The sequence below is a fragment of the Convolutriloba macropyga genome, chromosome 11 (genome assembly GCF_964194025.1).
Source record: "Convolutriloba macropyga chromosome 11, txConMacr16.3, whole genome shotgun sequence".
In the NCBI taxonomy this organism is placed as follows: Eukaryota; Metazoa; Xenacoelomorpha; order Acoela; family Convolutidae; genus Convolutriloba; species Convolutriloba macropyga.
In genome coordinates, this window is record NC_134478.1 from 33,332,309 (window position 1) to 33,476,487 (window position 144,179).

A 144,179-nucleotide genomic window follows, 5' to 3' on the forward strand; every position below is an offset into this window, starting at 1 on the left:
TGGCGAAATCATTTACGACAGACAACACATCGACTATCAAAAAAGGAGTGCTGAATGATATTAGAATCTTGAAGGGGATAAAGTTTGAAAGAGCGAATACAATACTGGACATAATAGAGGAATCAGATTCTGTGTCCTTGGACTCATCAAAGAGATTGCTTATTAATGGTACAAATACAGAAGTTCTTGCTGCTACATTTCTTTACAATTTACAGCAAACCACTTGCAAACTATCTTTCGAACAATTCAGCGTATTAACTCATCTCGATATTGGGTCGCATTTGACTTGTAACACATACGCCAAAAAGTTTCTAAATTTATCATCTGAAGAGAGACTGCAGTTTTTGGAATATGAGTCGGACAAAGAATTTGCTTCAAAATCCCAGCGAAAGAAAACAAAAGCTTCTGACAGAGACCAGAGAAACTTTGAAGAGGCAGAAAAAGAAATCAAACCAACCAGCCCCTGGGAGAATTACTTCCTATCAAGTTAAACAGTTAGACAAATTGTACACTAAAGGCAGTGCTGCATTTGGTAGCATTGCTAACTTGAAGGAGGCTAGCGGTTTCACCAGAGGCAAAATTGTTCGCTATCTTCAGTCAAAAGCCCCGTACACAAAATACAGTCAATTCAGGAAAAGTTTTCCCCGACTGAAAGCTGTTGCATATAGAATAAATGAAATCTGGTCTGTCGATGTTGCGTATATGGATAAAGTTGCCCAACACAACAACGGTGTAAAATATTTGTTAGTGGCTGTGGATGTTTTATCACGTTACTTACGAGTTCAACCAATGAAAGCTTTATATGCAAAAGATGCCGTTGAAGCGTTCAAAAAAATGATCAAGAAGAAACAACCAGAAAAAGTATGGACAGACAAGGGATCAGAGTTCAAAGCAGATTTCAAAAAATTTTGTGAAAAGAAAGGAATTCATTTATATACAACAGAAAGCGAAACCAAGTCGATATTTGCAGAGAAGAACATTCGATCGCTTGGAAACATCATTTACAAATATTTGGAAGAAAAGTGGACTTGGACATATATTGAAGATTTACCCCAGTTTGTAAATACTATAAACAGTCGTGTTAACCGGGTAACCCATTTAGCACCTAATAAAGTTTTCAAAAAACATGAACCAATTTTAATATCATTAGCAATCAACACAACAAAGTACAAACCAAAATACGAAAAAGGAGACCTTGTTAGAATTGCAAAGCACGACGAAAAATTCAGAAAAGGTTATAAACAAAATTATACAGACGAGGTTTTTACAATATTCAAAATTGCTACCGTGTGTCCACCAACGTACAATCTTATAGATGCAAACAACGTTATAATTGAAGGTAAATTTTATGAACCGGAATTAGTCCAAGTAAACGTGTTAGTTACTGCCGACGAATAAAATGAATCCCGCCAAAGAATTCACAATCGATCTAATATCCAACGCATCAATGGAAGTTTTTGGGGAAAAAACAATGGCAAAATTCCGTAACCAGTTATCTCAACCACTTATTTTGGATGGAGAATGGCAAGTAGCTTTATCTTCAATATCCTTCCCATCAAACATCAACAAAGTTAATTCGAACGGGTTAGTCGTTTATAAAAACTCGGGAGTGGAACTCGACGCCTCAAATAATCGCAGTGGACACCTCAGAAAAATTTGCAAAGGCATTTACAGTAGCTTGGATCAACTAATGGATGAACTCAGGCGAATTGCTCAGTTTAAACAATTTGATTTTACATTTGACAAAATTACTCATAAACTGGTTTTACAATTCGAAGCGAATGAGGGTTTTTCATTTCAAAACGAAGAAGTTCCAAGTATTCTCGGCTTCAAGGGTATAAAAGACAACTCGCATGATGGATAAATTCATATTGGATATAAATCACACAAAACTCTCAATAGACACCAAAGTGATTTTCCAGTTGATATAACCTGTGGCTCACAATTATTATTTGTCTACGTAGACGTTATAGAATATCGAATTATTGGAGACGTGAGAGCTCCTGTAATTAAAATCATTGAGACCGAAAGGCGTTTAAGAAACGGCAGCATAAACACTGTTACCCCCATTCATCACAAGACATTTACAATTCTGGATTACAAGCCCATACTTTCTAGTAAGGGCTTTTTAATATTCAGAACATTAAAGTGGAGTTGAGGAACGAAGCCGGAAAACTTATTTCATTTAATGGTACAGGAAAAGTGATAGTAGGCCTAAAGTTTCAAAAAATCAAGTGAAATGGAAGCTTACTACAGCAACCAAGCATCACAGTCAATGCCACATTTCTCCGGTCATTATCGTCAAAGAGGAAGTGGCTTTGGAGCCCTCGCAGCAGGTATTGGAAGAGTTGCTTTACCATTGGCAAGAAAAATTATATGGCCCGCTGCCAAAAGAATTGGCCGAGAGCTTTTAGTGCAGGGTGCACCTGAGTTGGTTGAAGTAGCAACGAAACGAAAGTCGGCAAAGCAGGCGTTGGAAAGCACGGTTGCAAAAACAGCCCGAAAACAATTTGGTGGTTCTCTCCATTCACGCATAACACGAGGCCGGCAAGTTATTAAACGTCGAACACAAGAATATGCAAAACCTCGAACCTACAAAAAACGTTCCACTAAAAAAATCATTTCTCGAAAACCACAGCCAAGAAGAAGTCGACTGGATTTTTTCTCTCGAGTCAAAAATGCGAACTAATATTGTAATACCTTCCGAAGCCACTCACAGTTCCTTGGATTTATTTGAAAAACCACCTTTGCTAGTCACCTTTGATCAATCATTTGAGCAAAAAACTGGACCACTTTATTCTCCCTCTGGATCATCGCTCGAATTCGAAGTTGTAGGCGATCGCAACAATTTCATAGATTTGCAGAAAATTTATTTGGAAGTAAAATGTCGAATACAAAATGCTGATGGAACTGATTTGCGATATACCGCCGGCGATGCAACCGCAACCGATGCTGCATATTTTGTCAACAATGTTCTTCATTCACTGTTTGCCGACTGTACGGTTTCTGCAAATGGAATAAAAATTTCCTCAGCTAATGGACACTATGCTCAAAAAAGTTTTATTGAAACAGAATTTTCACATGGAACCGATGCAAAGGAAACTTGGTTAAAGTGTCAAGGTTACGAGTATGAGCCGAACCCCGCTGGTATAGCTGCAGCTTCAGGGGATGCAAGGCAGGTAGCTGTGAGAGAATCGGAACAAATTACTTTATATGGAAAGCTCGCTGTTGATTTCTTTTCCTGTGAAAGACATTTAGTAAGTGGTGTTACCTTAAGACTTTCTTTCCGCAGGTCGCAAGATGATTTTGTTACCATTAGTGAGACAGCGGCAAAAAATTACAAAGTTAAAATCGATGAAGCAAACTTATTTGTTAGAAAGATGACAGTGTCAGACAATGTTGTTGGAGCCATTGAAAAAACACTCCTAAAAACACCGGCAATGTATCGCTACAATGAAGTAATAACAAAAACATTCCTCGCAACAGCAGGTCAACGCAGTTGGAAACTTGAAGATATTTTCACAAAAGAACCAATAAGGCGGCTGATTGTTGCATTGTGCAGGAGCAATGCATTCATTGGAACTAACAATATCAATCCCTACCACTATCAAAAGTTTGATTTGAGTGAAATTACGGTCTATCGAAACGGGTTCGCAACAGCTGGCACCCCAATGTTAACAAATGATAACAAGCGCCTGTATTACAATTCAATGAGTGCATTAGCTTATGTTGAAAACGGTCATGGAATACCACTAAGTGATTTTGCGCATCACTTTATAATGGTCTTTGACTATTAGCACGCAAGAGGCGACGCACGATTTTATTCATCCCGAACTAACAAACTCTTCATTATCGGTTGAACTGAAATTTGATACTGGTTTGCCAAACAACATTGAAATTTTTTTCCTGGGAGAAAAATCGTCTACTGTGTACATTGACTCTGCAAGAAACGTATCAAAAAATGTTCTACCTATGAATGCTTACTAATGGATGAAGACCAAATTTATTTTCATGTTCAAAAGTGCAAACATCTCAAATTTAAATTTCGAGGTGTTTATGCGGCTGACAATTATCCCTTAAATTTACCAGTTAACAGTTTTATAATTGTGAATGCATCGCGAGCCGATTCTATTGGTTCACATTGGGTGATGCTTGCGAAACGCTACGCATACCCCGTACTATACTTTGCAGATCCGTTAGCACTACCTCTGACTGCCTATAAAGACATTTTCTCCCACTTACAGCAATGTACTGATTTACATATGATGATGGATATTATGGAGCACAGAAGAGATATTCAGTCTCCCCTGCAATCAGCAGACTCGCAACTGTGTGGTTTATTTTGCATCTATATTGCTCATTATTTCTATAGCAGTAAGTTTCCATTTGTACCTGATGTAAATGAATTGCAATTGTTGGCATTTTAAAAACATATGGAGTGAAATTGAATTAATTGTTCTATCACAGTACTATTTTAGACAGTAGAATTTTTACAGAGCTGAAAGTTTTTCAAATAGTCTGAAGTCTCACGTACAAAACTTCCCTGCCCACTTAAAATTATATCCATAATCTGATAGAGAGAAGAAGAATGTTCACCGAGCAATAGTTGACAAAAACGTTTTACAGTCACATCGGGGATAGTAGAAGCACGTTTGTTAGAAGTGGTAGTAGTAATGGTTGAGAGTCTTTTCACAAGGTTAGGCAGAGGAAGTTGTTTTTTAGTTTTCTTGGTTGAAACATGATTACATTTTGACAAGTACTCGACAGCAACATGTAAGCGAGAGACAATAGCACCATGAGCAACAAAATTTTTCTCCGTAGGCTAAATAAGGATTTTAAAATCACAAGGCAAGGTATCGTCGCAGGAGCATACGAAGAAAAAACAATTTTATCTTTGGGACCTGTATCTTCAAAAATGAGATGCCAATGATTGGAACCAAACAAACAACCATCGATAACAGTCGAAGATGAATGATAACCGTACGCATAATTTTCTATTGCAGAATCCTGAGGTTTTGGTTCTGTGTCGCAAATAGTGTATCTGAATCGTTTTTGAAGTATTCAGGACTGTTTTTGTACATAGCTTCAACCATAGTAAGAGACTAAACTGAGTTAGTAAACAGTGAATTACCTCTATGAATTATTGGGTTTGAGTTGATAACATGATGTAAACAAAATTTCAAGGTCGTTCGAATACGAAAATTCTTTACATTGTTGTTATTTTTATTGCTTGTAAACAAATTCTGTCTAGACATTAAGTAAACAAACCGAGACATTAAGTAAACAAACCGAATAAATTTTGTCTAGACTTTAAGAAAACAAATCAGGGTTGTTGATGTTCTGTACATGAATAAAGGCTGTCGCAATTTCCCGAAGTTTTGCAAATTTTGCTGTGATTGGTTGACGACTCGAATTAAAATCTATTTTTAGTAACATAAAAAAATATTTCAACTTTATTGCTCGCATGTATTCATGAATACACTTTGATTTTCTGCAGAACTTGAGAGACATTTGTTTATTCATATTCTAAGACTCAGTTGTCAATACTTTTCGATAAAAATAAAACATCTATTTGTTCATTCCATAGTTAAACGTACCCAATTATTACAAAATGCCTGCAAAAGATCGAAACCTACCCGTCAACTGTGGAAATTGTGGAAAATCTGTTGTAAAGGCTCATATTGCTCGCCACAGAAAGACATGTATGATGGGGACGCTTTACTGTAAGAAAAGGAATTGTAATTTTGCGACAAAAAATGCTGCAGAATTGTCATACCATATTGCAAAGGCTCACGGAGCAAAAGTTCGTAATACACTGAACAAGTGTGTTGTCTATCAGAAACAGTTCCCAAGTTTCTACTCACTTCAACTGCATCGCAAAACGGCACATCAAGCCAGCACAAAAATTGGGTCCTCAAGCACAAACCGTGTTCGTCAGATTATGGAGAAAGTTGATAACGATAGCGAGTCATTGAACGAAGAACTGGCAGACTGTCAACATTTACTTGACGATATGCATGCTGAGCATGGTAGACAAGAAGTTTTCAACTTCAGTTTATCAGATTTGGACAACAAAAAGATCAATGAAAAAATCGATGAAGTTTTCACAAAATTGAAATGTGCTGCAAAAGTTAACCTAGCTTTGGGGTTTATTTTGCGAAATGTAGAGACAAACGATTACCGATATTATTATCCGCATGAAAATAACTTACTCCTGGATCAAGCTTTTCTTCTAAGCAATAGAAACGACTTATTAAACCTTCAGAACAAAATCGAGAAACTTGACTTGATTGAAACATGTACAAAAGAACGTCAAAACTCAAAATGGCGGTTCACAGTAATCACAAATGTTACCGTTTTTGCAGCGCTTCTTACAAATATACCTAGGGGTTGCACTGATACTCCACTACCAGAACCATTGTTAAGGAACCCTGAGGTTAATTGTCTCGTTTCAAACGGACACGATGAACCGTATAACGATAATTTGTGTTTATTCCGTGCAATTGCAATTCATTTATTCGGATCAATAGATGTTGAACCAAATGCAACTAAAATATTTCACAATTTTGTTACTGCAAGTGGTTGCGACCCCGAACATTTTGCAGGTGTTTCCTTTGATCAAATTCCTATAATTGAAGTACTGATAAAACAAAATATTTTCGTCTATGATTTTGACATTGAAGATGGTGAAATTATTGGTGAACTTGTTCGACGAAGCGTTGAAAGATATGATAAAAACATCAAATTGCTTCGGTATAACAACCATATTTGTTATGTTAATGATATCAACAAATTCTTCAAGAAGTTTCGTTGTCCCAGCTGTGATGTCTTTTTCAACCATTCCGGAAACTTCAATCGTCACTTGAAAACTTGTGAAGAACGAGTGAAAAAATTCTATCCGCGAGGTGTTTATTCTTTGCGAGAAACATTGTTTGAGAAGCTGGACAACTTCTCAATAGCTTATCCAGAAGATGATACTCTCTTCAAAAATTTAGCCGTCTTCGACTTCGAAGCAATATGTGTTCATTCAGTGGATATCAATAACACAGCGACAACATCATGGATTGGTACTCATGTACCTGTATCGGTATCAATCTCTTCAAATTTGTTGGACCAACCAGTTTTCATATGCGAAAACGATCCTAATCGTCTCATCATATCCTTTGTAGCTCAACTGGAAATACTAGCAGCAAAAAACAAGGTGGATGTGAGATCCAAGTTCTTGGAGGTGGAATCAGAGATCAAAACCAGGTTGAATGATGTTTCCTGCAGACTGCAAATTATTTCCGAAACTCAATCAATTATCAGTAGTGAAACAGAAGATAGAAATGCTTCTAAAAATTTCTTACGATACCAACAAAAGCAGCTCCTTGATCTCCAGTGTCATTTCAATAATTATGTTGACACTCTACCAGTTTTTGGATTCAACAGTGGAAAGTATGATCTGAATTTAATCAAAAGCTATCTCATTCCTCATCTCCTCAACGACAAAGCTGTTACACCTACGGTAATCAAGAAGGCAAATCAATTTATTTCTTTCAAATTTGGGGATATTCAATTTCTCGATATAGTAAATTTTCTCGGTTGAGCAACAACCCTGGACTCCTTTCTGAAAGCATATCAATCCGAAGAGACAAAAGGATATTTCCCATATGAATGGTTTGATTCGCCATCGAAACTTGACTGTAGCCATCTTCCACATTACGATTCCTTCTTCAGCAAACTGAAAAACCTAAATCCACTGGAAAAAGATTTCGCTCAGTTCGAAAAGTTGATTAAATCTGGAAAAGAAGAGTCGGTAGTTCTCCGGGAAATGGGACTGAAAGAAAAGCCTAGAACTGGAATAGAAAACTATGCTCTCCTAGAAGAGTTGTGGAAGGTGGAGAAAATGAAAACTTTTCGAGATTTCCTTCGTTGGTATAACAACAAAGATGTTGTACCAACTTTGCAAGCAATGAAGAAAATGATGAAATTTTATCACGATCAGAAAATTGATATGTTAAAGCTTGGGTGTACACTACCCAATTTGGCAAATATCTGTCTTCATAATTCAACTGATAGAAAGTTTTACCCTTTCATCGAAGCTGACAAAGACTTGCATGAGAAAATACGAAGTGAAATGACTGGTGGTCCATCAATAGTGTTTACGAGGAAAGCTGTTGTAGACAAAACATTCATCCGGAGGTCAAATAATGTCTGTAAAGTAATACTTGGAATAGATGCTAGCCAATTGTACCCCTTCTCCATGTGCCAAGCGATGCCAACTGGACTCTACACTAGATGGGAGTTTGATAGCGATCTTCAAAAGTTCAAAGCTCGTCAAAACAAAATCAGGAAGTTTGAGAACATGGTAATGTCTTTCTATCAAGCAAAGAGACCCGAATGTACTATTGAGAGCTTCTATACAACTGGAAAACAGAAAAAAATTGATTCTTTTACTGTGGATGGCTTTTGTAGTCACTGCCAAACAATTTTTGAAGCCCTTGGATGCTACTACCATTTCTGTCCCTGTAGAGAAACTCAACCAAGTCTTGATAAGGACGAATTTAAGAATGGTATCCGGAAGCGTGAGTCTGATAAGTTACGAAAGCTTTACCTAGAAAAGAAAGGATACAAAGTTATAGAGATGAGAGAATGTGAATGGTGGGATCATGTTCAGAAGAACTCCATGTTGAAGAACCACGTTAGAAAAAATTTCCCCTACAAAATACCTTTGAGCAGTGAGACGCTGTTGATGCGGATACAGGAAGATAAATTATTCGGATATGTACAGTGTGATTTAGAAGTTCCTGAAGAGCTTCGTGAACGATTTGCAAACTTTCCTCCAATTTTCAAAAACTGTGATGTTGGAAGAGAGAATATAGGTAAATTCATGCTGGATTATGCTGAAAGAAACTCCTTATTGTTAAAACCACAACGAATGTTGATTTCGAGTTACAAATTAAAGAATGGAATAGTCATAACACCATTATTAAAGTTCTATTTGAAGCTGGGTCTCCGCTGTACCAAAATCCACAAATTCCTTGAGTATATCCCGCAAATGTTTCAACGGTTTTGTACAACCTGTTGTTGATGCAAGACGAGAAGGTGATGAAAATCCAGACTCTAGCGTTGTTGCTGAAACTATGAAATTACTTGGGAACAGCTCGTATGGTTATCAGATTATGGATCGAAGTCGACACACAGAAACTCTTTATCTTAACAATGAAAAGACGCATAAAGCTATTAATAATCGTCTTTTTAGAAGATTGAACAACGTTTCGACAGATATATATGAGGTTGAGCTTGCAAAAAGCACTGTTGAGCATCGTGAACCAATAATTGTTGGATTTTTTATCTTACAGTATGCAAAACTGAGAATGCTGGAGCTCTACTACAATTTCTTTGACAAGTTCTGTGATGTTCAGAAATTTGAGGAGCTTGACCTCTGTATCTGGCACTGGCCAATGAAAATCTCTATGAATGCATTAAACCAGAAATGAGGAGTATTTGGAATGAGATGAGAAGTAATGACTGCACAGATTTTTTTCATGCTAATAGTACAAGTAATTTTTTCCCAAGAACTTGTTGCGATAAGCATATAAAACATGACAAGCGTGAGCCTGGATTATTCAAAGAGGAAATCCGATGTACTGAAATGCTATGTTTATGTAGCAAAACGTACTGTTGCTATAATTCAGTAACGAACAAAACTAAGTTCAGCAGCAAAGGACTTAACAAGAGTGTTCTGGAAGAAAACAGTGATGGACCTTTACAGAAATACAGACGAGTCCTGGACGATGCAGTGAATATAGCCTCGACTAACAGAGGATTCAGAACTATAAATCACCAAATTCTAACCTATGAGCAAACAAAAAAAGGACTCTCGTTTTTCTATCCAAAACGAATTGTGGATGCAGATGGAATTCATACGACACCTTTGATAATCTAAATTTTCTGATTCTTTTCTGATTCATTCATTTTATACATTTAAATCAATTGTCCGCTTGTGAACATGTGATGTGATTATAATAAAGTTTTTTCAAATTGATGAGTCCACTGTTTAAAGTAATCATTCTTGATGGGAAACCCGAACCGGGTTTTTAAAGTTCAAGCTGAGCATGTAAAAGTTTTCTGACTTATTTCGCAAGGTGTTGACCAGATCTGAGACAACCCTGGATGAAAAAATCAAGCACTCTTCTGAAATAAAGAAACACCTGGAAATTCCTAAAGTCCCTTTTGTTCTAGCACTTCTGACTGAATAACTTTCATCGTAGCTATCAATAAGAACTTTTTGTGTGTATCAATGTAGACATCCATATAAGGAGACCAATAAAATGTTATTAGTTCAACAGAGGTCTATTTTGATCCATTTTTCTTCCAGTTAACCCAGAGTTGAGTTGATTGTTTTGTTTCGTTTTTATCAGTTCTTTGAGATAATCCTTTTTACTTGTACAGTCTCTGAAAATAGCTATAGTTTGCTGTGACATCATTCATAATAAATATGTGATTTAGGAACTATTAATTACAATCATGAGTTTGATCGATAGTCATTTTATAGAAACCTCTTTATTTAGAATAAGCTTATTCTCAACACAGGTGCTAATCAGAATATTTGAAAGTGTATTAGCACTGTAGAATTTTCGGCCTTACACTTAGTCTTATTGACCACTGTTTGCTACCAAGTAACTTAAAACATTAGCATAAAAAGATGACTCATCTTGAAAGAAAAACATAAACCGACAAATGTCGGAAGAATTGCTCATGAACGACATGCGAGGCACTTTAATTGATGTTCTTTAGTCTAGACCAAATTTTTCTTTATGGGTGCAAAAAACTTTGACCCCACCGAGACTCGAACCACTGACCACTCGCTCCATGACCAAACTCACTTCCAACTTGGCTACGAGTCACTTAATTTTGCCATGCTCCAACCGCTTTTATATTAGCAACTTTGGAGCACTAGCGATCACTCAAAAATGAAGAACGAAAGCGTGAAAAATTCACTTTAGCAGTCAAAGAATGTTCTAGAAGAAAAGCGCAAATGTCAAGTGAAAGACTTGCATAAAAAAGACACACAAGTTTACAATAATAGCTATGAACTGCGTTCAAGAGCAATTAAAAATATAACACAGCTTCATTTTCCAATTTGCTATCTGTTAATCTTTTTTTTGTTATTTTGTGATGAAAAATTTAATGAGAAATCTTATACATAAGACCTATTACCAATCTTAATGCGATGTTGTCTTATTTGCAATCTTAATGCGTGTAAAATCTAAAACCTATCTTTATAAATTACTGTCAAAAATCAGATCTTAATTCAGGTAAAATCTATTACCTATCTTTATACGTTGTTCCCATAACTCTAATGTTAATACATGTAAAACCTATTACCCATTTTTATACAATACTATCAAAAATCAAATCTTAATACATGTAAAATCTATTACCTATCTTTATACATTACTGTGATAATTGAACGGTGACCAAAATGATTTGAAATCGCTATAGCTTATCTTAAAACATGTGGGTCACCACCCCCCCCCCGGGCAGCTCCGCTCATCTATATACTACTAACACTGAACTCCGAACCATGTCAAGGAGTATAAAACTGATGTTAGACCGGCAGTGTAAACATCTAAAAATTAGATTACTTTAGAATTATAACAGATAATATATGTCAATTGCATTTTTGTGGCATCCCAACGTCTACCCAACAACAGTAAGTCTAGTTCATATTTTCAAATTTAAAGTCACGCCATGTTGAATAAGTAACCTTCCACAAACAAGGGATTAAGTTAAAAACTGAGCAGAAGACTCAAAGCAGCTTGGGGAGTTTTCCGTCTTGTTTGATTTTAATTTCACTGGGTAGTACATTCCAATCTAGTATTGCCAATCTTAAAAAGGAATGGTGCATTTTGCTGGAAACAAATTTCAGGTTCCAGAACAATTTCTTTGTCCTGCTAGACTCATGAAGATTCTAAGTGACTAATGGACATCCAGTTGGTGGTGTCAAAGCGGGTCGTAACTGTTTTTTCCGAAAAATGTTATCTTTTCTTCACAAAAATTGCTTAATGGGGAGTAGGTTCCGATTGCGTTTAATATCTTGAACAGATTCAAATTTTTGTCTAAAATATGTTGGTCTTAACGCCCAGTTTAACTGTTTGTCCAAGAAAACTATTAAATTCTGTTCAATTGCGTTAATTACAACTGCTTAGTAGTGGAAATGACTTAATACCAGTGCATTTAAGGCGAGTCTCAATAGTTTTTGTAGGACACAGATTTTCTAAGAACGTAAATTGTTTTTTATCCCTTAGGCCATTTTACGTTGGATATGTTTAACCTCCCCTTGAAATGTTGAATTGCTGTCTATATGAAATCCTAAAAATTTTACTTCAGGTTTCTCGTCTATTGGAATTGAATTTATAATGACCTCTTCGTTAAAGATTATCCTGCTGCACTTGCCAAATATCAATATCATGAATTCAGTTTTTGAGGTGTTTACTGCCAGTTGCTGTTCATTAAAATATTGATTTAGATTGTTGGCGTTTTGTTCCAACTTGGCCTTGCTGTCGTCAATGGATGTACCAAAAGTTTAAATAACAGTATCGTCAGCATATTGTCTAAGCTTAGTTTCTTTGTCAACTCGTGTTGCCATATCATTAATATACAGATTAAATAAAAGCGGGCCAAGTACTGTTCCTTGTGGTACACCTCTACGAAGCGTTATTTCATCTGATAAGCAGTCTTTTAGGATAACAGATTGGCGACAGTTTGTACGGAAACTTCTTTTTAGATTTTTTGAGCTTTCATCAAAGCCTAAGTTGTCCAACCTGATATTCAAAATTTTGTAACTGATTGAATCAAAAGCCTTTGAAAGATCAAGGAAAGCGGCTGTGACATATTGCTTATGTCAGTTTTGCTTTTGGCGAGTCCTGTGAAAAATAATAGGGAATCGATTGTTGAGTACTTTCTCCAAAAACCATATTGATTTTTAGGATCTATTCTGTTTCGCCCCCCGCCGTGTTTTTTACGCCCCCCCAGTAACAAATTATATGTTGTTATATAGCACTTTACTATATAAGAATTTAGCACGTGCGCTTGGGGGGCGTAAAAAATATAAGCCTACGAAGCTGGGGGGCAAAACAGAATAGATCCGATTTTTACTTAGTAAGTTGTTGTCGTGAAGGTACTGACAAATTTGATTCCTCGAGATGGTTTCAATAATCTTAGAAAGGAACGGGGTGATGGAGATTGAGCGATAGTTATCATGTTCTTCAGGGTCATCTTTCTTGTACAGTGGAATAACATGTGCTTGTTTAAGTTCATTGGGAAAGCAAGATATTCTGATGCAATAGTTCACCATAAAATTTAGATGAGGAACAATTACAGAACTTGAGTCTTTAATAGCCCATGCTGGAATGTGTATGGTCCCATTGCTTTATTTCTTCCCAGTGCTTTAATTGCATCATTACAGTCTTTTTCCGTTGCAAAGTGAAAGTTAGTTTTTGTTGTTTAGAATTGCACGCGTTTGATATCTGTAGTGGAAATTGGGGGCCATGAAACTTTCCAAGTGTAGAGAAACGATAGTTTAGTGGGTTAGCAATTTTTTTGTCTGCGTTACGTAATCACCAAAAACATTTCTCTACTAAAAACTTTGGTTTTTTTATTTTGAGAAATGTTTTTGGTGATTGCGTAACGCAGACAAAAAAAATTGCTAACCTACTAAACTATCGTTTCTCTACACTTGGAAAGTTTCATGGCCCCCAATTTCCACTACAGATATCAAACGCGTGCAATTCTAAACCATTTAATTCTAAACCAATTCTAAGCCAATAAACCATGCGTGCAATTCTAAGCCAATTCTAAACAATTTACGTGTTGTTTATGTCCGTTACATTTAATCGCCAGACTTTTGTTTCCTATAAATACCTGTTGATTGGTCACTCTCTCCACTCTCCTCTTGCAGACTTTCCAGCTGAGAGGCAGTGCCCCCTCCTCCTCTCCCACTGCTGCGGCCACTCATCGCCACACCACCACTTCAAGTAATTACACCTTACTTATTCCTTATGATTGTAATCAGACGCCTGTTTGATCGATCACTCCTGCTGTTATTCTTCTGTCACTACTCGGAATGCGCCATGAGTTTTGATAGTAACATGGAGCGTACACAACAAATAATACAAATCGGGATATCGCACTCGATTTTAATGTATTTTTGGGTCAAACAATCGACTATTAGGGTATAAATTCAGCTATGTTTAAACAGAGGATGATCAAAAACGTGCACCTATAGTACTAAAAATATGTGTGTGGCTTATTTTTCACGCCGTACACTGCACTAGTAAATTATACGCACAAAATTTGAAAATGCACGTGCGTTAATTTATTGTTCACTGGCCGATAAATGAGCTCTTAATCATAGCTGCATGATGCACGAATATTGTAGAGAAAGTAAAGAAATAAAATTACCGGAGATTCATCTCAGGACAAGAGTTCTTCATCCTAATTCAAACATAGCAACCAATTAATGAAGAACTTGAGGCTCCTTGGTCCTTTCTACACACATAAATGAAAGACTCGCACAAACCTCCATGTACTTAATGTAGAAAATATTTTAAATTTAAAATTAACACTTTTCGGAGCTACTATTGTTCCCCCTTGTTTTCTACACCCCACTTACAACCTATATGCTGTTATATAGCACCTTATTGTTCCGGAGCCACTTTAGTGCGTGGAGGGGGGGGGGAGGAACTATAAACTCAAATGTTTTTTTTTTGTTCAGTCAATTTTGGCCGATCGATATAATCATCGCAGAGAGTTGTGAGTGGTATCATTAGAAAGCCCGTCCTAAGTAGAATACGGAAATAACAAGAATTTGATTTTAGTATTTTACAGGGACTAATCGATGTTTAAAGGTTTGAGAATAGTAGACGATAATCCGTTGTTTTTATTGGAATTTTCCGTATTTTTGACCAAATTTTCGTCAATTTTGTTAAAATAGGTTAAAACTGTTAACGGTAGTGTTATCAATTTTATTCTTTAACGAAAGAGGAGGGTTGCTGAATTGTTCGATCCTAGGTTTTTTGGCTAGAATTTAAGCTAAATTTCTTGAAAATTAACATTTTACGTCAAAAACTACCAAATACGCTTTTTTAGCCCACTTTCTTGAAATTTTCTGGAAGTAGACACCTAAAAACACCGAGCACATACTTCGCAACCTCAAAAAGAGAGCTAGTTGTACTCACACTGACCTAAGGAGTCTCGTGGAACTAAAAATTCCAGTTTTTCACAAATTCAGACTCGATAATTATTTAAAATGTATTGTATTTTTGATTTATTGAAAAATTTTGTTTAATAATTGAACTATTCCGCAACCACTTGAACAATTGACTGTTTTCCTGGCCGTCCAGCAATATCAGCGCTGATCTTGATCTAATCATGGATATTAACGGTAAAAAATCTAAAATTAGAAAATGTCGGCGAAATTTTTGAACTTTATCTTATTTCTCTATTTTATCTTATTTCTCAACTAATTTACCTTATTTCTCTCAACTTCTGGCGTAGACTCAGTAAAAACAACCGTAAACCCACTTCCCACGAGTGACGAATTGTTGTCTGAGATGTTATATATTTGACTAATGGTTTCTTGGTTTTGATACTAAGAGTTTCTCGCAATATTTAGTGGACTTTTTTATTTTCGGTCTTGAGTGGACTTGTTTGTACGTCATGTACCTGATAAAGATAGGTCTCAATTGCTTCGCCAGGACATATAACTCAACCTATTTAAAGATCTCAGTTAAGAGCAATGACATTCAAAATAACCTTTAAAGTATTTTTTTCAACAGTCTCCTTTTTGCATTCACTTTTGTCACCATGTAACTCAATCACACAAATAAGATATCTCAACCACTCTTGTTTATTCAAATATTATTTTCTCGGTTGTTAGGTAGTCCATCTTTTTTGTTGAAATCTTAAAACTCGAAAAAATTTGTTTTCAAAATCATTTGGATTTTTGAGTTTCGCCATTTTTCTAAATCGTTTTTCGGTAGATTTGTAGATTAGTCTATGTAAAGACAGGTCACAACCCGTGTACAGTAAGCTATTATTTATTCTCTATAACGGTTTTAGATTCAAATATTTGTTTCTCGGCATTGTTACTACTGTCAGTACGAGATTTCATATTTCAATGATTGAGATTTTGATATTTGTACATTTTAAAGGATTATTTCTGCGCAAATAAACGCTCTTAATGATCTTTGCGGTAAGTTCATGTTTTAACGGCATCACTGCCATTTTCGCGGCTCAAAGCGTAATTGAATATTTTCAACTTGCCGGTATTTGTACTTTTTGTAGTCGCATGACGTTCAATGGATAATGACAGGTCTCAATTGCTTCCCATGGAGATATAATTGAACATTTTAGTGATTTCAGTTAATATTTGATGATATTAATCACCTTGAAAATAATTCTTTTCAAAACTAGAAACGTATTTTTGAACTTCGCACCTTTTTGTTCTTTTTTGTCGGCCTGTTACACAGTCGCATTGAGGACAGTTCCCATAGCTTTTCTTACAACGTATAGATTAATTTCTTTTGTTTGGGTTTTATCTGACGCGAATTTGATTTTATAATTTTTTTAAACATAGACATCGAGTTTTGGTCGTATTGTTTATTTGATTTTTATTCCTGCCTTTTTCAGTAGTCCTATTAACAAGTTTCACCCTCTAAAATTATTATATTCCATTATTAGTGGTTTGTTGAACGATATGTATGTTTGAAAGTTTTCTAGCCCTTCCTCATTTGGTTGCCAATTAAGTAAAGAATATGAAAGAGCGGGGCCGAAACATTATGTGCGCATGCACATTCCGGAGCCTCCTTGTTAGGTGATATATAACAGCACGTGCGCCTGGGGGGTAAAAGTTGTAGAAAAGGAATAGATCCCAATTTTCGATAATTTTTGTTTGGCTTCGTCTTGTCAAGTTTTTTATCATATACGAGCAATATCACCTACGCCGTATAGTGGACTTTTTTGTACGACATGTACCTGATAAAAATAGGTCGCAATTGCTTCACCAGGACGTATAACTCAACCTATTTTAAGATCTCAGTTAATAGCCTTTTGTTCTAATGAAATTCAAAAAATTTGAAAAAGATTCTTTTTTGCATTAACTTTTGTCACCATGTAACTCAATCTCCTTAAGATGTCTCAACTACTCTGGTTGATTCAAACATTATTTTCTCGGTTGTTATATGTTTTGTTTGATGGCTTCTACCATTTAGTTTCATTTAAAAACTTCCAGGTTTCTTACTCTTCAACTTTTGGGCTTCTCTTTGTTGTCATTTCTACGTAGTCCTTTTATAAGGGAGACCACTTGACCTTCAGATAAGAAGCAAGTGATGATTTAGAGTTCTTGCAGATAACATCTTGTAATTATAGTGCCTTGAGCACTGTGGTGTCGTGAAAATGTTTAATCCATCTTTTTTGTTGAAAGCTTAAATCATATGACTTGAAAAGGTTTGTTTTCAAAAACATTTGCATTTTTGAGTTTCGCTATTTTTCTAAATAGTTTTTCGGTCGATTTGTAGATTAGTCTATGTAAAGACAGGTCACAACCCGTTTACAGTAAGCTATTATTTATTCTCTATGACGGTTTGAGTTTCAAATACTTGTCTCTCGGCTTTGTTACTAATGTTAAGACGAGATTTAATGTTTCAATGATTGAGATTTTTATAAATTTGTACATTTTAAAGGTTTTTTTTCAAGTTATAACATTATGTTAGGTCCTATTGTCTTTGCAATATTGCGCAAGTAAACGTTTTTAAAGATGTTTGCGGTAAGTTCATGTTTTAACGATATCAATGCTATTTTCGCGGCGCAAAGCGTATTTGTTTTTTATTTTGCCGGTATTTGTACTTCTTTTTGTTGTCGTATGACGTTTAATGGATAATGACAGGTCTCAATTGCTTGCTATGGAGATATAATTGAGCATTTTAGTGATTTCAGTTAATATCCGGTTCATACAAACTACCTGCCGTCGCAGTCATCGTCTTTTGAGTTTTTTCGCTAAAATCACTAATCTTGTTAAAATAATTCGATAGCCTACCAAGAAGCCACCATAGAAGGAAAGCAACCAGTTAACTTCGCAATAACTGCTTTCAACGACAGGCAGAGGTCCGATTCTATTGTAGGCTGCTTCACTCGTCTCAGTGATGAAAAGAAGCGAGTACGGAAAAGCGTTCGAGAGAAATTAAAATGAAACCAATTTCTTGAAAATGTGAATGGGAGAGCAAATTAAATCAAGCAAACCTCAAAATGTTAAGGTCGTTGAGGCATATCGAAAAGCTAGAACTGTAATGCAATAAGTTTGTGTATAAACAACACACACAACAACAAATTTTGCTTCAACCACATTTAGTTGCCAATTAAGTCAAGAATGTGGATGAGCGGGATTGAAACATTATCTGCGTACGCATATTACCGAGCCTCCTTGTTAGGTGCTATATAATAGCTTGTGAGCCTGGGGGCGTAAAAGTTTTGTTTGGCTTCGTCTTGTCAAGCTTTTTAGCATATACAAGCATTATCACGTACGCTGTATAGAAAAAAAAATGCACGCACACACACACACGCAAGCGCGCGCACACACACACACGCACGCACACACACACCCGCATACACACACACACACGCACGGACATACACACACACGCGCACACACACACAAACACGCACGCGCGCGCACACGCAAACGCGCGCGCACACATACACACGCAGGCGCGCACACACACACACACACGCGGACACACAAACCCGCACGCACACACACACACACACACGCGCAGACATACACACAAACATACGCAAACACACACACACACAAACACGCACGCGCACAGACTTACACGCACACACACGCGCGCGCACAGATACACACACACACACACACACACACACACACACACACACACTCGCGCGCTCACACACGCACAAGCACACACAAAAACACACGTATACGCACACACACAGACACGCACGCGCACACACTTACACGCACACACACACACGCTCACACACACACGCGCGCGCGCACACATACATACACACACACACACACACAGAAACACGCAGAAAAATATAGAAAATAAGAAAAGTTCGTGAACTTTCTGAAAAGTAAACTTTAGATCCGCTATTACTCCATTGTCGGAGAACTGTTTGTTCTCCACATTTTCCTGAGTATCAGTGACTGTGCGTGGACTTTTGTGCCACTCAATTGCCATCTTGGTAAACAGTTTTTGAGATTTTTCTGCTTTTAGTTTCCGTTTTCGTACAAACCGCAGGCAGATATCTCTACCTGTATGCGGTTTGCACCAAGACTGATACTCAGGAAAAATCCACGAACTGTTCTAAAAAATCTTATTAATAAATGAGGTTACAACCTTACCATTTAATGATACAAAATCCCAGAACATTAAAATATTAACAATTTTCATAATTAAAAATTCGTCAATTCGAACGCAAAATCACAAAGTTTTTCAATATTGCATTACGGTTTTATACGCAGCACAATTTTCAATGTCAACGACCAAACCGGAAATGTGCTAAAAAGTGACTTTATTAATATAGTAAAAATTTAATACATGATCATATAAAGATCATACTTTATTAACCGGCAAAATGTAATAAACATTACCGACTAAACGTCGGAAGAATTGCTTTCGAACGACTAGTGGGAGCTCTCATCAATTGCAGCCTGGTTCAGTGGGGGGGGGGGGGTAAAAGCGACTAAGAAGTTCAATAGTGGGCTTCAAATAACCACATTAGAGGTTAACATATACCAATTAAGATTTAAAGTCAAAATGGCACAAGTTTCGGTGAACTTGTCATTTGACTTTTAGTATTAAATTGCGCCAATTGAGTTCAACTGCTTGAAATTGTGATTGAGGGATAATTTTAGATCACCCGAAACACAAAAAGTCAAGGGCGTAAAAGCCACTCGAAAAGTCAAAACGGTCAAGCATAAAAAAGACACCTACGTTTACAATAATTGCTTCTCTACGAGAGCAATTAACAATACATTGAGAAAAAAAACATTACCATGAAAATACTCATTTTTATTTAAAACTTACAATCAAATTAAAATTTGATAACACAAGTGTTTTTAATAATAACTATTATTCTTTAATCTAAAACACTTGCTAAATTCATTTTAAGTTTCCAATGACTTCACGATAATCCAATTTAAAAACGACAAAATTGGATGCAAGAAAAACTGAATGTCAGGAAAACTTCCTCTGTTCCAATTTCATAAGGTGCCCTTCCCGAAGATATATATTCTCAAATGACACCCAACCGTAATCACGAAAGGCACTAATTGAGGCACTTCAAGATCGATAATACCTTACTCAGAGGTGATGTTGAAGTAAGCCTGCTTGTTGAGTGGTCGTGATCACTGTCACGCGTAAGAGGCCACGAAAAAAAATAATTAATTTGTCGTGAATTTTTGCTTTTGACTCGGTTATAGGGTTCGTGGATTTCCGCTTTGATTGGTTTTCAAGCAGGATAGGTTGCGGAAGGAAAGTTTTGATGCACTTTGTTAATGCTATTTGTGGTCAAATTCAAATTGACAAACTATTGGTTCAAAGCTTGAGAACAAAGTTCAAGTAGCGGGTATCTAAAATTAAGGATTTATCCCCTTTCCAATTTTGATTTAGTTTTTTAAAACCGATTCCGTTCATTTTAGATTGCTTTGCTGAGCAACTGCTGTTTCAAAGCACTTTGATGAGAATGAGAGAATACTGAAATTAGCCTCGATAATTCACAAAGATTTAACTCCAAATGCTGAAAAAGCTGTAAACTAAATTTTCTGTTCGATAAAGAAACAAACAGCAGAAGTCCTGATCTAGACCTTCAGTTCAAAACAATTTCATTTACTAATCACAAAAGTAGACATAGAATAGACAGGAATGTGCAGGGAAAACAATTGGAAAAAATGCATTGAAGAAAATCCAAAAGACAGTTTAAATTTGAGTCAGATTGCCGCATGTGAATTAATAATCCACATGCGAGCACGCGAATTTTTTTCAAACTCAAATTTAAAATAAGAGTAGAAACATTTCACTCCGCAAAGCATTCGCTCTTTAGCTCTGCCTCATGCTTCGGCGTGACTAAAATCACAACTCATAGCTCTTAAATCATCAAAATGTACAAGCAGATCTTAAAAAAGCATAGCCCGAACAATACCGGAAACGAATCGAAGAGTTCTTTTTACAAAAAAATCCTTTCAAAAAACTATAAAATACTGAAACCGAACACAAAAAATAAAAATGTCAACAACAATGCCAATTATTGAAATATTTAGCCAGCAAAAAACTAAACCAAAAAAGAGAACTTAAAATATTTCACGTATTCACTAAAATGTAGAAATTTGTTTGAAAGCGCCAAAAAAAACTTCAGTTAAAACAATGAGGCAGTTCAGAAAAGTTTTCAATACGTCCATACATCTTTCCAGCGGTATGGACAAAAAACAACTCTTTTCGCTCCTGTCCGATTTCGCTCAACACTCAAACCACTCCAAACCGTTTCACTCGTTTCCTTTCCTGCTCCTAAATTAATTCGTATGACAATGATTAGGACGACATATCTCCAACACTCCTCTTCGAGTTGTACAAAGACCCCAATACAATTTAAATTTTTGAAACAAAGAGGGACCTGGAAACAAAAAGAAACCGGCTGAGAAAATGATGGCGAGTATTAAAAAAGCAAGGATTACTGCAATTTAAAATTAAATTAAGTTAAGATTGTAAAAAATTCCTCTGAAACTGCCTCAAGTGGACAAAAGTTTTTATTTTCCGCTGAGGGAAACAATACTTGCTCCTACCTTTCTGGTAATCTCAGAAAAATACAAGAACATCGCTGGCAGATTGTCAGAAAATAGCCGCAATAGATTCGTATATCAGCAGTCTAAGAAAAAACAGTAAAAAAGACAGCCAAAAAAATTCGTCTTTTCATTGAAGGCTGATCTGTTATATTTTGATAAAAGATCTGTATAAGTTATTGCTGCTTCTATTAGTTGCTCTCAAATAACCTTCATTTAGAGTGGCACACACCCATTTGACCTTATCTCTTTGAATTAAAGTAAATAAAAGTCAATTTCAAAGCGAGGAAGTCATTTTTGAGAATGAGGTAAGTCAAAAATGCCAAAATTTAATCACGCGAATGAAGAAAAAAATCTCTCCACTGAGAGCGAAAAATGACGTCACGCATGCAATTTAGTTGAAATTGCCTGAACGAATGAACAAAAAGTGGCTGTGACGTCATATGGTCGTAACAAAAATCTTGACGAAATAAAAAAACATAGCAGGACAAGTCCTGACGTACAATTGAAAGAATTTTCATTGACTAAATAGAAAACTAGACCTATAACGGACTATGAATGGATTGGAAAAAATATTTAAAACATCCGATCCAAAAAATCGAAAAAAACAGTAAAAATCAAAGTGAAATTGCCGCATGTGAACAAAAAAGACACTAGCGAGAAATGAAAATTTTATTCAAACAAAAAAATAGGCCTAGAATGAGCTGTAAATGGATTGAAAATACCATTTAGAAAAAAATCCGATCCAAAAAATTGAAAAAACAGTAAAAATCAGAGTGAAATTGCCGCATGTGAACAAAAACCTTAGCCCCAAAATCACTCCAAATTTTTTCACGCGTTTCATTTCCCGCTTCAAAAATCACTCCAATAAAATTGATTAAAAAAAGGACTTCTCCAATACTCCTCTTTGAGTCGTAAAAAGACAGCGCCCCAATACAATTCAAATTCTTTGAATTGTAAAAAAAAACCAAGAGAAGGCCAATAATAGCCCCAGCTATCGCTGTGCGGCTATTAAACAGAACATAAATTTTTTCCTGCTTTTGATTTCTGTTCGGTAGATTGTCCTAAACACATGTTTTCGCATCCGAAATTGACTCTTCCACACTGATCACTGAAACCTGTGAAAAACTGATCTCTATAATTCCTCTTTGAGTCCATAGAAAACCAATACTCACTATCAGTCCGTACAAAGACACCACGATTAAAAAAATGGCTTGCTTCAAATGCCGTTCTAGCGCAAAGTACACATACCCATTTCATTGGTCACAATTATTAACTGCTTCGTGCGAACGAACTGGATTTCCCATGTTTTCTTTGCGAAAAGCAGAACTAATCCGTTTGCGTCAAATTTAAACTTGGAGAACAATACAGTAGTGTAAAACTAAATTTTCCAAATTTACATAATACAACATATTTACAGGTCATTAACTGGAAAGAACTTCAAGACATATTTAAAAATAACATCCAAACTTTGCTATTTACAACAGCACTGTACTTGGCATAAATGCGAGGTACAGGCAGAACTTTGAACGATACTATGAATTGACTATATGGCGCGGTATTCGACTGACAACTGAGAAACTACAAGATAGTGCACGCTCTACTTTTGTTCGCAGTTGCCTTACTATTGGAAGGAAATCCTATACTACCACTAACAACATTTGTACCTCGTGATGTATTGTGACGAAGAAGAGGAGTCGAAATTTTGTCTGGAACATTTTTGAAAGCAGCTGGAAGATTACTTTTAGCAGAAGTATCACGTACTGACAATGAGGGTCTTAACGCCTCGCTATCTCGCGAAGTCTGAGTATGTTCTAACATGGTATCCTGCCGAGTTCTATGTCTACTTGTCAAGGTAGAAATGCGGCCAAGGGTTCCAAATGACAAAGGACGTCTCGTATCTGCTATGTCAATTGTCATAGTTCCTGAACTGTTGCCTAAAATTAATTAATTCATCAGTTTGGCGCAATAACATACAACATATATCAGCACAGGCAACTTGTACACTTCAGCTAAACCCAGTAGACAAATCACGAGATCAAAAAATTCCTATTTTCCTATTTTCTATACTGCCCATTTATATAGTCATCTGCAACCATGAAAAAGATAAATCAATGAGAAATCATCAAAGATAACCTACAAACTTCATAAGAATTGCCCTTAAATGTCTGCCGAGAAATTGGTTTTCGAAGTCGCCTTAAGGAGCTTATCTTCACTGGTTGACGAGGAATGGGCCTAAGTACGGGGTGGACATCCAAACATAAAACTGCCCTTCGTTCTGTAAATTTACGCCTACAAAGCAATGTTTACCCGAACAAAAAATCCGTTCTTTGAGATAACAACAGGCAATGAAATCTTTAAAATAGTAGATTTAGATGAGTCGTGACTATATAAACATGAAAATGTCGGACGCTCAAGCCCGATTTCGCCGTTCCTAACAGCTGCTTCCAAAAAATGTTCAGAGAAGAGCACATCCTGCTAAATTAAAAACTGCTGAGTTTTGCCTCTATTAAAGGAAGTGGGTAACAATAATAACGGAGAATATAGATTCACCTCCTTAATTCCATGCACATCAAAAAATTTTGAAATTCGAGATTACTAGGCTAGATTGATCGTTTCAAGTTGCTCAGTATAAACATAAACCGAATAACAACGGATGAAATGCTCTGGAACAACATACTAGGGGAAATTAATATAGAGGTGGTTTAGCTTAGAAATTTTGGATCTTTTCCGTTAGTGCCCCTAGTTTAGTGGGTGCATATTATTTGCAACCTCCAGACGCACGTGCCATATTTTTACAATGATTTACTATTTAACGTGCTCTGTAACTGGGGTACATAACGTACTGAGAGCGGACAAACGGAACAGACTCCAAATTTTTTACGGGTGCAAAACACTTCCCCACGGGGGTTCGAACCCGGACCTCCAGGTTCGCAGCCTAACATCTTAACCATTCAGTCGTTGATTTCGCTGAATATTACTTTAAGCAACGAACCTTATTTCCGAACGAGAGCAACTCAGATCACTCAAAAATGAAGAACTGAATTGTGAAAAAGTCAATCAAATTTTGTTGTTCATAAAGTTACCCACAAAACGCTTAACTTGATTCCACTCAATCGGTTACAACCAATGCCTATCTGAGGCATGCTAACAGTTAAAATGCAAAAAAAAATCTGAAAAACTTCTGAAATCAATTCTTTTATAAACTGCACTATATAACTTTGAAATGTTACCTCTGAGTAACAGTACCTATTAAGCAGCCCCTAAAAAATTAGTGAACAAACAAAAAAACAAAAAAATAGCATAAAGCGTAAATTCATAAGAATTAGGGAAAATATTTAAAAAAAACAGACGAAAATGAAACACAATTAGATCAAAACTACTCTATTCTTTAAAACAAACGTACTTAACTTAAAATCAATATCAATTAACTCAACCACATAAAGAACCCAATTATTATTTTAAAAAATGAAGATTGTAAATCATGCTAAGGCGTTCATGATGGCACAATAGATCAAAATATCATCTAAAGGAACAATATTTGCCGAAGCAAAATTCTTCCAAAAAAACTTACTAGCCAAAAAAATTAAAAAAAACACCTTTGGCTGAAAAATTTAAAACTTTAAAACACAAAAGCCGCTTGGAAAAGCCAAACCTAAAAAACAAATCACTCGCTCAGTAAAAAATTTTCACTCACTTTTCTAGCTCTCTTAGAAACTGCATCAACAAACATAAACCGACGAATGTCGGAAGAATTGCTCTTGAACGACAGGCGAGGCAATTTAAATCATGGTCTTTTAGTCTAGATCAATTTTATTTATTGGTGCAAAAACCTTTGACCCCACCGGGATTCCAACCACTGACCTCTCGCTCCTTGGTCAACCGCACTAACCACTGCGCTACGAGTCACTTAATATGCCTATGCTGCAACCGAATTTATATTAGCAAGTTCGAAGCACTAGAGATCACTCAAAAATGATGACCTTAATTTGTTTTGGTGCGGCATTTCGTGCAGCTTCCTTGAATAGAAGTCACCGATTGAAAAAATACATCACCACCACTCCTCGAAGTTAATCACCACCACTAAAAATTAACTCGGAATACTACTTGATCTTAAAGAAGCGTACGTGAGAAAAACTGTTCTCGCTTAGCAAAAACTTTTTTGTACCTAAGTTTTTTGCTCTCCCAAAATGAGCGTTATGAACCAATAAAAAACACTCTTTGCGCTCCATTCTCCAGTTGTCTTCAACAGTTAAACCACTCGAAAATTGTTCAAGCGCTTCATTTGCTTCTTCAAACTTCACACGAAAAATTGATTAAAAATGAAAGATTGATTAAAAATGAAAGAACATACCCGGCAGATTGCCGGAAAATAGCCGCCGTTGATTCCAATAAGCATGATTGGGATTGAAGGAATAGAAGATATTGAAAAAAAAAGATTTTTGTACAAAAACATTTTTTAAGTCCGATTTATTTTGATGGCATTTCGTAGTTGAACATAACGTACTTCTGTTCCTAAGAGAGAGGCTACAGGGGCTACTATCAAAAGCAATAAGCATTAGAGAGGGTAACTAAGACTTATAGGAACGACGTTCAAATAGCGGGCATCTAAAATTGGGCTTTATGGGTTTATCCCGTTTCTACTTCTGACTTCAATTTTTTATACTGACTCTGTTCATTTTGAATTGCTTTGCTGAGCAACTGATGTTCAAAATCACTTTTAGCAGAATGAGAGAGAAGAGAAACTAGCCTAGAGAAGTCAAAAAGATATCACGCAAAATGTTGAAAAAGCGGCAAAATGAGGTAAAGCATAACATTTTTTTATTCGACGAAGTAAAAAAATAGGAGCGCTATAATAGCCTGCTGAGAAGATGAGGGCGGCTATTAATAAAGAATTCGAAGCATTGGGCCATCTGAAACAAAACCGCACTAACCAAAAACCTAAGGCAAGATAAGGCGGTTAAATTCTGAGAAATTAAATTGTTTTACATAAAAAAAAACAAAAACTAGAAAATTAAATCGTAAACATACCCAGCAGATTGCCAAAAAATAGCCGCTGTTGATTTCCATAACTCTATTGGGATTGAAAGAAAAGAAAATATCAACAAAAAATGAATTTTGTATAAAAACATTTTTAAGTGCGATTTATTTTGATGTCATTTCGTAATTGAACATACTCCGGTCTCTCAGTGAGAGAGGCTACAGGGTCTAGTATCAATACCAATAAGCATTATAGATAGTAAATAAAACTTATATGAGAAAGTTCAAGTACCGGGCATGTAAAAACGGGCTTTATGGGTTTATCCGGTTTCTATTTCTGACTTCAATTTTTTATACTCACTCTGTTCATTTTGAATTGCTTTGCTGAGCAACTGATGTTCAAAATCACTTTTAGCAGAATGACAGAAGAGTGAAACCAGCTTAGAGAAGTCAAAAAGATTTCACGCAAAATGACGAAAAACAGGCAAAATAGGTAAAGCGAAAAAAAGTTCGACGAAGTAAAAAAAAATTAGGAGCGCTATAATAGCCGGGTGGGAAGATGAGGGCGGCTATTAATTAGATCATTCCCTTTTTTTTCAATTTTACGCCACAACCTTTCCAAGAGATTAATAGATACTATACTAGTCTCTTGTTTGCAAAATCTGTCAAAAAATAACTCAAATTAGCAAAAACCTCCGGACAAACAAAGGATACATTAAAATTCAAGACAAAGCCGTTAATTACCCAAACCAAACAAAAAAATTCAACGAAATAAAAACATAAGTCATTTCACTTATAATTATTAGTCAAGAATAATAAAAAACGGATCACAATAAGTTTTCACAGATGTATTAATTTAAAACACCCGGCTAATTGCCCAAAAATAGCCGCCATCGATGACCGTAACCGATTGGGATTGAAAGAACAGAAAAAAAAAAGAAAAATCTAACCGATTTAAGATAACTTTGTTAAAGTACGAACTGTTTTAATTTCATTTTGTTGCTAAAAAAACTCATGTTACTTAAAGAGAGTATACATGGACTGGTATCAATACCAATAAGCATTAGAGATGTTAACTAAGATTTTAACAAGCTTCAGGTAGCGGGCATATAAAATTGTGCTTTATAGGTTATCCCTTTTCTATCTATGGTTTCGTGTTTTGATAGTAATTCTGTACATCTTAGATTGATTTGCCGAGCAACTGCTGTTAAACATCAGAGTTCAAGTGGCGGGCATCTGATGTTGGGCTTAAATGGTTTAAACCGTTTATAAACTTAAATTCTTTTTTCGATACCGATTCCGTTCATTTTACATTGCTTTGCTGAGAAACCGCTGGAAAAAAAACTTTCAGCAGACTGAACGAAGAACAAAACTAGCCTAAATTTCAAAAAAAAATCACAAAATGCTCAGCAAGCTGTGAACTAAGGCAAAGCAAAAGATTATTCGACGAAAAAATAGGGTCTTTATAATAAGCCAACTGAGAATACGAGGTCGGCTATTTACAAACATAACCAACTACCGTCGGGCGAATTGCTCTCAAACGACCGGTGAGCAGTTGTCTTCGTCAGCAGCTAGCCATGGTTTAGCTAGGCTAGCTTTAGCTTGACTCAACTCGGCAACTTTTGTTTTCCAGCCTTGTTAGTATATAAATCAAATAAAAAACTGATGTTTTAAAAATGTTCAAAACTATTTTTTGTCTCTGGAGTTATCTCAAGTAACCCATCTGCAAGACACGAAAAACTTTGTTGGCCAGTAATGATCGTTAAAATCAGAAAAGGACAAAAAAATTTAAAACAAGAAAATTTTAACAAAATCTTGCTAAAATTCAAAATATTAAAATCTTCAGAAGCATTTCATTGTCTCAAGAGTCTATCCAGCATCCCTATTTCAAGCTTTGAATAGTTTCACTGGTTCATAAAGATCCATAAACTTGGCACATGATAATATTCTAAAAATTTGCAAAAAAAAAATAAATTTTAGGCTGGAGAACCCTATAAACTTGAAAAAATGCAAGTTTTATCAAAAACAAATTGCTGAACTTTGTCACGTTATAAAATTGAAAGCTATTCTATGGCAAATAAAATTGTTTAATTATTTATTATCAAACCCTTAAGGACTTTTTCTGTCCCCTGCGTCTGGAAAGACGTGAATAATGAAACAGCTGGCAGATTGCCAGAAAATAGCCGCAATAGCTTCATAGATCTGCAATCTCGAAAAAACAGTAAAAAAACAGACCAAAAAATTCGCCTTTTCGTTGAAGGCTGATATGTTATATTTTGATTAAAAATCTGAATAATTTTTTGCTGCCTCTATTAGCTGCTCTCAAATAACCTTCATTTAGAGTGACACACACCCATTTGACCTTATCTCTTTGAATTAAAGTAAATAAAAGTCAATTTCAAAGTGAGGAAGTCATTTTTGAGAATGAGGTAAGTCAAAAATGCCAAAATTTAATCACGCGAATGAAGAAAAAAATCGCTCCACTGAGAGCGAAAAATGACGTCACGCATGCAATTTAGTTGAAATTGCCTGAACGAATGAACAAAAAGTGGCTGTGACGTCATATGGTCGTAACAAAAATCTTGACGAAATGAAAAAACATAGCAGGACAAGTCCTGACGTACAATTGAAAGAATTTTCATTGACTAAATAGAAAACTAGACCTATAACGGACTATGAATGGATTGAAAATATTTAAAAAATCCGATCCAAAAAATCGAAAAAAACAGTAAAAATCCAAGTCAAATTGCCGCATGTGAACAAAAAAGACACTAGCGAGAAATGAAAATTTAATTCAAACAAAAAAATAGGCCTCGAATGAGCTGTAAATGGATTGAAAATACCATTTAGAAAAAAATCCGATCCAAAAATACTAACGCGGCATGACAGCAATAAAAAAGCTCAGATGAAAAGTCGGTTGTACGAAAAATCGCATTAACATAGCTAGCAGATTGCCAGATTATAGCCGCAAAAGCTTTGTAGATCTGCAGTCTCAAAAAAATAGTAAAAAAGCAGAGCAAAAAAATTTTATTGAAGGCTGATCTGTTATGTTTTGATTAAAAATCTGTATAAGTTATTGCTGCCTCTATTAGCTGATCTCAAATAACCTTCATTTAGAGTGACACACACCCATTTGACCTTATCTCTTTGAATTAAAGTAAATAAAAGTCAATTTCAAAGTGAGGAAGTCATTTTTGAGAGTGAGGTAAGTCAAGTGTGACCAAAAATTTAATCACGTCAATGAACAAAAAAAAACTCGCTCCACTAAGAGCGAAAAATGACGTCCCGCACGCACTTCAGTTGAAATTGCATGAACGAATGAACAAAAAGCAGATTTAAAGTAGTTGTGACGTCATATGGTCGTAACAAAAATCGCGACGAAATAAAAAAAAACAAAGAGCCAATAATAGCCCCAGCGATCGCTGTGCGGCTATTAAAAAAACTGAAAAATTTTGGAGGCTTTGTGAAAAATATGCAAAAATTCGTGAGATTGAATTGTTGAAAGCAATCCACTACCACTAGAAACTATGCAATGACCTATCATAAAACCATAGAGGAGATTCCTTGCCACCTAGGGCTGAAAAACTCAAAATGACAAAATTTTCAAAAATCTTGGAAAAAATTGTGAACATTAGTATAAAATTGGGTGTTTTTAGCGATCGGTTTATCGTCAGTCGCCACGGAGGGGGGGGGGGGTCAAACCGGGGGGCTTGTGGAGAGGGAGAGGGGTGGGTTTACAATGGGGTGGGGTGGAGGCAACAGCGGGGTAGGGGGTGGGGGTCAACAGTAGGGGTGTCTTCAATTTCTAAGAACCGCCCTTCACACCATAAGTATAAGTCTCTAAAACAGTTTGAGCTGAAAAGCTCTAAGAGCACTTAATGCCCGCTGGGCGCTACCCGGTTATCCCGTTTTTGAGGACGAAAAGTCAAAAGCTTTAGACGGAAAACCGGTGGAGCCAAAAATCGCATTAAAAAAGACCAACAGTTCTAATTTAATTGCTATAAATTTCGCTTGAGAGCAATTAATTGAAGCAAAAAATTCAGCCATGTGGACAAAACATTGGCTCTCAAAAACAGTGCCATTCAAAAACAATTTTAAAGTCATCCATTCAACGCAGCGCACAAACAAATTTCTCTAGCTCAGAAAAAATTAGTTTATTAGGGATCTTTATTCACTTTTGCTTCTTACTTAAAAGGCCGCTTGGAAAAAGTACAAAAGGTAAATATACTCAGGAAAACCAACACTCTTCGAGCCGTAAAACGACACTTCTCCAATAATTCTATTCGAGCCGCAAAAAAGACAGCGCATCAATATAATCCAAACAAGCCTGAAGCTTATTAAGAGGATAGACTCACTGGACGGATACAAGAAGGGCGAGAGGCCGCAGAACAAAAGAGGGATTCAAACTTCCCAGAATTCACCTTTAAATTATGAAATTAAATTACTTCAGCAGTTTTGTTGAAACGCATACAAAAAATTGTCGAGGTCTAAGGGTTGAACACACATGTAATACGCTAGGGCTTTACCAGTTCATCTCATTTTTAAAGATCAAAAGAAAAAAACTGCAGCTGAAAGAGCGAGCAAGAGACAAACCTCCAAAAAGAACTCAAATAATTGCTACAAACTTTGTCTGAGGCCAATTAAAAAGACTAACAGCACAAAAAATTGCAAAAAAATTTTTTTTGATAGCAAATAATTGTATAAAATATTTCATTATCGGACTTTTATTCACCTAAACTTGCAGTGCTACTTCCATCTGAGGTAGATTGAGCTGTAAGTTCCAGATGTTGCTTTCCAGCTCTATTGCGAGAGGTGGTAGCAGTGTGCTGTAAATTGGAGTTGGTAGCTGTGATTGATAAAGGACGTTCCAGAGTTGATTCCATCGTTTCCGACAGAAATGGCAGTTTCTCTTTTATACCGGTAGGCGACAGTGCCTTAGTTTGTTCTGGCCTCAGCGTTAGTCCAGATTTTGAAGGCGTTCCTCGCGATCCCGGCCGTTGTCCTGGCGAACGACGGTAACTATCTCTCAGTGATTTATTTACCAACGGCGCGACAGATATCCTGTAATAAGAAATCTTAATTTGCTTTTACATACTTCCTTTTTTTTACACAAGATCGAGCCAGGTTTTCAGAGACGACCTTGTCTAATTCCATTTTCTTTCGACAATATAAATAGCGAAAAATAGCCGCGACAGATGCTTTTTGGCTATGACCACCAGTCCTTTAATAGACCACTAGACTTTTTGGGTTAGATTCGGACTGTCATTTTTCTGAGACACATAAGCTCTATGAGAAAGCTCTAATAGGGCTTTTTAAAATTAATATTCGAACTCAAAAACTCAAGACTCTAATAACCAAGAATTAGAGCATAGATGTTTGGCACTACTTAGATGCACACTATTGAGTTCAGAAGTCATTTTATTGAGTGTGGTAAGTTACGCAATTGACCTAAAAAAACAAAAACGCGAGACGCAGGGTAAGACGAAACAAAAATCTGCTGTACGAAGTAAAAAACATAGCAGGACAAGTCCTGACATACTATTCAAAGAATTTTCATTGACTTAACAGAAAACTAGACCTAGAACGGACTATGAATGGATTGAGAAAATTCAGAAAAAAATACTATCCAAAAAATCGAAAAAAAAACAGTAAAAATCAAAGTGAAATTGCCGCATGTGAACAAAAAACCACTAGCGAGAAATGGAAATTTGGTTCAAACAAAAAAACTAGGGCTAGAATGAACTATGAATGGATTGGAAAAACCATTTAGAAAAAAAACCCGATCCAAAAAAGTTGAAAAATAGTAAAAATCAAAGTGAAATTGCCACATGTGAACAAAAAACCACTAGCGAGAAAGCGAATTTTTGTTCAAATACCCTTTTCTCACTCTACTTTAAACTTAGAGCAAAAATATTTCACGCCGTAAAACCACTCGCTTTTTCGCTCCACTTCCTGTTTCGGCGTGACCAAAATCACTACACCAATTTGACTTCAAAAATCATGAGAATGTGTGAACAGATCTTAAAAAAAAGACAGCGCCCCAATACAATTCAAATTCTTTGAATTGTAAAAACACAGCAGGACAAGTCCTGAGGTACCATTCAAAGAATTTTCATTGACTAAACAAAACGACCTAGAATGACCTATGACTTGATTGGAAAAACAATTCAGAAAAAATGCAAAGAATCGAAAAAACAGTAAAAATCAAAGTGAAAATTTCGCATGTGCACAAAAAACCATTAGCGAGAAAGCGAATTTTTGTTCATACACCGTTTTTTCTCTACTTAAAACTTAGATTGGCCAAAATAATCGCTTCAGTTTGGCTTCAAAAATCATGCAAATGTGTGAAAATGGAGTAGGAATGGATTAGAAAAACCGTTTAGAAAATCAAATCCACAAAAAAATCGAAAACAGTAAAAATCAGAGTAAAATTGCCGCATGTGAAAAACCACTACCGAGAAAGCGAAATTTTGTTCAAACACCATTTTCTCGCTCTACTTTAAAATTAGAGCAAAAAAATTTCACGCCGCAAAACCACTCGCTTTTTCCCTCCACTTCGTGTTCCGGAGTGACCCAAATCTCTAATCCAATTTGACTTCAAAAATCATGAAAATGTGCGAACAGATCTTGAAAAAAGAACATCACAGGAAGAATTCCGCAAACGACTCGAAGTGCAAATCAATTCCAACGCCATCTAACTACTCATCAGACAAAACGATTCTCCACTTATTTATGATTATCTTTAAACAAAACCATAAAACAAAAAAAGTAAAAGCAAGAAAATCAAATCTGTTTAAATATGATTTAAAAAATCTGATCAAATTTTGTCATAAATTGAGATCCCGAAATAACTATCTTTGCCAAAACTTCTTCATCAAAACAATTAGTACTTACTAAAACCACTTATGTCAATTTTTTAAAAAATACTTGAAGCCAAAATATGAAAAAAAGCTCTTACAAACAACTTGCAATAAAAAACTGGAAAAAGTTAATTTTTTTATTACAAAAGCATATAAATCCAAGGAAAATTGATTTGAGCCAAAAGGCTATCCAGATGCTCGCAAAACGACAGGCAAGTCATAATAAGCTAAGAAACTTGTCTAAAAAACAGAAAACGAAAAACTTCTAAAAATTAAGAATAATAGTTCCAATTTTCCCCATTTTTTGTCTGATTTCTCAACAAAAAATGATTCATATCCAATTCAATACCCATTTGAGCCAGTAAAACAAAACAATCGTCAAAAAAACGCAAAAATTAGCCCGAAAATCAGCAAAATACGGGAAAAACCTCCGAATTAGCATTAAATTCATATGAATTTCCAGAAAAACCTTCAAACCACTACGAAAACCAGCCTAAAATTAAAACAAAATCATAGCCACACCTCTTACCCAAAAACTGAAAAAAAATGTCGCACGTGAACAAAAAAAATTTGCTCGCTGACAGAATTTTTTTTTTCACACCTCAATTTCTCGCTCTCCAGAAAGCAGCGATATAAACAAAAAACCACTCTCCTTTCGCTCCACTCTTCATTTTGTTCAGCAACAAAATTACTCCAAATTTTTTCACGTGTTTCATTTCCCACTTCAAAATTCACTCCAATAAAATTGATTTTAAAAAGGACTTCTCCAAGGACTCATCTTCGAGTCGTAATAAAAAGACAGCGCCCCAATACAATTCAAATTCTTTGAATTGTAAAAAATTAGGAGAGCGGTAATGGCCGCCTGGAATGGCTGACACGGCTATTAAACAGCGAATTGTAGTGCTGCCTCAATCCCCATGTCATGTCTCACTTATACAGGACGGGCAAAATTGAAAATTCTATTTTTATAAGAAGGGGAACTAATTCCTTAAGTAAACAAATGAAAACTCACTCTAATTCTTCTTCTTCAACTTCATCGTCAATAGGTTGCTTTGCACCCTGTCGGGTACGCAACTTGGAGTTTCTGCGAGGTCTTCTTGTTGGACCATTTGAGCCCTGGGGTGCTACCTGTGTTTTGTGGCTGCTGCTTGTAGCCTCGTTCCGGGGATTTTCAGGTTTGTTAGGGTTCCCACGCACAGAAATCTTTACGGTGGCATTTCCAGTAAATTTACGTGGCTGTTTGGTTATCGTATCACTGCTTTCCGGAGAGCTGTCTTCTAAAAACAACACACAGATATAACACTAACACAATAACTCATATTAAATTTTTGTGAGATAAAAATAACCAGCTTACGACGGAGGAACTGCTCCCAAGCAATAAAAATTTGTGGAGTACGCGAAATTCAATCCTTTTAAAACCCTTTCATCATTGTTTCATATAAATCTTCAGCAAAATAGTTTCACTACATTGAAAAATGTAGCAAAATAGTTTCACTACAAGAAAGATTTTTAACAAAATTCGGAATGGTTCACAGACCACTCAGTCCTACCTGCTGAAAACATCAGTAGAAAACGACTGACAAAAAGATTGTTGTTGTATAATTGTGTTGTATGGTTTTTAATTAACCAAATAACCAAGCTTAATTCTTCTTATCAGAATGTTTTACTTGGGCTAATTTTGACTGTAGTAATAATGCTTTAAATGAGTGACATAAATCTCCATCCAAACTGTTTTCCTGTTTTTCTATATCATCATAGTCATTGAATGCAGAGTGGTCTGGCTACTAGAATTTTAACCTTAGCAATCAACGGGGGTTCGCTGCCTAACTTGTCAGATATTTGAGCAAGGTTTCAAAACTGGTTTTTTGGAGATAGAGTGAATTTGATTTAACAATATCAAGCCACCTGTTTGCCAATGGAAACAAATTGTGTCTCCTCCTTTTTCCTCTTTCAATTCTTCGCCTTTTTCTTCTTGTTTTATCCCCTTTCTTTCCGTGCTGTTCTCTCTTCTCCGTTTTTATCTGCACTGCTTTCCCTTCCTTTTCAGTCCAATCAAATTGCTCAATGGAAATCCATTACACTGGCCAACTGGTTGAAACTGCCACGTCCTTCTTGTAAGCAAGTGCAGTCTCTTTTATTATAAAATTTACAATATTACTGCTTCATATCAAATTACTGCAATAATCATGCCTTGAAGAGAATCATGCAATGAAAAATAGAGAAAGAATGATATGAACCGTTCTATGATGAACTTTTTTTTCTTTTAAAAACCACGAAACTTTTTCTTGTCTTGCTGCAAAGCCAACCACAAATTTACAGCTTGACCTTTTTTTTTATTTAATAAAATATTTGAAGAACATGCAAAAGATAAATGAGATTATCTATGAAGTTTTTATATATATATATATATATATATTTAAATGAATCAGAAATTTAAGCCATTCCAATACGTGAGTACACGTTTGGAAACTCTGGATAGCGTTCGTTATGACGAGTTTGTAGAATTCTTGACTCTGCGTCTGAAACTGGTAGCTGAAATTGTCGCTCGGGAATAACGACACTTTTTTTGTGAATGCGGTGATCTGGATGTGACATTAAATAGTTGTAATCTTCTTCAGAGACTGCAGCAACTGGTCTGGTCTTGATTGCTTGTCCTTCCAGCATTATGCGGAACGGAAATTTGTTATGGATGGGGAGCTTCTTGTGGGCCAGGTATGTCCAAAGGATATGGAGGGCTTGTGATGTTAAGAAAGAAAGTAGTCCAACTGTGAGAGAAAGCTTGATCGTGGTGAAGCCTGACATATGTTCCGTCAGCTTTGCTCTTAATTGTTTCATCTCAAACATAATCGGTTCCTTCAACGCTCTGATCCTCACTGGGTCGTTCTTCTGTTCTTCGGGAAGTCGAATTAGCTGTTTTCGTACCTCCTGAAATAAGGTGATGCGGGCTGTCGCTATATCGGGTAAATGAGGAAACTCATCGAGTTCCGGGAAGTCTTCAAACAAGTCGTGTAAGGGGCTCGGTAGCTCCACGTTGACTCGTGCAGCTGGTAATTTTGAACACGTTTCCAGGTCTGACTTCAGGTGTATATTTGGTCCCTGGATTTCGTGTCCGCATTGTATAGTAATAATGCAAACATTGCAGCCTTCGTGTATTTTAATAGGCATCGGTAGGCTTGAATTCATTCTTCTTTCCTGTAGCTTATATTTGGAGTGTGCTCACGTTACCAGCCACCGACCAAAACCTAGATTCCTGGCTTTCTCTTTAAGTGGCAGTTTAACTGGTTTGAGATTGCAGTTTTCCATTGAACGGTACTGGTCTTGAAGTAAGAGTGCCGCCAGACATGTTGAGCTAGTCTTTTCCATTGCGAAAGTCTGTTCACAAATAGTGTAAACTTTTGAGCCCACGCATTTTTCCAGATCGTTTTTTGATACCGCCGCGGTCTCGCTTTGATCGTCTGTTGTCGCAATGTATTGCTCCTCGAGATCCCATAGATTTGCTGTACCATCTTGCAAGGGCATTGGGATTGGTATCGCTTCGTAAACTGTGAGTATGGTTGACTTAGATGCAAACGGTACAGAGAACGTAAAAATAACACCGGCTTCATCTGATTCTACCTTCAGTAGCAGTTTGCTCTCATAGTAGGTGAGTATCTCATTCAGAGGTATAGCAAAGGTTAGTCTGCTTCCATTTTCAATTTCATTTGTCATGACTGCAATGAGGATTTCGTGCAATATTTCCTTTGAAATAATGGACAGCGGCAGGAAACCATTGACCATAGCCGATAAGTTCTGTAGCAAATTAGCCCGCAAGTTTGCTAATGCTAATCTATCAGATCTTATAATTGTCTGCAACGTATTGAGGATCGACGATATGCTAGCTAGGTGTTGGTTCATTTGCTGTCTGGAGAAGAAAAATTGATCGCAGTTTCTTAATGCGTGCACATTTTTCTCAATTGCCAACATCTGCCCATGGAAATTTGCGTTTTGAGCAGTTGTAATATCTTGTTGTTGTTTTTTCATATCGTTGATTTCTTCTCCAAGTACAAAGAATTTGTTATCTATTGTTCCGGCTGCTTCTTTCCATCTCGCATTCATTTCGTTGACGTAGTGAACTGTTGAGAGGATTGCATTTCTATTTTGACTCCCGAGATCATTGCAACCACCAAGGATTCCAAGGACACAAGAATCTCCCGATGCGAGTCCTAGACCAAGGCCCATTATACCCGCACCAACACCTAAAGCCATTCCCATTGCTCGTTTTTCTCGTTTTGAGCTCTGCTTGGGCGACAGAAGATTTCTGATTTCGCTGATCAAGTTTCTGATGTCGCTTCTGGCTCTATTATGTTCAGTCTGCGTGATGTTGTAAATCCATTCGGCTGATGTTGTTGTGACATTTGTTTCGGTGTACTTCAGTTGACAAAGTTCGGTAGGAGCGTACCAATTTTTTGATAGGGATTGGGCTAATACATTGAGGTATTTGGAAAGCGTTTCGTTAAAGGGTGGAAAAGGAAGGACAAATTTGATGTTAACAAATTTTTCTGCTACAAGGACTTTTTGTTGAAAATTAAATAAGATTCCTGATTGCAGAATGTGGTTGTCTGCTGAGTTGGGAGCTGGAGAAATTTTGTCGGCGATTCCAAACAAACATAGCTAAATTTTTTTTGTATTTTACTGTCGTCGTTTTTTTGTTTTGTTCAATATTCAATAATGTTGCTTAATGTATGAATACTTGATGGAATGTGGTGCTCAAAGGAAAACTTGAGAACAAGAAATAACGCTGATGTACTCTTAACAACAAACGTCTCTGTCAAAAGATCGGTGAATTGAAAGGTTGCGTGGATAATTTTTGCATCTGTAGCGGGATAAAATATAGATTTAAGCTTTGCAAGTTTGCCATTAATTCGTATCAACATTGTTGTATTGAATGAGTGAGTATATTTTAGTTTAGAAAATTCAATTGCAACTTTTAATTTTTCTGAGTTTTACAACCAGCTAATATGCCAAATAGGTGTGAGAAAAATGGATTTGTTTGTATCCTATCTCAATGGAAGAGAGATTGTGATCATTTGTTTTGGCGACCGGATTTATTTGTTCATTTTGATTACTTTTCTTTTGTTAGGTTGCTACGTTGTAAACTGCTTAAGGCTTCACAGTGGCGTCGTTTCATTGAGTAACAATCTGATACGCAGATGTTTGGCATAGGGGGTTTCCGCAACCGGTTGTCTCTATTTTGACGGTAATGTGTTACTGGCTAGTTTAGAGAATCAATAATAACAAATTGGTAGAGAAACAATACCTGGGCGCCTCAATAAAAGAGGATTTATTTGTTTTGAGGATTATTTTGGGGGTTAAAAACAATGTGTGGAGCCAAGGCATTGGTGAAGTCTAATTTTATGGATGGTACATGGAGTTCAAACTATTGTTCAAGTTATAACTCGTACCAGGTGTTGACTCTATTGGGGCTTTTCACAAAGCAATAAAATTGGCATGGCGTCAAAACAAACATTCATATTCTTCTAAAGCAATTAATTCCGGTTGTTTTTTTTCAATAAGATTTGAGTTTTGTCGACATCATTCTGAGTTCATCTCTGGGTCTTTAAACGGTAAGTATGAGGTTGGCGTCGGATTGGTAGGTCTTATGATTTTGTTGAGATTGCTTTCCTTGTTTTAGTCAGGTGCTCAGGGCTTCTAGAGGCTCCGGTTGTGAAGAACAAAGAGTACTTAGAGTCAAAAATTTTCAATCGAAGGAGGGACCAGACTGTTCCTCTGTAACTGCTTGCTTCATTTATTTAAGGTGGCGTCAAGTTAAACAAAACAACCCAATAGAAGGAGGTTCTATGGGTAATACGGGCGCCAAACAGTCGACTATAATTGACGAAGTGCGCTTATACTGCGTCAAAGTGTCTTGCAAAAATGACCTGATAAGTTGATGTTCTAGATTCGAGAATCAAAGTTTTGAAAATTTCAATTTGGATACTTTTTTCAGAAAGCAATGTGCAAAAACGTGTCTGTGAAGGATATGGAAAATGTTGTTGCCAACTGTTGCTCGTGGGGGACAACGTTTTATAGGGAAGGGGAGCCACTGTCGTTTTCTCCATTTTGGGAGGCTGTTTGTGGAGAGCTTGACACAGGTTCAAGCTCATCTACAATTTTACTGAGCACCCTGATTCCAGCAGGCTGCTGCCTAGCCATCGGCATATTTTTCGGAATCTGGTGTTACAAAAGGAAGCGGGCTCTATGTCGACGTGACAGAGCATAAATGTTTAGTAGGTTGATCAGAAATCGACATTAGATCGAATTGTTTCTGAATTGGACTAGTTGATTAGCAGTTGCTAAATAGTTAACTTACTGATTTGAGAATTGTTATTGACTTTATTTATCTTTTGTGAAAGATTATGTTGTTTATATTTATTGCTTTCATTTTGTTGCGACTTGTTTAAGTTTAATCGAAGTTGTTAGATGTCTTGACTTTAACCTGATTGAATTCAAGTTGCTCCCTGTGTATTTAAAGATGAAAATGTCTAGATATAGTTGGTTTTGTGAGCAATTGATCTACAAAGTTCTTCGTAAGGTTATAGGTGTGCAATTTGTGAAGTTTGGGTTTAGTTGGTTTGTTTGGTTTTGAGGGGGGTACAAAAGCCTAATACTTTTTTTTTTATTTTTTGTAAATGTGTTTTCATGACAGTCTTGTCTGGTAATCTCTGGCTGAGAAGGTTGTAGTTAGCTTAATTTTAATGGCTTTTAGTGTGCGTTAACTGCAGTGTTCAATGCACGATTTTGTGCGTGGTGGTTTTATAACATGTAACGTTTGATCATTTTTCCATTGATTTAACTGTACATATTTTCAGTTCGAAATGTCTCTGCTAAGTGATATGGTTGTGGCTGGGTTCTTTGAAGAGGAAAGGCTCTGTCAATTTGCTGAACCGATTGCTGAAATTAGGAGACAAGTACCTGGACTGCCAGCTTTCACCCCATCGAGTGATGGAACTTTAGTCTATCTGGAGCCCGGATTTTATAGCGATATCTGCCTCTCTAGTGGCATCTCGGAGATGTATTCGCGGTTCAAAGTTGTGGGCGATATCGAGAAAGATACAGAGTTGCCAGGGAGCGAATTTTTTGAACGAGTAGAGGTTCGGGAGGGAAGAGAGTACTGCTTTATGATGAGAGGAGCATACTCCATGGATGATGCATTGACGGCGACAAATGGTAACTGGTTTTTTTTGCCACAATTTCAAAAGAATGGCCAGTTTACCATTTCTGTTTTGCCTGCCATGGATGGCTTCCGTTGTTGGTTCTTCTGGAGGACCGAACAAAGTGGACTTCAGTCGACCAGAACAGTGAGAAGTTTGAAGGACTTCAAAAGGGCGATCGATCGTGGTACCTTTCACGGAAATTTATTGTTCCATGTTCAGAGGTCCGGACAAGCTGTTTGTGTCCCGAGTGATCGTGCGTTCTGCCATTTTACTGTACTGGCAGAGGGAGCAGCTGGAAGTTTGACTCTTTCTCTTGGTATGAGCGGTTTTAACTATTTGTGCACTTTTTTTGTTGCAAAAAAAATCTTTCTTCACTTGTCCTGGGTTATTTTTTCTGTTTTGTAAATGAGGCTGTTGTTAAAAGTGTGCTTAATCTGTTCTCTATTTAGAACTGAGATTCCTGGGAAATCGGCAAATGGGTTCGAAGTCCGTTAAGCTTAGTTTGCAGAACAGAAAAAACGGTTGTCGTCATGGAGATTCGACTAGATATAAAGTATGCAATGACATAAAGATTTTCGTTAAAGAACTTAAAGATAGTGGTACTGGCGTAATATTGTCAAGTTCTGGCTCAATATCAAAGAGAAAGTCCGAATTAACAAAGAGAGCCAAGCAGGAGGCTAAAAACAAGAAAATTGAGGCCATGAAGAGAGCAAAAAGTGGAGGAAGTAGGAAATTATCAAAGAAATAGTGCTTGGCTGTTGTTCTCATTTAAGCGGTTGCATGTGTAAGCTGTTCTGTTCGCTAGAGCTAGTGCTCTACTGCTTAGTTGTTACTTTGTTTCATGATTCATGTGCTGTAAATGACTTGCAAAGTTCTAAATATCTTGAATGTGACTAATTGTCTTGATTTGTATCGAGGGTGGTAATTTTAGTGCCTTATATCTTTGTAAATATTAAAGTTTTTCAAAATTCCATCTTAGATAATAGTTATGACCAGCTGCACGACAAATTTCGCGTCGCTGGGGGTTTTAGATTTTTCGGGGGGTACAAAAATCTGTAAAAATGACGGTATTTTTCTTCATTTGGGTCTGACAGTTTTGATCGAGTTTTCGGTTATTTTTACTGCTTAAATGGTCTTTCCAGTGCTCTAAAGGGTCAGTTTAAAGCATTAAAAGGTAGTAAAAGTCTTTTCTGATATTTGTGGTGGTTCAAAAGAACAGTAGATTGCAAAACTTTGTTGTTTTTTGTGGCCTAAAGGGGTTATTTTTTTCATTTTTCTGTTGATTTTGACCGTTTATATCTCTTAAGCAGCTCTATCTTTATGTTGTGGGGATTGTTAGCGGCATGGAATAATGGAAATTCATTGTAGCTTCGAGTGCACGCTGCTTTTTCTATTTTTGCGGTACGTAAGATAGGGAATTACTATCCAAACAAATAAGGAAGGATTTCCGTTTTCCTTGAAAATTTAGGTACAAAAATTGAGTTTTCTCGACTTCAAAAACGAAATTCAAAATTTTGGCCCGAGAGAATTTAGAGGAGGTTTTTACCTATCGAATCACGTTGATTTGGTTCCTAAATGTTGAAAAACAAAAATTCACGTACAGTAGCAAAATTAAAAATTGAAACACATATTTGCAACTTTTCGAACTTTTCCCTATATTTTTTTTTGTTATAGGACTGAACGACAACGTTAATGTTTCTTTCAAAGATGCATGTAGGTTCAAAGTGACTGAATAAAATTATCAGAACTTCGAAAAATGTTGGCAGACTCATAACAGTTGCGTTATCAAGGTTGTCAAATTTTACAGACCTTATCGGCAATTTCTCCGCTCTGAGAAAGAGAATGCAAAAAATGGCCCCAGAGATTCAAGACGAGGATTTTCTCAATCGAATGAAAGCCTTTTTGTTTCCACAAAGCGAATAACAAAAATTCACGTACAGTACAGAAAAAACTAACTTTGTTCTTTTTTGTTTTGAGTTGTTGGTTTTCTGCGTAGGTTTTTTCTTGCAGGATTCTTTTTTTTCGTTTTCCGGCTCTTGCGTTGTCCGCTGCGTGTGTCTGTGCTCCAGCTTCTACTTTTGCAGTGCCCTGTACCATATGATGTCAAATGTTTGTTTATTTTCAGATAGAAATGACACATACTACAAACGACGAGAAAGACAATCAAGAGTTTTATTCAAGAATTAAAGATTCAAAAACAAACTGTTTCAATTCAAAATTCAAGAACTTTTTCAACGAATAGAGAATGAAGATTTAATGCAAGATTTGAAAATAAAGCGTTTAAAGATAGTAGAAGACGTAAATTTTTCTTTATGCAATAGACCTTTTCCTAAAGAAGCGTTTGTTGTGCGTGGTAAAGCTGCCAACAGAATTTGTAATTTAAATGGTGACGTCAGCAGAATGTGGAATGGAGGAGATGTCAATATCGAAAATTTTATGAAGAAATACTCGAAAGCTGAAAATGCCAGAAACGAGGGAAATGGATTAGACGGTTTTGAGTCAACAAAAACAGTTTCTTTTCAAATAGAACGGAAAAATTTACAATTGGAGCTCAGTCCAGAGTTAACTTTAATAGCAACTGATTTGCTTGTAGCTAAAGGTTCCTGGTTTACGAATGGCCATATTGAATTTGGCGGGGCCGACTCTGTAGCAAAATTAGTTAGTGGATGTAAACTTTGGATAAGGTCGCAATCTGTCAATACCAGCAGATTTCTTTTAAAGATAAGGACTTTCAATCAATTGTTAAATTTCCTCATAGTCAAACCTGGAGAAAACGTAACAACAAAGTACAAAGGTCTTTTTTACCATGTCGGAAAAAGTGGGGATTTAATCACTCAGCCTTCCCTCTTTGCCCATTGCGTGGTAACTAAGGAAGAAAAAACCAAAGATGACAGAAGTATATGGGCGCTCGTTCATGGTTGGGAAGAAATCAACAGAAATGACATGAAATTGGGGAGAACTGTCATAAACAATTTTTGTTTCGGTGTTACCTCTTCAGTCATTGAAACTTTAATTAAAAAGCATAAATCTGTAGATGTTGTTCGTCGTTTAAGTAAAGCGCGAGACTGGAGAACGGCTGTAATGAGGATGTAAAAAACAGAAGATTATAATTCCTCTTTGCGCTCTTTTCTTGGATTTACCGAACACTCCTCTCATCTGAGAGCTTTTTCTATTGCTGACAATAACCTTCTTGAAAGTTTCGAAGCGAAGGAAATCCGGAAGAAAAGTGTTCAAAAATTCAAAAATTTAATGCAGTTCAAAGAAAGTTCCAGAATAGAAGACAAAGTTATGAAGCAACAATTAAATGTCCTGAACGAATTTCAAAGCTTAACCGAAGATGAAGAAATGACGTTTCCTTTATGCGCTATCGCCGATGTCTTCGAAGATTGCGAAAAAGTTAGAAACTCTTTTCTCCTAAAAGTAATTTCCAGCGACTCAAGTGGCGACGAAGAATCAGACGACGACGAACAACCAGCAATGACCAACGATAGCGAATGGAAAGATGAAATTAACATAAGCAGCGACGAAGACATTAATCAAATCAAGAGTGAAGCTAAGTCTTCGCATTCCGGATGGCGACAAAAAAGTCATTGAGTCCCTTCAAAAAGGTGAGTCTTCCGTTATCTTTCTTGGCTTCGGGTGTGGGTGGAGGGGGGGGGGGGGGGGGGGGGGGGTGGGGTGGAACGGGGTGTGGGGGACGGGGGTAGTTTTTTGTGCCAGTTTTTTTTGCGCGCGCGTCTTTTTTTGGGGGGGGGATTGCTGGATTGTTGGTTGTTAATCATTCAGCCTTCCCTCTTTGCCCATTGCGTGGTAACTAAGGAAGAAAAAACCAAAGATGACAAAGTATATGGGCGCTCGTTCATGGTTGGGAAGAAATCAACAGAAATGACATGAAATTGGGGAGAACTGTCATAAACAATTTTTGTTTCGGTGTTACCTCTTCAGTCATTGAAACTTTAATTAAAAAGCATAAATCTGTAGATGTTGTTCGTCGTTTAAGTAAAGCGCGAGACTGGAGAACGGCTGTAATGAGGATGTTAAAAACAGAAGATTATAATTCCTCTTTGCGCTCTTTTCTTGGATTTACCGAACACTCCTCTCATCTGGGAGCTTTTTCTATTGCTGACTATAACCTTCTTGAAAGTTTCGAAGCGAAGGAAATCCGGAAGAAAAGTGTTCAAAAATTCAAAAATTTAATGCAGTTCAAAGAAAGTTCCAGAATAGAAGACAAAGTTATGAAGCAACAATTAAATGTCCTGAACGAATTTCAAAGCTTAACCGAAGATGAAGAAATGACGTTTCCTTTATGCGCTATCGCCGATGTCTTTGAAGATTGCGAAAAAGTTAGAAACTCTTTTCTCCTAAAAGTAATTTCCAGCGACTCAAGTGGCGACGAAGAATCAGACGACGACGAACAACCAGCAATGACCAACGATAGCGAATGGAAAGATGAAATTAACATAAGCAGCGACGAAGACATTAATCAAATCAAGAGTGAAGCTAAGTCTTCGCATTCCGGATGGCGACAAAAAAGTCATTGAGTCCCTTCAAAAAGGTGAGTCTTCCGTTATCTTTCTTGGCTTCGGGTGTGGGTGGAGGGGGGGGGGGGGGGGTGGGGGTGGAACGGGGTGTGGGGGACGGGGGTAGTTTTTTGTGCCAGTTTTTTTTTGCGCGCGCGTCTTTTTTTGGGGGGGGGATTGCTGGATTGTTGGTTGTTAATCATTCAGCCTTCCCTCTTTGCCCATTGCGTGGTAACTAAGGAAGAAAAAACCAAAGATGACAAAGTATACGGGCGCTCGTTCATGGTTGGGAAGAAATCAACAGAAATGACATGAAATTGGGGAGAACTGTCATAAACAATTTTTGTTTCGGTGTTACCTCTTCAGTCATTGAAACTTTAATTAAAAAGCATAAATCTGTAGATGTTGTTCGTCGTTTAAGTAAAGCGCGAGACTGGAGAACGGCTGTAATGAGGATGTTAAAAACAGAAGATTATAATTCCTCTTTGCGCTCTTTTCTTGGATTTACCGAACACTCCTCTCATCTGGGAGCTTTTTCTATTGCTGACTATAACCTTCTTGAAAGTTTCGAAGCGAAGGAAATCCGGAAGAAAAGTGTTCAAAAATTCAAAAATTTAATGCAGTTCAAAGAAAGTTCCAGAATAGAAGACAAAGTTATGAAGCAACAATTAAATGTCCTGAACGAATTTCAAAGCTTAACCGAAGATGAAGAAATGACGTTTCCTTTATGCGCTATCGCCGATGTCTTTGAAGATTGCGAAAAAGTTAGAAACTCTTTTCTCCTAAAAGTAATTTCCAGCGACTCAAGTGGCGACGAAGAATCAGACGACGACGAACAACCAGCAATGACCAACGATAGCGAATGGAAAGATGAAATTAACATAAGCAGCGACGAAGACATTAATCAAATCAAGAGTGAAGCTAAGTCTTCGCATTCCGGATGGCGACAAAAAAGTCATTGAGTCCCTTCAAAAAGGTGAGTCTTCCGTTATCTTTCTTGGCTTCGGGTGTGGGTGGAGGGGGGGGGGAACGGGGTGTGGGGGACGGGGGTAGTTTTTTGTGCCAGTTTTTTTTTGCGCGCGCGTCTTTTTTTTTGGGGGGGGGGGATTGCTGGATTGTTGGTTGTTTGGGCATGCCCTAGTTTTCTAAGAATTTTGCAGTTAGCTTTTGCTAGTCAAATGACGCTAGTTTTTTTGCGTTTTTTGAGTTTAGAGGCTCCTGGTCGAAAGAGTAACCGGAGCAAATTAATGTGGAGTCTGTTTTGAAGGTGTGATCAGTACCTGCATTAACCGACTCGTTTACTGTCACGGTCGTTTCCTGTTCTTTTCGGTTTTTCTACACTGAGTGGTATGGAAACCTACTTTTTAGAGCATTTTGAAAATAAGTGTTGGTGCGATCTTTATCCAATACATGTCCCTACACTAAGTGGTAATTGGGATGCGTTTTTTTTTGTTTATTGATCTCCGGTGAATAAAAACTTTAATATGAATAAAAAAAAAATATGAATAAAAAAAGCCTTTCTTCGGCCTTTGGAATTAAATGTTGTCTGAATGCCTGATATTTGTTTTTCTCTTTGATTTTGATTGCTCTTTGATGCACCACAAGGTGCCTGAGCCTGTGAGTTTTGTGATTCCCATCTGGGTGCCTTTTCGAGTCGAGGTAATGTTTTGGAATCAAGAAACTTTTTTGATGGTGGGAACGGGTCACGATGTGTTAGGGTTGGGGGACTGTCAATAGATGAGTGGTCAGATTCGTAAAGTGGGTTTGGATACAGTACTAAGTTTTCATCAGAATGACTGCTGTCAGTAGTAGTAGAAGAATGCATCAAGTCTGGTACTGGGACTTTAATGCTGCGTGATTGATGAAAAAATTCTAAGCAATTTAATTCGTTTTCTTGGATATTTGTATCATCGTTTTCGTGAGATATTGTTGCATCGTCAAAGTCTATCAAGTCGTTCGAGCTAGATTCGTCATATGTTGCAATGTTCTCGAGAGCCTGCCTCGTTGTACTGCACTGCGGCTGCTCGTTCAGTTCATTTTGCCACTCCTCTTGAGGATTGCTTCTGCTGGTGTCAGATAAAATTCGTGCAGTGACATGCTGTCAAATGAAGATGATTGAGTTACTGAGGTTCCTGTGGCATGTGCTGGCACCTTGAGGCAAAAGAACGCTCCGCATTCAGCATCCTCAATCGGTTCGTTTTCTGGTTGTATTGAGTTGATTGTCCGTTCATCGTAAATTATTATCGCAAGATCAGTATCGTAAAAGGTTGTTTCAATCATTGTCTCCACATCTTTCCACATGAGGCTACGCCTTTCGTCTGCAATTCTTTTTATTGCTATTTCATGTAGTCCAAGTTGCTGCACTTGAAACTGGAGATCTTCCAAGCATGACCTGATATTTTGTGGGAGGTATGGGTCAGTTGATTTCTTTGAGTAAATCAAACTGATAATCCACCGGTTTTCAGTTTCATCGAAGTACAGAGCCGTTTTTCCCACACCAGAGTTTTGTCGACTAGGTTGCCATTTTAGTATTGGATGTTTTTGGAAAATGTATTTTGCAGTTTCACTATTAGGTTCCATATCCAAAGAAATCCAATATGCAATGTGTGTAACTGAATCTTTGATGCATCCAGTTTGCCTGTCGAACGCCGATTTTCTAAGGGACCTGAGATGTGCTGCACATTGCTCACGGACTGCTATCATCCGGTCTCCTGTTCGAAGGTTGTATTTTGGCTGTGTCGTTTCAGGCTCGGCTGATTTTTGTCTGAAATTATAGTTTTCGGTGTCAATGCTTTCGGATGTTAACATTTGATTATTTGTTGAATTTTGTCCTTCTACAGTAAATTCTTCGCTCGTACTCGAGTTCTCAATCAATTTTGACAACCAAGTATCACCAATTTCTCCTTCGGGGCGGTTTTTTTTCACACTGTTGTCCTCGAATTGTACTTGTCGGTGCTCGCTTTCTGTATTGAGCTCCAGAGAAGTTTCAATGTAATTGTCAAGCAATTGTGGTTCCTTTTCGTGCTCTTCAGTATTCGGATCGGCTTCGAATTTTGATTCATCAATCTCCTCTAAATCATTTACAGCATATTGAGGTTTGATGGGTCGCAATCTAATCCTATGTACAAGACTGGTATAGTTCGTAGCAACTTTCCTAACAATGTAATTACTGTGTGTTAGGACCTTTTCAACTCTGTAAAGTGGCAACCATTTGCTTCTCTGCTTTTCGAAAGATGTGTTCGGGTTTGTAAACTTTGGATCTAGTAGAAGACAATACGAGTGCAGCTCTAAAGGTGAGGCTGCGCATTTTCGGTCGTAGTATTTTCTGTTTTGATGATATGAAGTAACCATATTTTGACGTGCTGCCACAAATAACTCGGACATTCGACTATGCAGTTTTGAAATGTAGTCATAATGGTTGTTTGGAAGCGTTTGACGAGAAGTGTTGAAACGGAGGTCCACAGATGTATGAGGCTCTCTGCCATGAAAGAGTAAAGATGGTGGGCAACCGATTGCTTTATGATATGTGGTGTTATGAGCAAAGACTGCAACATCAACGTAATTGTACCAATCAGAAGAGAGTTGGTTTTCATTGAATTTCAATGCTCTTTTGAACGAGGCGTGGCTCCTTTCTAAGAGGCCAATTGTTTGGGCGTGTTTCAATGTAGCATGTTTGAGTCTAACGCCTAGTGTTTTTGATAAATTCTTTATCAAATTTGCCGTAAAAACAGTCCCAAGGTCAGTTAGGATTGTTTTTGGAAGGTAGGAGTGTCGAAAAAATATGCTAGTCAGACCCTTGGCAACAGATTCAGCATCTGCGCTTCGAAGTGGTAGTCCAAAAAGGTAAGGTGTGAAAACGTCTATTCCAGTTAGCACGAATTTGAACTGATTGCCTGGCATTTTTCCTAACAGGTCTATCTCAAGTAAGTCTTCTGGAAAATTTTGTTGAGAAGCTATTGGGAAAGGCAATGGTCTGAGTGATGCAGGTTTAACTGCTTTGGCTTGTAGACAAGTCAAGCAGTTTCGAACGTAAGTTACGATGCTTTCACTGAAGCTAGGGAAGTAATATTTGAGTCGGACATCATTTAGCATCTTTCCGATACCTGGATGACTTTTCTGTTTATCGTTATGGAGGCGAAACAATAGTTCGTCTTTAAGGTGAGCTGGTACGCAGAACTGTAATGTAATGACTTTACCTATATCATTGAAAAATTTTCTGAATAATACGCCCTTTTCGATCAATAGCCGTAAAAGCTGTTTAGCGTATTTTCTTTGGCACGGTGTGAGTCTTTCTCTGTCGATTCTTTGTTCACCTTTTATCCATTTAATGGCAAGCTGAATATCTTCATCTTTTAGCTGTTCTTCGATTTGGTTGATTTGTTCTAGGTGCGTTGTGAGGTCAAAATTGTCTAATGGGTTGCTCTCGTTGAGGGCTCCAATTTGTGGATGTATTTGTTCCCTTGAAATTGCTATTGGAGTTACTTCATTTTCAGTTTCTATTTGTATCAGCGGTGAATTGTCTGAAGGATACAGCGATGTGATGCTTGGTAATTCAACTTGCTCTATGTCTACAGAACAAAGAGAATTATCAGGAAGCTGCGGATTCATGCCAAGTTCTACGCTTTTGAGCGGTATAGCCTCTTTTATTTTGAGATTGAGTTTCTCGGTTGGATTTATGTGGATTCGAGATAAATAGTCAGCTGCAAGGTTTGCATGGCCTGGTATATGTCCTAGTACAAATGAGAAGGACAGGACGTGGTCAACGGCGTTCCAGAGGTGTGCGGGTATTTTCTTTGCTTGAAAGAATCTGATCAATGATTTGTTGTCAGTAAGGACTAATACTGGCTTCTCTGCTCCCCAGATGATATGCGCAAAGACATCAAATGCAAAATGGACAGCTAGGAACTCTTTTGCATAAATTGAAAGCTTAAGTTGGGCTGGTTGGAAAATTTTGGATCCAAATGTAACTGGACTGTAGATTTTAACATCTTTGCCGGCTTTATTTTTCACGTAGTCCTCTATCATCAGCACAAATCCAGCTGCATAGTAGGAAGCATCTGCTAATATTACGTACTGCAATCCGGTTTTCGGTAGTCTCAGTGTCATTTGGCATATTCTTTTCAGCTCGTTCTTTAGTTCGTCAAAAATTTCACGGTGAATTGACTCCAAAATAAGATCTTGGTCTTTGTGTAGTAATTTGTAAAAGGGTAAAAGTTTTTCGGAAAGCTTTGGTATAAACGCTTTGTAAAACTGAAGGAATCCAATGAAGCGTCGAATCTGTTTCTCTGTTTTTGGAATCTGTAAGTTTTCTAAGAATTTTGTTATTTTCTCTTCCGTACGTTGAACTCCTTCTGAAGTAATAGTCTGTCCCAAAAACTCAATTGACCCTGTTCCAAACTCACATTTGCTTGGCGACAATTTAAGGCCAGCTTTTTCTATGCATTCGAATATACATTCCAGGTTAACAATCATTTCTGGGACACTATTCGATGCAGTTCCAACATCATCCACATACTGAAAACATTTATCAGTTATGATGCATGGGTCTAATTTTTGTCGCATAAAGGAACTAAATGTGCTCACAGCTCGACTCAAACCTTGCGCTAGTCGGAGAAATGCGTATGTGCGTGAAGCAAAGTTGAATGCGAGGAGCTCAATTGAGCGCTGGTCTGCCATTTGAAGAGCAAAGTATGCCTGGCTACAGTCGAGTTTGCAACAGAAACTTTTTCCCTCTAAATGCGCTCCTGCATCTGCAAGCGTTGAAAATGGGAACTTTTTGGAATCGTAATTATGGCGTAACAGATGATTGATTTTTCTCAGGTCGATGAGAAGGCGAAGTTTTCCACTAGGTTTTCCTTGTGCAAATATAGGTGAAGCATATTTAGAGAATGGTAGTGTAGTTATGATTCCATAGTACTGTAGTAAGGCAAGCTCGATTAACAGCTCGTCGCGTATGTGAATGGGTGTGCTTGGGCTCTGGGAATATACTGGTTTGTCATGTTCAGGTGTGAGAAGAACTTTGAAATTGTCGTTTCTGCCTACATCCAAACGGTGTCTCGCAAATATTCTGTGATATTTTTTCAACAGCTTTTCTATTTGTGTCCTTTCAGAGTTTGAGACTATCGATTTAGACCAATTGAATTGAGACAAAAAATTTTCCTCTTGTTCTGGAGAATTATTAGGGTTCAGTAGTTCCATTTGTTGAAACTTTATTAATGAGTCGTAAATTTGCTTCTCAATTCCTGTAAGTGCATCCGGATTTTGGCATGATTCTGGTGTTGGGAACCAGAATTGCGACTTATTGCTTATTGGTGCTTGTTCATTTTGGGCCGAGGCTAATATAGTTTGACTTGATAACGAATCGCATGTACTGTCGTCTGTCAGACTAAGAATCTTTGGGTCTATTGGTATGATGAACTTAGCTTGATCTGGTGTGACAACTTCAAATTCAGCCACTGTTTCATTGGGAGACAGTTCAACTGGAACTTCTGACCTGTTCAGTAGGCCTAAATACAAGTTTCCTTTGTCGTCGGACGTTTCGATTGCGCTAGTTATGCTTACATCGTATTTACTTTCGAAGCTTTTGCAAGGTTCGATTAGTCCGGTTACATCTCTCAGCTCATGGCCATTGAGACAGCTGACAACAACTAAATGAAACGCGGAAGGAGCCAAAATAACAGTGCCTTGGAGAACTAAGGGGAACTTACTTTTGGCTCTGTTCTCAATTTTTATGTCAGAAGTATCATTTTGAAGAGAATGGATAAAAAATGTGAAGTCCGAGAAATTTAGCAGTCTGCGTTTGCAATCTACTACAACATTGTTTTTGTCTAAAAAAAGGAAGGCCTAATAAAATGTCGTTCATATCGGGTAAAACTAAAAAGCGTTCAGTAAATTTTTTGTTTCCAAGATTGATTCTGATATCGGCTTGGAAGAGGACTTCGACTTTAGATCGGGAAGCAACCGAGACTTTGTATGACGAGGGGTCAAGTTTTTGACAAATTGTGGAATAACTGGATTCTGAGATAGACTCAAACATTGATTTTGACATGGCGCTGCAAAATGCTCCGGTGTCAATAAGTGCTCTTTGCTTACATTGAGGAGAAAAGATGAGGTTAACAAAGAAAGGGCGTGTGACATGCATATTTAAGTCATTAGAGGATAAAGGGTCCTCATCTAAAGAAATTGAAGAAAAGGATGCAAACTTGTTTGTGGTTGGTTGATTGAGGTTTGTTTTGTTCCGTGGTTTGATTAGTTTTTTGGTTGACGCGGAAATGGAATGCTTTCTCCAACTCTCGGGGCTGGTCTTTGCCAACATTGTCCCTGAGTATGACCTCTGCGTCCGCAGTTACGGCATATATCCCTTGCTGGCGTTGGACTGCGTGGATATCTTCTGTCCGGCTGTGAATTTTGTTGTGCACGAACGCGGGTCCCTATACAAATTTTGATATTGGTTTCCGTATTCACGCGGTGGTGAACTTTGCATTGCAAGGGTACGCCAATTTGCTGCATATGTAGGCTGTTGCTGTCGTTGTGGCTGTGAAATCACTGTCGCGGCAATAGATGCAGAAGCTTCGTTGATTCTTGAACTAATTTTGGTCATATTGTCTACAAATCTGTCGAGCTTTTTGAAGAAAGCGTCTTCCCTTTGGTTGGTGTCCGATTGCAAAGCATTGAAGGAAGCAGGGTAGCTAGTTTCGGAATATGTGTCTGAGACCCACATTTCTGTTTTGATTCTGTCGCATAACTGGTCTACCGTTCCAGCAGCTGGTGATTTCAAAAGCTTGCGTTTATATTTTAGCGGCATTCCTTGTATAAACTTCTGTTTTATTCGATCGGTCCTTTCCTGAGCTCTATTAACTCCTGCGGCAGCATTGTCCGGAAATGCTAAGTCCGCTAGTCTTTGCAACTAAGAAATCCTCAGCTGTTTCTTTGCTTGGATCAAACGTTTTCTCGTTGAATCTCAAGACATGGAAAGCGCCATTATCGGTGTTGTTGTATCGGCGGCCCAATCTTTCCATGAGTTGATCATAGTCGTTTCTAACTGCTTCCGGAAGGCCGTTAAAAAATCGAAGAGCGCTCTCAGCTAGATTCATTCTCACAAATTCTGGTCTCAGAGCATCGTCAATTCCTGCTAGTGCTACTGCAGATTCGATGGAGGAACGGAAATCGTCAAACGATTCTCCTAATTTTCCACTAAATTTGTCAACTTTAATGTATGGCTGTATATTCGCTGCCATTCTGATTTTTTTAAAAAAAAAATCGTGCAATTAAAACCATGCAATGAAAAAAGAGTCTACGACTAATAATGAAGGATTATAAATTTCACTGCTTTTCACAAAATAAAATAGAACATTGTTTTAACTTATCTGCTGAAGAATTTTGTAGGGGCTCCTGGTTGTGTCCGCACTTCCTGTTCAACGAGTTGTCACGGTCAACTCCTTGATGTGAGATGAGTAGTTCGTGACAGATGTCATCTTGCATGAACTAATTGCTTTAGTCATCCTTGGGCTCAATCTGAGATGTCCGAGTGTGAGATTTTGAAGTCGACTGTTTGTTCTTCTTTTTCTAGCTGAGAAACAATTCGTGGATGTTGACCAAATGTGCTATTAATCGTAACCAATACATTTTCGCGAGTTTCTTCGATCAAGTAAGCTTCAAAGTTTTTGAAAGTTAGTCAAAGTGTAAGATAGCAGTTTGGCTTGCTTGTCATTTGTGATTATTTTTATATCTCGTAGTTCTGTATTAACCGTGAAACTGTATCTGTTGTAATCGATTTGTAGAAAGTAAGTAAGAAGCGAAAGAAAATACGCAGTAAAAATTATTCAGAAATTGGCAAAGTAAATGAATATTGTGCGGTAAAACTCAACACTGTGTTTGACATCTGAAGTTTTGCTTTAGTTTGGTTGAAGTGAGGTGACATGTTGTCGGTAATAAAAACACATAGAATATTGGATTTTGTTTTTTGAAGAATAAACGCAATTGATTGAAACAAGGTGAAAAACCATAAAACAGAATTTGACCTTCTGTGTTGTCTACTTTTATTCGAAGATTTTTATTTTGAACGTCGATAAAAGTCATAATTGAACCAAACTTTCAATTATAAAGACGTGGTGATTGACAAGAGTTATTGGTAACATTAGGCATAACCCTTGTCACCATGTTGTATAATTGTGTTGTATGGTTTTTAATTAACCAAATAACCAAGCTTAATTCTTCTTATCAGAATGTTTTACTTGTGCTAATTTTGACTGTAGTAATAATGCTTTAAATGAGTGAAATAAATCTCCATCCAAACAGTTTTCCTGTTTTTCTATATCATCATAGTCATTGAATGCGGAGTGGTCTGGCTACTAGAATTTTAACCTTAGCAATCAACGGGGGTTCGCTGCCTAACTTGTCAGATATTTGAGCAAGGTTTCAAAACTGGTTTTTTGGAGATAGAGTGAATTTGATTTAACAATATCAAGCCACCTGTTTGCCAATGGAAACAAATTGTGTCTCCTCCTTTTTCCTCTTTCAATTCTTCGCCTTTTTCTTCTTGTTTTATCCCCTTTCTTTCCGTGCTGTTCTCTCTTCTCCGTTTTTATCTGCACTGCTTTCCCTTCCTTTTCAGTCCAATCAAATTGCTCAATGGAAATCCATTATAATTGTTGTCAGTCGTTTTCTCAGAAAACCATAGTTAGGGCCAGTAAAACACGCAGAGATAGCCACTTAAACATAGTGTCTGTTATGTCGACACTGAATTAATATATAGATACCAATGAACAGCAGAATCAGATTGAAACTAGCCTATAGAGGTCAATTCCACGTATGATGCTCAGCAAGCTGTTAACTGATGAAAAGAAATAAATTTTTGTTTAACGCAGTAAAAGCAAAACAGCTATAAGATTCCGCAATCAATCTGCTCACTTAAACAAAGCGTGTTATTTATCATACTGTTCAGCTCAATAAATCTGGAAAAATACATTCGAAAAACAAAATTTGACTTTGACTGCAGAGCGATCATTCTCGCCAGACGATGTGAACACACAAGAACTAAAAAATTAAACATAAACCGACTAAGGTGTATTCAAACTTCATACCAAAAAAAAAACAATTTTGAAATGTGAGAAGGCAGTTTTTCGATTATTGGAATTATCTCTGCAACGAAAGATTCGTTTTTTAAGAGCCTTTCAATGGTACCCTTCTGTCTCTCCGCAAAAGATATCGATTGGCTAGCATAAACTCCCTAACACCATGCCAAAGAAGTCTGGGACAATTATTAGATGGGAACACCTGTAGTGAGGCTTCTGTTGCTGTTAACATTGCCCACTGGCTCTTTACCTCTCCTGTCCTCTTGAAGTTGCATCCGCTGCAATCTCCTCTCTAATCTCTCGTACAGTTCTCTTCCTGCTCCCACTTGAGTTCCATCACTCTCACTGCTTGAGGACTAGAACAAAAAATTGTCAAAAACTCAGACGAGCAGGCACCTGCTAAATGAATTGTTTTCCTTTATCCACCTGTAGAATGTGACGGATTTTAATTTTTAGGATTATACATCTTTATTAAGTGATATTAAACTTGTAACGGTAATATAATGGCCACCTATTACGTTACAGCGCCAAAACTGGATTGGATCTAGACAAGATACGTGTTTAATGGGACGAGTTGAACAACTCATCCCATTAAAGAACTGAGATGATATTAAGCGAACTACTTTAGCTTGTATAAAATGATTAGTGCACCCGGCAGAGTTGAGAAGAGGCGAAGCTCGTCATTAATCGATGAGACATGAAAAGCAATTTAAGAACTCAAATTGTTTAAGACTACGCGTACAAACAAGAGGATTAGTGCAATTCTGTGCGAGGCTCAAAAGTTCCAACACAGCGATTGACCTTGGTGACGACCCGTTATATGAGGTAACAATTATTAGAAAACCGACTATAAAACTGTAAAGACTGTAAAAACCGGCTGTTTTAAGGCTGTAAAAACCGTTCGCAAACAATTCGATAAATCACAAGGCTTCACAGTTATTTGAGTTAACATATACAGCATTCAGGCATAGATCATCTCGAAAATCTAAAAAGCAGAAATTGAACATTCGGCTGGAAAAATTAAGATAAAAATGTGAATCTAGAAAGTAGTCGCGCTATCCATTTCTGCCGCTAAATGGAAAATGTTTAGAGGAACACTATACCCCTGTTTGAGCCAAAACTACCAAAAGAGAAACGATACATACACGGCCGATTGCCGGAAAAAAGCCGCAGTTGATTCCCATTACCCGATTGGGATTGAAAAAAAATGAAAATTTACTTTGGTACAAAACCATTTTAAGCGAAAACTTTTTCTAATTCATTTCGCAGTTAGACATACCTCTTTTTCTTAATGGCAGGATACAGGGGCTAGTATCAATAACAATAAGCAATAGAGATGGTAACTAAGAGAAAGACCAAAGTTGAAGTAGCTTGGGGTTTATCCCACTTCTATTTTTGATTTCGTTTTTCATGACTCCGTTTATTTTAGAACGCATTTGTGAGCAACAACTGTTTAAAAAAATTAATCACAATGAACGAAGTGAGAAAAGGTTTCAAGCAAAACGCCCAAGAGCGGCAAAGGCGAACAAATTTTTATTGTTATAAAGTGGCGAAAAAATTATAAACATAACATGAAAACTCCTGAAATACAATCCAAATAATTCAATAAAAAACTTAGAACTAGTGTACCTGACTAGCAGACCAATTCTACAAAGCCAGCCAGACAGACGAAGAATTTCATAAGTTTAGAGAAACTAAAACAAATCAAACAAACTAAACAAAAATACAATCATTGCTAAATTTGTAAAACTTTTACCCTGAAGGCCACACATTTGATCCATTTAAATATACCCTTACTTTAAGCCACGTAAAGTCTTGAAAGATGTTTATTGGCCTAAAGATAAACATAACCCACTAACGTCGTGCGAATCGCTCTGAAATGACCACCGAGCGATTGGCTTCAACAATAGCTAGCCACGGTTTAGTGAGGCTAGCTTTAGCTTGATTCGACTCCGCAACTTTTCTAGCCTGGTTAGTAAATAAATCAGATAGAAAAAATCTGATAAAAAAATTGCATATTGCAAAATCAGAACGAAAAGTTTCCAGATTACGCAGTGAAAAAAAGTTCCAACCATTTTTTGTCTCTGGAGCTCTGTTAAGTAGCCCATCTGCAAGACTTAAAAAGTTTCGTTGGCCAGTAATGATCGTTAACTTAAGAAAAGGACAAAAATATTCAAAAATTTTGAAAACAACCGTAAATTCTAACAAAATCTTGCTAAAGTTCAAGATATTAAAGTCTTCAAAACCATTTCATTGTCTCAAGAGACAATCCAGTATCCCCTTCAAGTTTTAAAAAGTTTCACTGTATCATTAAGATCCATAAACTTGGAACATGATAATTTTTCAAAAAATTCAAAAAGTTTTAACTTTATGAATAAAATGCTGATGCCGGAGTCACTGAAATACTGATAACCATTCCAATAACTCTAAAATCTAGGCAAAAGCTTATTAGAAAAACCTTGGAGGGGGTCCCTGGTGCCGGAAAAAATTCAAACACTCAAAAACTTGCAATATCTCAATTGCAAATATCTCAAAAATTGCAGAAATCAGTGCAATCAAAATCTTGAAAAACATTCCATTACATGTGGAAACTATGCACTAACCTATTTTCAAACTCTAGAAGTTTCATTGGCTCTTGAGACTGGAGAAACCTAAGATATTTTCTTTGAACTAATAAATGCAAGTTTTATCAAAAAAAATTGCAAAAACTTGTTATATTAAAAAGTTGGAGAACTATTCCATGGCCAAAAACAATTTGTCAGTAAATTATTGTCAAACCCCTTGGGATGTTTTCTGGGCTCTGGGTCTGGAAAGACTTGAATACAGAAAAATAAATGTCAAAAAAAATGAAAAAATTTGCACGCTTCGTGAAAATGCGAAAACTCGTTATGTTAAAATGTTGAAACCATTCTACTACAATTAGAAACTACGGAGTACATTATAATCAAAGCATAGAGAAGATTCTGGTGGGGGTTGGGGTTGATGGTGGGACAACAGTGGGATGAGGGGGGCAGTGGAGGTGTCTTCAACCTCTAAGAACCGCCCTTCACAACATAAGTATAAGTCTCAAAACAGTTTCAGCTAAAACAGAGCAGACAGGCTATAAGAGCACTTAATGCCCACTGGGCGCTACGCGTTTATCCCGCTTTTGAGAAATAGTCAAATGCGTCAGACAAAAAATGGATCAAGCGAAAAATTGCATAAAAAAGAGCGACAGGACTGCATAATTGCTACAAATTTCGTTTGAGAGCAATTTAAAAACGAGAAAATTTTAAAAATTGCAGAATTTATTAAACTTTCTAAACTTCGCCATATTAATATGTTAAAAACATGTTTGTCTCTTCAATCTGTCCTGTAAATCATCTGCGAGACCTGAAAAGCTCAAGTTTCAGTGTCCCTTAAAGATCGATAAACAAGAAAATTTCATAAAACATAATTAAAAAACGTGAAAATTGCATATTTAATTTTAATAATGCGATAAATAGGTGACTTAAGATCTTGAAAACCATTGCCATAAAAAATATGCAGTATCCTATTAATCAATTCTAGAGGAGGTTCCCTGGGCCCTTGAAACCAAAAATTTCAAGAAAATAGAAAAAATATCAAAAATTAGCATCATTTTGCGTATTTATGTTTGCAGTACCAAAACATATAGCTCAGAAAATATGTAGTCAAAAGCAACTATTTCTTGTAAGACCTTATCAACTTTGACAAAGAAATCAATTTAAGACTATTCAACCAAAAAACTTGAAATATGACAAAAAAAAAACGTGAAATATTGCACCATTTTTGTCTGAAAACTCAAAAAACGACATTTTAACCTTGAATTAAGGCCTTCCCAGCAATTGCAGCACACAGAGCACTTAGAGGACTACAAAAGTCAGCTATGGGCCTCTAATGAAACTAAATACCCCTTGGCGTCATCTGTTTATTCCATTTTGGAAGATAAAAATCATAGAAAAATGTGTAAAAACATCTTCCAAAAAAGACAGAACAAAATTGGAGCGCAATAATAGCTAGTTGAAAAGATGAGGGAGCTATTAAAAACAACATACCAACGACAAAAAAATGATCAAAAACTCATGAAAACAAAGTACTCAGTCGTTGAAGTAGTTAGGTATCAAACCAAGCAATTAAATACTTTCGATTATGCCTCATTACAGAGCCAACGAAGCCTGCCAGCAAGCCGACCAAGTAACAGGTCACACAAACGGAAAAAAAACTAAACAAAAATACCAATACTTCATCAAAATACTATCTGAATTGTTGGAACCAGTGGATATCAATTGAATTCGTTAACTAGAGCAATTAAACTTGATTAGAGAGTCGATTAGATCCAGCTCTGCTGAGACCAAGCAACATGGCAAAAAACACTATAAAACGGTCAAAACTCGAAATTCACTTAAATTTCGTGAAAACAAATAATGTATAGAGTAGTAATAGTTAAGCAAGACAGGGGGGGGGGGTAAAAGAATATACCTATGTATTAACATTAGGTATAGCCAATTTTCCCTCAAATCCCAAAGATGTACCTCACAGCGTGGCACCCAAGCTGTTCACACTAAGGGGATTAGCAAGATAGTGCATGAACATCAAATCAATAAGGTCATTGACCCTTTCCCATATTACACTTGACTAATGTCAACTTCCAAAGACGTACTTCACAGCATGACACCCAAGCTGTTCACAGGAAAGGGATTAGCAAGATAGTGCCTTAACAACAAATCAGTAAGGTCATTGACCCCCTACCATTTTACACTTTAATAAGGTAAATTTCCAAAAACAAACTTCACAGCATGATGCCTACACTGTTCACACGAAGGAAAATAGCTATAAAATGTTTAAATATTAAATTAGATATGATGACTCACAGTTACGTACGAGTTAAGTGATTTTCAAAAATGTACCGCACAGCATGATACCCAAGCTGTTCAAACGAAGGGGATTAGCAAAATAGTGCCTTAACAACAAATCAGTAAGGTCATTGACCCTTTCCCATATTACATTTTACTAATGTAAATTTCCAAAAACGAACCTCAAAGCATGATGCCCACGCTGTTCACACGAAGGGGATTAGCAAGATAGTGCCTCAATAACAAATTAATAAGGTCATTTACCCACCCATTCCCATATTAACAAAAAAGTACATTTTTTTAAATTTTTGATATTTACAGATTTCTTACATTTTTTAAATCATTTTTTTTGTTTAAAATAGTGTTTTACCGTGTCGTTTTAAACTGAAGTTCCAGTTTTCCTATTTCAGAAAAAGTTGTATTATTGTTTTGAAAAAGTCAATTACTGATTTTTTAGCCAATCATATAATCTGTCAGATCTGATTTTGGAATGTTGATGCTGAGAAACATTATCGATTCATTTTGTCTTTTGTCTTGGTTGAACATAAGTAGCCTAAAAAGAATGCAAAATACTCCAATTCTTCCTTTCCTTCCTTCAACATCTTTTCTTTCTACACTTCATTCAGATTTAGATTACGCTCCTATCACGGAAGCATCAATGTTTAAAACGGTAGTAAGCGATAACAATTTATAATTGTCTTTTGAGATGGATTGCACTAGAATAACAATTAAAACACAGACTACTAGCTTGACACTTCCGAAGGATTTGTGGAGAACTTTAGAGGCAGCTAGACATCATAACCTCCACCTAGCCGAAGAAAAAGTCAACAATTCAGTACTTTCTCTACCCACTTATTTTCAAGCTATTGAGAGAGTTCGAAAAGAACAAGGATTTCATCCACTGAAAGACAGCAAAGGTATTATGTTCCCGTACTCTCGTGACATAAATCACTACGGTGAGGGGTGGGTAGAAGACATGTTCTGCAAACATGCTGACTCATTTTCTAAAAAATCAGAAGCCTTCAATCTGCCAGATTTCAAAGACCTTATTCTTCCTCCGATCCAGGAAAAAGACAATGATGATAGCCAATCATCTCATCAAAATATCCCTTTCTCGAACTACAGATGTTCTCCAATCTAAGTCTTAATAGTGAGATAACTCGCTTGTGTCCGATGCTAAATTCTCCCTCACGTGACCAAATACAGAAAACTTGTCTTTGACATCACGTGATGTTACTAAAAATAGAAGTGACATAAGTATTACGCCATGATGCACACTCTTTTTATTGGTTACGAATTCTTTTATAAAATCTCATTGGTTACGAAGTTTATTTTTCTCAACTGTTCTCGTTCTTACTTAAATTTCATTGGTTCAAGATATCAAGCTTTTTCGTGAAGATAAATCATTCATTTGCTTCTTTACACTTTTAATATTCAGTTACCCTTGTATACACAAATTTTCTGCTTTAAAGACTCATTGTTTACTAACTTCACATTCTCACGCCACAGATGGATCAAAGCTCAGTCTCACCTAACACCAAAAAACAATTCTCCTTTCCCATCCGCAAACAAAATTACAAAGGAAAACCAGTTGTTCTCTCACCACAGTTGGATTACCATAATGAGAGCATGTTTTCTCTATTTAAAAGACATCAACGATAAAAAAGACAACACCGACTCAAAACCAAATGAGGAGCACGATGGAAGAAACAACTGTTGGTCCTTTCAAGAATACGGTAACCGAAAGTTTCAAATCAGCATCCCAGAGGAAATCATCAACACAAACTCACCTGAAAGTATTTCGAGAAAATGTGGAAAGTGAATATGTTCTGCATCAATTTCTGATGCTATCTGCCAGATAATTGAAGCTTGTTATTGAAAAGATACCTGAGATGATAAAAGAAGCACAACTGTTTGAACCTACCGTAGGTAGTGCGAAGCTGGTGATTGACGAAACTGTATTCCAACCAACTGATGTAGAGGAAAAAAAAAACAAAATTCGATGTGTTCTGGGAGGTGAGTGAGACTGCTCGACAGGAAAGTGTGTGTGACTAGAGTATTTTTCTAAGATGATCCGAATAGATGTTATTTCACAATCAAGCTGTTCACACGAGGTACAAAAAAGGACTGTTTTAGAAGGAAATGTTTTCTTTCGGTCCGAATTGGGGAGATAGAGAAACTACACAGAATGAGTGATGAAATTGTTTCAAAGCTAAACAATGTCAAAAACCAAAAAATATTGCAAAGTGCATAAAAGTAATTGTAAACTTTTTATATTGTAATTTGTGATGTTTGTATTTGATCACTTTTTAAAGTTTAATGTTTCAATTGAGTTGCTTGATATGAACATCGACGAAATTGTAGCTTTAGAGAAAGAAATCAGTAAACTTTTTGTTGGAAATACAAAACGGAAAACTTTTTTTGGCTGTGTCAAAGCTTGGACAAAAGTGTAGATCTGGATAAAATCAACAGAGAAGCTCCGTTTGGGGGACTAATAGGAGTTGGTGACTCAAAGTTAGAAAAACTTCTCAAATGGTCAAAAATTTTTCGATTACATGCTACATTTCATGATGCCGCAGGATACCTGAAAACAAATCTAAATATCGGCCCTAGATATTGCTACATGGTTCCATTTTTTAATTCTATATTGAATTTTTGTTTCCTGGGACATATGACAGGTCTTGCATATTGTTATTTTTTGAAAATGTCACCACGATTCCAATTAATCAAAATGTAAATTATTATTACCTAAAGACGAACAAAAATCAGTTGCTCTCTAGTGACAGATCATCTCAATCACGCATCTGACTTTATTTTCAATAATAACAATCAGGAAAGACCTCCTTGGAAAATCTGTGGTCGCACTAGCTCTCGAACAGCTTTTTTGTCAATATTTCAGTGCTTATTTGTATTAGTACTGCTTCTGTTTTCAATTATAAATCTTATTTTTGCCAGAACTTGTGACGAACGAACAGTTTGGATTGCTATTTTTTAAAGTGCCGTTGGTTATATACTTCCTAATCCCAGAACATAAAATGAACAAAATCATTTCAACAAACGAACGAATTCTGATGTATCTTGTTGGTCCTTCCGGATCTGGAAAAACTGATCTGTTTTTATCAATGATATGCTACGAATGAAAACTTTTCAGCCATCAATTGATCGAACTTTATACTTTTATAAGCAGTTTTAGCCAATTTACGACACAATGATGCAATCAATTGCAGACATAGAATTCATTCAGGGTGTTGACTTTGATTTAATCGATAACTTACCCGCTGACGGTACTAAATATTTACTTATATTCGATGATTCATTGGACATTCTTTCAAAGTCGGAAAAATTCAACGGAATTGCGACAGCCAGTAGACATCGAAACCTAAATTGTGTATATATCAAGCATAATCTCTTCCACAAAAACAAAACTGGACGTGATGCCGAGCTGCAGACTACTCACATTGTTTTGTTCAAATCAACGAGAGATGTGCAGCAAATTAATATCTTGGGAAGACAGCTAGGTCTCGGAAGACAACTAAAACTGTGGTATGATGATGCAACACAAGAACCATATGGTCATCTTATGATTGATTTGAGACCATCTACACCTGATTTGTTGAGATACTGTTCAAATGTCACATCATTTCCTTCAGAATTCTTTGTACCGAACAGTCGTGCTCGTATTAACATTAGGTATAGCCAATTTTCCCTCAAATCCCAAAGATGTACCTCACAGCGTGGCACCCAAGCTGTTCACACTAAGGGGATTAGCAAGATAGTGCATGAACATCAAATCAATAAGGTCATTGACCCTTTCCCATATTACACTTGACTAATGTCAACTTCCAAAGACGTACTTCACAGCATGACACCCAAGCTGTTCACAGGAAAGGGATTAGCAAGATAGTGCCTTAACAACAAATCAGTAAGGTCATTGACCCCCTACCATTTTACACTTTAATAAGGTAAATTTCCAAAAACAAACTTCACAGCATGATGCCTACACTGTTCACACGAAGGAAAATAGCTATAAAATGTTTAAATATTAAATTAGATATGATGACTCACAGTTACGTACGAGTTAAGTGATTTTCAAAAATGTACCGCACAGCATGATACCCAAGCTGTTCAAACGAAGGGGATTAGCAAAATATTGCCTTAACAACAAATCAGTAAGGTCATTGACCCTTTCCCATATTACATTTTACTAATGTAAATTTCCAAAAACGAACCTCAAAGCATGATGCCCACGCTGTTCACACGAAGGGGATTAGCAAGATAGTGCCTCAATAACAAATTAATAAGGTCATTTACCCACCCATTCCCATATTAACAAAAAAGTACATTTTTTTTAAATTTTTGATATTTACAGATTTCTTACATTTTTTAAATCATTTTTTTTGTTTAAAATAGTGTTTTACCGTGTCGTTTTAAACTGAAGTTCCAGTTTTCCTATTTCAGAAAAAGTTGTATTATTGTTTTGAAAAAGTCAATTACTGATTTTTTAGCCAATCATATAATCTGTCAGATCTGATTTTGGAATGTTGATGCTGAGAAACATTATCGATTCATTTTGTCTTTTGTCTTGGTTGAACATAAGTAGCCTAAAAAGAATGCAAAATACTCCAATTCTTCCTTTCCTTCCTTCAACATCTTTTCTTTCTACACTTCATTCAGATTTAGATTACGCTCCTATCACGGAAGCATCAATGTTTAAAACGGTAGTAAGCGATAACAATTTATAATTGTCTTTTGAGATGGATTGCACTAGAATAACAATTAAAACACAGACTACTAGCTTGACACTTCCGAAGGATTTGTGGAGAACTTTAGAGGCAGCTAGACATCATAACCTCCACCTAGCCGAAGAAAAAGTCAACAATTCAGTACTTTCTCTACCCACTTATTTTCAAGCTATTGAGAGAGTTCGAAAAGAACAAGGATTTCATCCACTGAAAGACAGCAAAGGTATTATGTTCCCGTACTCTCGTGACATAAATCACTACGGTGAGGGGTGGGTAGAAGACATGTTCTGCAAACATGCTGACTCATTTTCTAAAAAATCAGAAGCCTTCAATCTGCCAGATTTCAAAGACCTTATTCTTCCTCCGATCCAGGAAAAAGACAATGATGATAGCCAATCATCTCATCAAAATATCCCTTTCTCGAACTACAGATGTTCTCCAATCTAAGTCTTAATAGTGAGATAACTCGCTTGTGTCCGATGCTAAATTCTCCCTCACGTGACCAAATACAGAAAACTTGTCTTTGACATCACGTGATGTTACTAAAAATAGAAGTGACATAAGTATTACGCCATGATGCACACTCTTTTTATTGGTTACGAATTCTTTTATAAAATCTCATTGGTTACGAAGTTTATTTTTCTCAACTGTTCTCGTTCTTACTTAAATTTCATTGGTTCAAGATATCAAGCTTTTTCGTGAAGATAAATCATTCATTTGCTTCTTTACACTTTTAATATTCAGTTACCCTTGTATACACAAATTTTCTGCTTTAAAGACTCATTGTTTACTAACTTCACATTCTCACGCCACAGATGGATCAAAGCTCAGTCTCACCTAACACCAAAAAACAATTCTCCTTTCCCATCCGCAAACAAAATTACAAAGGAAAACCAGTTGTTCTCTCACCACAGTTGGATTACCATAATGAGAGCATGTTTTCTCTATTTAAAAGACATCAACGATAAAAAAGACAACACCGACTCAAAACCAAATGAGGAGCACGATGGAAGAAACAACTGTTGGTCCTTTCAAGAATACGGTAACCGAAAGTTTCAAATCAGCATCCCAGAGGAAATCATCAACACAAACTCACCTGAAAGTATTTCGAGAAAATGTGGAAAGTGAATATGTTCTGCATCAATTTCTGATGCTATCTGCCAGATAATTGAAGCTTGTTATTGAAAAGATACCTGAGATGATAAAAGAAGCACAACTGTTTGAACCTACCGTAGGTAGTGCGAAGCTGGTGATTGACGAAACTGTATTCCAACCAACTGATGTAGAGGAAAAAAAAAACAAAATTCGATGTGTTCTGGGAGGTGAGTGAGACTGCTCGACAGGAAAGTGTGTGTGACTAGAGTATTTTTCTAAGATGATCCGAATAGATGTTATTTCACAATCAAGCTGTTCACACGAGGTACAAAAAAGGACTGTTTTAGAAGGAAATGTTTTCTTTCGGTCCGAATTGGGGAGATAGAGAAACTACACAGAATGAGTGATGAAATTGTTTCAAAGCTAAACAATGTCAAAAACCAAAAAATATTGCAAAGTGCATAAAAGTAATTGTAAACTTTTTATATTGTAATTTGTGATGTTTGTATTTGATCACTTTTTAAAGTTTAATGTTTCAATTGAGTTGCTTGATATGAACATCGACGAAATTGTAGCTTTAGAGAAAGAAATCAGTAAACTTTTTGTTGGAAATACAAAACGGAAAACTTTTTTTGGCTGTGTCAAAGCTTGGACAAAAGTGTAGATCTGGATAAAATCAACAGAGAAGCTCCGTTTGGGGGACTAATAGGAGTTGGTGACTCAAAGTTAGAAAAACTTCTCAAATGGTCAAAAATTTTTCGATTACATGCTACATTTCATGATGCCGCAGGATACCTGAAAACAAATCTAAATATCGGCCCTAGATATTGCTACATGGTTCCATTTTTTAATTCTATATTGAATTTTTGTTTCCTGGGACATATGACAGGTCTTGCATATTGTTATTTTTTGAAAATGTCACCACGATTCCAATTAATCAAAATGTAAATTATTATTACCTAAAGACGAACAAAAATCAGTTGCTCTCTAGTGACAGATCATCTCAATCACGCATCTGACTTTATTTTCAATAATAACAATCAGGAAAGACCTCCTTGGAAAATCTGTGGTCGCACTAGCTCTCGAACAGCTTTTTTGTCAATATTTCAGTGCTTATTTGTATTAGTACTGCTTCTGTTTTCAATTATAAATCTTATTTTTGCCAGAACTTGTGACGAACGAACAGTTTGGATTGCTATTTTTTAAAGTGCCGTTGGTTATATACTTCCTAATCCCAGAACATAAAATGAACAAAATCATTTCAACAAACGAACGAATTCTGATGTATCTTGTTGGTCCTTCCGGATCTGGAAAAACTGATCTGTTTTTATCAATGATATGCTACGAATGAAAACTTTTCAGCCATCAATTGATCGAACTTTATACTTTTATAAGCAGTTTTAGCCAATTTACGACACAATGATGCAATCAATTGCAGACATAGAATTCATTCAGGGTGTTGACTTTGATTTAATCGATAACTTACCCGCTGACGGTACTAAATATTTACTTATATTCGATGATTCATTGGACATTCTTTCAAAGTCGGAAAAATTCAACGGAATTGCGACAGCCAGTAGACATCGAAACCTAAATTGTGTATATATCAAGCATAATCTCTTCCACAAAAACAAAACTGGACGTGATGCCGAGCTGCAGACTACTCACATTGTTTTGTTCAAATCAACGAGAGATGTGCAGCAAATTAATATCTTGGGAAGACAGCTAGGTCTCGGAAGACAACTAAAACTGTGGTATGATGATGCAACACAAGAACCATATGGTCATCTTATGATTGATTTGAGACCATCTACACCTGATTTGTTGAGATACTGTTCAAATGTCACATCATTTCCTTCAGAATTCTTTGTACCGAACAGTCGTGCTCGTATTAGTGATATTAATGATAAACGCTCAGAACTATTATACTCTGAAGCTCTTTCGGAATCTCAGCAAGAAATTTTAACCAGATTTCCTTCTACATTGTCCTAAAGAGTTTATCAGATTTCTCTGTGAGTGTATTGTAAACTTGATTGAAGGAAACCTCACAGGAGCAAAAAGAAATCAGTTTGTTCGCTTCCAAAAACAACTTAGAAAGCTCACTTCAAAATCAACAACACTAAATTCCAGAAGAATTATATTGGGCTCGAAAGCTGGAATAACAATTTTAAGTTACATATATCGACCTTGTATGAACAAATTTTCAACTCTCTTCAATGAGTGAGGTCAGAAGGTTTGTTCTTGTTCCAAAAGAACTGTGGGAGACCAGAAAAAGGAATTTACCGGAACCCTCTTGCGAGATCTATAAAAAGGAAGAAACTGTTTTTCCAGTTATCAAAAAAGCGAAAGAAGAAGTTAGTTCCGAAAAAACCGATCGTCCACCTAAAGAACTTAAGACAGATCTGGAACTTCACTATAAGAACAGTCCTGAGACATTGAAAACTTTAAAAGAAATTTTCGAAAACAAACGATTGAAAATTTCACTTTCCAATACAATTGTTGTTGACAAAGTTGACACAGGAGCAGATATAAAAACATTCCTTCATTCAATCAAATTGAAAAACGCTCTAGTTGATCCAAACTATTTCTTAATTCTTAAAGTTCTAAATCTGACACCACATCTGGTAAAAAAAAACATTTTGAGGACACAATATAGCTCAGACTGGTTCAATTACAGTTTCAGATAGAATCAAATTGCAGAAGTTGTACAAAGGGAAGGGACCAACAGCTTTCGGTTCTATCAACAACCTAACAAAATCAAGTGGACTCAGTCGCATCAAAGTTACAGAGTTTTTACAGTCAAAAGACTCTTATACGAAGTACAAGGGAATCAGACGAAAGCTTCCCCGGCTAAATGCACATGCTCGCTATATTGATGAGATTTGGTGCCTAGATCTTGCACAAATGGACAAACTATCACAATGGAATCGAGGTATCAACTTTTTACTCGTTACTGTTGATGTTTTTTTTTCTCGATTCTTGCGAGTAGAATCATTACGAAGCAATAGAGCAGAGGCTGTGAAAGCAGCTTTTTATCAAAATGTGTTCGAAAAAGAACGAACTCAATTTCCCAAAGAAATTATGGTTAGACCAAGGAAAAGAGTTTTTTGGAGATATGGCCAATTTCTGCGAGGACGTGGGAGTCAAATATTATCACACTTATAGTGAAACGAAAGTAGCTTTTGGCGAGAGAGCTATACGAACCCTGAAAAATTTAATTTACCGCTACCTGGAAGAAAACGACACATTATCCTACATCAAAGACCTGCAAATGTTCGTTGACGTCATTAACTCTAGAATAAACCGAAGTATTGGGTTGGCGCCCAAAGATGTAGTAAATGCTTACTTTTTGACTGTTATGTACAAGCGGATGAAATTAAGAAAAAACAAGAAGCCTAATTTTAAAGTAGGTGATAAAGTTCGGTTGGTATTAGTAGAGCACAATTTTCAAAAAGGATATAAGCCTCAATATACACCATGAAATTTTCTTAATTCGAAAAAAATTCTTTGGCTCCCTTCCCGACTTACTTTGTTGTTGATCAGAAAGGCGAAAACATTGATGGAATCTTTTACGAGCAAGAATTGTCAAAAGTTAAATAATCATTTTTCAATTAGTCTTTAAACTAGAAAACTCTCGGAAGCTTAATTGTTTTTTTAAAGATTAAATAGCTTCTAGATCTTCATATATTCCCAAGAAAATTACCCGCTGACATTTTGCTCAAATTAATTAGATGAACAATTATTCTCATCTACTCCAGATCCGTCTTTGAAAATCAGTACTTTAAGCTCTTCAAATTTCGCGCGATCCCTTTTAAAAAGATTTATTCTGATATTCATCAATTTACATCATGAAGTTCAGTTGCTTCCGAAAAAACACACGAAGAAAACATTTATCAACGTTTCAGCTACCTGAGTGGTAGACGGATCAGGCTTGTCTGATATACACAAAGCTAATTTACGAAAGCTACATTTCTGGAGAGTTTTTCCGGATATTCTGGCGAGTTTTTTCGGACGTAGGCGGATAAACGTCTATCTTTAGTCTACTGAACAGTTATCAAACATTTTTGTAATACAACTATTTAGAAGCTTTGATCAAACCTCTTTAAAATTGACTTTGAATATCTTAGCTCTCAAGTAGCAATTTCAATTGGTGAGTCAGTGCATAGTTTTTAAATTTGTTTTCAAAAAATTTAGACACGAAGTTCCGTCTCTTCTTCATTACACGTTGAAATGGCGCATGTTTATCGTAACCTAAAAGAAACCTCATTTTTTTCGAAAAATGACTACATAAAATTGCTCTCAACTTGTTTTCTTTAGAGCCCATCTGAGCAAAACATGATATTAGTCAAAGAAACTCTGACGATCGAAAATCTGACAGTTGACTATTATATTTTTATCGTGTAATTGGTCAATGCAAGTCGATGAACTAATTGCGACACGGGCTGGTTGACCAGGTGTTATGATGAAGTCAATGGAGTGGAAATTCCGTACTGGGTTGGGTTAACAGATTGTCCTCCCAGATCTATATGTTAGAATCTCTACATATTGCTAGAAAAAATTTTTCAGAGCTCATATTTCGAATAATAGACGAGCAAACTCGATTTTGACCGGCTTTCCGTGTATATTATTATTGGAAAAATAAGCTTTACTTCTCTATGTTAACAAACAATGACTCTTCAATCTTGCCATCAACCAATTTTCAGAAAAATAATATTTCTAACATGAATCATAATTTCTACCTTCTATTAAAAAAATTGACAATCACCAAGAGCAACTTTTGATCGTTTTTGCTTTCAGAAAGCCCACTTTAAGTTAAACAACATGTGTCAGGAGGATACTCAACACTAAATTCAAGTGCTTCCAGGTGCTCGATGTTTTTCAAAGAACATTTAAAACAAATTATGAACAACAAGAATGAGAAGTTTTAGCATTAACAGTAGTCAATGCGCATTGAGGGGCGGTAAAAAATTTTCTGTGGAATGGTTGGAAACATTTTACAAAATATAGGCCGGTTGACGTCGGATGAATATCTCTCGAATGACAGGGGAATTCAATTTTGGGGTGCACCTTAGAAATTTTCTAGTGCACACACTTGGACCTCATAGGGGTTCGCACACGCGACATCCACGATAGCAATCAAATGTCTTAACCAATAAGCTGGAACTGCGTTGTTACTCAACCGCTGACAATCACTTTTTATTAGCAACAAACTTCATTTCAGAATGCAAGCCATTGAAATCACTGAAAACGAAGAAGCGAAGTCGCAGAAGGAACCAAGCGCAAAAATGGTCCAACGAAAATTTTGCGTAACAAAACACTCACACGTTTACAATATTTGCTTAAGAATTCGTTCGAGAGCAAATAGCTACGAGTCATAACTCATAATTCAGAATTTTGAAAGCAACAAGTCGAGCAAGCTGTATAATTTTACGTTTTTTTGGCGCGCACAGGAGCACATATATCTTCAATAATTTTAGGCTGTTTTAATTTGCAGGTAAATAACTTCATGTTGTTTCTTAGAATACCAGACTTCGCAATTCTGTCAAACCGAGCGATTATTGCACGCTCACCCACTTTACCTCCTGACAAGGACATCATTTAATAAGGAAGCCATTTTACCTCCGTTGATTGTGGTTCCTGGCTATTCTGTATATCTGAGGAAACATTTCGGGTCGCGGATCGAGATTGTGGAGGCCTCAGATGTCCACTTCTGCTCAAGGACTCAACGAAGAGGCCCTGCGGAATCAGAGATCCATTGTCAGACACTCGCCTCATTCCGGAATCCACACTAAAACAGATAGAACAAAATGGTCGAATCAGAAAATTCCAAAATTGTATGCACGATGAGCGTTTGACCAAAAGAGTTGCGTTCGTAACGGTTAGCGGATTGGTCATGATTTCTGAGTAAGACTAAAATTTCCAACTGAAAATAAATTGTGCAAAAGAACAAAATTTCAGCAAAAATCTTCATCAAGATCTACGTGGTGGATTTTGAAAGAGAATGAAAGTTCAACCCATCCCCATCAATTCAATTCAAAAAAATCAATTCAAAAAAACCATGGTTGCGCTTTTAGAGGTCGGCTGCGCTCTAGCTTAACTTTTAAGTGACCGATTGCGTTCAAAAACATCAACTACTGAAATTCAAAACACCATTGATTGTTCAATTTATAGACAAGTTTGCTGATTTATACTCGGTTTTTTTTGCAATTTCATAATTACCCATGGAATCTATTGATGCTCTCATTGCTGGAATCACTGATGAGGCTACAAAAGCAGCTGTGCTGGGTGTTGTACAACAACTAAAGGAGCATCAAGACCAATGTACTCAGAGGTTTGCTGAATTATGGGACTTTGTATCAGGTCTTGACAACAGATTAAGGGAGCAAGAAAGGTACGCCAGTAAAGATTCTATAATTATCGATAACCCACCCTGTGATGCTCGACATGAGGGGACTTTTCTACCTCAGCTTCTTGTTTTTCTCAATAAAATGTACAAGAAAACTGATATTACGATTTCGGAATCGAGATTAAAAGCATACCATATACTTCCTGGACCCGTACCCCTGCAAGATAATTTAATGCCTTCAATCATTGTCAAATTTGTTCACTTCAGCGATAAAGCCGAGATATACAAAAATTGTAGGATGCTTAAATCGATGGAAAACGAAATCAACAACAAAAACATTTGGATGAAAGAAAGACTCCCTCCATTAGATGCGTTTGTCAAAAAGCTTGCTGAAAATAAAAATCTCATAGCGGTCAGCAATAATTGCAGAGTCTAGGTGATGTGCAAAAACAATAGCGGTAACAATGTGTACGTGAAAGTAAACAATGCTTCTGATGTTGTCAACTTGAGAAATCCGGTTGTGAGAAATGTTGACAAATCTAAAACATTCCAAAATAACTCGAGAAATCCCTTCAACCGGCCTCACAATTCGATGGTGACTGACGATGACAAAGTTATGAGATTATACGCCTCAATGTCGCCAGATCAAAAACGGCTCATGGGAGAAAAACTGAATCATTGTGAGACACAATGATCATTCATTTGTCTATCACACCTTGACCTCTAATCGATTGAATGATCAAACAAAACTTTCAGTTCTCAGTGCATAACAAGTCCATAACGAATATTTGAGCTTTATCCTGTTTCTCATTCACACTTTAACTTTCAAATTAAGACCTTTGAGTTTTTTTTTGATAACTTTTTTCGGCTAAGGGTCTGTTCCAAAGAGGTACAATTGAGACAATTACTTACAAAATTATATAATAAACACATGTTAAATTACGAATTCCGCGATTTGACTGCGATGTTTCTAATTTTTCGTTACCAGACTTTCTCTTTCTTGCGAATCGGACTCAAGGTTTAACAAAATAAAACAGAATTGCGACTTTCGCGATTCTCTCAAACTCTTAAGATGGTCGCAGTCAAACAGGATTGCGACTTGCGCAAATCCTGGTACCAATTGAAACTTTATTCGATGTAAATTATTTGCTGACTACTCTTAATTTGCGACCTCCGCGAATTACGAGTGCTAAATAATTTTTTGTTAAAATTTTTTTTGTTGTTTTAAATTTGATTACAGCAATTTCTTGAATTAATAATTTATTTTAAAAACAGGTGTTTGTTTCTAAAAAAACTAAAGGAACGCATGACGTTAACTTTTGTGTAACATATGGGACTTAAAGTTTCGCTTCAAAACATCCGTTCAATTCAAAAAAACTTTGATGAGCTCGAAGCTTTCTTACATCATCTTGATACAAAGCCTCACATTATTGCTCTGACTGAAACCTGGACATCCGAAAAAACATTAAAAGGATCATTTCAGCTGACAGGTTACTCCAAGTTGATAACTTGTGATAGAGAGAGTAGAGGTGGTGGTGTGGGATTTCTTGTCAGTGATGAACTCTCGGTAGAAATAATACAAAAGACAACTAAAAGGCACCTACAAATCCTTACTGTAGAAATAGAAACAGGCGAGAGCAAGTGCTTAGTAACTGTTTTATACAAAGCGCCAAATTACTCAATCGACAATTTTACAGATGATCTGATAGAACGCTTCGAGAATACGAAAAGCGACGTCGATTCACGTATTCTGTGCGGTGATTTCAATAGATATTAGAAAATTGAATAAAAATAGTACAAAACTAATAAAATTTCTCAAGTTATTTGATTATCATTTAAAAAACAGCTATGATTGTACACGTGAAACTGTAAATAGCCAAAGTGCAATTGACCTTTTTTGCTAATCACAATTGGAAGTTCTATGTAGAGAAAACCAAAATTTCAGATCATTATTCGATCTTTCTAGAACTAGACATTGCAACAAAAAAAAATGTTCCCCCCTGTCCAAAGTTGATCAAACAACTACACAAGCTTAAAGATGAGAACTTATGTCTTGATATTAACTTTTGGCTCGACAAAAAGTTTCAGGAAAATAGAAGCTTCATCAAATCTTTAGAGTTAAATGATGTCTTTACTGTCATTCAGGAGTTGATTTTAAAGGCCAAGGAAACTTATATACCCAAAAAGACTATTTTCTTTAGAAGTGGTTGTAAAAAAAGCTGGGTTACCAGTAAAATTAAAAACTTGTCGCAGAAAAAACACTTTATGGACTAAATATCTTGAAAGCAAGCTCGAGGAAGACAAAGTGAAGTACAAACTATTAAGTAACCGGCTGAAGGCACTCTGCCGGTTGGCTAAAACTCAACACTTTGAAAAGAAAGTCTCTTCTAAACATAGTTCCCGGACTTTATTCCACCTAGCTAAAGACATTAGAAACGACCAGAATAAAAACAGAAGTATTTTGCTATCTTGTGATAAACTCAATGATCTTTTTGTGAACATTGGTCTTCAACTAGCAAATAAAGAGGTTTGTCAAGACTATCTGAGACACGTAAAAACTGTCACAAATACCTTATTTCTCCAAAAAACCAATTATTCAGAATTATACAAGATAATTAATAGTCTACCAAACAAAAGTTCGGAGGACTGCTACGGTTTAAGCAGTCTATTACTAAAAGTTGTAAATCCAGTGGTGTGTGATTTGCTTGCTGATCAGTTCAATAGGTGTATAGATGAAAGTGAATTTCCCGAAGTTTTGAAGTTAGCTAAGGTTTTGCCGTTTCACAAGAGCGGTGATCGAAACGACGCTGGTAATTTTCGACCAATCTCTTTACTACCAATTAATAAAGTTTTTGAAAAACTTTTGTTCAAACGAATTGAAGATTTTCTCAATGTCAACAGGCTTTTATCGCCCAGCCAATTTGGGTTTAGAAGCAAACGTAGTACCATTGTTGCGGTTGCAGAAGTTGTTGAGTTTTTAAGGACAAATAGAAATCTTAGGACACCATCTAGCTGTACCTTCATTGATTTAACTAAAGCTTTTGACACGGTGGACCATGATATTCTGCTTAAAAAATGTTATGCATACGGACTCAGAGAGAAAACATTCAGTACCTTCCTTGCTAATCGATCGCAATATGTGAAAATTAAGAATCAGACGTCATTTAAAAAAGCAATAAGCATCGGTGTGCCTCAGGGTTCAGTCTTGGGTCCCTTACTATTTCTGCTATACATAAATGATCTACCTGCAGTATGCCAGCATTCGAAAGTAACTATGTTTGCAGATGATACAAATGTTTATGCAACAGCTCATGATCTAAACATTCTCAACAAAGACATGACAAATGTAGTGAATTGGATGTCTGCTAACAAATTGACTGTTAATTTTGAGAAAAAGAATATTGTTGTTTTTAACAAAAACGAAAAACAAAACTCAAACAAGTTAACTATAGGTCAAAAAACAATTGAGAGCAAAGACACAGCGAAATATTTAGGAATACACATTGACAAACAACTTAATTTCAGAAAGCATATTAAAATGGTCAAACAAAAACTTCAACAAATCACATCAAGTTTATTTCAATTGAAACGTTTCTTTCAGACAGAAAACTATGGTAAAACTTTACAAAGCTTATGTTCAACCAGTAATTCATTATGGGGCTCTTATTTATGGGTGTTCTAATGAAACAGATCTTAAAGACCTAGAGTGGTCACAAAACAAAATCTTGAGAATTTTATTTTCTTTAAAAAAATCTGAAAGCCTGAGAGATCTGAAAAATAGAGAAAAAATTTATTCGATTTTCGAAATACATATTTATGAGTTGTTCAAAAAAATGTCCAGATGTGTTCGACAGGATCACAACAACGAAGTTTTCAAAAACATGATAACCGAAGATGAAATTGTCAAAAGTATGGGTGTTCAGGGACGAAAAAAACCTTTAAAAACAAGAGAAAGAGCTACTACTGAGAATAATAAGCTAATAGTGACAAGGGTGAGAAAGTTATATAATAAAATTCTTCAAATGGATGAAAATCTAATCAAATCAATAATGTCTGCTGAAAAATATCAGTTAGAAAAGCTAGTTCATGATTTTAAGGATAACTTTATTCTAGGTGGTAGCGAGTTGGTAAATGTTTTTTGGTAGTTGTTTGTTTTCTCATGGTCTTTTCTAAATATACTTTCCTTGATTATAAACACTGACTAACTTGATGTTCTTGGGAAAAAGCCATTTTTATTGTGAGGTTGTCGATGATAGAACAAAAATGATAAAGCTCAAATTTGTCCAGAGGAGACATCACTCTGACAGGTCCATTGACCTATTTGATGTTCTCCCCAAATGCATATAACTTCTTGATTGTAAACTGTTTGTGTAATCATTAAGTGAATTACTCGATATGTATTTGGAAAAATTCATTATTATTATAATTATTTTACTTGTTTCAAGTAGATGACGATAAAACCGCTGCACACCACAATCGCTTTTTTGTAAACTCCTTTGAAAGCTCACTCATTTATTTTTAATGCTCTAATTCACAATTTAAAAACTAATGTGGAAATCAATTAATTGACTGACAGTATATTTTCACTGCAAAGACAGAAAACTTACTAATTTTGAGCTGCTGACTCGCCATTGCGTCTCTTCGCCTTGACATTCAGTTCACTCTCACTTGATGACTCTTTTGCACCAGGAACACTCCTCAACTCCTTCTAAACTTCACATGCTTACAATTGTGAATGGGAGAGCAATTTTGATCACGCAAAATGAAGATGTCAAAATTGATAAAAGTCGTGAAATAACTAGAAGAATATTCGAGGTTATTAGAGACCAATAGCAAAGCGAAGATGAAACCAATTTCGAGGCATTTTTCATTTGACTTTTGATAATGAACTGTAGCAAATTGAATACAGCTGCTTCAAATTGTGAATGAGAGACCAATTTAGATCGAGCAAAGCTCAAAAAGTACAGGACGAAAATGTCAATCGAAACAAACGGTCAGGCAAAAATTTTGCATAAAAAGACACGTCTACCATTATTTCTTTAAACTTCGTTGACAGCAATTAAAATCGTCGATAAAAAAGAAAAGATTCGTCACTCAAAAATTTGAAATACTAGACCAACAAGACTTAAAAAAGTACTGTCATTGCCTGAGAGAATTTTTTAAATCAAAATCTCACCGAAATGTGAGGACTGAGCAATGGAGTTGAATGACTGGAAGAGGACTCTTCATCAGCCAATACAGAAACACCGCTCCTTTCATTTACACCCTCAGCAGGTGACAAGAGTGACGTCGATTCAGTTCTTCCATCCTCAGTGCCATCATATAAACTGCTCCTGTCAATCGCCCGTTTCAACTCTCTTTCTTTTCCTTTGCCTATCTTCGTACTGCTTGATCCCACTTTGTCCAGAACTTTCTTTAATTCCCCCACTAACTGCAACAAGCCCGCACTTGCAGATTCCAGTGGCACGTTTTGAATGCCATTTTTACTAACTTCGCTTGTTACAGAATCCGGATTCGACGGCCGTGAGGCTGCATTGTTTTTATGTCTATTCAGGGCAACTGATACACAAGAACTGAGAGCCGCAGCGGCTTTGTCGTCCAATCCCAACAAAGAATAGACTTTGTATAGAAGTTGTAAAGTACGCTGCTCGCACTCGGAATCTGAAAACAAATTTTGAACATAACCGACTAACGTCTGGCGAATTGCTCTCAAACGGCTGGCTCTTAAACGTTGGCATCGGGGTCATAATTTTAATATTAAGCGCCGACTTCATACCATGAAACTGCATTTTCAAAACAGTTTGTGAATCGCATGCTTAGACTAGTCGTGAGGCTCTAAAGGTAAGGCTCTAGGAGAGCTGTTCAGCCACTTGATGCCGTTCGCGCGTTACCTTTTTATCCCACTTTTGAGGACGAAAAGTCAAATAGGTCAGACCAAAAAATCGGTCAGGCAAAAAAATTACTAAAAGACCACCTGACTAATTTAATTGCTACAAACGTCAATTAATTAGTTCCAGAGCAAATACGTTGTGTACTTGTTTCTATGTTCACCACTGGGTTAAGAGGTGAGGACCTTTTGAAATTGATAGCATTATTTTGAAGTTTTGGTGCGCACAAATGTTGTTGTAGGAAACATAGCCGGCAGATTGTCGGAAAATAGCCGCGACAGACGCTTGTGGCCTTCCATGAATTGAAACAACTAAAGAAATAAGATAACAGATCTTGAACAAGCTTTTTCAAAATTGATATTCGAAATTAAGAAATCAAGACTAATACTCAAGAATTAGGGCATATAAGTTCGGCACTGCTTAAACACACACTATTGATCTTTAACTAGTAAACGTTCAAAAAATTTAAGTGCCATAAGTAAATTCAGAAGTCATTTTTTAGTGAGGTATGTCACGCATATGACCTAAAAGCAGAAATGACGTCACACATGCAAAGCAGTAGAAGTCACTGAAGTCATTGAAAAAGTCGATTCCAAGAAGTCAGGTCGTAAGAATCATCGATGGAGACGACGAATTAACAGAGCAGGACAAGCCCTGACGTACAATTCATAGAATGTTTATTGACCAAACAAAAAACTAGACCTAGAACGGGTATGAGTGAATTAGGAAAACCATTTCTAAAAAAAAACAAAATAAAAAAAACAATCAATGGCAAAAAGCAGCATGTGAACAAAAAACCAATAGCAAATGAACATTTGGTTCAAACAAAAAAACTAGGCCTAGAATGAACTATGAATGGAGTGGGAAAACCATTAAGAAAAATCCGATCCAAAAAATCGAAATAGCACAAAATCAAACTCAAATTGCCGCATGTATACAAAAAATCACTAGCAATAAAGCTCATTTTTGTTAAAACACCGTTTTCTCACTCTACTTTAAAATTAGAGCCAAAAAAATTCACGCCCAAAAACCACTTACTTTTTCGTTCCACTTCTGGTTTCGGCGTGACCAAAATCAATACTCTAATTTGACTTAATACAATTCATTCTTTCAACTGTAAAAAACCACGATTTCCCCAATAATAGCCGCTGTCGCTTCGCAGCTATCAAAAAACAAATCCGGCCACGTCCCTAGCTTATGAGAGAACATCTGTGCCAACTCAGCGAAAATCAGTGGGTGGGTGTGCGTGGAGGAGTACAGGGGTCCCAAAACTCAAAGAAACGCCCTTCAAGACACGAACTTATCGCTACACATAAGTTTTTGTGAATCGCAAACATAGAGACTAGTCTTTCAAGAAAAATTTGAGCGCAACTAACAAGAGTAAGGGGCCGTAAGCACGCGCAATTTAGAGAGGTAAGACCAGGTGGCGCAATGCTTGTAGCACTAAACTCCAGAAAAATATCAGTTTGAATCCTCTACTAGTGCTACTTCGCAAAATTTGCGCCTGTTTACACCTCAATAACAGGCTAAGAGCCCGGTCTATGAGCTCAACCCCGAGACAAAAACTCAGAACTGCGAAGGTGAAAACATAGCCGACACATTGTGGGAATACCTGCGAAACGGACTGTCGTATACTATTGATAAAACAGATACAGATCTGTAAAGTTGAATAAATTATCGATGCCGCAAAAAACTGTGTAAAAAACACCCAGCGATAAATAAATCAGGTTTCTTAAACTTGATTCCGCAAAAACCCTTTTAATAGGACCTTTTTCACACATGAGATCCTTTGGACTTAAAAACTAGTTCAAAATAAACTTAAGTTTTAAAGCGCTAAAGTCATTTCATTAAGTTAGATAGTCATGTATAATCAAAATCTTATCACGCAAATGGCTTTAAAAAATTTTTGCTAGACTGGGTGAGAAATGGCGTCACGCGCGCAAATGCCGTTAGTGAGAAGAAATCATTCAGAAAATTTGACTTTCAGCTTTGCGGTGTGATCAAATGTAAAACAAAAAAACGTCCGACAAAAAAAAACAAAAAATTAACAGGACAGGTCCTGAGCAACAATTCAAAGAATGGTCATTGACTTAACAAAAGCACTATACCTTAAATTGGAAACTAATGTTGATTGAGAAAACCATTTAGAACAAAATCTGATCAAAAAATTCGAAAATAGTAAAAAGTCAAATTGCCGCATGTGAAATAAAAATTCACGATCGAGAATGCTGAAATTTTGTTCAAACACCAAATTCAACGTTAAATTTCTAGTGGAAAAGGTTACTCCGCAAAACCACTCGCTTTTTCACTCTATTTCCTGTTACGGCGTGATCAAAATCGCTACTTTAAATTGACTTCAAAAATCATAAAAATGTGAACTTAAAATACATATAAACTTTCATTGAGTGAACAAGAAACCAGACCTAGATTGGACAATACACGAAATGAGAAAATTATTTAGAAAAAAAATCCGCAAAAAGCGAAAAAAAAACAGCCGCATGTGTCAAGTGAATGTCAAAACGCCGCATGTGAACAAAAAACCACTAGCGAGAAAGAGAATTTTTGTTGAAACCTCCTTTTCTTACTCTACTTTAAAACTTGAAAAAATTCCCACCGCAAGAGCACTTGCTTTTTCGCTCCACTTACTGTTTTGGCGTGACCAAAATCATGAGCTCAAAAATCATGAAAATGTGTGAACAGATCTTAAAAAAAAACAGCTCCCCAATACAATTCCAATTCTTTGAAGACCACAGAAACCGCAGTATAGCTCCACTCAGCTTACAGCTACTACAAACAATTTAGTCGGTAGTGTTAAGGAAACAAGCAATGAGATGGAGGTCATAAAAGATGCGTAAGTTTTAGCGCTAAAAAACCAGCCGGTGTAGCGGTTAGCAGACTAGTCAACTCCCCAAACACAGTTCTGAACTATAAAGCATTAAAAGCTCATGTATACATGTAGTAAAAAAAGCGATTCGAATGCTCACTTGTTTTCTGAGCGCATACATCGTCAATGCTCTCATAAAAGCACTATCCATCGAGTTCACCGTAGAAAAAACAGCGAGCGTATAGCGGGCAACCACTACATTATATATCTAAAGAGCAAGGTGACTAACTGCTTCCTTGGACGAGGGTGAGTGACTTTGTGAGTAAAGAGAGACTATTCTGAAGAAGAGACTGTCGCATGTAGATCTGTCCCATACTCAAGTAGCAATCTGCTGTCTCTTCTGCCAAACCCACCTGCTCTAAAACAGACCACTAAAAGGCTTATTTCTTTGAAATATTTTGTTTACCGAAATATATTTTAAACATAACCGACTAACGTCGGGCGAATTGCTCTCAAACGACCGGCGAGCGGTTGGCTTCGTTAGTAGCCAGGCACGGTTTAGTGAGTCTAGCTTTAGCTTAATTGACGGGGTGTAAGAAAGCGCAGCGGCGGGGGGGGGGGGGAGTGAATCGCGTACTTGAAGACTAGTGAGCTGAAAGGCTCTAAGAGCACTTAATGCCCGCTGTTTATCCCGTTTTTGAGGACGAAAAGTCAAATGCGTCAAACGAAAAATTGGTCAAGCGAAAAATCGCATAAAAAAGACCGACAGGACTACATAATTGCTACAAACTTCGTTTGAGAGCAATTAATAATCATAGTAATAGAGAACAGTAATGTAAATTAATTTTTTGGCGACCGACACCCCAACGTTCAGCGTCACTAACCATAAATTTCAGCCGCGATGTCATAGTCAACTAACGCCTGCTCAAATGAAGACTTCTTTGATATGTGAGCCAATCTCAAGTAGAATTCAGCTCTGAACTGAGCGAGTCGCTTGAAAGCCGCAATCGAGAGAGACTGATTCTTAAGAGAAGAAGCAACCAATCGCAGTCCAATTTCACAGCATTCTCGACTACTTGCGTCATCACTAACGTGTGAATAGCTTTCAGAGAGTCGTAGCAACATTGACATCAAAGCTAAAACATGACATAATTCTATTTTAATCGATATTTGACTTTAAATGGCTCCAATAAATTCTTTGTTGCAGGATTCTTTGTTGAGTTCGATATTGGAATTCTTGTGATTATAACTGAACAATTTGATCTGTTGCGAAAAATAGCGTACATATTTGCGAAGTTGATTATCAATGTGTTCTCTTTAAATGGACTATTTGAGAACAAAAAGCACGAAAAAAGTGACCAAAATCAGCAAATCACTAAAATTTTTACGAAAACAGTGTCAAAGTAAAAAAACCATCAGTTAAATCATCAAAACCAGTAGAGAGATTATTGTTTGCTTCACAATATAGTGGATGGGACCTGTCACTAATGGGGGGAGGAGGGAGGGATGGGGGGCCCAATTGGGACTAAGAAGTTCAATAGTGGGCTTCAAATAACCACATTAGAGGTTAACATATACCACTATTAAGATTTAAAGTAAAAAATGACACCAGTTTCGGCGCACTTTTCATTTGACTTTTAGTATTAAATTACCGCTAATTGAGTTCAGCAGCTTGAAATCATCTGATTGAGCAAGAATTTCAGACCACGCGAAACGCAAAAAGTCAAGGGCTTAAAAGTCAAGCGGAAAGTCAAAATTGTCAAGCGAAAATTTTGCATTGAAAAGACACACACGTTTACAATAATTGCTATGAACTTCGTTCAAGAGCAATTAAAAAAGGCACGATTCAAAAAGCACGGACATTCTTGAAAACAAATAAATCAAAATCATTAAAACCATTAGCTACCAATTCATAGGTTCACATATACTTCCATAGGAGTGAATTCAGACCTGCCATTTTTCAGAATATGTCAGACTACCAAAAAACGACACACATACATGCACGCACACACACACACACACACACACACAAGACTGCTCCTGCGAGTCTGTGCGTAGAACAAAGTTCCAATATACCTCTCAAGGTTGCAAAAACAACGTTTAAATTCTGTCAGAGAAACGCATGGGAGTATACGAAAGCAACATATGCATTGGAGAAAATTACTTATTCTGTTTGAACCAAAAAAGCCGCCTTTTTTCGGCAAACAAAAACAAACCTTCAAAATCTAAAAACAAGTGCAGAACAATTTGAAACACACAGACACAGAAAAACCATGCAAACACACGCCCACACACCATACATTACGCAAACAAATACCAACAAATAATTACAAAGCAAAACGCCGTAAAACATTTTTTTTCAATTTCATGTTCGGAAATTGCCCAATACTGAAGGTCCGTGTCACTGTTCATTTAAATCTTTTTTGTTTTTTTTTCTAAAAACTAGGCGCAATATTTTTAAGGCAATTCTATGGGCAACTATTTTTGCCACTAAATATTGAAAGGTAACTTTTTGAAGTTTAAGAAGTACTAATTTCAATTTTGATATATCAACAAAATAAGAAAGTTAATTTCTTAAGATCGCAAAGATGCGTCATCAACGAGACGTCAAAACTCAGTTTTGGACTTATTTTCTTAGCAGTTTGTAGCGAATAATAGGTAATTTTTCTGATTTTGTCATGTCAGACAATTTTTGCACTCTGCCTCTATGTGTGTCCAAAATATAAAGCAACTATCTTGAACTAATTCTCTTTTTCTCTCTCTCTCTCTCTCTCTCTCTCTCTCTCTGACACACACATACCACGCACATAACAAACTCAAATACACTTAGATACACTCATGCAAGCGCTTTTTTGGCATCTAATTTTTACGTAAGGTTTCTCGCTTTTTATATCTTCATTGCTTTTTCTGGAACAATGGGTTTAGAATTCTTGAGGCGATTGTATCGGTAATAGTAAAAATGGCACAAATCTGAAACGAACTTTTTGATGTCTTTCAAAAAATTTTTCATTTTTGATATTTCCAGAACAAAGGGATAATTAACTTTTAAAATCTCGCAGTCTTATCAGCGATACCTAGAAAAATACAGTCTCATTATTGGACACTTAAACCAGCAATTTGTAGCAAATAAAAAAAAATCCAATTTTACAATTCTGACAGATTTTGCACCCTGCCGCTGTTTGTGTCTAACATTTAAAATAACCATTTCTCATACTAATTCTCTCTCTTTCCTACACCCATACCAAAGATCTTACAAATACGCATACCCATACATAAATTCACACAAACGCGCACACAATACAATTCTCGTACCAAAAATTTATAAAATATTTTTTTGGCATCTGAGCTTTACTCAATGTACTATACCGTTCACTTATGCCATGAGCCATGATTGTTTTTTATAGAAATTTAGATGTGGACAACTTGAGGCATTTTTATGGGTAATTGTGAAATCAGCACTAAAATCTGAAATGAACTTTCGAAATATTTTTTCGAAATATTTTTTCATCTTTGATGTTTCAGGAGCTTAATTCAGGAGCCGTATTCGTTTTCAGGAACCGTATTCGTTTTCACAAAAAAGTCTCGCAGATGCCTTAACAGACTGATTTTAATACACACAATTTTGGTTTTCCATTAATTTAAAACCGCAGACTTTTCTAACTTAAGGCATTTTTCTAAATTTCGATATTTCTACAATTTTTTGCTCTCTGCCTCTACTTCTGTCTAACATGTACAGGAACTTTGAAAACTATTCTTAAAGCTCTTATTTCAAAGCACTGAGGAATATTGGTTATAGGTAAATTTTGCGTTTTGACCCTTCCAAGTAAGAGTATTTACAGAAAAAGGAAAAGTTAATTTTTCTGTGAACTGAAAAAGGAAAGAAAATTATTACTTCTTCTTTCAAAGTTTCAAAAATAAAAAACAAATTGGTTTTTCTAATTTCGCCCGAAGTCTGCAAAAAGATCAGTTCGAAGAGCAATAGAGAAAAGTGAAACATATTTTTCTCACTTTCAAAAATATTGAATTTGTAAAATCGCGACAAAAATCTGAAAAGAACGTTTTGAAGTTTTTCAAGTATTTTGTCATCTATGATTTTTGGAGAGCATAATAGGCGTATTCGTTTTCATTTAAAAAGTCTCGCAGATACGTCAACAGCAAGATTTAATTAAACACAATTTTGGTTTTTCCAACTTTTTCCAACTTAAAGAATTTCTCTAACTTTTCAATATTTCTGAAAACTTTTTGCTCTCTGCCTCCACTTGTGTCTAACAAGTACAGAAAAGTTGAGTCATTCTTAAAAACACTTATTGGGAAGCGTTGAAGAACATTGGTTATCAGTACATATTTTGTTATGACCTTATCACTCTTTCAAGTAAGAGCATTTTCAGAGAAACAGGAAGGCTTATTAATTTTTGTGTGAACTGAAAAAAAGACAACTTCTTTTTTCAAAAGTTTCAAAATTAAAACAGGTTGGTTCTTCCACTTTCAGAAACGCCCCAACTTTGGAAAAGATCAGCTCGAAGAGCAATACAGAAATATTGTTCTCATTTTCAGAAACAATTACGAACAATTGTATTAAATTTTTCAACCAGGCAACCCATATGCTCTCCCACTCCCTGTTTTGTTTGTATTTATTATACCAGAGGACATTAGTTTGAACCATTTGCTCTGACATTATAACGAACACAAACAAGATCAGAAAAAATTCTTTTTCAAAACTGAATGTAGTTGTTTTTGATGGAAAATTCAGGAAAGTTAAGTAAAGTTTTTCGAAGTGTTTTTCACCTTTAATATTTCTAGAGCACAATGAGATAAATAATTTTTCAAGACCTCGCAGAAGTGTTATCAGCGATACTTAGAAACATAGTCTCATGATACGAAATATTTAAAGCCACAATTTGTAGCAAAAAAATTTTAACTTCTCCAACTTTACATGATTTCTGGCAGTTTTTGCAGACTGCCTCTATCTATGTCTAACATTTACAGGAACTACTTCTCTCACACTAATTCTCTTTCTCTCTCTCTCTGTTTCTCTCTCACATAACAAACTCAAAGACACTTAGATATACCCATACAACCGCATTTTTAGGCATCTTATCTTCACTTAACGTTTCTTCATTCTTTCATATCTTGATTTTTTCTGCAGCAATGGGTTTGGAACTCTTGAGGCGATTGTATCGGTAATTGTTAAAATGGCACAAATCTGAAAAGAACTTTCTGTTTTTCGAAACATTTTTCATCTTTGATATTTCTAGAGCACAAGGGCAAAATTAAAGTCTAAGACCTCGCAGACGTGTTATCAGCGAGACTTATAAACATACAGTCTCATTATTCGACATAATTAGAGCAACAATTTGGAGCAAAAAAGTAACTTCAATTTTTCGAGATTTCTGAGAGTTTTTGCACTCTGCCTCTGTTCGTGTCTAAAGGAACTATTTCTCTAGCACTAATTCTCTTTCTCTCTCTCCTACACACACCAAACATCATACAAATACGCACACCTATACATACATCCACACAATCGCGCGCACAAACAAACAATTCTCGCCCCAAAAATTAAATATTCTTTTCTGCATCTGAACTTTACTCAATGTAGGTCACGTTCGCTTATGCCTTGATTGGTTTTTCTAGAAAAATAGATGTGGACAGCTTGAGGCAATTTTATCGGTAATTGAAAATTCGCCACCAAAATCTGAAATGAACTTTGGAAGTTTTTCGAAATATTTTGTCATGTTTGATGTTTTAAGAGCATAATAGGCTGTCTCGTTTTCATTAAAGTCTCGCAGATGCGTTATCAGCCCGATTCTAATACACACAATTTTGTTTTTGAAGAAATTTAAAACCACGACAGTAGTATAAAAAGCTGACTAGAACCACACCGGGGGGGGGGACATTATGTATTAAGATAGGGAATGCAGAAATTGTCCCCCTAGGGGGGACACTTAGGGGGACATTTAACGCAAATTCGCAGTAAATGTCCACCTAAGTGCCCACCTAGGGGACAATTTCTGCATTCCCTATCTTAATACATAATGTCCCCCCCGTTGTGGTTCTGATCAGCTCCTATTTTTTTTTTCTGAAAAAAAAATTGTAATTCACAAAAATTTGATGTTTTTGTCTCTAAAAGATGTGAACTAGTTTGAAACATGTTCTGTGAGTAAAAAAAAAGTAGTCGGAAACACCTTTTTCGAAAATTGAATTTTTTGTCCCATCGGGGGACAATAACTTGTAATAATTTTGAAAAATTGGTTCGAAAAAAAAATTTTTTGTCGATTTTTTTGGCTTCAATCAACGTGAAATGTTGTGAAACATGTTTTGTAAGTGAAAAAAATTGTCGAAAACACTTTTTTCAAAAACTGAAATTTTGGTCCCCTAGGGGGACAATAACTTATAAAAAATTTTGAAAAATTGGTTCGAAAAAATTTTTGTCAATTTTTTGGCTTCAATCAACGTGAAATGTTGTGAAACACATTTTGTGAGTAAAAAAATTTGTCGGAAACACTTATTTCAAAAATTGAAATTTTGGTCCCATAGGGGGACAATAACTTATAAAAAATTTTGAAAAATGGTTCGAAAAAATTTTTGTCGATTTTTTGGCTTCAATCAACGTGAAATGTTGTGAAACATGTTTTGTGAGTGAAAAAAATTGTCGGACACACTTTTTTCGAAAAATGAAATTTTGGTCCCATAGGGGACAATAACTTGTAAAAATTTTTGCAAAATGGGGTCTAAAAAATTTTTGTCAATTTTTTGGCTTTAATCAATGTCAAATGTTATGAAAATGGGGTCCAAAAATTTTCAACGCTATTTCACTTTTAATCAATATGAGAAGTTGTGAAACACGTTTGGTGTGATAAACAACAACATTCATCTTACCACCACACCCCAAACACTCCGCTAAACATCAGCCAATTACAATTACCACAAACATACACCACAATGCATGCATACTTACATACATATATACATACATACATACATAAATACATACATTCATACATACATATATACGTACATACATACACGCATACATATATACATACATACATACATTCATACACATACATACATAAATATACACATTGATAAAAAAAACCAGAGTTGTACAAGGAAAAAATTTTTCACGTAATTATGTGTACAATTATGGTCATAATCACTTATGTCCATAAATGTACACATAAATGGGACAAAAACAAAAAAAATAACTAACCTGTTAGCAGATGTATAAAATCATTAATGATATATTGAGTAGAGAGTCATCGGATCATGCCCAAACACGTCCAATCGGAGTGCTTGATTTATTATTCAAGTTGACAACCAATCAGAATTGAAAGATTTATAAACAAAAACTCTAAACGCTAACGTTCACTAAACAGTAAATAATGAACACAATAGGAACAAAAGACATCAAGCTCATTCATGAGAAAGTTTTATCACTGAGAGGTAACATAAATTTTACACACATATCATGCCCAATATTATGCCCAATCATGCCCAATCGGAGTGCTTGATTTATTATTCAAGTTGACAACCAATCAGAATTGAAAGATTTATAAACAAAAACTCTAAACGCTCACGTTTAGTAAACAGTAAATAATGAACACAATAGGAACAAAAGACATCAAGCTCATTCATGAGAAAGTTTTATCACTGAGAGGTAACATAAATTTTACACACATATCTTATCGACAATTATATTTCGTAGCTGCTTGTTCTTTGTTAGATCCAGAATTTGACGGAGAAATAGCACTTAAATTTAGACCCTATGGTGGTTTCATTGGAATTGATAATTCAAGACTAGATCCCTTATTGAAACGGAGCAAAGTGCTACGACTTCATGCTGCACTGCATTACGCCGCTGGATTTATAAAAGATTGCCGAAACAAAGGCCCTGGATATGTTTACGCTTTCCGTTACTCACCAGTAAACAATTGTCTTTTTGGACACCTGACAGGAATATTATTCATTCTTTCAGTGAAAATTTTTCATTCACAATTGTTTCGTGAATTGGAATGTTAGAAAATTTTGGCAGCAAAACCACAAATATTATTGTCCTCGATCTCGAAGGTTTCAACCTCAAGTCACTTGGTTTTATTATTAAAGAACTCAGTTTGTGTTCCAGTTACAACGATACAATATTTTTCAAACCACCGCTTAAATTTGCTGATTTAAGCGATAGACAAACTGTTATTTGGCTGACCAATAACCTACACGGTCTTGATTGGGACGAAGGTGATATACCTTACTGTGATTTGAAAACAATCTGTCTGAGTTTCAGTTTCCGATTCACACGGAAAAACTTTTTTGCCAAAGGCATTGAAAAGTGTGAGCTCCTCAGTAAGCTTTTACAAAAAACTGTTTATAATCTGGAGGATCTAAATTGTCCCCGAATCTCAGAGATAATATCAGAAGAACAAGTTCCCTCCTGTTATCTTCATTCAAACTTTCGTTTAACAAACGATCAATTATCAAATCACTGCGCGGAACGTAAAGCAAGAATATTCTCACAGTGGACACAAAGTGATGTACAGAGAAGACACGGCAACTTTAACAACTTATCTGTCAGACAACTTGAAGATATTCACTTGCTTGACTCCACTTGACGATCAGCCGATTGTAATATTCAACAGACTTCAGGATCCCTCTCCACCAATACAGAATAATTTTTCAAGTGATCAACAGAACCGAGCGAACTATCTCAACAATAAACCAAACACAGCACAACAACCGCGTTACAATTCGCTTTATAGCGCAGCAGCAAAACGTTATTTTGCAACCATTACCCTTTCTCCCGACGAGCTAGACAGCTTTAGGGCTTTCCTGCCCGTGATAGATAATTTCTATCACTTCCAACTGTATGTAAAAAATAAACAGAGAGCTCGAGAACATCGGAATCAGTTCAATTATGGCTCTGAACAAAACAAACCAGAAGCCTATGCAGTCCCCCAACGAGCAGCGAATCCCACGTTGGAAGCAATGGGCGGACAAAAAAGTTCCTCAATTTAGATTGAAAAAAACACCACCAGAACGTGAGCTATCACTTATTGAGATGCCGAATGAGTTGAGATTATTTGTCTTGGAACACCCCGAAGTTGAAAAAGTCTTCAGTCAACCATCGATCGAGGAAAATGACTCATCAACCGTTTGTTATAAACTAGAGATAAAAAGTCATATTAAAGGTTTCAATTTGTTTGAGTTCTGGTACATGAAACAGTTGCCCAGAGAATAATTCAAAAATCTAACATTTTGTATCATTCTTGTTTCAATTCACTTTTCAATTAATTATTTTTCTCCAATGAATCAAAGAGACGAGGCTGACGCCGGTATCAGTAATTTAGTCTTTGATGTGAACAACAAGGAGAGGCCCCCATGGCGTTGTTGTTCAAATTCAACAGTGCCTAGGTCCGAAGTAATATTTTTTGTTCAAGTTAGTATCATTGTCTTAATGATCATTCTTTGCTTCTCTATGCTCTTTCTATTATCAGAAAGCTGTGAAGAGAAATCAATTTGGATTGCTCTCTTATCGAGTTTAGTTGGTTACATTTTACCTAATCCCAAACTATGAACAAAGTTATTCTTACACATGACAGGGTATTCATGTCTTTTGTAGGACCAAGTGGTTGTGGTAAAACAGAACTCTTGTTTCGGATGCTGAAAGGTTCGACCTTTTATCCACGTTTTGAGAAAATTTATTATTTTTACAAAGAGTTCCAACCACATTTCAACGATATGCAACAAGTTATTTCAGGGATTGAGTTCCTAAAATACTCAGGCTTTGATATAACAAAAAATCTATCACATTGTCAGCTTATCTATGACGATTCATGTGAAGAAATCTTCAACGATAAAGAATTTGTAAAAATAGCTACCTCAGGACGTCATCGCAAATTACATGTTATATACGTCAAGCATAATTTGTTCCATCAAAGCAAATGGTCCAGAACCATTGAACTGAATACAACACACATAATATTATTCAAGTCGCTTCGTGACATTCCACAAATTGAATATATTGGAAAACAGTTGAATTGTCTCCAACTGATAAAAGAAGCATACAAACTAGCAACTGCGGAGCCCTTTGGACATTTTATTATTGATCTCGATCCCAAAACCAGTCAGGGTTTACGATTTGCGTCACATATTATTGGACCTAATCCTTCAAGTTTTTACATTCCTTCGGAGGAAGCCGTTGTTACACCAATTACGAATGAAAAGGAAACATTTGCTTATGCTCAAGCAATGGGCAAATAGCACAAACAAGAACTCCAACATTGAATCCGAGTTACTTAAAGACGGCGACTTCATTTGGTTTCCGAGTGACTGTGTGATGAACGTACTCTCTGGGGTTGTTCCAGTCAATAAAAAAGAACTAAAAAAATTTGAAAAAACTCTGCGTCAACTTTCGAACAGGAAAGTAGGGAAAACTGAACGGTTAAAAATAATTCAATCTCCCTCGGGCAACAATCTCATTCAACTCATAGCATTACCCTGCATTGAATATCTAGAACAAAATGCATACTGAAGAGTTTGTGTTAATACCTAAACAGATGTATACAAGAGAACAACCTCATGTCTCTCAATTACTCAGCAACAAAAATATTCACAATCCAGTCAAGCAGATATCACTTCTCCAGCGAAACAAGTCACCATCAGCTCCTTCTGCCTCGCAACAGGATGCAGAACAACAAACTGACGCTTCAGTGGATGATAGAAGTACAATAAACGAGTCTGTGGCGAAATCATTTACGACAGACAACACATCGACTATCAAAAAAGGAGTGCTGAATGATATTAGAATCTTGAAGGGGATAAAGTTTGAAAGAGCGAATTCAATACTGGACATAATAGAGGAATCAGATTCTGTTTCCTTGGACTCATCAAAGAGATTGCTTATTAATGGTACAAATACAGAAGTTCTTGCTGCTACGTTTCTTTACAATCTACAGCAAAACACTTGCAAACTATCTTTCGAACAATTCAGTGTATTAACGCATCTCGATATTGGTTCGCATTTGACTTGTAACACATACGCCAAAAAGTTTCTAAATTTATCATCTGAAGAGAGACTGCAATTTTTGGAATATGAGTCGGACAAAGAAGTTGCTTCAAAATCCCAGCGAAAGAAAACAAAAGCTTCTGGCAACGACCAGAGAAACTTTGAAGAGGCAGAAAAAGAAATCAAACCAACCAGCCCCTGGGAGAATTACTTCCGATCAAGTTAAACAGTTAGACAAATTGTACACAAAAGGCAGTGCTGCATTTGGTAGCATTGCTAACTTGAAGAAGGCTAGCGGTTTCACCAGAGACAAAATTGTTCGCTATCTTCAGTCGAAAGCCCCGTACACAAAATACAGACAATTCAGAAAAAGTTTTTTCCGACTGAAAGCTGTTGCATAAAGAATAAATGAAATCTGGTCTGTCGATGTTGCGTATATGGATAAAGTTGCCCAACACAACAACGGTGTAAAATACTTGTTAGTGGCTGTGGATGTTTTATCACGTTACTTACGAGTTCAACCAATGAAAGCTTTATATGCAAAAGATGCTGTTGAAGCGTTCAAAAAAATGATCAAGAAGAAACAACCAGAAAAAGTATGGACAGACAAGGGATCAGAGTTCAAAGGAGATTTCAAAAAATTTTGTGAAAAGAAAGGAATTCATTTATATACAACAGAAAGCGAAACCAAGTCGGCATTTGCAGAGAGGAACATTCGATCGCTTAAAAACATCATTTACAAATATTTGGAAGAAAAGTGGACTTGGACATATATTAATGATTTACCCCAGTTTGTAAATACTATAAACAGTCGTGTTAACCGGGTAACCCATTTAGCACCTAATAAAGTTTTCAAAAAACATGAACCAATTTTAATATCATTAGCAATCAACACAACAAAGTACAAACCAAAATACGAAAAAGGTGACCTTGTTAGGATTGCAAAGCACGACGAAAAATTCAGAAAAGGTTATAAACAAAATTACACAGACGAAGTTTTTACGATATTCAAAATTGCTACCGTGAGTCCACCAACGTACAATCTTATAGATGCAAACAACGTTATGATTGAAGGCAAATTTTATGAACTGGAATTAGTCCAAGTAAACGTGTTAGTTACTGCAGATGATTAAAATGAATCCCGCCAAAGAATTCACAATCGACCTAATATCCAACGCATCAATGGAAGTTTTTGGTGAAAACACAATGGCAAAATTCCGTAACCAGTTATCTCAACCACTTATTGTGGATGGAGAATGGCAAGTAGCTTTATCTTCAATATCCTTCCCATCAAACATCAACAACGTCAATTCAAACGGCTTAGTCGTTTATAAAAACTCGGGAGTTGAACTCGACGCCTCAAATAATCGCAGTGGACACCTCAGAAAAATTCGCAAAGGCATTTACAGTAGCTTGGATCAACTAATGGATTAACTCAGACGAATTGCTCAGTTTAAACAATTTGATTTTACTTTTGACAAAATTACTCATAAATTGGTTTTACAATTCGAAGCGAATGAGGGTTTTTCATTTGAAAACGAAGAAGTTCCAAGTATTCTCGGCTTCAAGGGTATAAAAGACAACTCGCATGATGGATACATTCATATTGGATACAAATCACACAAAACTCTCAATAGACACCAAAGTGATTTTCCAGTTGATATAACCTGTGGCTCACAATTAATCTTTGTCTACATAGACATTATAGAATATCAAATTATTGGAGACGTGAGAGCTCCTGTAATTGAAATCATTGAGACCGAAAGGCGTTTAAGAAACGGCAGCATAAACACTGTTACACCTATTCATCACAAGACATTTACAATTCTGGATTACAAGCCTATACTTTCTAACAATATTCAAAACATTAAAGTGGAGTTGAGGAACGAAGCCGGAAAACTCATTCCATTTAATGGTACAGGAAAAGTGATAGTAAGCTTAAAGTTTCAAAAAATCAAGTGAAATGGAAGCTTACTACAGCAACCAAGCATCACAGTCAATGCCACATTTCTCCGGTCATTATCGTCAAAGAGGAAGTGGCTTTGGAGCCCTCGCAGCAGGTATTGGAAGAGTTGCTTTACCATTGGCAAGAAGAATTATATGGCCCGCTGCCAAAAGAATTGGTCGAGAGCTTTTAGTGCAGGGTGTACCTGAGTTGGTAGAAGCGGCAACGAAACGAAAGTCGGCAAAGCAGGCGTTGAAAAGCACGGTTGCAAAAACAGCCCGAAAACAATTTGGTGGTTCTCTCCATTCGCGCATAACACGAGGCCGTCAAGCTATTAGACGTCGAAGACAACACTTTGCTAAACCTCGAACCTACAAAAAACGTTCCACTAAAAAAATCATTTCTCGAAGACCACAGCCAAGAAGAAGTCGACTGGATTTTTTCTCTCGAGTCAGAAATGCGAACTAATATTGTAATACCTTCCGAAGCCACTCACAGCTCATTGGACTTATTTGAAAAACCGCCTTTGCTTGTTACCTTTGATCAATCATTTGAACAAAAAACTGGACCACTTTATTCTCCCTCCGGATCGTCACTTGAATTTGAAGTGGTAGGTGATCGCAGCAATTTCATAGACTTGCAAAAAATTTATTTGGAAATCAAATGCCGAATACAAAATGTCGATGGAACTGATTTACGATATGACGCAGGTGATCCCGCTAATACTGATGCCGCATTTTTTGTGAATAATGTTCTTCATTCCCTATTTGCTGACTGCACTGTTTCTGCAAATGGAATAAAAATCTCTTCTGCCAATGGACACTATGCTCACAAAAGTTTCATAGAAACAGAATTCTCGCACGGCACAGATGCAAAGAAGACTTGGTTAAAGTGTCAAGGTTATGAGTATGAAGCAAACCCTAGCTCAATTGCTAATGGATTAAAAGATGCAAGAAAGCAGGCTGCGAGAGAATCAGCTCAAATTACCCTTTATGGAAAACTAGCTGTTGATTTTTTCTCGTGCGAAAAACAATTAGTAAGCGGAGTTACCCTGAGAATTTCTTTCCGAAGGTCACAAGATGATTTTGCCACTATAAGTGAAGCAGCTGGCAAAAACTACAAAGTAAAAATCGATGAAGCAAACTTATTTGTTAGAAAGATGACTGTATCAGACAATGTAGTCGGAGCCATTGAGAAAACACTTTCGAGAACACCTGCAATATATCGATACAATGAAGTGATAACAAAAACTTTTCTTGCAACAACGGGGCAGCAAAGTTGGAAGCACGAAGATATTTTTACAAAAGAACTATTTTAGACAGTAGAATTTTTACAGAGCTGAAAGTTTATTAAATAGTCTGAAGTCTCACGTACAAAACTTCCCTGCCCACTTAAAATTAAATCCATAATCTGATAGAGAGAACAAGAATGTTCACCGAGCATTAGTTGACAAAAACGTTTTACAGTCACATCGGGGATAGTAGAAGCACGTTTGTTAGAAGTGGTAGTAGTAATGGTTGAGAGTCTTTTCACAAGATTAGGCAGAGGAAGTTGTTTTTTAGTTTTGTTGGTTGAAACATGATTACATTTTGACAAGTACTCCACAGCAACATGTAAGCGAGAGACAATAGCACCATGAGCAACAAAATTTTTCTCCGTAGGCAAAATAAGGATTTTAAAACAAGTCACAAGGCAAGGTATCGTCGCAGGAGCATACGAAGAAAAATCAATTTTATCTTTGGGGCCTGCATCTTCAAAAATGAGATGCCAATGATTGGAACCAAACAAACAACTATCGATAACAGTCGAAGATGAATGATAACCGTACGCATAATTTTCTATTGCAGAATCTTGAGGTTTTGGTTCTGTGTCGCAAATAGTGTATTTGAATCGTTTTTGAAATTTTTTGAAGTATTCAGGACTGTTTTCGTACATAGCTTCAACCATAGTAAGAGACTAAACTGAGTGAGTAAACAGTGAATTACCTCTATGAATTATTGGGTTTGAGTTGATAACATGGTGTAAACAAAATTTCAAGGTCGTTCGAATACGAAAATTCTTTACATTGTTGTTATTTTTATTGCTTGTAATCAAATTCTGTCTAGACATTAAGTAAACAAACTATAGCTGTCTGGTTTCTACGAAGCTCAGCAATTAAAACAAAGCTGTCGCACTTTCCCGAAGTTCCAAAATCTTTAACCTGAGGTAAATTTTGGGTTGTTTTCATTGCTTTTCAAATAAATTTTTTCTAGACATTAAGTAAACAAATCAGATTTGTTGAAGTTGTGTACACGAATAATGGCTGTCTTAATTTCCCGAAGTTTTTAAAACTTTGCTGTGATTGGGTGACGACTTGAATTAAAATCCATATTTGTAACATAACTAATGGTTCCAACTTTATGGCTTGTAAACAAAGTTTCCGAAGACATTAGGTAAATAAATTGAGTCTGATGGAACTTTCCGATGTTATGTAACCTTTGTTCTGATTGGCTGACGACTTAAGATATAATCTATTTTTAGTAATACAACTAATCGTTCCAACCTTATGGCTTGTAAACAAACTTTCTGAAGACATTAGGTAAATAAATAAAGGTTGACGGAACTTTCCAATGTTATGCAATGTTTGTTATGATTGGTTGATGACATGATAAATCCATTTTTAGAAAATAGACTTATTGTTTCAATTATTCTGTTTGTTTATCGTCATGAGAAATCATTAAGTTTTTGGGGAACAGGAGAACCACTTGTTTACCGAATTTCTATAGAAACGTTGACTGTTAACTTTTTTTAAAAATTTTATCTTTCCTAATCCGATATTTAGTCACTTTCTAATTTTTGGGAAATGCCTGCAAAAGACCGACATTTACAGATCAGCTGTGAAAAATGTGGAAAATCTATAGTAAAATATCACATTGCTCGCCATAGAAAGACTTGTTCTAGCGGTACCTTATACTGCAAGAAACGAAACTGCAATTTTGCAACAAAAAATTTGGCAGAACTATCGTACCATATTGCCAAATCGCATGGATCGAAAAAGCGTAACACCTTAAACAAGTGCGTTGTTTGTCAGAGAGATTTTCCAAATTTCTACTCGCTGCAGCTTCATCGCAGGAAGATACACCAAGTTAACACGAAAGTTGGGAGCTTAAACACAACCCGTGTCCGTGAAATAGTTGATCAGTTGAATGAAGATAGTAAAAAATTGAGAGAGGAATTAGCAGCATGTCAGCATTTACTAGTAGATGTGCACGCTGAGCATGGAAGACAAGAAGTTTTCAACTTCAGCCTGTCGAAATTGGACACCAACGAAATCAACAAAAAACTTAATGAAGTTTTTGAAAATCTCAAATGTGCTGCAAAAGTTAACCTAGCTTTGGGGTTCCTGTTGCAGAACATAGAGAACAACGACTACCGTTATTATTATCCGCACGAAAATAATTTACTTCTGGATAGGGCGCATTTGTTGAGCAATAAAAACGATTTACTCAACCTTCAAAGTGAAATTGGAAAGTTTGACTTGATTGAAACCTGTACACAGGAACGCCAGAACTCAAAGTGGCGATTCGCTTTAATTACGAACGTTACCATCTTTGCAGCACTCTTAAAAAATATTCCTTTGGGTTGCCTGGATTCTGTTCTTCCGGAACCTTTGTTAAGAAACCTAGAAGTTAATTGTCTGGTTTCAAATGGACATGATGTACCTTATAACGATAACTTATGTCTATTCCGCGCAAATTCCATTCATTTATTTGGATCCGTAGATGTTGAACCACATGCAATGCAACTGTTTGACAATTTTGTTTCGGCCACTGACTGTGATCCTGAAAACTTCATGGGAGTTTCTCTGGATCAAATCCCAGTAATTGAAAATTTAGTCGAAGAAAATATCTTCATCTATGATTTTACCATTGATGATGGTGAAATAGTTGGCGAACTTATTCGACGAAGCATTGAACGATATGAAGAAAACATTAAATTACTTCGCTATAACAACCATATCTGTTATGTAAATGATATCAACAAATTCTTCAAGAAGTTCCGCTGTCCCAGCTGTGACGTCTTCTTCAATCACTCTGGACATTTTAATCGCCACTTACGAACTTGCAAAGAACGAGTGAAAAATATCTATCCGAGAGGTGTTTATTCGTTAAAGGAAACATTGTTTCAGAAACTTGAAAACTTCTCAATCGCTTATCCAGAAGATTGTACCCTCTTCAAAAATTTTGCCGTCTTCGACTTTGAAGCAATATGTGACAACTCATTGGAAATTAGTAGCTCTGCTACAACATCATGGATTGGAACTCATGTACCAGTATCTGTTTCAATTTTCTCCAATCTGTTGAAGGAACCAATTTTCTTGTGCGAAGAAGATCCTAATCGTCTCATCATATCATTTGTAGCTCAACTTGAAACATTAGCAGCAAAAAACAAAGCGGACATGAGACCTAAGTTGTTGGCGGTGGAAGCAGAGATCAAAACTAGGTTGAGTGATATTTCCTCTAGATTGCAAGTTGTTTCCGAAACTCAACCAAATATCAGTAACAAAACGGAAGATAGCAATGCATCTGAAAATTTTTTACGATTCCAACAAAAGCAGCTCCTTGATCTCCAGCGTCATTTTGATAGTTATGTTGACACTTTACCAGTTTTTGGGTTCAACAGTGGAAAATATGACCTTAACCTAATCAAAACTTATCTCATTCCTCATCTAATAACTGATAGATCTATTCAACCTACGGTAATAAAGAAGGCAAACCAATTTACATCTTTTAGTTTTGGTGACATTCAGTTTCTCGATATTCTGAACTTTCTCGGTGGAGCTACATCTCTGGATTTATTTCTGAAAGCATATCAGTCCGAGGAGACAAAAGGATTTTTTCCGTATGAATGGTTTGATTCGTTGACGAAACTTGACTGTGACAAACTTCCTCCCTATGACTCATTTTTCAGCAAACTGAAAAACTTTAATCCTTTGGAGAAGGAGTTTTCTGAGTTGGAGAAGTTAATACAGCATGGGAAAGACGAGAAGATAATCCTAAAGGAGATGGGACTGAAAGAGAAACCGCTGTCAGGAAAACAAAATTATACTCTTTTAGCAGATTTGTGGAAGAAGGAGGGTATGAAAACTTTTCGTGATTTCCTTCGATGGTATAATATCAAAGACGTTGTACCAACGTTGACTGCAATGAGTAAAATGATTGAGTTTTATCATAATCGGAACATTGATATATTGAAGCGCGGTTGTACACTTCCAAATTTGGCTAATATTTGTCTTCACAAGTCAACAAGTTCAAAATTTTATCCGTTCGTCGATAGCGATAAAGATTTACATGAAAAAGTTCGAAGTGAAATGACTGGTGGGCCTTCTATTGTCTTCACGAGGAAAGCTGTTGTAGACAAGACATTCATCCGAACATCAAACAACATTTGTAAAGCGATAGTTGGAATAGACGCCAGCCAATTGTATCCCTTCGCCATGTGTCAAGCGATGCCAACGGGTTTATATACTAGGTGGGAGTTCGATTCTGATCTCCAAAAGTTCAAAGCTCGTCAGAACAAGATTAGAAAATTTGAAAACATGGTTATTTCTTACTATCAAACAATCAGACCAGACTGTACTATTGAGAGCATCTATACAACTGGAAAACAGAAAAAAATTGATTGGTTTAGTGTTGATGGCTTTTGTGGACATTGCAATACAATTTTCGAAGCTCTCGGATGTTACTACCATTTCTGTCCCTGAAGAGAAGCTCAACCCTCTCTTAGCGAGGAAGAACTTAAACATGGTCTCCAGAAGCGAGAGTCTGATAAGTTAAGGAAAAAACAGTTGGAGAAAAAGGGATACAAAATTATCGAGATGAGGGAGTGTGAATGGTGGGATCAGGTTCAGATGAGCTCTTTTCTGAAAAATCACGTTAGAAAAAATTTTCCCTACAAACTACCCTTAAGCATGGAAATCCTGCTGAAGCGGATAGATGAGGATAAGTTATTCGGTTATGTACAATGTGACTTAGAAGTTCCGGAGGAGCTCTACGAACGATTCGCAAACTTTCCTCCAATTTTCAAAAATAGCAACGTTGGAAGAGAAGATATTGGAGATTTCATGAGAGAGTATGCTGAAAAAAAAACGATCTATTGATGAAACCACAACGAATGTTGATTTCGAGTTATAAATTAAATAATGGAATAGTTATAACGCCATTACTGAAGTTTTACTTGAAGCTTGGACTACGTTGTACTAAAATATACCGATTTGTTGAGTATACGCCACAAAAGTGCTTCAATGATTTTGTGCAATCTGTTGTTGATGCGAGACGAAAGGGAGATGAAAATCTTGACTCGAGCGTTGTTGCTGAGACTATGAAGTTACTTGGGAACAGCTCGTATGGTTATCAGATTATGGATCGAAGTCGACACACCGAACCGAAACTCTCTATCTTAATGAAGAAAAAACGCATAAAGCAATTAATAACCGTCTTTTTAGAAGACTCAATAGCGTTTCGAGAGATATCTATGAAGTTGAACTAGTGAAAAGCACAATTGAACATCGTGATCCAATAATTGTTGGATTTTTTATCCTTCAGTATGCAAAGATGAGAATGTTAGAGCTTTACTACAACTTTTTTGACAAGTTCTGTGATGTTAAAAAATTTGAAGAGCTTGAGATGGACACTGACTCTCTATATGGCACTAGCTCATGAGATTCTCTATGAATGCATTCGTCCCGAAATGAAGAGCACTTGGAAAGAACTCCGAAGTAATGACTGTGTCGAAAATTTTCGCGCTGATTGTAACAAAAATTTTTTTCCGAGAACTTGTTGCCCTAAACATGTGAAACATGATAAGCGGGAACCTGGATTATTCAAGGAGGAGTTTCGATGTACTGAAATGTTGTCTCTATGTAGCAAAACTTATTGCTGTTACGACTCTAGAACGAAGAAAACTAAGTTCAGCAGCAAGGGACTCAACAAGAATGTTCTAGAAGAAAATAATGATGGACCATTGCAGAAGTATCGAAAAGTACTGGATGAAGCAGTGAATGTATCCTCGACTAACAGAGGATTCAAAACAGTAAATCATCAAGTTCTCACGTACGAACAAACTAAAAAGGGACTCCTATTTCTATCCAAAGCGAATGGTGGAGGCAGATGGAATACATACAAAACCTTTGATGATCTGAAATTAAAACTCTACTTTCAAATATTTTACATCCGTCATCTTTATTTACTTTCGCTGATACTTGATAGATTCTGATTAGATTTTAAGTGTTTTGAGTAATTTTGTAGTGTACTGTATAACTAGTCTTGGTATTCATTGTAATTGATTAACTATCGTTCGGGAAAAAAAAACTTTGAAAGCTGCTTTATTTTTCATTCAAAGTTAAACGTGGACAAATCGAATGAGTTCCTTAATCGTATCATCCTCCTTATATCAATTAGCTTTCCTTATAAGGAATGTCAGGAATTTATTCAATCTTTAGTAGCGTTGATCAATTTTCGTTATTGTTTTCTGTGACGTCATAAATCCATTTTATAGCGTTCTTTGTGACGTCATAAATAGTATGCATTTCGTACTCATCAAGCTCTTTCCCTTTTGATGAAAAAAATTACAATGACTAATTAAAAATAACATTGATTAGGATGTTCCTTAATCATCCCACTATGTGAACATCCAAGAACAGTCTTAATACATGTGAGCATCTAAGACTAATTTTAATGCTTGTGAGAAGCCATAGCTAATCTTAATACATGTAATACTATACCTAATTTTAGATGTAGAAGCTATACCTAATCTTAATACATGTAGAAGCTATACGTTATCTTTATACATGTAGATTCTATACCTAATCTTAATACATGTAGAAGCTATACGTTATCTTTATACATGTAGATTCTATACCTAATCTTAATACATGTAGAATCTGTCTTAAAACAACTAATCTTACAAAATTTTATTCATATCCTTATATATCATACATTAATATCTGATTCCTATCTTTATACATTGCTAAAATAATTCAAGGGCGACCGAAGCGAGCCACAACCGCCATAACCAATCTTAATACATGTGGGTCGCCACCCCCCCCCCCCCGGGCACCTCGGTCCAGCTATATACTACTCACGACATTAAGCAGATTTTTCTAAATTGAGGAATTGTTCTGACTTTAAAATTTGCCACAATTTTTTGCTCTCTGCCCCTACTTGTGTCTAACATGTACAGGAACAATGGAAGTTATTCTTTAAGAATCTTATTTAGAAGCGTTGAGGAACATTGCTTATCAGTAAATTTTGCCTTTTGATCCTCTCAGTTTTTCGAGTATTCTCAGAAAAACAGGAAAATTTATTAATTTTTGTGTGAACCGAAAAAAGAAAGAAAATTACTTCTTCTTTTTTCAAAAGTTTCAAAATTATAAAACAATTTGGTTTTTCTACTCTCAGAAATGCCCCAATTCTGAAAAAGATCACTTCGAATAGCAATAGAGAAGAGAAAAATATTTTTCTCATTTTCAAAACAATTATGAACATTTGTATTAAATTTTTCAACCAAGCAATCCAAATACTCTCCAACACCCAAATTTTTTGTATTTATTATACCAGAAGACATTAGTTTGAACTATCTGCTCTGACATTATAACGAATGTAAACAAAACATATCAGAAAAGATTTACTTTTTCAAAAATGAACGTGGTTGATTTGATGTTCATTTCAGGAAATTTATCTCTAGGACTCAATATTTTGAAAATACTCAAATTGTGAGTTTAGATTAAATGAAAAATAATTTTTTGCAAAAACAACTCTAGAATTTAGAAAACAATACATTTTCTGCTTTCAGTTTAACATTTTTGAATCGACTTTTGCTACTTCGAGAGCTGTGAAGTCAAATTTCCAAGGAAAACCTTGGCGCAGAGAAAAACGGTTCGTACAACAGTTTTAACAAGCGAAAGTTAAGACCCTTAAAAAATTTGTTAAGCAAAATTTTCAGCGAAAATTATTATTTGGAAACTTTTGGTCATATATTTTTAAATTGTTGATTTTTAGGCTTGAAACTGTAAAAAGTTGCTGAAAAATTTCGCTTTAACCTTGCTGAAAAATCTCCATTTTTCCGTTTATTTCTATAAAGATTTTAAGACAGCACCGAAAAAACTGCATTTCTTGTAAAGATCCACAAAAAACCAAAATAGCCCTGTTACCGCTCAACGTTACTAAAAACTCCTAATGTAATGTTTCTTAATCTTAGGGCATTTGCTACTTCGAGAGCTGTGAAGTCAAATTTCCAAGGAAAACCTTGGCGCAGAGAAAAACGGTTCGTACAACAGTTTTAACAAGCGAAAGTTAAGACCCTTAAAAAATTTGTTAAGCAAAATTTTCAGCGAAAATTATTATTTGGAAACTTTTGGTCATATATTTTTAAATTGTTGATTTTTAGGCTTGAAACTGTAAAAAGTTGCTGAAAAATTTCGCTTTAACCTTGCTGAAAAATCTCCATTTTTCCGTTTATTTCTATCCTAAATTTTAACGCAATCTGTCAAATTGAGAGCGGCAACTTTCACTAAAGAGAATAAGCTACTTACAACTTACAAGTTGACAAAGACTAAAAAAATTGGCAAAGTACAAAAAACAGACATTTCTCACAACTATATTCGAAGTCCTAGGTGCTAAAAGGTATCAATTGAAAGCATTAGATAAGTTCATACAATTCTCCACCTCCAATTGGACATTGGAGTAATGAGACAAAGTCATAAAATCAAAAAAGGAACTACAAAATTAAGCAAAAAGCCCATGAAATCACTCAGAAGTTTACGAAAAAGATGAGTCGTGACGCGTCATTAATTAAATGAAACTTGATATGGGATCTAATCATCTGTAATTGACATAAAAAACAGAGCAAAAAAGATTTTAAGACAGCACCGAAAAAACTGCATTTCTTGTAAAGATCCACAAAAAACCAAAATAGCCCTGTTACCGCTCAACGTTACTAAAAACTCCTAATGTAATGTTTCTTAATCTTAGGGCATTACGTATTTTGACAACAAACATGGCCGGAAAATTGCCAAAAAATAGCCGCAAAAGCTTTGTAGATCTGCAGTCCCAAAAAGATAGTAAAAGAAACTACCTGAGATGTTATATTGACAAAGCATCTGTTTAACTTATTGCCGCTTCTATTAGCTGCCTTCCAATTTTTGCAATCTCAAAACGATAATAAGATAAGCATAACCGACTAACGTCGGGCGAATTGCTCTCAAACGACCGGCGAGCGGTTGACTTCGTTAGTAGCTAGGCACGGTTTAGTGAGGCTAGCTTTAGCTTAATTGAAGGGGCGTAAGTGAGCGCAGCGGGGGTGCACCGGGGATCTGATGCGGGTGGCAACGGGGGTGGGGGGGGTAGGGGTGGTCAATTTCTAAGAACCGCCCTTCGCGCCATAAGTATAAGTCTCCAAAACAGATTCTGTGAATCGCATACTTGAAGACTAGTGAGCTGAAAGGCTCTAATAGCACTTACAGTTCGCTGTCTATCCCGTTTTGGAGTACGAAAAGTCATATTTGTCAGACGAAAAATTGGTCAAGCGAAAAATCGCATTAAAAAAGACCAACAGGATTAATGGATTAATATAACTGCTACAAACTTCGTTTGAGAGCAATTAACAATGATTTCTTTAAACGTGCTAGTTCAGTCATTTATGATAAAACATTTCCACTATAATTCAGAGTAAATGAGGGTAGTAGATGATGACATCACGCCACATAACAGCAGCTGAAGTGCGGCATCAACAAAAGAGTTAAGGAAGGAGAAGAGATAGATTGTGCGAGAAATAAAACGTGAACGAGAAAAATAAGGAAAAAAACCCAGCCAACAGAGCGGGAGAGACAGCCAGAAAAAATTCTACGATGAGATTCGACTGTACAAACTTCCAGTTTTCTAGCCTTGTTACTAATTAAATCATAGAGAAAAACTGAAAGTACAAAATTCAAAAGGAAAGTTTCCACATTTCGCAGTAAAAAAATGCTCAAACCATTCTGTCAAGTAACCCATCAGCAAGACATAAAAAGCTTCGTTGGCCAGCAAGGTTGGCCGAACTCATAAAAGGACAATATTCAAAAATTATGAAAACAATTGCAAAATTTAACAATATCTTGCTAAAATTCGTGATATAAACATCTTCAGAACCATTTCATAGCCTCAAGAGAAAATGCATTATCCCCTCAATCCTTAAATAGTTTCACTGTCTCATAAAGATCCATAAACTTTTAACAAGATAATTTTCCGAAAATTTGGTTAAGAAATTAAAACTTTATCAAAAAATTGCTAAAACTCGAGTTATATAAATACTGATTACTCTTCCATGAACTCTAAAAACTATGCAGCAGCTTATTATCAGACCTCAGAGGAGTTGGTCCCTGACTTTCAAACAAAAAATAACAAAGAACTTTCAAGAGATTTTATTGCCAGTTTTATCAAAAAATTGCTAAAAATCAAAAAGTTGAAAACTATTCCATGGCCATTAAAAAAGTTTGCAGTAGCTTATTATCAAACTTATAAGGAGGTTTTCTGAACACTGGGTCTAGAAAAACGTGAATAATGACAAATGAAAAAACTTGAAGTTTTGTTTAAAAAAAGATAAAATTCCTGGTTAGATCTTCAAAAACAATCTATTACAACTAGAAACTAAACGATAACCTATTTTCAAACACTAGAAGACGTTACTTGGTATAAAATGACAAAAAATTTCGAAAAACTTGAAGCAAAATTGTGAAAATAAGTATATATTTGCGTGTTTTTGTTTGGATTACCAAAACCTATAGCTCCTAAGAAGGTCATATAAAAAAATTATGTCTTGCAAAAAACCACTATGAACGTTAACCAGCCTCAAATTTAGACTGGTCCAAAAAAAAATTCAAAAAATGACGAAAAAAACGAAAAATTGAAACATTTTGGGATCAAAAACTTCTAAAAATGACATTTTGACCTTTAACTATGGTCTTCCCGGTAGCTTCATCACACTAAGCACTTAAAGGACTACTATACGCGGGTAATGGCCTCTAATGAAACTTACTGCCCGCTGGGCGTTACCTGTTTATCCCGTTTTTAAGGACGAAAAAACAATGGGTCAGACGAAAAATCGGTCAAGCGAAAAATCAAAATAAAAAAAGACCAACAGGACTAATATAATTGACATAAACTTCGTTTGAGAGCAATTAAACAGATCGAAAAGTAAACTCCTTTTTTATTAAAGGAGATGTTAAATTTTAATTATAATCTGTAACGTATAGCCGCTTCTGTTAGCTAGACCCACAACTCACTTGTCCGTATCTCTTATAATAAAAGTAAAAATAAGTCAATTTCAGAGTGAGGAAGTCATTTTTAAGATTGAGGCAACTCACGTGTGACCAAAAACTTAATCCGGCGAGGAAACAAATCTCTACTAAGAGTGAAAAATGACGTCACACACGCAATTCAGTTGAAATTGCACGAACGAATGAACAAAAGCAGATTTCAAGCGATTGTGACGTCATATGGTCGTAACAAAAATCTTGACGACGAAATGAAACAACCAAGAGAAGGCCAAACACAGCCTCAGCTATCGCTTTGCCGCTATTCAAATGATGCATTTTGGCAAAACATGGGTTTAAATTAGCGAAAAGCCGGCAAAATTCGAGAACATTCTTCTAGGACGCGGAATAGAAAATAGACCTCCAATGATTTGACGAATATTGTGTTAGCAGTTCTTAGGTCTGCGGTTCTGGCAAATAGCTTGACAAGTGGTATGAAAGCGTAAATTTAAGCCCGGTGCCAAATAGACAAGAAGAGAGGGATTTATCGGCTCTCTACAAAATTTTTCTGCTTTTCGGTTCCATGAGAAATAAAGGGGGTGAATCCGAATATTCTAAAATAGAACAAAATTAAACATAGTTAATGATGCATTTGCAAAAGCAAACTTCATTATTTTCAATACTTCAGCAGAAATCATTATTAACAAAGTTGACTTTCTTTTATGTTAGAACCGCCGTTTTTGGTATTGTTTTGAACGAGGTTACCAAGCACGCAAAAATTTAATGGAGGTGATTTCATGGGTTATAATTCTGTAGAAAACATTGAAATTATCCAGAAATTATTGAGCGTTTCTTTGGCTCCTTTATTGATTATAGCAACATTATCAATGTCGATTGCAGTGAAGTTTTTCTATTAATTGGCACTCTAAGTTTCGGAACTTGAGTTTTGGAACTCCAAATATGTCAATTAATGCGAGGCCTAAATGCTTCCAACGCCGGTATTTAACTTCGCTTCTCAGGGAACGTTTATATTACAGGTTTTGAACAGCTTTTAACAATCTATGCTTGTAGGTCGAGTTAAGAGTTTCAGGCAACAGTTTTCAAAAGATTGAGCGCCCAAGTAGTCTTGCATTTTCATCAGCAAAGCGCATTGGTATTAAATCACTTCATCCATTTCACTTCAGTCTGATGTCGCTGAGAAGAAGCACTTCAGTCAGATGTCGGTAAAGAAAGGATAGAATAGTACCGAATAAGGAAGCCTTTTTCGGACTGTATTAATTGCTGACCGACTAAAACGTTGTTGTAAACAAAGTCAAGACCTGTCATTTTGCTTTTATTCTCTGCTCGTTTCCGTCGAGCGACCAGCGTATCGTCAATTGTAATACAGAGTAGATTAGCCGAGAATACATTGGGTTGTTGGACACATGCATTTACTTTGAAAGCAGCCGTCAATTTGCCATTATCTTGAACTCGTCGTGGTACACTGCTCCTTAGATTCTATTAATTTGTGTTGGTAGTTTTTCGACTCTCTGTCCACAAGGAACGGAAGTCAAAAAAGACTACACAACGGTTGTCCGTACTCTCGATAGCTTTCTGACTTTGACGTCAGTGGGGGGAGTGTTGCTGAGAGGGGGGGGGGGTGTTACAGACAGGGGGAGTGTTACTGAGAGGGGGAGGGAGGGGGAGTGTTATGGAGAGGTGGGAGTGTTACTGAGAGGGGGGAGGGAGGTGACTCAAAACAGTTTTGGTAAATCTTATACTTAGAGACTACTAACGCGGCATGACAGCAATTAAAAAGCTGATGAAAAGTCGGATGTACGAAAAATCGCATTAACATAGCTAGCAGATTGCCAGATTATAGCCGCAAAAGCTTTGTAGATCTGCAGTCTCAAAAAAATAGTAAAGAAGCAGAGCAAAAAAATTTTATTGAACGCTGAGATGTTATATTTTGCTTAAGAATCTGTATAACTTATTGCTGCTTCTATTAGCTGCTCTCATATAACTGCTTCAAATACAGTGACACACTTTCAGTACTTATATGCCTCATACCCAATTCATAAACTGTTTGTTTTGCATATACATTTCAGATGCTGGTTCGATGCAGAGTCCCAATCAATTCAACTAATTTCTTCAACTAATATATTCAACATTCCAAATAATCCAAGTGTTTTACAATCTTCCAAACGATCCAACTGCAGTATTCAATCAACTTCTACAAACAACAATTCTACTACTTTTTCAGTAAGTTACTACATAATTTTATCCAATGACAATCTAGCAATTTAGTCTCTTTCAAATTCAATCAAATATATTCAGGGAGAAATTGTGTAATAATTTATCCATGACACTGCGCCTCTTTAATAATTTTACTCCATCAGTAGTTTATAAAATTTTATCTAAAATTTCTAAAAAAATATCAATTTGTATATCATGCACTTTAGCAGCAACCATTATAAGCATTTAATCAATTGTGAAAATTAATTATGTCATAAGTTTTTTTCGCTGATTCATTTAGACTTGCTTAAGATTGTTCGTCAACTGTTGACAAAAAAACTTCATGTCCATCGGAGGAGCAGAAGTTTGTTGAACGGTTCCACTGTATGAGAGGGCAGACATTAATTGAGTTTGATTAATTACAACATTCTCTTTCAACATTCTACACTCTGGGTGTATGTTAAGAATTTGATACTCATCATCGGTAACAATTAGTACTGGTCGAGGTATTATTCCTTTTTCAGATCTCATCAGTTTCGCATAGCGTTTTCCATACTTGTGAACTAAGTAAATGAAAAAAAGTAAAACCATTGATATTATGAATGAGGCTATTCCAATAATGATTGACATTTTCCATGTATGGGTTTGTGTGAACTTGTTACTTAGACTGGTACGAACTGTTTGCATATCACGCAATATCGGCTCTGCGACTTCATCGAGTTTATCGAACGAGAATCGTTGATACTCAGGCACTTGTGACATTTTCAATTGAATATCTTCAATGAATTGTTGGCGCGCTTGTGCTATTGTTGCCATGTGGGGCAAAATGTCAATCACTGGTATTTTTGCAAGCATGTTTGAGTGGATCAGTCGGACTTATGTCGAGGCGTGTAATTGTAGCATTGTGACACGAAAACATGTCAGCTCTGATCTCAAGAAAGGTCGTTTCAATTTTTGTTCCACACTCTAGTTGTATTATACACACTTGACATCCTACGAGTTTTGTTCGAGTCAGTGGGTCATTGTTCCTCATTGTGCTCAAATACATATCAAAATTAGAAGTTGCCGAAGTGATCATCCACTTTCCATTGCCAATGTTTCGAGCTTTTTCCTTTATTGGCAGTTTTACTGTTTTTATATCACATTTTTTGTAAACCAATAAAATGGTTGCCAATCAGAAGTGATCCTAGGCATGTGTCGTGATTGGTTTCAACCGAGAAGCCATTAATGCAAACAGAAAAACTGCTTGACCCTACCCCCCTGTCAATTTCATCTTGCGATAGAAGAGCGATTTTATGAGCCGATTCAGCTATAGCAATAAAGTCCGATTCGATAGCAAATTGCGATGCATATCCATCAGTTCCTTCGTTGGGCATCGGAACTGGTATAGCTCTGTAAAGGTTAAGAGCAGTTGCTCCTGTCACAAACGGAATCGCCAAATTGAAGAACATTCCATCCTCCACTACGTCAACATTTCTGAGAATTTTTGTTTCGTAATACGTTAAGAGCTGATTTGTAGGTATGCCAAAGATAATCATTCACTTGCTTTTGTCTGCCAAATTACTACTGCTTCAAGAATTTCCTCAAGAGCTGCTCTTGGAAGTAACGCCATTGGTATTAGTTTATTGACCATTGTCATAACTGAATTTAAAATTGTAAGCTTGTAGCTAAAGACTGCTGTTCTGTATGATTTAATTTCATTCAAGAGAGCGGATAAGGATCCAATTAAATTTGTCTGAACTTGTAACAATTGATCTCGTGCATAGAAAAGTTGATTGCTCGTGCATAGAAAAGTTGATTGCAAGAGTTATTACGAATTAGCGAAACTGCTTTAGTTAGAACTTCCGAGTGATTTTTCTGAGTTTCTATAAATTTGCGTTGACAATTATTCACAACTTTTAATTGATCTGCAATTATGAACATTTTGTTCATTTTCCCCTTTATTTCAATCCAACGCTTGTTATTTTCTTCTATTTGAGTTAAAGCAAAGTCAATGTCTTCTTTTTTGATCTGTTCCTCCGCATGATCCAAAAATGCTTCCCAGTGAACAAGCAATGCCTGCACCAGCAAAGACTGCTGTTAGTCCTCCAAATGCAAGCATAGCTGGTCCTCGTTTTTGTCTTGATAGAGTTTTTTGTCCCAATTCGTTTTTCTCATTAAGTGTTTTGTAAATTTGGTCTTTGATATCTTCAAAATCGTTTTGAGCTGCAATTAGTTGTTTTTCAACATGTTCAATCAAATTAGTGAAAGTCAAGTCGCTTTCGTTCGTTTTCATAAGTTTAAGATCACATCCAAATTCATATTGATGCCAAGAATTGTTTAAGAGCAGTGATAAGTTTTTCAACTGTTGATATAGTTTTGTGTCCAATCGAGGAAATGGTACCAGAAATTGAATGTTAACAAATTTTTCTGCTGAAAACAATTTTTGTTGATACATGAATTCTATACCTTTTTGTGAGTCATCGCTGTTGTTATAACATAATTTAACGATTACTAATAGAAAGAGAAGGTATTTCAAGGAAATCATTTTTGTTTGTTTTCTAATCAAAATGAGGTTTAACAGGGCTTACCTAAGTTCACAGGTGGCCAATCTGAGAAGTCTTTGTTTGCCTGTAGGATAAAATAACCTGATATATATTTTTCTCTATTAAATAGTGATTTGTGATTACTTTTTCAGCAAAATTTGTCTCGACATAATCAAGCATAATAATTTTTCTATTTTTGTCGCGGTTTAATTTTTTACTTAATTTCAGATCTGATCCCCAGGATACCGACAATGAAAATTTTTCAAAGTTTTGATTCAAAGTGTTCTTCCAGTATTTTTGTCAGTGCTTAAGGCATGAAAATATGTTGTCTGAGGTGTAAAACATGTATGACGATTTTACGTCAACTGACTTTCTTTGACGTCAGTGCTTTCAATAAGAACTAGTTTTTGTTTTCTGCAAAATGAGCTAAGAATTCTGCAAAAAGGGGGCGCACTGCACTTAAGATTTAACAATTATTGAAGTAATATAGTTTCCTGTCTGTTTAGGGGTCATGTTAATGAAATAAATAATGTGCTTCTGTTAATGTATAGTTTTAAACTCATGTGGAAAAGGTAAGAATTTTTCAGTTGAAATGAAGCTCTTTATGTTCTGCATGTTTCTTTTGTTCTGTACGTTCTGCTCTGCTTGTACAAAAAAAAGGAAATATCGCCAGAATTAAATGTATTGTGTTGCCATATTAAAATGGTGTTCTTGGAAGCTGGTGTAGTTGTCTACGAGACAACTTCTGTGGAGTACCCTTGTCCTGAAGTGTCAAGTGATGAAAGTGAAACTGTCTTTTGGGTTGCTCTGTTGTCTGTGGGTGCCCTTCTCTGCGTCTGCTGTTGGCCGTGTTTAGTTGCCTTTGGTGTAATGGCCAGATGTTAATTGAGTTTTAATTAACATATATTTTTATTTTAAGTTTGAGTAATCAAGGTACATGATTTTTGAGATAAGAATGTCTACTCGAAATTTCTCCGATGATATATATATATATATATATAATGAAATAACGAATTTTGGAAACGAATATTGTAACGATAAATTGTTAAATTTACTGGGTTGGCGTTCTGTACCCATAATTGATGTAAATGGAGCCAAAAACTGGAAACAAGTTCAATCAGTTTTAATCGATCAAGGATTTGCTCATTATATCGATGGTGAATGGGTAAAATATCCAGTAGCTTTATCAAATCATAATTTATTGCAAGTTAATGGGTCTTTCCTGCAAGACGCTAGCGAATCACAAGGAGTTAATCTTTTTTCAAGCTTAGTTGATAATTGTTATACGCTACCGTCCAAAATCAAAAAGGCAAACAGAGAATCGAGGTGCTATCAACAAAACCAGTGTTCCGAGTCAAAATTAAAAGGTTATTCGAGTTGTATCAGCTTTACTATGGATTCACTTGTTAATTACAATTTACCATCAAACTTGACCTTTTCGAATTTTGACGCCCTTTATCAGTGGAACTCCTGGTTCACCGAAGCTCATATAGAAACGGGGGGCAAAGATTCAATTTCTTATACGCCTTGTGGAAAGAAACTCTTTATATTTTGTGAGCGTGGTTTGAAATCTGTGTTGCTGGAAAAACGCATTCGAAATGTATATAACTTTATTCTTTTTGTAAAATCCGGTCCTTCTGCTCTTTCAGCTGAGTCAGCAAATAAACTCAAATATTAGATTCCAAGTTCTGAACATTTCTTATGCCAGCCCGCGCTGTGTGTTCATACAGTTTTAACGTTTACAATTGGGCCTTCCTTAGTTCTTGGCTGGGAGGCTTGTAACGTGACTGATATTCAGCGGGCGCAAGAAACTTAACAATTCTATGGAAATGGCTTGAGGCGCACAACATATAAAAGATTACTTGAAATTCAGGGTCCACGTGGGGCTCCTGAATGGGCAACTCAACGTGATAATTCATTGAATATAAACACTGGCGTTACTGAACACTTAGTTGCTTTAAATAATTCCAATCAGCCAATTTGTATTTCCAGTAGTCAAAGTAAACGTGGTCGAAGAAGTGGGCCTTCTAAAAAGAGGCAGCGGAGCTTTCGTCTCCCCAACCAAGAAGCGTGGTATAATGAAAAGAAAGACCAGGATAATGGTAATTAGGAAATTATTTGTAAAATGATAAAAGTAAAAGTAGTAAGTTAGGATAACATTTAGAGCGAATGGAGCGCCGAATTAAATACGGTATAATGCGAGATTGTACTGCTGTGTATGGCTGTGAAACAACTGGGCTACTAACTGGAGCAGCTATCGACTGGCACAGTGCGTCTCTATTCAATGCGTCTGTTATAAAATGTCGTGCTGAGTTAAATATTCAGCAATCGACATTGGCTTAAAAGGTAAATATTTTCAAAAGTAAATTTGCCTATGGCCGCGGTTCACTTTGGAGCATCATGAATGGTATCAAACGATTGGTAACTGCGTGCTCTACAACGCTTAGCAAGCGGAATTTTTTATTTTCCTGTAAAAATTTTGAAAAAATTGGATTTAAAGGCAAATTTGAATTTTTACCGATTTTGCATGTAATTTCATTCATTGGAATTGAATTTGTTTGATGTTGAGCGCTTTTGAGCTGCCTGTAATCTGAATCGCCTAGGGCTGTAAGTTTTAAGAGAAAGATAATGATAAGAATGTAGTAAGGGAGAAGGAATTATGAAAGAAAGTTCAGTTTTCTAAACGAGTAGTTAAGTAGACTGAAAAATGCTGCGTCTGTTTCCTTACGCGACCGTACCTTGAGACCCTGTTAGCAACTTGTGGTGATTCAGGTCTTCGGCTACTTGTTACATTTGCTAGTGTAACCGTTGAACTTGGCAACTGTTGTGCAATTCCAGCCTGTCTTTCCACTTTTTTCTCAGCTATTAAACGAGCTAAGTTGGAAACAGGCGCGTTAGGCTCTGAGAGTACTGCGCTCTGAGATTGTACTGGTAATTGATTTTCTGTTGTTGGACTTCTAAAATTACTATCCGAAGAATTAGGCGAAACACTTTCATTTATTTGTGAATCTGGTGTGTTAAATTGTAAGGGTGAAGATTCATTAGATTGTTGTATTTCTGGTGTTTGTTCTGTTTGTTGAACTTGTCTATCTGGAGTGCTCGGTTGGGCTTCACGAACTGTATTATCTTTGGTGTTAATGCGTGTTTGAACTACCACTTTTCTATTTTCATTCCAAGGACTATAAAGGGCTTCGTCTATACAATTATCAAACAATTCAGGCTCTCGCAAAATTTCAGGGACCAAAGGATCAGCAACAAAGTTTTCCTCTTTTACTTCAATGTCTTGTACTGTGTACTGAGGCTTTATTGGCTTTAGTCTAACTCTCTGAACAATTTGAGTGTGATTTGTTCCAACTTTTCTTATAAGGTAGTTACTTCTAGTTAAAACTTTCTCTACCTTGTAAAGAGCCATCCATTCACATTGCATGTTGCCAATTTTCTCATGTTCATTAGACAGTTTTTGGCTTAAAAGTAAGCAATATTCTGCAACTTTCAAAGGAACTGCTTTTGCTTTTCTGTCGTAATAATCCCGATATTTATTAAGGCCTTTCAGCAAGGCTTGCTTATTTTGCCCAAATAGTGTTGACATTTTACTTTGCACGTCTGCTATGTAGTCGAAGTTACATTTCTGTTAGTGAATGTTGGCATTAATAAAGCTCAGGTCTATAGGATTTAATGGTATTTGTCCATGGAAAACTAAGCTTGGTGGGCAACCGATTGTAGAGTGGTAACTTGTATTATGTTGGAAGACTGCAAGGTCTATATACTTGTGCCAGTCGTGCTGTATTTGATTTTCATATATTTTCAAGTACCGTTTTAGTGGTCCGTGTGATCTCTCGACTACTCCTATAGTTTGTGCAAGTTTGAATGTAGCATGTTCTAGTCGGAATTCAAGTAGTGTTGAAAGTTCTTTCAGCATTTTTGAAGTGAACTGTGTGCCTTGGTCAGTCAATATTAAAGTGGGTATATATGAATGTCGCATAAACCACTGCATTAAGTATTTGCATACTGTTTCAGCAGAAATTGAAGTGAGTGGTTGGGCAAACATATACTTAGTAAACACGTCCATTCCCGTAAGAATGTATGAGAAACCACCAGATTTTGGTAACGGTCCTACTATGTCAATCTGTAACATATCCGCTGGCATACTTGTAATTGAACTAACTGGAGATAGTTGAGGTTGTAGTACTTGGTGTTTTGGTGATTTTGCTTGAAGACAATTTAAACAGTTGTTAATTTATTGAATTAGAAAGTCACTGAAGCCGGGGAAATAATATTTCCGTCTAAATTCACGAATTGTCTTCTGTATTCCAATATGACCTGTCATTTTAAAGTTATGTATTCTATAGATCAATTCTAATCGTAACTGCTTTGGTACCACAATTTGCTTTATGTAGTTTTTACCAGTATGATCAAAGAATTTTCTGCATAAAAGACCATTGTCAACTATTAGTCGACCAAAATGTTTATGGTATTTCTGTAAGTCGTACGAACTGTACGTTTGGCCTTATATTGTTTTTCAACCATTGTAGAACCTGTTGTATGTCTTTATCTAACTTCTGTTCTTTCTTCATACGATTGCATTAACTTTATTAGTTAAATCGCGACAGAAAGGTGTGTTAAAACGAAATCCAGGTCTTCTGTTCCAGAAGCCTCCTCTGAACCTTGGTTGATAATAATTACCACTATTTTGCTGTTGCTGATTTTGAAAGACTGGTTGATAATATGAACCACTGTACTGTTGTTGCTGATTTTGAAAACTCTGTCTGTTAAATGGTTGAAGGAAGCTGTATCTTCCTCTCTGATATCTTCCTCTGTTGTTACCATTATTGAATCTCCGGTTGTTCAAATTTAAATTCCTCCTGTTCATTTGTTTACTGAGATCTCGTTGACCTGCTGCCAAATTTTCATTTGCTCTCGTCAAACTGTTAATAGCTGATGCAAGATTGGTTGATGTTGGGCCTTGTGTTATTGCATTAAATCCAGTTGTGCTAGCTTCTTCATCGGGAAGAATTCTTTTCAAAACTAAACGTTTTGAAACAGAGCAGAGATCAGTAACCGTAGTCGTGTCCGGTTGCATTAAAAGTTCAATGCGTATGTGTCGGCATACCAGTAATAAAGGCGTCACGAATTCTACGTGTTCTCTCAGCTGAATAATCATTACCTCCTGAATTAGCAAAAGCCACATTTGCCAATCGAGTCAAATCAGTAAGAAAATCCTCTGGAGTTTCTTTGGATTGGTTAAATTTCCCATCCTGGTATTTCAATTTGTACAATTCCACGCGATTTGCACTGAGATACCGAGACTTGCAAGCGCATTAGTTAGCGTGTTGCGTTCAGCATCAGGTAATTCAAGGAAATAATTTAGAGCACCGCCTTGGAGGTGTAGTTTAAGGTAACCAACGCGTCCAATTGCTGGTACTTGTGCAAGTTCAATTGAGCTCTCTAATTGCTCTCGAAAAATTCTAAAATCTTCAAGTGGACCACCACTGAAAGGTTGAAGGTTAACTGTTTGTGGCACTGCAGTAGGTGCTACACCCCGGATAGCCGCTGCAATTGCTGTTGCTGCTGCCGCAACGTCCGCTGCCATTCAATCAATATTTTTTTTGCTTTATTATGAGAAATCAAGTTTCGACGAAATTTTTATGACTGGTTCAAGCTTAATACAGGCATCTGTTGAGTGAATGAATAATTGTACTTGCGAAAATTGTTGGAGTTATGGGGTAATAATCAAAATATTCAGTTGATCTGAATTTTCAATGTGATAAAGAATTTGAATCATATTTTGGCTATCTGCAATAAAAAGAACTTTGCCCCTACGTTTTGAAATTTCGACATTTAATTTTTTATGGGTTACATTGATAAATTGCATAACTATATAAACTACACAAAGAAAATAAGAATTTTCTGAAATTTCAAAGAAATCGTGAAATATAATTAGTCTAATTTGAAAGCCAATTGGGGTGATAAATGAATCGTTGTGTTTGCAAGACCGAGGCCAGATAAAATCGAATAAAAATCAGGGCAAGTTTTGTCTGTAAAATAGAAGCAGTTTCTGTTATCTATGACATAAATCAAATGTAAGTTTGTTCTAATCGAATTTACAACGTAACTTTGCAAAGGACCTTCTTTATCACCAATTCTGATTTTTATTTTAACTTATATGCCTCATACTCAATTCATAAACTGTTTGTTTTGCATATATATTTCAGATGCTGGTTCGATGCAGAGTCCCAATCAATTCAACTAATTTCTTCAACTAATATATTCAACATTCCAAATAATCCAACTGTTTTACAATCTTCCAAACGATCCAACTGCAGTATTCAATCAACTTCTACAAACAACAATTCTACTACTTTTTCAGTAAGTTACTACATAATTTTATCCAATGACAATCTAGCAATTTAATCTCTTTCAAATTCAATCAAATATATTCAGGGAGAAATTGTGTAATAATTTATCCATGACATCAGTAGACCTTATCTCTTTGAATTAAAGTGCAAAAAAGTAAATTCAGAAAGTGAGGTAAGTGACATGTGACCAAAACCATAATCACGCGAACGAACAAACAATTCGCTCAAATAAGAGGAAAAAATCAGGCAACGCACACAATTCAGTTGAAATTGCATGAACGAATGAAAAAAAAGCAGATTTGAAATGATTGTGACGTCATATGGTCGTAACAAAAATCTTTACGAAATTTTAAAAATATAGCAGGACCTCTCCTGAATTACAATTCAAAGAATTGAACAAACTGATTACAACACTATCAGACTGCGAAAAGAAATAGCTCCGGTAATAAACAAATCATACAAAGACGTCCACAAAAGTCCAAAGAACACGAAAAATTGACAACTTTTTTTTAAAATTTCACTTTTAGGAAAAACAGGTTTATCGAAGTTATTATGTCCAACGACATCAAAATCCAAATACCTTCACACAATGGGAGGTTAGGCAGCAAACGTGAACTTTAGAGAAAACAACTGAGAGCCAAATTAAAAAGATTACAAATAACATATGTCAAAAACCTGTTTTTACTGTGACAGAATCCTGTTTTCCGTTAGATTCCGAACAAATTAGTAAATTATTTCATTAGAAAGCAATTGTGACCTATCATCGAAAAATTAAATAACAAAAACAACAGAACCACAAAAAGGGCAGACTTATAAAAATCACTTATTTAAAATTACAAATAGCTTCTAAGTCTTGAAAAGCATAAGCTGCCTTTTGAGGGCCTTAAACAACTACAACTAAGCATTATTAGAAAACGCGTGTCACCTTTTAAAAGTGGTAGTCGAGAAAAAGAAAACAGCGGAAACCGCATTCAAATTGCGGCACGTGAAAGAAAAAAATCACTCTCAAAGCTAAAAATCTGTTTGCAAAAATGTCACGCCTTAATAATACTCGCTTCTCACTCTTCTTACTACTTCAGCGTGATTGAAATCACTACTCTGATTTGAATTCTGATTAAGAAGAAAAGGTCAAAAAAGTTGGAACACATCTTAAGAGCATAATACAATTCAAAATTTGTATTTTGATTCAAATTGTACAAAACCAAGAGAAAGCAGGCCAATAATAGACCCAGCTATCGGTTTGCGGCTATTAAAAAAGTTATCTCAAACATACCCCTGGGTTTTCCGTCTTTGGAGTCGCCATTGACCAAAATTTGGAAGCAAGCATCTAGTGATATTAAAGCCTCATTGGTGGTACCACTGTCAATTAAATAATCTGCTAGAGCAAAATGACAAGCCAGCACTTTGTCTTTATTGTCTAAAGCTTCATAGCAAGCCAGACTTTTCCGGCAGTATTTGATCGCAGTTTCTGGTAACTTCGATTCTTTGAATAGCTTTGACAATTTGAAACAAATTTCAGCATACACTTCATTTCTTGAAGTATCGCCAACGTCTAGATGTCTAATGGCAATTTTGAAATGATGAATGGCAGCCTGAGTGTGGTGCAAAGCTTCGTAAGCCAGGCCAAAGTTGAAATTCAGATCGAAGTCTACTTCATTCGAAGCTCCCAACGAACTTGTTTGTAGCAAATAATTTAAACCTTTTTTCGGTTTCTGTAAAGAAATATAAAGAGCACCAAGATTGAGACAGCAAATCTTCAAAATATTTTTGTCATCTAATAATGCAGAGCGGTGAAAAGCCGCTAAAAAGGCCGTTAAAGCGCTTTCAACATTTCCGTTTTCAAGCTCTGCATTTCCAAGCTTAGTGTACGACTCAACGTCGTTGTAGATCACAAGCTGAGATAGTCTCTGATAAGTTGGGCTGATGACAGGTTGTTCAACTGGTATGATACTGGCTGCAGGTAGGAGAAAAGATATGCTACGACCAGACTGCGATGACACGGGCTGGCTACCCGTGGGAACAACCACATCTTCCAGTTTATCTGGCTCGCTTTGCGAATCAAGATTCCCCTGCTTGGATTGATTATCTTCACTTTGGTTGATCATCTGCAGCTTATGGCTGACTGCTACCTCATAACTAACTCATAGTTCACTGAATCGCGCAAAAGCATATTTATATTGTAATTTACGACAATTCTCAACCACCAAGATCCATAAAAAGTGTAATCAAAAATATCTGAAGAGGTCAAGCAGAAAATTAAAACGACAAACAAAACTTAGCAGCCTGAGGAAATCAATGGACCATATATGATGATCAAATAATAGTTTATTAAAAAGAATCTGCTAAGCTAACTCGAATACTGAGCTAATTTCTCGAAATCGGATGTTTCAGAAATTTTAGATTAATAAACAAAATTAGGAAATTATAGTAGCCGCCCGTGGGCAATAGTTTATATCTTTCGCTATTGAGCGTGGTACTTGGTCAAATTGCAAAATTAGACGTTAATTTAATAAGCAGATTAACGTAGAAAATTGGTTTAAATAATGTTTTTTAAAAAAATACAGGACAGTCTGCTGAGGGAAGCCGAAAAAATAATTGATAAAACGCTTTTACCTTTAATGTTGAATCATCCCTCTTACAATGATAGATATCGGAAGGTTTTCTCTCTTCCTCTTAAAGATGGTTGCCTAATAAGCATTCTTCTTCCTGAAGACAGGGCAAACGAATATGAAAGATCTATTCGGATTTGTGAGCCGTTACAGAACGATAACGCCATAGATGCAGAGTTTCATCAGGAAAAATCCTTCAGAAAATCAGGAAAGAAAAACAGGAACAAGCTCGAGCGGATAAGTTGCCAATCAAAGATCTCATCAATGATAAAGAGCCACATTCTCTAGAGTTGGCTAAGGAAAAAGGAGCATTATGCTGGCTAAACGCACTTCTATTGAAAAGATATAATTTGATTTAACCAAGGGAGAGTTTAGAGATGGAATTGCCCTTATTTAGGATCCCGTAAAATTGCCATCAAGATGCGCATGTGGAGAAAACTTTAAAGTAGCGCATGCTCTTCATTGTCCAAAAGATGGCTATACGCACATAAGACACAATGACATTCGTGACTCTTTTGCCAACCTCCTCAATGAGTTCTGCGATGATGTCGAAGTAGAGCCCTGTCTTCAGTCTTTGCAAGGGAAAACCTTCGCAAATAGAACTGCCACTATTGATGACGACGCTGGACTAGACATCAAAGCTAATGGTTTCTTCGATTCACGTTTCAACAGAACGTTATTTAACGTGAAAGTGTTTAATGCGTATGCGAAAAGTTGCCCAAGAAGCATACCAGACTCCTACAAATATCACGAGTCCATCAAAAAGCTGAAATACGAAAAAAAGATAATGGAAGTCGAGAAAGCCACCTTCTGTCCGTTAGAGTTCGCGTGTACGGGAGGACCTGACCCGTCAGCATCAAATGCCGTACAGAGTTTGGCTTCCAGAACCAGCGATAAGAAAGAAGATTCATATTCGGACGTCATCAAGTACATAGGGACAAAATTAAATTTCGCTCTTTTGCGTAGCTCCATACTCTGTCTCCATGGAGCGCGCTCCGGTTGCCGGCGCCCTGCAGTAGAAGCGTCAATAGGAACCATTGTAGAGGAAGGGGCTGTTTCGTTAAATGCTTTTTTTCTACTCTTGATTCAAAGTCACTACACTTTAGATCCTAATTGCTATTTACCATATCTATTTTGTTTATAATTCTGATGCTTTACTTTCTTTATCTTTTGCATCTGCTGCTTCAATTTTTGACTACTGTCAGAATCTATAAATACATATAGGTGTACCGAGTTGACCGACTACCCTTTTAGAGGAGGGGCTTCCTGTTAATTGACCTCTTCTTTAGAAAATTGGTTTGACTAAAATAAGATTCAATAGAGTGATTAGCTGTGAGGGTAGTTTGGCGTTCAATGATCTCAATCCTCGCTTTGATCGGTACCCAATATCTGTTCTTTTACCGTGGTAAATTAACAAAGTCAACAAAGATATGTCAATTTATTTGAGTTATCTCGAAGCCAGAGCTTTTTCTAATCAAATGCCTATAATCTTTTCTGACACCTATCACCCTTGTGTCAGCCATAAATCAGGTAAGAAACTAACTTTCAAACTAAATCTTTAACCTTAAATCTCAAAGTTTTCAATACATCGTTTTTATATATACGTGTGAGACTCACAAAATGCCCCTCTCTACAAGCATAATTATTGCGATAAACTTTATAAAGAGCGAATTGGTTTGTTATATAATAAGGAGCATTTCAATTAACTTTGTTTGACGAATCAAATGAGCTGAAAAATCTTGAGCACAAGAAATTTTAGTGATTCCATTTATGATTGTGAGATTCCATAAAGCAGCTCATCCATGATTCAAATTATAAATTGCTTTAAAAAATTAGCTGTTTGCTCTTAAGCCGTACATGACAATCCAACAGACTATTAGTAGTCCTCTACTATGCAAGATTACTGCATCAAAATTAATTTTATGGACAAAGCACTATAGCTCTATAGAGTTGCGTCATGAAAAATAAATTTCTAAATAAACCAATTTATTGTGAATTTGATCCTTCCTCGCACTATGAACTATCAATGTAAGTTGGCAGTTTGGAAACACATCACCCTCTGATTCAGATGATAGCTCTCCGCAGGAGAGTAAAACTTACTCTGGTACCTATGTATGCTATTGCGTCAAGTATAATTTGTCTTTATTTTCAGCAATTTTTCTAGCTAGTTGTTTTAAAGTGCGCGTTGGGCGGCTGGTACTGCACTCTAATTAAAAAAAACACTAGCGCAACGAAGTTGCTCTTCTCAACGTCAAGTATTCGTTACTCGTATTTCAGGCGATTCATGATAGTTGTACGCTTCTACGGAGATTTTAGGCTGTGACCTGGCAAGTAGGTTAATCATCTTCACGTCAAGGAAATAACGGCTGGACTCTACAGACCATTCTAGTCCTACACGCCCGTTTTCATCAGTGCTATTAGTTTTGTGTATGAAAGACTCCCCTTGAAGCAACTGAAGAGTCGGCTCAAACTCGACGTCATATTAAACGTCAGTCACGATCTTAACACAGGTGTCTCGGATCTCATTATGTCTGGTGTGGGCATACCCACCCTTCGCACAGTGGAGAGCATGCAATAGCGCAAATTTTTCTCCACATCGACAATTAATAAGCGTATTCTTGGCCTCGATGTTATATTAAATACAAAACCCGTCTCTGAGTTTGGACGTCCTCAACAAAACCAAATCGTTTAGTTGGTACAGCGGTGAGCCAGTTGAAGGCTCCTTTTTCCGAAACGAATTCTGTTAGTGGTTGTTGCTGGGTTTCGAGGTTTTCCATAAGAACTTTCTTACGCGATCAAATTTTGTTCAGACTTGCGGTTCGTTGGTTGTGCGTTATGCATTTTTGGGTTAGATGGGCATTTGTTTAATCCTCATCTTCAAGAACGCCGCATGCGGTCACCGAAGTGGCGTATCCCGTTTCTTAATCTATTGTATCGTTAATGTTAAGTCCGCCCTTCCGGGTTGGAAGCAAATACAATCGCCGTGCGGGTTGAGACACCGGAGAGTTGAAGAACGACGGTAGGACGTGCGTTTGGAAGTTGGCTTTCGCGTCCGTTAAAGTATTGCTTGAGTTTAGCGTTGTCATTGGCACAAAACTTAATTTTTTTCATGCCCCTTTTGAGGCATGCGTAAGAGTTTAAAGCGGATGTTTTTGCCTCTTGCCCTAACTTTGAAAACAAATTGGCGTAATTTTCAGCTGTGATTGCCTTAAAGTTCTCAGAAGCTCTGTCCTTGCCTATCAACTATCTTACAACAAGGGAGCGGTTGGTAATTTAATTGCCGTCCCTTCAAACAAAATGAAAGCTTTAATTGTTGAAGCCTCTTTTACTAATAATTGACACTTCGGTGCGTTCACGTTGTAGCCGAAATAGCTACCATGTTCAATGATTTTTTTGGAGGGAAAGAGTAAGTCCTCCAAACGTCCTACTGCGCTGCCGTCGTATGTTTAACATTTTTGCGACAAGTAACTGCTTTGGACAAAACTTGAGTAACGAAAATGTGGCTAGACCATATATGGCCAACGCAATGGAGTTCCCTTGAGAAGTGCCCTCTAGAAATTGCTGTGTATTACCTGCGACGCATATATCGGATAGTGCTGAATACGAATTATTGACAACAAAACTCAAATCGGGACAAATGCTCTTGATGTTTTCAACCGCCGAATTACCGTTGAAGCAGTTGAAATCAATTTAGCGTCTATGAGGAGAGCAGAGTCATTTCGGGTTTTTTATATTGCAAACGCAAAGAACTGAATGGTCTGTTCAATCCCGCTTTTTTGTTCTAAACACGGTTATACATTACCGCCCAAGAAAACGTACGTTTTTTATCAGCTTGATGATGCATTTGTCTCTGATGCGACAAAGTGATACTCCTACTCCAACGGATCGAACATCGGGGCCTTCGTTTAAGTGGAAGCGCCTGCATGCGTTGCACGCTTCAAGAGACTTTCCATACACTTTTTCTGTTGCCAGACGAAAAGCAAATTTAGCTTCCGTTTTCGCTATACATGCTAAAACTTCTTTCGAACAAGTACAAATTTGTCGCCAGTCGTTTGCGTCTAAACCGAACGGTCTAATGCTGTCATCTGTTTTCCAGGCTACCTTTTTAATTTTTTCGAAGATTGCGGAGTGGTAAGGTATCAATTCAAACGTATTTTCTTATTTATATACATGAGATTCACTGGAGAGGGAGTCGGGTGTTCATCTTTGAGCAACTCATTTAAAGTTTGTCCGCTAATTGTATTTTTTGGTAATAATATCCCAGGTGATAGTTCACAGTGAGACACTCTGTTGGCGTTCGGAAGTTTTCCGGATTCCATGAAAGTTGTTGAGCTGATTTATTTTGTCAAGTTTTTCATTTTGGGGGCTTTTGGCAGTTTACAATGCAGAACTCAAGCATCCTGAAGAAACTAGTCGAGGCGGCCTTGGCACAATAACTGTAAATGTTGGTCGAGGGTCTTGTAACTGACAAGCCGTTGGTCAATTTCATCCGTCGTTATTCAAGTTTATTGCGTAAAAAGATTTTTTTGATTGTGCTCCAAGTGCGTTATGATTCCCCTTTTACAGAGCACGTGTCATTACATTTTAATTCAGTACATAAAAATAGTGCACTGCGTCTGGGGGATGCAAAAAGTATGCAGCCACTAAGCTGGGGAGGGCAAAAACGGAAAAAGATCCGCTGAAAAAAATTACGTTGTTTTTTGTTCTTAAGTTACTGATTAGTGGCGTTCAAAGTGAGTGAAATCTACTGGAATTTTTTTCAAACGAAATGCAATTTCAACAACAAGTGCACGCGGAGAGTCTTATGTAAATATGTGATGTGCAACACACTAACGAAACTTGGTTAGAAATCGACATGAAAACTAGGGTTTCCCGAAGCACTTCTGGGAACACACTGAAGTTTGAACAACTAATACTATTACAGTGGTAATTAGCGGAATTATAGGCCTTTTATTAATATATTGAACTCCAATCTTTTTAATCAAAGACAAGGTTAATTATGTTTCTACTACAGCAAATGAAGTCCGCGACATTGTTAAAAATGATAAACAGGTTTTCAAGGCATCCTTTTAAACTGCCGATGCGCCTATATTTTGGAAGATTGCGGGTTGGTACGGGATCAACTCAAACAACTCAAACGCGTTTTGGTCATCTATGTAATTGAGGTTTACTTAGAAGGGAGTTGTGTGTTTTTCTTTTAGCAACTCATTTACAATTTTTCCGTTAGTTGTATCGTTTGGTAACAATAATCCGGGTAATAGTTCACAGTGAGACACTTGATGCAAGAACTTTCGTTGAGTCCATGTGTAGCTTATAGATAACCATATCCTTTTGCCATAACCTCTGGTTGCTCAGGTTTTGCCTTCCAACATTTGGGGGTGTGGTGTACAGAAATTCGGTCCCATTTTCTAAAAGTTTTCAATTTTAACCATTTTTGAGTATTGACAATTTCTATGCTTTTTTGTTTTCAAAGGCTATTTCTCGCTGTCTGATGGTTTTTGTTGCTGATTTGAAGTGGCGCCAACAGGTCTTACGCAGCTTACACTGCAGAGCTCCAACTTCAAGAAGAAGCTAATTGTGGCGGCCTCGGTACCATAAGTGTAGGTGTCGGACGAGGGTCTTGTAACTGACGCGTCGTTGGTCAATTTCACCCGTCGCTAGTTGTTTTTTTTGCATCCACCGTTTGTGCTCACCGTTTGCGCCCATTGTTATGATCTTCCAATTGACAGATCACATGTCATTGCGTATTAACGCACTGTAAAAAATTGTGGGATGCAAATAATATGCAGCCACTGTGCTTGGAGGGCACAAACGGAATAGATCCGCGTAAAAAATTTACTTTATTTTTTTTCGTAAGTTTTTGATTAGTGGCTTTCTAATCAAGTAACATCCATTGAAATTTTTTCAAACAAAATGCGACTTTAACAACAAGTGCACTCGTAGAATCTCATGTAAATGTGTGATGTGCCACACACTAACAAAACTCGGTTAGAAATTGGACGCGAAAACTAGGGTTTCCCGAAGCACTTCTGGGAACACACTGAAGCTTGAACTACTAACACTAATACAGCGGTAATAAGCAGAGTTATAGGCCTTTTATTAACATAATGAACTCTAATCTTTTTAATCAAAGACAAACTTAATTATGTTTCTACTACAGCAAATGAGGTCCGCGTGTGTTTCTCTTTCAGCAACTCATTTACAATTTGTCAGTTAGATTCATCGTTTGCTAATAATTTTCCGGATAATAGTTAACAGCGAGACACTTGATGGCATTTCGGTCTCTATGAAGTTGTTGAACTGTTTTTTTCATCTTTTTTTCGTTTTTAGAGACCTTGTTGCGGCTGCTCAAGATTCTCAGCGGAACCAAAATATCACAGCCTAGTTCTCGAGCTTTATGCCGGCCTGGTTCTTCACAAGGTTCGAGTGACTAAAAATTTCGTCGAAACGTTTAGTTGATCGGACGTATTAAGGGACTGCAATTTTAATTTTGTTGATTGAAGTTAAGAAAATCTGCTGTGATAATATATGTTCAATCTTGTGCTGAAATTTTTTCAGCTGAAAGCCATCTGCTCTGAATAACAGTTTCTTATGGTTCTCATTACAATATTATTTCACTATTCAAACACATCTGTTAAGGTAAATATTCAAATATTTAACATTTATGACATCATTGCTACTTGTTTCAGATTGGTTCCTCAAAAAGGTGCTTTAGGTCATTGTTTACATAGTAAATGTCAAATTACTGCATTAAATACATTTATTGACATAAGCATGAATGGTTATTACGTAGCTCTAAATACCTCAAATGTACAATTTTTGACCCTTAATTGTCATCTAAAGTATCACAAAAAAAACAACTAAGAAAATTGACAAAATAACTTAGCAGAAAACGACAAAATATCAATAAATGCCATTTTGGCACCATATAAGCGCCAATAGCCGCACTTGTGGTTCTGATGCAATTACTTTTGTTGGGTCCATGTGTAGCTTATAGGTAACCCTATTCTTGTGCCATAACCTCTATAACCTCTGATTGCTCAGGTTTTCTCTTCCAAAAATTGGGGGGTGTAAAGAATTTCGGTCCCATTTTGTGAAAGTTTTCAATATTAATCTTTTTTGAGTATTGACAATTTCTAAGTTTTTTCAGTTTGAAAGGATATTTCTTGCTGTCTGATGGTTCTTGTTGCTGATTTGAAGTGGCGCCAACAGGTCATACGCAGCTTACACTGCAGAGCTCTAGCTTCCAGAAGAAGCTAATTGTGGCGGCCTCGGTGGCATAACTGTAGGCGTCGGACGAGGGTCTTAAAACTGACGCGTCGTTGGTCAATTTCACTCGTCGTTGGTTGTTTTTATTGCATCCACCGCTTGTGCTCACCGTTTGCGCCCACTGTTATGATCGTCCAATTGACAGAACACATGTCATTGCGTATTAAAGCACTAAAAAAATTGTGGGATGCAAATAATATGCAACCACTGTGCTTGGAGGCACAAACGGAAAAGATCCGCGTAAAAAATTTACTTTATTTTTTTCGAAAGTTGCGAATGTTGCGGCTGCTCAAGATTCTCAGCGGAACCAATATATCACAGCCTAGTTCTCGAGCTTTATGCCGGCCTGGTTCTTCACAAGGTTCGAGTGACTAAAAATTTCGTCGAAACGTTTAGTTGATCGGACGTATTAAGGGACTGCAATTTTAATTTTGTTGATTGAAGTTAAGAAAATCTGCTGTGATAATATATGTTCAATCTTGTGCTGAAGTTTTTTCAGCTGAGAGCCAACTGCTCTGAATAACAGTTTCTTATGGTTCTCATTACAATATTATTTCACTATTCAAACACATCTGTTAAGGTAAATATTCAAATATTTAACATTTATGACATCATTGCTACTTGTTTCAGATTAGTTACTCAAAAAAGTGCTTTAGGTCATTGTTTACATAGTAAATGTCAAATTACTGCATTAAATACATTTATTGACATAAGCATGAATGGTTATTACGTAGCTCTAAATACCTCAAATGTACAATTTTTGACCCTTAATTGTCATTTAAAGTATCACAAAAAAACAACTAAGAAAATTGACAAAATAACTTAGCAGAAAACGACAAAATATCAATAAATGCCATTTTGGCACCATATAAGCGCCAATAGCCGCACTTGTGGTTCTGATGCAATAACTTTTGTTGGGTCCATGTGTAGCTTATAGGTAACCCTATTCTTGTGCCATAACCTCTATAACCTCTGGTTGCTCAGGTTTTCTCTTCCAAAAATTGGGGGGTGTAAAGAATTTCGGTCCCATTTTGTGAAAGTTTTCAATATTAATCTTTTTTGAGTATTGACAATTTCTAAGTTTTTTCAGTTTGAAAGGATATTTCTTGCTGTCTGATGGTTCTTGTTGCTGATTTGAAGTGGCGCCAACAGGTCATACGCAGCTTACACTGCAGAGCTCTAGCTTCCAGAAGAAGCTAATTGTGGCGGCCTCGGTAGCATAACTGTAGGCGTCGGACGAGGGTCTTAAAACTGACGCGTCGTTGGTCAATTTCACTCGTCGTTGGTTGTTTTTATTGCATCCACCGTTTGTGCTCACCGTTTGCGCCCACTGTTATGATCGTCCAATTGACAGAACACATGTCATTGCGTATTAAAGCACTAAAAAAATTGTGGGATGCAAATAATATGCAACCACTGTGCTTGGAGGGCACAAACGGAAAACATCCGCGTAAAAAATTTACTTTATTTTTTTTTCGTATGTTTTTGATTAGTGGCTTTCTAATCAAGTAACATCCATTGAAATTTTTTCAAACAAAATGCGACTTTAACAACAAGTGCACTCGTAGAATCTCATGTAAATGTGTGATGTGCCACACACTAACAAAACTCGGTTAGAAATTGGACACGAAAACTAGGGTTTCCCGAAGCACTTCTGGGAACACACTGAAGCTTGAACTACTAACACTAATACAGCGGTAATAAGCAGAGTTATAGGCCTTGTATTAACATAATGAACTCTAATCTTTTTAATCAAAGACAAACTTAATTATGTTTCTACTACAGCAAATGAGGTCCGCGTGTGTTTCTCTTTCAGCAACTCATTTACAATTTGTCAGTTAGATTCATCGTTTGCTAATAATTTTCCGGATAATAGTTAACAGCGAGACACTTGATGGCATTTCGGTCTCTATGAAGTTGTTGAACTGTTTTTTTCATCTTTTTTTCGTTTTTAGAGGCCTTGTTGCGGCTGCTCAAGATTCTCAGCGGAACCAATATATCACAGCCTAGTTCTCGAGCTTTATGCCGGCCTGGTTCTTCACAAGGTTCGAGTGACTAAAAATTTCGTCGAAACGTTTAGTTGATCGGACGTATTAAGGGACTGCAATTTTAATTTTGTTGATTGAAGTTAAGAAAATCTGCTGTGATAATATATGTTCAATCTTGTGCTGAAATTTTTTCAGCTGAGAGCCATCTGCTCTGAATAACAGTTTCTTATGGTTCTCATTACAATATTATTTCACTATTCAAACACATCTGTTAAGGTAAATATTCAAATATTTAACATTTATGACATCATTGCTACTTGTTTCAGATTGGTTCCTCAAAAAGGTGCTTTAGGTCATTGTTTACATAGTAAATGTCAAATTACTGCATTAAATACATTTATTGACATAAGCATGAATGGTTATTACGTAGCTCTAAATACCTCAAATGTACAATTTTTGACCCTTAATTGTCATCTAAAGTATCACAAAAAAAAACAACTAAGAAAATTGACAAAATAACTTAGCAGAAAACGACAAAATATCAATAAATGCCATTTTGGCACCATATAAGCGCCAATAGCCGCACTTGTGGTTCTGATGCAATAACTTTTGTTGGGTCCATGTGTAGCTTATAGGTAACCCTATTCTTGTGCCATAACCTCTATAACCTCTGATTGCTCAGGTTTTCTCTTCCAAAAATTGGGGGGTGTAAAGAATTTCGGTCCCATTTTGTGAAAGTTTTCAATATTAATCTTTTTTGAGTATTGACAATTTCTAAGTTTTTTCAGTTTGAAAGGATATTTCTTGCTGTCTGATGGTTCTTGTTGCTGATTTGAAGTGGCGCCAACAGGTCATACGCAGCTTACACTGCAGAGCTCTAGCTTCCAGAAGAAGCTAATTGTGGCGGCCTCGGTGGCATAACTGTAGGCGTCGGACGAGGGTCTTAAAACTGACGCGTCGTTGGTCAATTTCACTCGTCGTTGGTTGTTTTTATTGCATCCACCGCTTGTGCTCACCGTTTGCGCCCACTGTTATGATCGTCCAATTGACAGAACACATGTCATTGCGTATTAAAGCACTAAAAAATTGTGGGATGCAAATAATATGCAACCACTGTGCTTGGAGGCACAAACGGAAAAGATCCGCGTAAAAAATTTACTTTATTTTTTTCGAAAGTTGCGAATGTTGCGGCTGCTCAAGATTCTCAGCGGAACCAATATATCACAGCCTAGTTCTCGAGCTTTATGCCGGCCTGGTTCTTCACAAGGTTCGAGTGACTAAAAATTTCGTCGAAACGTTTAGTTGATCGGACGTATTAAGGGACTGCAATTTTAATTTTGTTGATTGAAGTTAAGAAAATCTGCTGTGATAATATATGTTCAATCTTGTGCTGAAGTTTTTTCAGCTGAGAGCCAACTGCTCTGAATAACAGTTTCTTATGGTTCTCATTACAATATTATTTCACTATTCAAACACATCTGTTAAGGTAAATATTCAAATATTTAACATTTATGACATCATTGCTACTTGTTTCAGATTGGTTACTCAAAAAGGTGCTTTAGGTCATTGTTTACATAGTAAATGTCAAATTACTGCATTAAATACATTTATTGACATAAGCATGAATGGTTATTACGTAGCTCTAAATACATCAAATGTACAATTTTTGACCCTTAATTGTCATTTAAAGTATCACAAAAAAACAACTAAGAAAATTGACAAAATAACTTAGCAGAAAACGACAAAATATCAATAAATGCCATTTTGGCACCATATAAGCGCCAATAGCCGCCCTTGTGGTTCTGATGCAATAACTTTTGTTGGGTCCATGTGTAGCTTATAGGTAACCCTATTCTTGTGCCATAACCTCTATAACCTCTGGTTGCTCAGGTTTTCTCTTCCAAAAATTGGGGGGTGTAAAGAATTTCGGTCCCATTTTGTGAAAGTTTTCAATATTAATCTTTTTTGAGTATTGACAATTTCTAAGTTTTTTCAGTTTGAAAGGATATTTCTTGCTGTCTGATGGTTCTTGTTGCTGATTTGAAGTGGCGCCAACAGGTCATACGCAGCTTACACTGCAGAGCTCTAGCTTCCAGAAGAAGCTAATTGTGGCGGCCTCGGTAGCATAACTGTAGGCGTCGGACGAGGGTCTTAAAACTGACGCGTCGTTGGTCAATTTCACTCGTCGTTGGTTGTTTTTATTGCATCCACCGTTTGTGCTCACCGTTTGCGCCCACTGTTATGATCGTCCAATTGACAGAACACATGTCATTGCGTATTAAAGCACTAAAAAAATTGTGGGATGCAAATAATATGCAACCACTGTGCTTGGAGGCACAAACGGAAAACATCCGCGTAAAAAATTTACTTTATTTTTTTTCGAAAGTTTTTGATTAGTGGCATTCTAATTAATTGACATCCTCTGAATTTTTTCAATAAAATGCGACTTCAACAACAAATTCACGTGGAGAATCTTGGATGTGCAACACACTAACGAAACTCAATTAGAAAGAGGACACAAAAACAAGTTTTTCTCGAAGCACTTCTGGGACGACCCTAAAGCCTGAACTACTAATACTATTACCGCGGTAATTTGTGGAATTATAGGCCTGATATTAACAGATAATGACCTCTAATCTTGTTGACTTGCAGATTAGTTTGCTCCCAATCCCATTCTGTTGACACTGTGATCAAGACCGAATGCGTTGAACCCAATTATTATTCTATGATAAAGATCTCATCCGCACTGAAGAACTGGTAGCCTCAATTAGTAAGCTGAAGAAAGATTAGTTTGTGTGTTTTTTTAAGCGAATGCGTAAGTAATTGATCTTGGAGAAAACAATGACAAATATAATTATGTTTTTACTACAGTAAATAAGATCCGTGATAGTGTTCAAATGCTAACCCGGTGCAAGGTGATTGATCTAGTGTTGAGAAAAACTTTATCGGCGGTTGAGTTTGAATAATAATGCGAAAATGACTGTTATCCCGAACATACTTCTGAAAACTACTTACAACCCAAGCAGGCTGTTGACACTTTCAGGTAAGCACTCTTTCAACAAAATATACACCTATGTGGAAAGTTTTTGGTATGTTCAATGGGTTGTTAAGACAGGCACTTCGAACATCTCCAAGCCTCGCCCTAATGAGTTCACTTTGATCAAAAAGTTTGATCGTAAATTGTTTATGAGTTGCGCGTACAGTCACGAAGGTACTAATCAATTTTTCAAAACGAAAATTTTACGAAGAAAAAATAGCAATCAAGGGGAATGCATTAGATGTTAGATAAAACTCATTATTCTGGTTTTTAGAGAAAATCTACATATAAACTATCTGGTCTGATTTTTTCTGCCAACGGTAATTGACTACTACTACCACACTAACTATTTTCTTGAATTACCACAAACTATCTGATTTTGAAAAGCGCACTAATATGATAAATTTATGCAACAGAATCTATGTTGATGTTATTATCTGGGCAAAACCTGGCTTTATGATACTATAGGTTGGATCAGTTTGCTCGGAATCAATCAAGCGATAATTATGACTAACAGATATATAAGCCTATTCGGTTTATCGTAACTTGGGCCAATTAGCAGTACCTTTGCTGTTCCGAATATAGCTGTTTCAATTGCAATTTTTACTAATCAAATTTGAGGTCTTACTTGCTGCTCAGACCAAGAGTTTTTTTTAATGTACTAGCTGACTTCAACATATCTGGTTTGTGTTGGGAGACAACAAACAGTATCAATTGTTGGGATTTTGAATTTGTTTAAACTTGCACCAACTAAAAGTTGATGCCGACAGTTTTATGAGCTACACATATCAAGGGCAGAGCAGTACCTTTAACAACGTTTTATCCTCAGATTAGTGGGCTCAACGAATATCTGATCTGCAAAATTGGTCGATTAGTAATAATCATCTAGTTTTGTTTCTTCTACCTGATTATGAGACCCTTTCGGCTTTTCTTAAGAAATTGCTTTCTTTTAACGGTTTTATCAATCTATCTTTATTTGTATCCAAAAGGCAATGTTTGATATTTTTTTGTTGTACTTCAGTAGATGATATATCCTTTTCTTACAGCTTTGCTTGAGTAAATACCTGTTTTTTTAAAGTGCATAACACTGAAACTTTTATTTGTTCCTTTTTTCTAATCTTCGCATAATATTCATTTTCTTAACCCTCAGGAGTTCCTTATTGTCAAAGTGTTATAACCCTACGTTGAACAATATGCAGCAGTTGGAGGAGAATACAGTTTCTCTGCAACAAAACTATTCTCATCTCATTAACCCACTCCTATGCTCCTCAATTCTGTATGGCTTTGATGAAGTCTTAAATTACGGTTTTCTCATCTAAATTCATTGAGAAGCCCTCAGTAAGTTCTGCTTTTGCTTTGGCTTGGCATTTTCTATTTATTAAAAAAGTTCAAGCTTCTTTTAATTATGAGAAAATACAAGGGCTCATATAAAATACCAAAATAGAGATGTATTAATCACATGACCGTTTGTCTGGACAACTGCACAGCAACCAGTCCTTCTTTTTTATCATTTTTAAATCAGTTTAATTCCATCATCACTTTCCTTTTCCATTTCTTTTTTTTCATTCTCTACAAGAAAGGGGCAAGCAGCGTAGCATTGAAACTTTTTGTCCAGTTAGTTTGTCAGTCAGGATATTCCTAAGTATTGAGCGCCTGCTTTTTAAGTTTGTTCATCAAAATGTGCGACACCTACTCCATCCCAAACTACAGTTCCGCTTCCAATCCAGAAGAATCCCGATCACCCAACGGATAGATTATATGAACACTGTTAGCAAAAATTTTAAGCTTAATTGTATTTTTACCGTCTGTCTTGATTACCAAAAAGCATTCACCAGGGTTCATCATTCTGTTCTTATTCACGAAACGAGAAAAATTGCTTATTTACCAGTTATTAGCTTTGCTTGACCGCAAAACTGTAGTTCTGAGAATGAGATGAAACTGAATAACTTGAAAATCAAGTATCTTTTGTTTACCTATTCTGTGAGCCCGACTTTATTTCAATGCGCTGCTGCTATTGAAACTGTTGATTTGTGTAATAGACTTATTGTAGCAATTGTTAACAAATTCAAGCGATCTAAAAATGCTGTAATCAAGCATGAGTCTTCTAAACGAGCGTTTTTTGTTGTAACTGTTTAATTACGCTCAAGACCGAACGCAATGTCAAATATTTTTTTGTTATATTATATCAATTCTATTTTAATGAAGTCAAAAATTGCAGTCTCATCATTCATTAATGAAGAAGTTTGGCAGATCTTAGGCATCTTTCGTTATTTTGATATTTGGCTATAGATTTTTGTATGTCGAGTTACTTCGGAAGAATTGTTCTTTAACCATATTTTTTAACCATATTGTTCTTCAATAATCTTTACATATTCAAGTAACAACCAGTATAGCCATTTTTGCTCATCATCTTACGACATTTTTCAACCTGTTATTCCAGGTAAATTCCAGCAAAGACATGGAGCCATAGACTTCATAATGTCCTCTTCCATTTCTTTCATTCGTTGTATTTTATCCGGGAGCTTGAATTCATCTACTCAAATGATTTTTTAATCGTTTCACATAGGTTGTCAATGTAACACCTGCAAAAGTTTTAGACGTGTGTATTGATAAACTAAACATTTTGTCGCAAAATGTAATAATTGGAGGATTTGAAGTGTTAACGTATACGTTGGAGGTCTTGTTTAAGATTTACATCTTTCAGCCTATTCAAAGCTTGATAAAAATTGGCTGGTACCGGGCTCTCCCAACAACTCCTTTCCTACAATCCAAAAATCTTTATTAAAAACATTCCACACAATTTTCAGCTGAGAAATATTTAAAACAGAAGACAGACAAGACGTGAAAACAAACAACACATCATTGCCGTTTGTGACCCCGTACGTTAAGTTCAACAAAGTTACAGAGCAAGTGCCATTATATAGTAATCCTTTCTGTAAAAAGTGGGCACATTTGTCTGCAGTTGCAAAGAGTATGCACACACTTAGCTTGGGACAAAAGCGGAAAACAGTCCAAACAATTAACGGATAAAGTAGAGCAGTCAAAATAACAGCTTCAATTCTTGAACCTCATTTCAAATTGAAGCATCAACACTTTTGCGTCGCTTATGTTTCTTAGATCCTCGAATGCACAGGCTGGAGCGCCATAGTTGAATGAAGTTTACTTTTGTCCTTACATATTACATGTCACTGTAGCTATCCCGTTCCGGCACGGAGGATTTTTCCCGCTTTTGAAGCTGATGAGCCATCACACAAAAAGACAAGCGGAAAAACGCTGCTTTATGAACATCATTTTTTTGTTGTTCATATTTGTTCTTTTTTATAAAAAATTATTGTACTTGTAGTTTTTTTCAACACATTTGTTGTCCCGTGGAGATTGGTAAAATCCCATTTTTTCAATTTTTTACACTTTTGCAGGTTGCTTGTTGACGGTGGCTCCCATAGCTTGCGTAGCAAGGGAAGTAATTAAACTGACAAGGGGACTTTTTTGTATTAGTCTTTCTTTCTTGTCCACTTTGCACTAAAAATATGTTATTGTGTCTTTGTGCAGTAAATTGTTCCTGTGTCTTGAAGCGGAATATTTTCTTAAACGGTAAAGAGTTTGTTACTCTCTCCAGTAACTACAAATTATTCGAGCTGGAATTCAATTGTTACAAAACCCAGGTTCAAATGTTCAAACCCATGAATGCAAAAACCAACGTGCAACTTAATTTAATAATTTTAACAATAACATGTTATAATAATTTTGCACAAAAAGGTCTTAAAGAAATTTTTTGGTCTTCAATTCGTTTGGATACAGCGTTGAAGAGGCTTACATTAAATAATCTCGTATTGTATAATGCATTGCAAACACTGTCCCATTTGATGTTGAAAAAATGAGGTTAATGAAGAGTCAGAAGTCGAAATTATAATGCCAATTGTAACTGCAATTGTAATGTTTGTGTTTTAGGTAAGTCCATCATCACTTACCTAAAACACATACAACATTATTCAGAGCATTTGAAAAATCAGAAAAAAAACCATGAGAAAACTTACTGACAAAAACTGATACACCATCTGATAAAATTAAACATAAATTAAAATTAAATTAAGATGTCATTCCAATATAAAAGCAAATTCCGAATGTTTAAACCACGAAATTATTAAGTAAACTCTCTTGTAAGACCAAGTGGCTCAAGGTTCCACAGAAGCATTTTTTAGGGACTTTTATTACACAAAAGGGTTCACTTGACTTTATAATAACTGAAATTAAACTTGAGTTTTGAAGTCCAAAAGTCATTTTAATGGGTGAAGTAAGTCTCGTATAATCAAAATCTTATCACGCAAATTACTTATAAATTTTGGCTACAGAGAGTGAAAAATGACGTAACGCGCGCATATGCCATATGGTGTTAGTGAGAGGAGGATAATGCTGTTAGTGAGAGGAGTCATTCAGAAAAATTGAATTTTCAGTTTTTGTGTGAAAAATTGTACATTGAAAAAGAGCATCAGACGACGAAACACAACAAAAAACATAGCCCAAATAAATCCCCAAACAAATTGAAGTCTTATTTGCCAACAGAAAAGGCTTTTCAAATAGCTAATGTATTCTCAGTAAACAAAAACATTAGAGGAACCATCAACCTGAAGTCAAAATAGTAAAGAAAATTCTGCTGAATTAAACTGAAGTTACGAAAATTCATTACATTTTTCAAATAGTACAATCACATATACAATCAAAACATGTTGTTTTAAGCAATGCAAACAAATAATTCCAACACAAAATATAAACTCAGCCTTAATGATCTCAAAAACATCTCTATTTGTGAAAGGAGAAATAAGAGAAACAGAAACTGAGACAGATTCTATCAAATTTGAATTCATGAAAAAAGACAAATTTGGACGAAAGTAGTCTTTTAGTATTTAGAATTAACAATACCTAGAGGCATAAGTATTGATTTTTGTTGCCATTAAATGGTATAAAACTATACAATATTGGGGCAAAAATTGGAATTTACCAAAAAATGTCAAAAATTGTTTAAAAATCTTCAAACTAGCGTTGAATTTCGGTTATTAACCAAAAAAAATTAACACAAAGAGAATTGAAAACGGGCTGAATATTGTATATTTGACTCTACGAAAATCTGATTCAATATTTAAAGCTTAGCACCAAAAATAACTTCAAAAAGAGCTACAAAAAATATTCACTCATTTATCAAAAATTTTTTCACATTTACAATTCTCAATCTGTTTCGAACGGAAGTAGGAGCAAATTAACTTCTCTTTCTCTCTCACTTATCCGTTCTTTGAATGTGATCACCGAAATAATTTTCAAACTTTTTTCACTCCCTGTACTTCTGTTTTCTTTGCTCACTCACATATAGAGATCTAGAAAAGATTAAAATCAATCAAGTGTTTAATATTAAAAAACTAATATAGAAAACTATAGATAGGAGAAAACTAGAATGACAAACACCAAAGTGAAGCAAACGAACACATTGATGAAAAAAGAAACAAAAATACTTTTTCGTAAATTTTGAAAATTATAAAATCAAGTTGAAAAAACGAAATATAGAGCAAAGAACAGTGTTTTATTTAACAACCGTGGCTCAAAACATCACCTAGTCATCCTTCTGTTGAAACAAAAAAGTGAAAAAGGATTTAAGAGATTCGAAAATTATATGAAAAACTTATATTAAATGAAACTAAAATTAAAATATAAAATTTCTATGAAACAAAAATAAACAAAAAGTAGTGAAATAAGGGCCAATTTTAGATTTGAAACGCAAAACTAGGCTTTCCAATATTTTGTGGTAGCAATTTTATAATGTTACTCATTAATTCGGCATCAATCAACAATTATTCTTTCAAAAAAACCCGATTACAATAAAAAAAATTCAGACAAATGAACAAAAAAATGCTAAAAACGGTTATCAATAAGCGCCATTCTCTCATTAACCTATCTCAAAGTCACAATGCAAAGTCATTCACTGAATGCAGCGTTTGATCAAAAAACTTCTGGTGCTTAGAGAAAATCTGTTCACCAATACAGTGTTTCTGCTTTCGCTCTTAGGTCAAACTGCTCGAGTCTTTAAAAGAACGAGCACCGCAAAATTGCTCAGCTCAGCTTACAGCTTCGCAGCTGCAAAAAAGAGAAAAAGAGTGATTTCTCCCGCCTTATAAAGAATATAAGGGAAAAAATAAATTAACACCGCTATCGATTTTTTTTCACGAACTGGTTAGAAATTATGAACGAATGTTGCTGATTAACCTATAACGAATGTCTTTGCTGATTGGCAAAAAAGTATCTTCCTCCTGTAAACAAAGCGATAAAAAGTCACCTCAAATGTTAAAAACTTATCAGCTCATACATTCCACTAAAAACAAGGTGCTTGCAGTCACGACAGAAAAATTGGAAGTATTCTGTGATCCCCTTGAGATGAAAAACAATAGAAGCATGCAATAATGAACTAATGAGTTGTTAAAGGAGTTGCTGGCGTTAATTTTGGCTTTTAAAAAACCCAAAAATAAAACGATTAAATGCAGTTGTTCATAAAAATGCACTGATTTGTTTTTCATTAATTTTGAATTCAATTGCTTTCAAATAGACTGAAGAAAGACAAAAGAAGTCCCATCAAATGCAAAAAGTATTTGCCGCCTTCACTGCTATAGACTAAATTAAAAGTTCTCTAAAAAAGTCAATTTCAGTTGTCAAATTTTGCCAACTGTTTTATGGTAATTTTTCTGACGCCCTGAAACTTGCCCAAAAAGTCACTATAAGAGGTTTTTAAGAATAGCCAATCGCGACAAATCAGAATCTTCAAACCTCATACGAATCTTACTGTTCCTAATAGTTAGAAAGGTCTTCGAGAAAGTTATATGGTGTTGAAACTAAAAAATATGACACTTGGCTATTTCTCAACGCTAACGATACCGCTATCTGTACTGTCTGTAGAACAAAAGTTGATTGAAAAAGATAAGAGCGCCTCAAGTTATTTAAATGGATGGATTGGAAAGAGAATGCCTGATGATAACGGATTTGCTTGAGCTCTCTTTGGGGAAAAAGAAGTTTACTCTGGAAGGCAGAAAATTTGAACGGGTTTATAGTCGTCGATATATAACATCAAATGATATTTGTCCATCATTTTTCAAAAGTTTATGTTCCTTTGATACAACTTTGCGGGTTTGGTAACATTCTGGCAGCGAAGCAGCTCATATAAATTTTTAAATACTAGGTTCATCAGTTTTTACAACATGCGGTGCTTGTCTACGGTCAATCTCAGGTAAAAAGGTTCAAAAAAATGTTAGAAAACTTTCAGAACCTATTTAAAAGCACGCATAGATTAATATTCTGGAAGAAACAACTCATCAGATTCATTTTCAAAAAAAAAGATTTTTAAATTTTTTTAAAAAAATACGTCTAAAGGACATTAAAATTTATCGAGGAATTATTTCTTTAATTTAATTTATCTTTATTTTTCTTTTAAATTAATTTTATTTATGTTTAATTTATGGTGTAATGAAAGGACATTAAAGTTTACCGTGTAATCTCTTTTTTAGAGAAAGAAACAAAAACGAAGAATCTTGCAGTGATTTCAGCGAGAAAATGGTTTAGAAACTAATTTGAAAAAAAAATTGAGTTTAATGTTTTCAGCTTGGAGTTTTCTGAGAAATAGGAAACAGTTTTTTGTTTGTGAGGAACTCATTAGACAACTACACTCAGGAGAATTATCAATCATTTAGTTTGTTTCAACAAACTACACTCATTATTATTCAATTGGAAGGCTAAATATTAACTTGAAGTACACTTTTTGCAAATAAAATCGTCCTACAATGCTTTATTCCAATTAATGAAAAAATTGAAAAAACTTCAAAACAAATGGATTGGATTTATTGTCTATTAGTGGCCCTTGATAACGATTTAATAAGACCTGATGGTAGTCTCTCGGCTCGATACTTCATTCAAAAAATTCTTTTAAAAAAGTAATTTGATATCTTTTGCGTTATATTATGATAATGACTGAAGTACGATTTTTGATAGTGACGTATTTGAATCCAAGAGTTTGTATATATAATAAGAATAGATTTTTACTGTTTGCTTTTCTAATAAAAACAAGGAAAATTTAACACCGCCCAGTTCGTTTCAGCGTTTTCAAATATGTCCGGATATTACGTTTTCGCAGTTAATTTTTGAGAACTATTCCATTCGCTAAACTGTAGTTTACCATAGAATTACCTGATACTCAATTAGTCCGAATAATTAATCGCTCTGCTTGGCTGTTCAACAAACCTGTTCCACTCAGAATACAAATTAATTCAAATTGATGAGTGAATTTTTGAAGAGATTTTTGTTGAGTTTTAAAACTTGCAATAATTGTTTCGAACGAAATAATTAAACTGACAACTCAAAGTAACAAAATCCTTTTTTTTCGGAACATAACAAGTGTCCTAGCTACTAGCTAAGGCAATAAATTTTATCTCCGAATTGATAATAGTTTTGGAGATCTTTTTGCGATAACCAAAATTAAAAAATGTAACAAAGTTCGCTTTTTGTGCTTTACAGAACACTCAATTGCTCAATTATTGAAACTATAGCAGGCATCATTAAAACTAGTAAGCAAAACTGATTTTATGTTTTGAGCAAAGCTTCTCTTACTTAGCAACTTCGTTGCTCAGAAAAAAAAGATTTAGTGTATCAAAATTAATTATTTTTAACGTGTCAAAGTTGAATTCAACTGTACAATAATTAAAACGATCTAAAATTCAAAACTCGATAGCAAGTTTTTTTTACCGCCCCAGTATTTTGCTACAATATGCACATTATGTCAGTTTAATGTGACCAAAATTGCAAATATCAACTGTTAACAACTAAGTGATTTAGATAGTTTTCGAGCTAATTATACGGCTTTAGTTAACAATTCTGAACTGTTGATTGAATAGAGATAATTTTGTCATAACATTCTCTGAACACACTGCGTTCGGGATTCGGTACACCTTGTACGATGCTGCATACTCTGTGATTTGGTTTGAATACCACAAAATTCAACGAAAATTGAATACAAAATTCGGTATCTCGTACTCCATGTGAGCCTAATTTTTTGTAACAGTAGATTCAATTTCGTATTTCAAGAATACGTTGACATGATGATTTGAGTTTGATTTTCAGTTTCACTTCATGTATGATGATGGCGTCCTATTAATAATTACTAATTACGAGTGTTGACGTCGTTGACTTTGTTGAATTTCTTTCCTTTTATTTACACTTAAATCACCATTAATTATCACACTTGAGAACCTTTGTGTTTATCCAAAGCTACAAATAAGCAATTAAACATCGTATCAGTGTATTGAATGTAGTTTTGGACAATATTTGAGGAAACTAAGTCAGTCTAATGTTTCGTAAATGATTAAGATGAAAACCAATATGCGAATAATTCTAAACTAAGCAGTTGCATGAAAAACCTATGAATGGAAAAACAATTCCGTAAAGGAATTCGTTTCACTATAACAATTTAAAAATTGTGGCCAACTTGAGTTAGGGGGGGGGGGGCGATTTTCAGTACCAAAGAATTCGACTTTTTTGGAAAAACTTATGTCATTTTTCAAATTCTTCATATAAACCGAGCTCAGATGACCTATGGGCTGATATTTGTGCCAGGTAACTGTTTGTGAAATAACTTTGCTCGTCATGCTAATCTAACTTCACTGATTGATTTGGCTAAGAATTGATTTGTTTTGTAGCTAAGCGCAGCCGCCAAAAAATTCAAAAGTTTTTCTCAAACAACGCAAGATGAGAAGTCCGCTCAACCAAGTATTGAAGTCCTCTTGGTTAACAAAATTAATTTCAATTAAAGAAACCGAATATGATGTACTTTTATATTCTTTGCAGAGCATCCCTTCCGTGGACGGTAAAAATCATTAGAGTGGCAATCAATTGAACTATTGAGTTTTTTGTTAAGTCTAAAAATTAATATCAACACCAATAAGAATAAAGATTCTGGAGTTAGGGTAAAATAAAATAATCTGACTACTTATCAAATATGCTGTTTAATCTGTTTGCCCCTCGGGCGCCTCCTTCAACATCCCCAGTTAAAATTTATGTCTTCATATAGCACAAAAATTGGCCGAACCGTACCAAAAACAGACGCATGGCACAATTAAATCTGAGAACTGTTCTTCAGTCGAAAACAGAGTTGACAAAGTATTTGAATTTCATAAACTGGTTTGAATACACTAAGTTATCAGCAATTCGTTTTTGGGGTTGAGGACAGAAGGAAACTGTTTCTTCTAACTCTATAAGCTAAATTGATATGGGAAATTGAATGAACGCAATGCATATTGATAACTCATAGCGATGATATTCACTGACTGATGACAACCGCAGGGATTCGAGAATTTTTATCGAGTAAGACCTCCTCTCTCAATATGTCAAAACCAGAATGAGCGTCTCCTGACTAATAGTTGGCAAGACGTTATCACTTCTGGGACGATAAAATTTGTCAAAATTCGGGTTATTTAATCTTGGTTAATATGAGAAACAGATCTTATTGGATCTGATTGGTTGTCCGCTTAATTTAGTTCAATTGGTTGAGTTAATCTTATTCCAAGTGTAATGATTTTGTACAAGATCGAGAATCATTCTTACTCTTCTTTATTATCAGGTCCCACATAGAAAAAAAGGTCAATCTTATCAGATCTTACACGGCATCTTGGAATCTTACATACAAATTTTTATCAGGTAAGATTTAATATGATCTTGTACGGTACATTTTTTGGGTTTGTATCTTCTAACAATTTACGCGATAAAAAATTCCCGGATCACTGGGGATAAACTGTTATTGGAAAGAGAAATTTACAAATAAAGTAGTTTCTATTCTTCGGGATAGAACTGATGTTTGGTTTGGGATATGTTAAACCATCAGGTTTGGGATATGTTAAAATTATATTATAAGCATCACTGAGAAAAACAGAAAACAATTGATAATGATTATATGAAAATACTATTCTTGTATCTGTTAACATTCTGCGGCAGAAGAAATTGAACTTGTTCTCGGAATTGGGTGTTTTACTTTCAATGACCGATTAAATCAATCAAAACAAAGCTCTCGAATATTATATCCTCTAGAATTTGAGCAGAATATTGATTTTATTCTTTCAAGTGTTTATTTTCAGTTTTACAGTTCTGAGTTGTTTTCTGCTTATTCGACAATGCAGGAAATCAAATCTATTTTGGGATAAATATGAATTTTAGGCAGATTCATAATTATTTTTGTTTCCTATATCGTCACCCAGACCCCCCCCCCCCGTGCAAAATCAAAGTTGCCTCCATAGCAATTGTAGCACATGATTAATTCAGGAGTGGCTTATGGAAACAATTGATAATGCATCGATATTACCCAAGCACCATTATTTGATTTTATCCTCAAAAACAGAGTAGTATTTCGATTAATTTTTCGAGTAGTAAATCAGCAGCTTGTACAGTTTTTTTGAGTTTCATCTGATGTGCGAGAAAATAAAAATTCAAGGGAAAAACTAATATTTACTGAAAGTAATAAGTTTGATTTTTAACATCCCACGTTTCTTTGGTCTCATTGTATCATGAACTAGACCGTATAGATTCAGACACAATGAAGCTATAAATCGATCACAGCTTTGTCGATTCTGTCGCATTGTTTACAAGTGGCATTTGATCGTCTTTCTTAGCTGAAGACTTTTTATTACTGCTTGTGTTCTTTTCCTCCAATTCCTTGATATCTAAGGAATCAGT

At 36.1% G+C, this 144,179-nt stretch overlaps 3 protein-coding genes across 5 annotated transcripts in view; all 3 read right to left on the minus strand.

Annotated features, from left to right (window-relative positions):
* LOC142349580 (uncharacterized) overlaps positions 1-14,478 on the minus strand; it is a 61,508-nt gene extending 47,030 nt beyond the window's left edge. Inside the window, exon 1 of one of the 2 annotated variants that reach the window (XM_075401239.1) lies at positions 13,912-14,478. In XM_075401239.1, coding sequence (XP_075257354.1) covers positions 13,912-14,005 — 94 coding nt within the window. In that variant the 5' untranslated portion in view covers positions 14,006-14,478. The remainder of the gene's footprint in view (positions 1-13,911) is intronic. The other variant, XM_075401240.1, reaches the window with a different exon arrangement.
* Positions 14,479-23,221: 8,743 nt separating this feature from the next.
* LOC142349227 (uncharacterized) lies at positions 23,222-119,869 on the minus strand. 2 transcript variants are annotated; one of them, XM_075400650.1, is made up of 10 exons: positions 118,805-119,869; positions 82,112-82,363; positions 81,517-81,645; positions 77,692-78,176; positions 77,123-77,223; positions 71,789-71,957; positions 55,682-55,835; positions 34,706-34,970; positions 31,566-31,894; positions 23,222-23,790 (listed from the first exon to the last, which is right to left on the minus strand). In XM_075400650.1, the coding sequence occupies exons 1-10, from the start codon at positions 119,634-119,636 to the stop codon at positions 23,435-23,437; spliced, it is 3,072 nt and encodes a 1,023-aa protein (XP_075256765.1). In that variant the 5' UTR covers positions 119,637-119,869; the 3' UTR covers positions 23,222-23,434. The 2 variants fall into 2 exon arrangements, with proteins under 2 accessions (XP_075256765.1, XP_075256766.1); XM_075400651.1 differs by having other exon boundaries at positions 55,730-55,835; positions 118,805-119,868.
* Positions 119,870-143,725: 23,856 nt separating this feature from the next.
* The window catches only part of LOC142349583 (uncharacterized), a 19,708-nt gene continuing 19,254 nt past the window's right edge, over positions 143,726-144,179 (minus strand). The window contains exon 3 of the mRNA XM_075401245.1: positions 143,726-144,179. This exon is cut by the window's right edge and continues 105 nt beyond it. Within this exon, the coding sequence (XP_075257360.1) occupies positions 144,057-144,179 (123 nt within the window). The 3' untranslated portion in view covers positions 143,726-144,056.

Bases quoted from the DNA above. Each gene is read 5' to 3' on its own strand.
- LOC142349227 (XM_075400650.1), bottom strand. From the start codon at position 119,636: ATGATCAACCAAAGTGAAGATAATCAATCCAAGCAGGGGAATCTTGAT. The intron at 81,646-82,111 runs GTTAGTGACGCT...GGTCTGTTTTAG, and splicing joins CATCGCGGCTGAAATTTATG to AGCAGGTGGGTTTGGCAGAA. The intron at 55,836-71,788 runs GTAAAATGGCTT...TTTTTGTTCTAG, and splicing joins AGGAACCACAATCAACGGAG to TCCTCAAGCAGTGAGAGTGA.